At 38.9% G+C, this 144,179-nt stretch overlaps 1 protein-coding gene across 2 annotated transcripts; it reads left to right on the forward strand.

Moving 5' to 3' along the window:
- The first annotated feature begins 244 nt into the window (after window positions 1-244).
- On the forward strand, window positions 245-78,820 carry UBE3D (ubiquitin protein ligase E3D). 2 transcript variants are annotated; one of them, XM_053939137.1, is made up of 10 exons: window positions 245-306; window positions 634-836; window positions 2,799-2,889; window positions 7,167-7,398; window positions 11,449-11,518; window positions 13,931-14,000; window positions 14,809-14,917; window positions 19,930-20,099; window positions 45,767-45,905; window positions 77,914-78,820. In XM_053939137.1, the coding sequence occupies exons 1-10, from the start codon at window positions 245-247 to the stop codon at window positions 77,932-77,934; spliced, it is 1,167 nt and encodes a 388-aa protein (XP_053795112.1). In that variant the 3' UTR covers window positions 77,935-78,820. The 2 variants fall into 2 exon arrangements, with proteins under 2 accessions (XP_053795112.1, XP_053795110.1); XM_053939135.1 differs by lacking the exons at window positions 245-306; window positions 634-836 and adding an exon at window positions 890-927.
- The last annotated feature ends 65,359 nt before the right edge of the window (window positions 78,821-144,179 follow it).

Here is a 144,179-nt window from a genome sequence, read left to right on the forward strand (position 1 = left end):
ACGTTCAGATTAGACATCAGAAAAATATTTTCCACCGCTAGGGCGGTCAAGGGCTGGAATAGATTTGCCAGGGAGGTGGTGGAGTCGCCATCCCTGGAAGCGTTCAAGAGGCGTCCGAAAGCAGCGCTGGGTGACGTGGTTCAGGGCTGACTCTACGGTTCCGCGCAGGCGGCGCCGTGACGGGCGGGCGGCGGCGCCGCGCCTGCGCCGGCGGGCGAGCGGCCGCTTCCGGCGCGGTGCCGGCATGGCGGCGGCGTTCCTGATGGAGATCAGGCGGGCGACGCAGAGCGCGCTGCTGGTTGTCCGGTAGTGCGGGGGCGCTGCCGCCCGCCGCCGCTCGGGCCGTGCGGGGCAGCCGGGGGGCGCGGCGGGTCTGGCTTTCGGCGTCCTTAGCCTTCAACGTGGGGGCCGGGTTGTGTGCGGGCGCCTGCCCCTGCTTGTTCGGCTCGGCACTACTGTGCAAATAAATTTTTCCTGAGAACGGTGGATTGTTTCTCTCGGCTGCTCCTCGTTCACCGCGTGGATCCGGCGGCGCGACTGGGGCTGCGGGGGAGCTTCGGGCCGGGCTGTGTAAAGCAGCAGCGCGCCCGGACAGCTCCTTCCCGAGGCATACCCGTTGCTTTTCCTCCGCAGCGCGGCGGCGGAGCTCCCCGGCGCGCCGCTGGAGGTGTCGGTGTGCGCGGATTCCCTGGAAGTGAGGAGCGGCGGGAGCCGCGATGCGGCGGCGCTGCCGCCGGGGGTCAGCCTGGCGCCGTCCTCGTGCCGCGGGCTCCGGCACCTGCGCGGGGACGGGCTGCAGCTGCGCGTGCGCCTGCGCCGCGCGCCGCCCGCCGCCGGTGAGGGCGGACAGGGACGGGGCCGGGGCCGGCGCTGCGGAACGGGGGAGGGTGACCTGGGAGCTGGCACAAATGAGAGAGGCTGTGAAATGTAAATTCTGTAGAGCGAACACCTTCTGGAATTGTCAGTTTTAGAAACTGAAAGTGCACAAGTGACGTAATGCAAGGGAAACGCGGTGCGTTTGGGATCTGCTCACGCTTTCCCCCACCCGTGCTTCCCCATAGTACTTCAAAATTATTTTCTTTCTCTTCTATTCCGCGTTTGGTAGCTGAAAATCATAGAATTATTAAATGCTAAGGGGTTTGAACGGACTTTAAAGATCATGTAGTCCCAAGACCCCACTGCCATTGGCAGGGATATGTCCCACTAGACCAGGTCGCTCAAGGAGTTCCCCAGCCAGGCTTTGAACACTGCCAGGGTTGGGGCACCCACAGCCTGTGCCAGTGTCTCGCCACTCTCACAGTAAAGAATTTCTTAATGTCTAACCTAAACTTCCTTTCTTTCAATTTGTATCCATTACTCCCCATCCTATCAGTAATGGAGTAATGTGATTCATCCTGGCAATCAGACTGTGCTTGTCCATCCCTGACCTCTTAATCCTAAAGGATTATGGGTTTGTGTTGGGACTCATTATTCTCACAGCTGGGGTTTCAGAGGTTAACGTCACAGGTAACATCTGCAAAGTTACCTTCTTTACTTCCATGGTGCTAATTCAGGTCTGGGATGTGTTTGCAATAAATAGAAAACATGGTTGTACAGCTGTTGCTTTCTTTCATCCTGGCATCCAAGCTCAATATGTTTAGATTCATTTCATACGACACGACACAGAAAGATATATTAAATAACAAAATTGCCATTCTGAGCTATTAAAGTAAAAAAGGATGATAAAATGTGTAATATACAGCACCAGAAACACATTGGAATACTCTGTTGGTATGCTGAGATGGCATCTGTACATTAACCCGTAATTATGCATGTACTTTGACAACTCAGTTAGACTAAAATTATTTAATGTGTCCTATTCATGAAAATGCTTCAAAAGACCAATGATAAACTTTTAAAAATCAACCTCAGAAAGTCATGCTAGTGAAAAATAAGTATGTGAACCAGGTGGTAATCAACATGTATATTGCATAGTCTTGGTTACCCTTTGATGTTTTATATTATTATGCAAAACAGTTTAAATTCTAGAACATTTTAAAGTACTTTTCTCTTGTGGTTGAATCCTAAATTTCAAATATTGAATGTCAGTGCTGAGAGTAAACTTTGATTGTTAAGTATGGGAAAGTGGATGATGCAAAGCATATTCATACATAGAGCTAGGCTTACAGTTTTACTTTTTTCCACTTAATGTTATCAGATAATTTGGGGAGACTTTGATAACTTATTTTTTTTTACTTTTGAGAAGTTGTTTGAGCTGCCTTTTGTGAGACCATTTTTGCTTTCCTGGCCTGCAGAGGCCGTTGCTCACTATCTTTTCCTGGAGTGGTTCCACAATGGTTGGTTTCTTACCTGCCTGAAAATGTAAAACTAGTGTCTGACCCTGCTCCCCATCCTGACTATTTGTGTTAAATATTGGTGTGTCCCCTCATATTACAGATACACTGATTATCAGAAATATCTTTACAAAGGAGTAGTGTTGAATTTTGATTTTTATAATGTCTTCAATTATATCAATATATCAGCTCCCCTTCTGAAGAGGATTTGCACCTTGAAAATAATTCTTCACATACACAGCTCCTACTCATTAATACGGAGCATGAGGTGGAGATGGCAATTTTTTTCCTAGATCTAAATACTTGCTTTTAAAAGAATTAAGGTTGTGTTTAAAATGTCAGCCTTTTTGTTTGCCTGTTAGATTTATCCTTTTTGGTTTCAGGTATTTGGCATTTTTTTTTTCATACAAGTGACTGAAAATTTTACACAATTTTGAAGATTAATATATTTCCTTCCATCTATAGATGTGGTTTTTACTTTGAGAGAAAGCCTGAAACCCAACAAGAATTACATCTTTTACTGTCAGTCCTGTGGTGACATCGTAGTGAGCGACCGGTGAGTACTGCAGTGTCTTGTATTTATAGCAATAAATGCCATAGTGATTTGTATTCATGTTATTTTGTGTACTGAGAGACAGCTAAAAGGTATTTGTTTTGAAATTGATAGACAAGAACACATTTGAAACACTGCAGATGTCAAAAAGCAAAATTACCTGAAGCAGTTTTTAGCTGTTTATTCATTTACTCCTTGATTTCTTTCTTCCTCTGCATTTCGTGTATCCTTTTCAGTTCTTTTTAGTCTCTTGTAAATTTCCTTCAGTCATCATGCTGTAATTATAAAGTGGCTGCTCAGAATGGGGATATTGACCACAGCTTCCTTTTATCTTTTAAGCAAAGCCTGCCTCCACATAGTTCAGGGATGCTAAATTTGGGAAACAGGAATTGTGTCTTAGCTGTGTGACTTGTTCTTATCTCTGTTCCTTAAAAAGTCTGCAGAGTGAATGAGAATTTTAGTAAAAAGGTGCTGCATTGTCTAGTTCTTCTGATGAACAATTTTGACAGCTTCAGCTGAATATATAAGAATTGTTAGAGGTGCACTTACAGCCTTTTATGATCTATGTGGCTCATAATACTCAAAACAGTAATACAAATATGTCTCATTCTTTAAATTTCTGTTACTCTCTTGTCATAGGTATGGATTTATGGCTAGCTGAATGTAACTGAATGAGGATTTCTTAACTTTCTCTTCTGAAATCTCTCATCAGAAAGTCTAGTAATAGCTCTTACTTTGATATATTTGTAAAGTAGTGGAACTTCTAATTTCTAGTCAATAATATTTGCTTTCAAAACAATTTGCATGTTTATATTTGCATCTCTGAATGGGAATTTTCCTGAATTTCAACACATCGAATTCATATGCATGTAGTTTAAATCTTTTGGTTCTGCATCCTGTAATGTGACACGAGCAGAATTTTTGAGAAAGGACAAAGAATGCATGTCCATGCATTTTTACTTGGCATTTCTCCTTGCAGGAAGCCTCTGAGTCCCTTGAATGTTGCCATTAAAAAAAGCTAAGACACAAGTAGAAAAGTGGAGCTGCCAGTGTATCCAACGCATTTTGTTCCAGCATTTCCAAAAGGAAGAGAGTAGCATAGTCAGAACTCCTAGCTACAGAATTCATGTGTTCCTCTCTCCAGGAAGAATGAAGTATGACAGTGACAGCAGAGGTAGAAGGATTGAAAGGAAATTGCAGAACTGTGTGAAAGAGAGCATATTAAAGTCTGAATTACTAGGTAAGGGTCTGTAATAAGAAACACCTGAGATCTAGAAAATCACACCTTTAAAGTAGAAATTGAAATAAATGGGGATTATTGTAGAAGGTTGTGGAGAAGACATAAGATTCCAATATCTAGGAAATTGCTGCAAAGAAGGTGGCAATAATTTTCAGTTGAAGCAAGAGGAATCTAGGTTAAACAGAAAGGAAAACACCAAACCAAACCTATTCTAAAGCTTATTTTTTTTTGCTGTTAGAGACTGCATAAGAAGTCTTCCTTTTAAAGGTTAGATTAATAAATGTGCTAGGAATGATTTAAATGTAAGTAATCCTTCCTTGGTGCACAAAAATTTACTCTACATTTTCTGAAATCCTCTGCCTCAGTCTGTTTTCTTTCATAAATCTGATAGCTCTTCAGAGGTTAGGGTTATGCTCTTTCATTCTTTTCCATTGCCCTCACATTACACACATTAGAGAAAATTATTAGATTTTATTTTTCTTCCATCCTGCAAGAGCTGCAAAGATTTAGGGATACTTTCTTTTTTCTTTCTCTCCTTCCAGTTTGGCTAAGTGTACCTCATATATAAAATAATTCTTTAAGACTTTATTTCTGTCATGAAGAAATTCTTAAAAGCTTGTGGTGTGTGGATGCCAGGTGCCCACCAAAGCCACTCTATTACTCCCCTCATCAGCTGGACAGGAGAGACTAAATGTAACAAATAATAATTGGTACTGCACAAGTATTCCATGGAAAAACTCATGGCAAGGGAAATCTAATTACACTTTTCCTACATAAGTAGTGTTAAGCCAGACAGTTAATTGACAAGCTGAGCTGTCCCAAGATTTTTTACTAGGTAAATAAGGGAAACTGCAGTTAAAGAAATACAGTTGTTTTTCTTTTTCTCTGATAGAACTGAACAGTTATTATATGTTTAAAAGTCTGAAGTCCATTTTACTTCCGGTTTTCAGTATTTTCAATAGACAGAATAATATTACTGGGTGTTAGTTAAGAATGACATTTGGGGTTACTTTTCTTAATCCAGTCTTATAGGGACCTCTATGGTCAAATACTTACCTTAGCCTGGAAGATCATTTAAGAGTTATATCCTTATGGCAGGGCTCTTATAGACTAGTGCTCAACTTCAAACTTCTTAAAAATAAGCTAATTACCTACGTTTCTGGTTGGAATCTGGGAACAGCAGGAAATTCAGCCTGGCTAGATTAGACACTTCCAGGAGAAGGCTACTCCTAAAAGTTCCCAACCTAAGAATTGTTTGTTGCTCTCTGACTGTGAAGGCAGCCTAGGTGGCTATTTTCAAGTAGAAACTCAGTTGTTATTAGGAGCAAGTTTGGAGAGATAGGTCACCCTGTTTTGTAGGTTTCATCATGTTACATAGTAGCCTCAATTTAGTCAGTACCTAGTAAACCTCAAGTTGGTTTTGTTTGTTTTTCTACGAAGGCTCCATTTTTATTAATGTTATATTTTTCCAGTTCTGGTGACCCAGGATATGGCTTCCCACCCATGAGTGGCAAAAACCTAAAATACAGTGGAAATGGTATATTTTCTGTATAGCTCAGAGTTAGGAGGAGTGTGTTTAGAAAATTCCTACTTGTTGGAATAACTGCTTTTGTTGGAAAAGAAGTGAAAATCTTTATGTTATAGACTGTGAGAGTAAAGAAAGGTTGATTTAATGAAACAGGACAGGATGAGTCTGCAGCTTAAGGTAATGTCTGTCTTTTTTTTTCCCTTATAAGAACATTGCTGAGCTTTTTGTTACTTTTGTGTAAAAAGCAATACAGGAAGACTTTTTTTTTTGCAGTGTGAGTCCAGGCACTGGAAATAATTGTAAAGGCTAATGAAGAATCAGTTAATAGGCCAACATCAGAACTAAACTGTCACTTTGGCAGAAGTGAGTAGTATCTCAAACACTATATAAGACCACAGAAAATGAAGACATGGGTAGTGCTGAGAGGTGATCTTACTTAGTTTTGGTAAAGCTGCATCAGGGGATCAGTTATTCCAACTTTCATCTGCAGATGGAGCAAGCAGAGTTTAAAATATATTGTCTATCTAGATAAAAAGGATTTTTTTAAAAACATTTTTCTTTCTCCCACCAAACAATTCAAAAGGGCCAAGAAGCTACAGGGGGAAGGACTGACATCTTCAGAAAACGTTAGTCTGGGAACTGCAGGAAAGGGAGGATTGGCTTAGCAGCTGTGTTTTTATTTGCAAGGTAGCACCATAAGCAAAGTTGTATTTGCAAGTTTTTAGTAAGGAGTAGAATCAAGAAACTCTGGTGAAGATTTCAGGCAACAGCTGAAGAAATAGGGTGACCATTCAAGGAAACTAGGCAGAGAGCAAAAAATGTAACCCCAATACCACTGATAATTAAAATAAAGTTGTGTTTCCAGAAGCAGTATCCTTGGTCCATACAACTACCCAGGAGAAAGGGATTTGCCTTTTTTGTATATGACTTCTGAAAGCTGGATCTGAGTATCTCAATCGAAATTAAGATTGAATTATCCTTTGTTTATTGTTTTGTTTGTTTGGGTATTTTAATGAAGATGTACTGTGGTATTTTTTTCAGATTTTACCTTTTTCAAGTCTGGTATCTGAAACAAAGAACATGCTGAATCTTGCTGTGGCATGAGTCTGTTTCTATTGGTTTTATAGCAACATTTGATGCAAGGGAACTGTACAAGAAGTAATAATAAATGCAATTGCAAATGTGCGTTGTCATATTTCTCATGACTGGGTAGAACTGTTTTATTTTTGCCACGTGATTCATTTCAAGAGAGGACTATGTCAAATTCTGCCTTAAAATCATTGAAGATTCACCCTTGGGAAATGCTTCATCACAGATTTGGCAGGAAACTCAGTCATTGCTTTTTCAGAATTCACCCAAAGAAAGTGCTTTTGGCTGGAAAGAGAGTCAAGCACTTAGTTTTGAGAAAATGCCATGCTTCACCCACTATTTGTAGGAAGCCTAAACTCTCTTTTAGTGTCTTAGAAATGAATTATAACATAACTGAAATATTTGTCTTTTCTTCTCTCTAAGAAAATTTCTCAGAGTTCTTCCTCTACCGAGTGAAAACTGGAGTGATTTAGTTGAAGAGTGGTGTTGTCACCCCGATCCCTTTGCTAGAAGAACTTTGCACCCTCAGCATGGTGACTGTTTTGTTGGAGACACTTTTTTTCTGTTGAATTCAAGAAATGAATCACATGTGCCTGAATCTTCTGTGTGCTGCTCAGAGGCTGGGCACCATGTTTCACAGAGTGGCTCCAACTTGGTAAAGTATTTTCTTCAAATAATTCTTAGGTGAAGTTATTTGGACTTTTTCATTGTAAAGTTTTTTTTTTTTTTACTATTTTATTTAATTTGTATGTATTACAGAACTGTTTTGAAGGTCATAGGGAGTTCTTGACATTCAGCTATACAGAAGCCAGAAAATATTCCAGGCTATGTTTTACATTTTCTAAAGCTCACACCACAGTCTTGATACTGACCTCAATGTGCAAGTAGAACTTAGTACTAGAAACAGAAGCTACTTAATTATGTAGTTCTAAACCCAGATATTTTCCCCCAGAATTATCATGAGTGAAGGACATCAGAATTCAGTAAGTTAATAACTGTGACAGGTTAGGTGTTTGTTAAAGGGTAGTGGAGCAAAGAATGAGGTGGAAATTGAAATAACAGTTGGTTTTTTCTTACAGTGTGATTTGAGGCATAATGATAACTATGATTAAAGAGAAGTGTGATTTTTTTTCTCTCCTTTTTTTTTTTTTTTAGTTTTAGAAAGACTTGGAAATATCAGTATATGTGCTTTGTATTTAGATGTGGCTGTCTTAGGTTCTTAAAGCAAAGTAAGGAAATTGAGTTTGTTTGACTGCTCTGTCTAGTGACAGGAACCTGCCATCCCATATTATAGCTCTTCATGTTGATGTTTCTGAGGTGTTCCAGGATAAGATAAATTCATCAACCAAGTCTGTAGGAAGAAGGTTGTCATTTGGCTTAGAAACATCAAAATTTGTTGTTGCCCATCACTGTTTGTTGGTGCTTATGTTTCAGTGATGGGATAAAATCCATGAAGAAAGACAGTTCAGTGCTTTACTTTTGAACATCTAGCACTTGTATAAAAGTTCAAGCAATGATCTTTTCTTCTGCCAGAAGAACATCCAGGAACTCAGTTCACCAAAACCTACATTTCCATAAAGCTTTTTCTGTTAATCTACTGCTTGTCTGCATTTATACTGACAAAGGTTGGGCCTACACATGCTGTATTTTCTCCCAGTACAAAATATTAAACTGTCTACATTGCTGCCTTGGCGATTTGTGTCTGTAAAAATTGATGGCTTATTCTGTAGAGATTTCCAGCATGAAACATTTAATCTCTTGAGAACCAGACTCCCTGATTTCTACCTGCTGCTTATAATGATATGTATTATTATTCCCAGTAAGAATCACCAGGAGTCTCACAATTCAGTGGTTGCTGGTGCGATGCTCCACGTGACCCCTCTGCATGGGGAGCAGTGCTGTCCTGTGGTCCCTATCTGCAAGGCTTGCAGCTTGGTCCCTTTGGTTCCTTGTTCCATTGTTCTTTGAAAAACAGAATGTGCAGAGAGGAAAATAAGGACTGGTATGCTGTAAGGGCATCAGCATGGCAGAAGCAGGTTAATTTGGCTTAACTCTGTGACAGTGGAGTTATTTCTTCTAAGTTTCCTTAAGAAGGACGTGGAGTGGATGATACCAAATTTCCAAGAGGACAGTGCTTTCTGCCAGAAGTTGCCAAAATGAATTCTCACATTTCAGTAGTCTTAAAAGAGATCGTAGAATATCAAGAGTAAATATGGGAAGAGGTAGGGCTCATGGAGTTCATATTACACACTTCTTCATCAAAGAGAATGTTTGTGAATACAGATTGATTTGGAAGCAGAAACTTAATTAAAAGTATGTGAAACAAAGATTTTATTGAGATGCGGGTCGAACCAGGATAACAGCAGAACTTTTGAATGAGGGAAGAGGCTGTTTTATGTTAGGGGCATACGATAGTAGTTTAGTCTGATGAATTTTCATGTTTGCTTTCTTATATTTGCATTGAATTTGAGAATCTGTTCCTTGTTTGTGTCCAATCCCTTTTTCTACATCTTTCACACTTGCAATGAATTCTCATTTCTGTGTTTGCTTATTTCCAGCATCACTCGGTTGCCAAGCAAATGAGCACAACTGTTAGATCCAGCAGAAGCTAGACTAATAAGGAAAAAAAACCCTCATACTGAAGCAGAAAATTCTTCCATAATATGAGTAATAGAAAGTTACAGGCAAGACAGATTGCTATTGGCATAAATGTTCTCATTTTAGAGAATATTGTTGCAGTCTGCCCCAGTATGAAAGTTTCTTTTTAATTGCATTGCAGTTCTTTGGGAAGTGTTTGCCTATGACCAAAATAGTAGCAGGAATGTACCAGAGATGCTTAAACAATCTTTTCCAGACTCCAGTGGGACCAAGACAGCATCCTCCATTGCAAACATATTTTTCACATCTATTAGTCTTCCAGTGTAACACAGTTCTTAAATGTCACATGGTCTTGCAGCATCTTAATAGTATCTCTTGGGGAAAATATTTTTCCTGACACCATATCTGGGATCCTTAGGAATAGGAACAGAAGCTATTAGGCTTGTGATCCACCTGCATCTGCAGATTGCCAGCAGCTGCAAGTTGTCAAACAGATAAATTGTTTTAATTAGTTGAGCTAAAACTATCCCTTTTTCCATTGAAGCATGATACAACGAGTTAGTGATGTTTTTTAGGCACAGTTCTCAGTCAGCACCTGTAACTATAGTCAGAAAAAAAAAATACTCAAGTTGTAGCTTTCAAGGAAGTAGTGTGTATTCTGTACTTGTACTGTGCAGTATTTGTACCAGTCTGAAACACTGGCTTACACAAAACCTTGTCTGTTTATCCTTGCTTTTCACACTGAGCAAGTAATTTCACTGCATATGTTTGAGAGGAGTAGCAAGGTAGGAATTGGAAAAGGGGATAACTGCATATATATGAATCAGATGATTTTCCTGATCTCCATAACAAAGAGACTGTACTTCCAACATAGTCAGGTCTTAGGCTGTTAGTTTAATTCTCTGTTTTTGACCATCATTAAGGTTATATATATATGTACTGCTTTCAGATCAGAGCTCTAGTGTGCTACACCCAGGTTAATAAACCCACACGGAACCAGTTCTGAAGTTTAGACTTCGGATTAAAGTAAGAATTGTGCTTGCTTGCTTGATGTATTGAATTTAAATATTAACACTGTAATTAGTAGGAGTCTAATAGGGTAGATTTCATCTTTTTCAAAGGGCAGTAATAGATGCACTAAGCTAAGGTAAATATTCTGTGATGTTTTAGAGAGTGTAGAGACTCCTTGAATTAGATATTGTTTATCCATATTTTTGTTTCTAATAAACCCTTGATGACATTGCTTCCTCTGAATTTATGAAGACTTTTTGAACTTGTATATACTTTTGATAAGAAAAATGCTTTCCTATAGTGAGTACCAAACTGTATTATGCATAATGTGAGAAATGCTGGCCTGGTTTTTTTTCTGTTCAGCTTTTCCTTAACATTTGTGATTTTAGGTATCTCAATGATACCCCTCAGTTTTCTGTCTTCCATATGTTCTCCTGTTACATGTATTTTCATGCTACATATGGAAACTGTTTTGCACTTCTGACAGTTATTCTTCGTCAATGCATTTTCTGTATTTGTTTGAATAGAGGGAGAAGGGTTGTTCAAGAACAGAATCCACTGCATCTTTCTGGAATATTGTGCTGTGTTGTGTATTTCTGCTGTTTCCTAGTAACTCAAAATAATCTGCAGACATTTTCTGCTCTCTGCTGAACATTGAACTGGTATTCAACTCCTATAAAACTGTCCACAGTGAACTGTTACTAAAACTTGTTACTGAGTAACGGTAGTCACATTGCAGCATACTATTTTATGTATATATTATGGAGTACTTAATTTCAGGTCCATTATTTTGCCCTTAGCACAATTAAATTTAACTTATCATTTTATCATCCAGTCACTCAATATTACAAGATTCTCCTGTTAGCCATTACAGATTATGCTGTGTGGATATATTGTCAGATTTTAAAATTAGTATGAAACTTGCAAGCAATTCCAAGTGTAGAAAGCTGAAGTAGTGAAGGCAAATACGTGTGCATGTAAATATAGAGGACAGAAACAAGTAAGAAGTTTCTGCTCTGTTAATTATGTTACAGCTATGCATTCGTTTTTCAGAATATCTGAGTGACATTTAAATGATTTTTTTTTTGTCCTACAGAAGTCAAAAGAAAATACCAGAGTAATTTGTAAGCGCTGCAAGGCAATGCTGGGAGAAACAGTTTCATCAGGTATGAGATGTCCAGACAAAACTAGACTTGACTGCATCAGCCATTGAACACTGGAGGTTAAAACACTGAAGGAAAATAGTTTATCAATAAGGTGCAGTGATAATTCCTGTGTGTTTGTCTCATTCCCTTCTGGAACAGAAGAGGTTGTTACTTCCAGTGTTAGACCTTGAAAATTACTTTCAGCAGGAATTTTCATTATCCTTGTTTCTGTGGCATATTTGACTAATTCCAAACCTTTGGAAGATTCAATGCATGATTCCAGTTTACTAGGAATCCCAGTAAAAATGGAGACTTGAGAAATTACAGGTTGCTTGTTTTCCTGTCATTTCTACTGAATAAGTGAAAAGTAAATTCAGAACTTAATCAACACAACTAGGAGCTGAAGATTGCTAACAGTCAGCCTGGTTTTGTGGGGAGGAAACCTACTCAAAGAAACAGGTTATATCTCATCCTCATTCGATGATGAGTTGATGGGATTATTGGTTTCAAAGCTGCAATTATATTGGATCAGCAGGGTTTACCTGATGTGGTGTAAAGATGAGTGTCTGGTTGTTTTTAAAATTCAGCTATTCTTGGAAGAGAAGCAATGATAAGACTGTTATTAGCAGGGTTCATTCTTTCATCCTCCCTCTCTTCCACTGCATCAGTCAGTGTGAGCCTGCTTCAGTTCAAGATCTGGTGAGTATAAAAACTTCTCAGAAAATGGAAAGCCTGTTTAAGAGAGGCCATAAGGTGAGACAGGACAGAAGGTCTTCTGTGTCTTCTGTTACAGAATGTTCTGATAGTCCTGTACAGGGATCTGAACAGTACAGGCCTTAATGAAACCAAATTTAAGGTGCAATGTCTGAAAGCCCACAAAGCAAGATGTGACTTTGGGAAAGGAGCGCTGGGAAAAGAGCATGAATAACAAGGTCATGAGTAACAGATCAGTGGGAATGGGGAAAGGCAAACACTATCGATGTGCAGGGATTTGGTATGGACTCTGCACATGGCTGAAGTTAGATAAGAGGTGCATTGTTCTGACCGTGTTTCTTCAGTAGCACAGGAAATTTTGGTAGAGTTCAGAGAACAAAAGAGATGTATAGTGTAAGTCAAGGCAGAACCATCTCTGTGAAAAGAGACTAGAGAGCAAACTGGACATGCTTTGATACTCTCTCATGGGCAGGTATCAGTGTTTTGAAGATAAAACAGGATTAGGTGTAGCTGTGGAGACCAGGTTCAGCTTTGAGATTTGTCCATGGGCTATTCCTTCTGCCAACTATCCACATATACTCGTATGTGTGTTTTTTATGGAAATCACAGGATCTATCTCTCTGCAAGCAAACATATCCTGAATTCCCAATACCCTTGTAGCAGTAGCACCAATTCTATACTCAGGATAATGGCTGAGGAACTAGAGAGACTGTCTTTTCTTCCTGTCTCCAAGAATTTATATAGCATGGAGCAGACTTAATTAAATTTAGAGGTAGACTGTAACTTCCTGACACTGAAGATAATTTAGAAAGTGTAGTATTTACCTGGAGAAGGGGTAGGGTTACTAAGCCTTTGGAGGGTTTAAAACAGATAAAGTGTCTTCCTGAAATGTTTGGTTTCATCCAGTTTTAATGGCATGTATGGACAGAGATGAGACAAAACCCTTCCATCCTTAAAACTTGTGGACTAAATGAAGTTATTTACATGCTGAGGCTTAGTAGAATGAATTTATGACTCTTAACCTGTTTTGCTGGCCCTCTGGTTAGGCTGTATTTGCAGCATATACCCAGATCTTCAATATGATCATCTTTGACCTGCCTTCATTGATGGGGATTAAATTATGTCCTCAAACACTTCCATTTAGTGTTAAAAGCTGTCTTAGTGGAGCTTTTGGTGGACAGTTACATTGAAATTCAGAATGTATGCAGTGTTAACGTTGAGTGAGCGTGATTTTCTGAAAGAAGTTCCATTCTGCTCTTTGAGCAAAGAAGAAAATTATTCCCCTGTGTGAACTGTTATTAAAACTGTCTCTAGTGATTCACTGCAGCATTACTAAGCAGCAGAGGGTACTAAAATACTTATGTAAGCTATGCTGATCTCAGTGCTTTAGGAAAGTTCTTTCAATTCATCTTTCAGCTTTGGCTTGAGCTCTTGCTTGCTTGGTTTTAAGATGATTGTTCCCACCATTAAACAAAGATCAATATGAATGAGAAATAGCTGATCTTGTAATTAGCTTGGAACAGTTTTCTTCAGGCAATGTAGGTTTTTTGTTATGGTTGCTTCTGTTCCTACAAACCCAAGCAAAATATGATTGTCTGCTGCACCTCTTAATTGATTACTGAATAAATATTTAATTATTATAGTGATATGGTGACTTACAGTCTAATCTTAATAAGTTTGTTATTCTATTATAGTTGAAAAATGTTTTTGTCATTTTAGGTACCATTAAATATTATGTCACTGAGGTGATTATTCAATCAGCTGAGGGAAGTTTCAGTCCAACACCAAGGTAACAAAATAATCAGATAATTTGCTCAAGTATATGTTTTAGAAAGGATTCTAGAAATGCTCTAATATTGTAGTTTCTTGAATAATTGCATATAATAACAGAGTGCAATTTTATATAATCATCACAGAATTAAGCATTGTAAAGGCAAAGTAGCCTGAATTCACTCATGTGCAGTTTTGTGGGATGCAGGAGATTGTGTATAATTTGTCACAGTGTCTCAATATTGAGGTGATAAGCGTAAATAAAATACTTTTTTATTTTGAACTACTTAATTTTGCACAATATCTGGTGACTAATTATGGAAACAGAACTCTATTTCATGTAAAGTTAAATAAAGTTTGAAATATTTAATTCAAAGTGAGAACTTTGAATTTTCAAGTAATTCAGTTTGAATTTAAGACTAAGATGAAACAGAACTTGATCTGGTATCATGTACAATGGCTTAATCACAGTTCTTTCTTTTTGGGAGTTATATTTGAAACATATGCATAATTCTGATCTTCGTGTTCACATGTGTAAAATACAATGGGGAGAAGCTTCTATTCAGCATTTGACAGTTGGTGTCAGCCAAAATAAGGGGTGTAAAGCAATTTAGAATCCTGATCTATTAAAAATTTCCTGTTGCAGGAAATAAAAACTCTGGTTTTGAGTGAGAGGAAGATAAAGAAGCCCCATCTTTTACTAAAATGTGATTGTAGGATGTAGTGGAATTGAAGTATGGGTTACTCATTGGCCTGTAGTGCATAGATATGAATGATTGTCTGTGTAGTTGTTATGAAAACATATAATGTGGTTAATTCTTTAATAGGTCTCAGTTTGTACAGAGCATTGTTGCTCAGTGTCTTTTGGAATTATCCTCTGCTAAAAGCACATTTAGATTCACCATAAAAGGAGATAATGGAAAAACCTATATTCTGGTAAGTTTTTAAGTCTTCATCTTGCTGAAGAAGATTAACCCATGTATCCCAGTTCCTAAAATGTATTTTTTATGGTGTTCATTATTGTATGTTTAAAAAATTAACAAATTCAAGTTCTTGAAGTGGTTCTAAGGTACATCTGTTCAAGTAAGAATATCCCTGAGTTTTTACTCTAATTAGATGTGCATGTAGAAATGTTATTGATGCAGTAATGAAAGTACTGCAGATGCACCATAAGTAGCACAGAAATAACACTATTTTGTATCCAGAAAATATGGAAAGCTTAAGTTTTAATTTTTTAATGTATATTTCACCTTCTTGCTCCAGCACTTCTTTTCTTTAATCACCAGAAGTGAATCAAATTGTATAGCATCTTTCACAAGCATTGTCTCAAGTCAGCAGGGACTATTAATGTAGTCAGTACATTGCATTGTGAAGTGAAGTGAAAACAAAAATAAAATTGCCTATTATACTTAATGTTCTAATGCTGTTAAACTTGGTTAAGCTTGATATTTAGATGGTGACAGCTAGATTTCTCAAACATTTAAGATGGATAAGAGTTACCTTAATACTCTACAGTTATAACCAGAGATGTTTCCTTTTATGTCTGAACTGAATAGGGTATAGAATTTGTATTTTTGCAGTTTATAGAAACTATTCATAGACACAAAGAAATACATGATTAGAGATTGCTGTCCTGGATGAACTTAGAAATGCACTTTCTTGGGGCAATGTAATTACATAAACTGTTTTGCATATGCATTGTCCAAGTTCTATGATTTTGGAACATCTAGATGCTGAGGAAAGTGTATATCTGTTGCTTTTAAATCAGTTTTAGTGCCAAGACAACATTTGTACAACCACTGAGAAATATCAGTTCTGTGATGATAAAATGAAGGTTTCATGAGCAGACCCATACTTATATATAGTCTAATTGAGGAGTCATTAAAAATCATTGTGATTTTTCCCTTGTAGCTTATCTGTTCCCAAGTTACGTAAAATCCTGGTGCTTGAGTCTAGTACCTTAGATACAGCAAACTGATTGTTTTTTAACAGAAAAATCACTTTATTTAGTAGATTGCCATTACTCTTAGCTCTGGGCTGCATTTTTGACAATGTATTTATTAGAGGAGCAGAGTGAATTAGATAGGGGCTAGCTTCTAATTGGCATATTTTCCTTTATATTGGTTAGTTATTAGTTTTTTACAGGTGTTTTTAGTATTTAACATCAGAAAGTCCTTTCTCCTGTCCAGGGTGAGGTTCTGGGTAGTGTATACACACCAACAGTGTTCTGGAGTCATGGGTTAAGTCTTAGGACTCAGAGGCCTTGTGGACAAAAGTATAATGTAAGCTCTGTTTATATTAATGATTGTCAATAGCTCAACAGTAAAATGTGGGTGCTTGAGGCTGTGAGCACACAGCCAAGTTACACAAGTAGTCTCATCACTGATGCATCATGAAACAGCTGTCCCACTTGTTTGATTTGATAATGAGCCAAAGATTCTAGTTCACAGTGTTTGTGCTTACCTATATGAATACACACAGCTTAGACTGTGTATCTGATAATTAAGGTTAAGGTTTCTCACAAATCTTTTTAATTTTTTTAAACCACAAATAACATGTATATTTACTTTCCTCATTTCCTCTGGATGTATCACTTAACATTACCAATTATGTTATTTGCACATACTATAATATGAGTTTCCATTAATTAAGTTACACATATTCTGTTGTTTAAGCTATATACTACTTTAGGATGTTAGTTTTTTAAAAAAAAATTAAAGGATGTCAATTAAAAAAAAAGTTTCTTTGTTTCAGGGGAAAAAAGTGGTATATACAGGTATCCTTATTTGTCCTAACTATATCTCTTCCCTCTTCACATTTGTGAATCACTTGCTTCCTCTCTTTGCTCCACTGTTGAAGGTTTCCCTGCCTTGTAGTTGCACGACAGAAGCTGAGAATAAGAGGAGGACAGCAAACAGATAGTGAGATAGGAGAACACAAGCAAAACAGTGCATTATTGGTCAGCATAGCAGCATCTCAATAGATACATATTTTTTCTGTACTGCAAAAAGTGTAGCTTTGAAAGCAGCAAATAAGTAGTTCTCTGGATAGATAGAGGGAATTCATCTCATGGATGGGATCAACCTCATAAGACCCAAAACGATTACATCTGTGAAAATCAAAAGGTGTGCAGTGGTTTGGACTCTTTGAACACTATTTCTGGTCTTTCAGTATTGAAGGAAAGATGCTTTCTAAAGTGGGATTAGACTGTAAAAGTGTTTTGAAAGTAAGGCAGCTTGAATGTAATGAAAATGAATATGTAACAAAATGGGAGAGACATGTCAGTCTGATTATTGTCCCTATCTTGAAGGGCATGAGCAGAACCGATTTGCATTTGTTAAGATTGGAGATGGGGTGGATATTGCAGTGGTCAAGCAGTGAGATAATGAGAACCTTGCTGAGACTTAGCTGCCCAGCTCTCTCAGAAAGCTTTATTCTTTGTGAAATATGTGGAAACAACATCTTTACCTGAGCACTGTGAGTGTGAGAACGAAATAGCTGTAATGAAAGATGTTTGCATTAGTGACCTGTGTGATGATGAAAGTAATGGTAATGTCTGCAATAACTAAGAAAGAACTAGGAAGGAAAAATAAGAGATTTAGTGGGTTTTTACCCATGTTAAATTCAAATTGATGCTGAAAACTCATACTGAGATATAGGGAAACTGTTCACAGAATGTAAATTGTGGTATTTCAGCTGTTTGGTTCAAGTACCGTGAAGTATAACTGGGGTAGATTTGTTGCCACTTTTCTCCAAAGAACATCTTTTTAAGTCTCTTGACAAAATTATGTGAAACCAAAAGAAAACAATGAAAGGAAGATCAACAACCTCCAAATACTTTTTTTTTCTGATTCTGTCATTTCAGAAAAGGTAATCAATGGCATTTTGAATGAATTCTGCACTTTCTGTATATATTTTTCTGTAAAGTTTCTTTTCTTACTGGAGTTAATGTGGAAGGAATTTGCTTGTGCCAGCTCTGCTGTATAAAGAAGTAGAAAGAAAGGAAAGATTGCACATTGTGAATAACATAGTTGAAAGCACAGCTCAAAATATGAAACTGTTAGCCAGAAATACACGTATAAAATTCTTAGAGTCAACACACTGAGTCTGGGTGAGCAATTGTTCACTCAGATCAAGATCAAAAAATTATTCATACATGAAGAAAATAATGAAAATACTGAAGAAGTAAATGTAGTTCGGAAGTTGATTTTGCTCATGGCTGGGAATCCTTCCACCCCCAGAGATTCATTTACTTCCTTTATATTGTGTGCTAAATTATTAATACAGATCTGTTGTATTCCTGGTGAGACAAAGACATTTATACAAGTCCTAGGACATGATTTTAAGATGCCACATGTGGCACTTGTGTAGAAAGAAGTGCTTTTCAAATGGACTATGTTGCAAATGAAATGCTTTGGTTGCTTTCTCTGCAGCAGATTGCAGAAGTTTTCTGAAAGGAGCGGACAGCTATTGCTACATTGTTCCCCTGTCTAGTTTGAAGCATAGTCCCCTGTTGAAAAGCATCCCAGGAAGCTCCTTCCGCATGGAATTGTTAGATATTTCAAAAGGAAGAAAGTCTGTTCAGTTTGTGTTGGCAGTGGCCTGTGTTTCTGCACCATTTTCTTCGAACACCTCTTCAGCCCTTGGCTTTAAGCACCTTGTGTAATGGTCCTAGCTAATGAGGTATATTTTGCAGTTTAGGCTATAAATGTGTACAGTGAGTTACTAGAGCAAAACTGATGAACAACCACTTGCAAAGCCAAGTGTGGTTGCTTGTCATCAGTCATGTGCATATGCTAAAGTGATTCTTCTCCTCCTATCCCCTCCCAAGGTATCTTTATCAATATATCTCATTCCTTCTTTATGAAGCTTCCACTGTAATGTTCTGAGCCTTGGGCTCTGATAAATTGTGACTGTCACATTCAATTACGACATATACTATGTGTCCTGTTAATGACTGCTTTCTCCCTGCACAGGGGATATCATGTGTCTGCTACCTAACATCATGTAACTTCTTTTACTAGAAGCTGATTAGATCATGAGAAGCAGAAGATTGCTCTTTAGTGAGCAACACTGTATGGATCCCATTCTTTATGATAAATATTTAATATATAAACATTTCATACTGGTGCCAGATTTGTAAAAATTGACTTCCATTGTTAACCTGGATCACTTCTCTACTACAGGCTGTGAATTAAGGAAAAACCTGACTTATTTCTATGGTGTTTAGCAGGAAAGCCCTCGATTCAAGTCAGAACACTGATACCAAATCACACAAAGATTAAATAAGATCCATAATGGGATGCAAAAAGTTCAAATTTCTCAAAACTCTCCCCAGTAAACATCTCTCGAATTTGTGAGCAAACAGGGCCAAAGAATGCTAGTCCCATTATGAAATTTGATATTTATTTTCCAAGTGAGGTTCTACTGCAGCTGTTTATAAATTCCAACATGCCTTTTAGACCATGTTAATTGTTTTCTTCTTCCTTGCATGTATTAGGTCCATGGAGTCATAACCACCATGCTTCTTCTAAAAATCCTCAATTTTTGGCACTTCAGTGAGCAGTCTTTCAGTTTCCTGTCTTTAGCCCTCAGTTGCTCAACACCATATGCTTGACTAATGCCTAAAGAATTATGAAATTGGAGAAATAATACATCTGGTACTGAAAGAGATGACTTGGGACTATTTCTTTTGTTCCTACCAAAGGGAATGTGCTACAGTCACAAAAAGGGGCAGCTTCAATACTGATAAATCAGTATTGTATTGCCCTTTTTTCTGCAGCTGTGCAGACTCTGCTAAATATTAAAATATCAATTTATGTCTGTTAATACTTTGTTAGAAACTTTGTAAGAATGTGGCTTTAGTATCAGCTGCTTTAGGGTCACAGTAAAGTAACAAATTGAAGTGTGTGTAACGTACAGTAAATGAAATTATTTTTCATTTACAGATCTGGCTTTTAAATTCTGACACATTGCTGGTAGAGTCTTCAGGAAGTTCCTCCTCCCACAGTGATTTTACACTGTTTGGAGATATCCTTACACCTAGCTCTGGACCAGTGGGAACCTGGAATGCTCTCAAAGTCCTTTACCAGCCATGCATTCAATCCAGAAATAAGGAGTAAGTACAACCTTTTTTAAACTCAGATTCTGGTATTCATTTGCTTTGCATTAGTATTTCTTTCATGTTCTTTGGACAGTCTGTTAGTCTCAGATATAAACCTCTTTGAATTTTCATATTTCTAAAAATGTTTTTTTAAGCAAAATACCAGAGGAGTACCATTTGGTTTCTGTTACAGCCAGAGAGATTGGCTGTTAGACTTTTGAATTGTAGTTTTAAAATATAGACCAAAGAGTTTTGTTGTTTCTAAGGCACATGTCGGTTTAGCGTTAGGTATTAGCGTTTAAATTTAATTTGCTTTCAGCCCAGTGATGATGTTATTTCAAAAAGAAGCAGGGCCCTGAGAGAAGGGAAAAGAGGTGAGGACGGTAGTTAAATACAATGTCATAAAAATGTTTTTCTTTGATAGGTCTGAGTGTACTGGAGCCCTCATAAAGGAAACATTTGATTTCAGGAAGCTTTGAGTTTGACATTATGAAAAACATACACTGCCTAACATGTTAGAGCCTTTATGTGTTGGAGAGCTAAGATAAGAGCATGCTGATTAAACAGTGGCTCCAATGTTTACAGGTGATGAAGTATGATTTAAGCATAATTTACTGCTTTCTTTGTGCAGTGATAGAAAAGAAAGCATTGATTTTGTGTAAGTCACACTTAAATGGTGTTTTGTTGTTGTTTTTTCTTTAAACTTTGGAAACTAGGGGAAAGACTTAAATAAGTATGGATGAAGACATTCACTCCAGACTCAGTCAATACACAAATGATATATAGCCCAAGACCTCATAAAGCTACAACAGAAATGTTTTCTAACAGAGACAAGCAAATGTGTATATGAATTTAATATTTTTGTTGGAGAAATATACACCTTACTAGCACGTATGATCATTAGAGTGTGTTTATTCTGGATGTTGCCAAGTGTATTCTTTTTATATTTCAAGCAGATGCAATATTGAATAGGAGGAATAAACTCTGATGAATGGAGAGAGTGCAAAATTTTAATATTTAGGAAAAAGATCATTCTACATTGTTATTGTTAGTCATGTAAGAGAAAAAATATCTTTATTGATGTAATAACTTCAGAGGATGGCTTTGGAAAACCTTTATGATCTAAATGTTATTTAGGGATCCAAAATACATTCTGAAGTATTATCATTTAAACTGCTTATTCTGAGAATGGGAGATGTTTTGCAAGAATCTGTCTAAAATGAAAGATATTTCACTTACTCCTCTTAAGTCTTACGAAGTGTAACTTACAGTTTTGCTTTTCAAGATTCATTTCTTTGTCACTGAGAAAACTTAAATTATCTTAACACACGTTCATCTACTCTGACATGTTATTGAGATAAAAGTCATCTACTTAGTCATTTTCCTAGAATTCACAAATGCTTTTCTTTAATGGAGTTCTCAGCAGCAGTATTTTAGTGTGAGATTATATTCAGTTCTTTCTATTTCCACAGACAGACTTGTTAGAAATCACTTTTTTTCAACTTTTTTTTTTCCCACTCCACTTCTTTGTATTTATCTTTGGGATTTTGCAGTGAGCATAAGAAACAACTGAGGTTTTAATTCTTCTCTGACAGTAATTGGTATTTTCTCTAGCCAGGGTTCCTGGACAAGTGAAATAAAGGAAGAGAAAGAATGGAAGATTATTTTTAAAATTCAGAGACCAAACTGTTGGTTTAGTATTGTTTTTCCATTTTTATATTCCTAGGAAAGAGCAGTAAAAAGGACATTAACACTTCAATCTGTTTCCACTAACTCATTTATCAGCTGGCCTCAAGTGCCACCAGAATCTGTGCGATCAGACTGAAAGATTTATATTTCAAACAGGAATGTAAACACAGCATAAGCAAAAATATCAAAACCAGTATGACTTATTTAATATGATGCATTTGCATTTAGAACTCAAATTTTATTTCAAGAATTCTGAACAAAGTGTCTGATTTCTTGATTAGTGCAAGTTTCAAAACTTTCAGATGCCCACATTCTGCTAAAAATTATAACACTTACCTTGCTGTCTTCTGCACGTACACCTGCCTTTGGAATAATGGGAAGGTTTCAGAGCCCAGGGCCTGCTTCCCATGAGAGGGGAATAAGCAAGGACACCTCCAGAGCAGAAAGGGATCAACAGGAGGTCTGCATGTGACCTAGACCCCGGCAGTAGCTGCAAGGGATAAGTGTGCACTCTGGCATCCTGTTTTATGTCAGAGGGCCTCTTCAGTTGCTGTGAGTCCCTGGGTACACTTGGGTTCTGTCCAGTTCTGGCAGGGCCAGAATCTGATCTGTGTGATGGGAGGGAAAGCACCTTTCTTACTTGTGGACACTGCAGAGTCCTGCAGAGTGCAGAGCACTGCAGAGTGCTGGTTAGCTGGGCCATAGGTTAAAACAGATTAAGGTTAACTAGAAGTAAAAGTAAAAACTAGAAGTAAAAGTATTGTTTTTAATATCTAAATATAGTAACATAATCACATATTTGTAAAACATGGGTAAAGAAATGAAACAAAATCTGTACGTAGTGTGCGTACACAAGCATAATTGTGAGATGAATGCACAGTTCCATTGTAGTAGTTGAGGTCTTGGGCTTTGTGAAATTCTTCCTTGGCAAATGCTGCTGCTAAAGAGAGTCTGACTGATATTGCCTAATAATTCACATTCAGGCATCCTTTCCTGGGGATGCACTTGAATATTTTTCTTGAGGGGAATGTAGAAGCTTTTGAGTGTGCTCTTCATTTCAAGACTTACAGGGTGTCAGAAGAAATTTATTCTTTCACTCAAAAACTCATTTTATCCTTCCTTTATTCAGAGCTCAGTTTTGCAATTCTTCGTAATTAACTTAATGCTTAATGCTCGGATACAGAAGTGTTTTTTCCCTTAAACTAGGAATTATGTCCTGTGAACAGCACTGCTTCAGTGAGCAACAGAACTCTCTTTCCTCCAGTAAATCACTAGCATATCTATCACTGTACCTTACATTCAGTATTGCTCTAAATGTTAACAATGCAAAGGAAACAAGCATTCAAGTAGGATAAATGTCCATGGTTCATTACTGGCTGCTGACTGGTAATTACCCATTTGAAGTTATTGCTCTTTAGGGCTGGCTGATCCTGAAGCCTTTTCTAACAAAGCTGTGGTCTGAGTTAGGCTGAGCGTTGCTGTGAAGGTAATTACCTGTTGTGTGGCATCAACAATATGCTGATTTCAAGCCAAATTTGTTGATCTGTGTTCACCATCAGCTCCTTTCCAGGTAGTTTGCAGTCTAATAAGCAGCCTTCCTCTTTTTTTTGGTGCAGGTGTCATTTATCAAAATTATCCTCATTTTGTTCAGAATTTTTTTTCCTTCTTGGTCGTGGCCATTTTTGTTCCCAACATATGTCCTGTTGATGGCCTTTCCCTGCTCCATGTTGTCTCTGGAAGGAAGAAGCATCTCTCTTAAGACTTCCAGTCTCTGGGAGAGTGACTGACATATAGGATAGAAACAAACTGTGAGCATGTCATGTAGAGCCTCTCTCCATATACCTTTATTTTGGCAAGGAATTCTTAACAGTTGTGCTCAGAATGTCCTCAATATACAGAGAATGCAGGGTATTCTCTGTATATTGAGGACATTGAATAACTTCTAAGGTGTTGTGAAGTTAAAATAGGGTTATGTGTATCCAGACATGGTATTTATAGTAGTTCTTGTCATTTCTCCTTAGTATTCCTCTATCTTTCTGAGGGTAGCCTTTAAGTGTTGTAGTAATTTGTATCTTACTCCCTCAGCAGTGAAACAGGGGTAGAAACACTTAGATGTGTGTTATGTGTGATAACACAAGCTCTGGCTAAGTCTGTCTGCAGTTAGGCTTTTAGCCCTTGAGGGAGATTTATGAAAATTCTTCTAGCAAATTAGTTGAAACTGCATGAAAAAAAGTATCTTATAAATGTGTTTGAGTTCCATTAGAGAAGGATACCTCATGTATTTTCTGCTCCATTCTTTATGGATCATGTGCATGTGATTATGTTGGTTCCGTCCACTTTTCTCTCAGCAAGGCTACTTTTCTCCACCTACAAATCTGCTGTGCAGACAGAAGAGGTCTTCCTTTCAAGTAACAGGTTCTTGGCAAATAACACCTTATGCAAACAGCCTTAGCTGCTGGGAGTGATAACAGTAAATACTTCTGAAGTGAGAGTGTTGTAAAAATGTATGAAGAAAATTGAAAATGTGGTTACAGGGCAGTTTGACCATAACTTGATCTTAGAAAATATATGTGAAGGTACAGTGGGAGGAAAATTGCACTTTTCCCGTTAGAGTAGAGTGCTAGGCAAAGCTTTATCAAAAGGTTGTCAATAGTTTTTTGTATCTCATATGCATCTCTGAATGGTTTACAGCTTTTGCAGAAACCTTTTCCTATGTAAAAATTTGCTGCTTATAATTTGGGAGTTGAAAAATTACTTCCAGAAATTGTTCATTTTATTAGCTTTAGAGGGACAAGAATAAGCTGGGAAATTGAGTTTGTGGCTGAAAACCTAGAGGGTTTGGGTCCTACTGCTTTTATTACAGCCCATGTATAGTTAGCTGTTTATGAAGCTGTTATTGATGTATTTCAGAATGTTGTTTATTTCTCCCAAGAATGGCTTTCATTCTGTGCATGACTATAGAGTAATTTGCTTCTTATAAAAACATCAAACTGTGTCCTATTTCACTGATTTTTGAATGTCTGAGATTTTTGTAGTTTTTGAGTGACTCTTGCCTGTAGAAAACACATGGGACCACATAGATCAATAATTGATTGACTGAGGAGTGACCAGTGTTTCACTGGTTTGTGCTCCCTGTAAGCTGATTTCTCTGTCTGGAATGATTGAAAGAATAGATGTGGTTGTAAATAGAACATGAAAGGTCTGGTTTGTTTGAGATTTTTTTTTTTCTATTCCCTTCTTGAATTATTTCATGGTATCGAGTTAATAGAACATCCCGTAGGTGGGATGAGTTACCTTAGAAGAGATGACTGAACAGTCAGGCAGAAATTTTTAAAAGATAGAGCCGGATGCCAATCAGGGTTTTGGGACAGGAAGGAAAAGAATACTTCTCAGAGTTTGATAGACATGTGGAAGCTATAATGCTCATGAAATTTGAATGCTTAGGCATCAGACTGTTCTTCAGTACTGGTAACATCCTTTCCCACCTCTGGGAAAAAGTGTACTCAACTTTTAAGTATAACTTTCAGGAGAAATAGCCTGACTTTCTTGTTTCTTGAAACTATACCTGCCACATGCAGCAGCCTTTTATGGTAGTTACTTAGGAACTTAGTTCTTGCTCTTAAACACAGACCTGGTGTATCTTCCTGCTCTTGGGAGCTGTTGTATTTTTGGTATCTAATCTTTGATATTTAAAATGGTCTTGGAAGTACTAATTGAAGTAGAGAAAACTGATGGAATAAACATTTTGTCTACTAAACAAATTCTCATATTTTTGCTCAAAAATTTTGCTCATTTTATCATTCCAGCTCAGCATTTTGCTTAGGCTGCTTTTTTGGTTCATCTTTTGTAATTTCACATTGAAGTCAGAGGAAGAAGGATTCTGACTGGTTTTTAAAATGGGATCTGTAATCCCAAATCACTTATCCATTTGTTGATAATCTGACTGATGGCCTGCCTTTCTTCTTGTGTATTGTGAAAGATGCTGTTGTATTAGTACTTGTCTTGCACGGTACTGCTTTTGTTCTCTGCATTAAAAGTGTTAAATGCTATCTACAGAATAATTGGTGATGTAAAAGTATGAAATTGACTGTAAGGGATATTGCTTAACTACTTCTTATGGTCTAATTTTTTAAAAGAAAAGATAGATAAATATTCCTTTAAGATCTCTGATCACAAATATGATGAATCAGGATTTGTGATTCTGTAATGTGGTAAAACAAAAAGTAAATTTCAAGCTTTTACCTTTTTTCCATATTCTTCATATTTATTTATGAAATGCTGCAATTCAGGTAAGCACAATTTTGGCAGTTTTCATGTGTCTTTGACTCATCTTGCTGTAGTTCAGCTCTTTGAGGAAAATTAGGATTGGTAATAAGAGAAATGTCAAGTTGGGTGGCAAAAAATTGTAAATTAAAAGCAGTAAGACTATCTGAAACTAATTTAAAATGCATTGTCAGAAACAACTGCATTGCCAGGTAGTTAATAACACTTATAGGATGATAGGAATGTATAGAATGCCATGCTGACTCAGAGCACTTTAGCATGTAGTTCTGTATCGTCCCTCCAACATCCAGAAATGTTCTTCAGAGTAGTGTGTGAGCACTTTCTTGTAGTGCTCAGCTCTGTGGTTATATTAAGGATATCAGAGGATACAGCCCTGCCTGTTTCCTTTACTGTTCCTTCATCTTTTGATCATCTGCTTGAATAAATACTTTTTGGCCTTCTGGTGCTGTCTGCCTCCACAATTAAGTGACAAGTTCCTGAACTTCACTACTGATGTGTAGTACTCTTTTAACCTCCCGTGAAATTATGTCCTGCTAGATTTTGGGTGGAGATTAGCAAACCACAGTTCAGAATTCCCACCAGATAAATGGACATGGGGATCCTAAACTACAGCATGCAGTATTCTTGCTTATTACAGTTAGGGGCTAGACTTACTTGCTGGAAGGAAATCAATGTCACGTCTACTCAAGTCTTACTATGTATATGTGTATCTCTCATTTTGCTTTCCTTGTAACACTGTTTTTTTTAAAGCCAGATAGCCTAAATACACTAGTGCTGATCCATTGAGGGTAATTTTATAATCATACATCAAACATAGCAGATTTCCACTTGGATGCTTGCAGTTTGTTTCTCATAGACTTATAAAGACTGTTGGGTGTGCTTGGGAACTGTAAGTACTCAACTCCTGTAATGCCTTTAAAATGACAGGATCTATTTGAGCAGGCAGGAATCAAATAATGAGCCAAGAGTGAAAAAGCAAGTCTTATAAAAGATCATTAGACAGATGGTTGACATGAACTACTTAAACCTCGAAACTTGATTTATTTATTGGATTTTAGTATCTTGGCCTGTTTTAAATTAATTAGCATTTGTTGTTTCTATTGTAGTTCTCCATGACAGGCTGTGTAAATTAACAGTACTTTACGATTTAAGCTGCCACTTTTACTTGAAATATTTTTAAATTGGTAAGGCTAAAGCAAATTGGAAGTGTATGACTTGACACCACAGAAGAAAGGCTTATTTATAAAATTGGTCAGGATACTTCCATCTTTGTGTGTGCAGCAACAATAGGTTATTGCTGCTGGTTGCCTGAGTGCTGTAGCATCAAAACAGAACAAGCAATTCTTATGATGGCTCTTCTGCATACTGGCCTTAAGCTATAAATTAAATTATTTGTATAATTAGTAAACATAATAAGTGATACCTATTACGGAATCACAGAGTGGGTAAGGTTGGAAGGCACCACTGTGGGGCCATCTGGTCCAACCTCCCTGCTCAGGCAGGGTCATCTTAGAGCACATGGCACAGAATTGAACCCAGGTGGTTCTTGAATATCTCCAGTGAGGGAAACTCTACAACCTCTCTGAGCAATGTGTTCCAATACTCAGTCATCTGTGCAGTAAAAAAGTTCTTCCTCATATCTGGGTGGAACTTCCTGTGCATCAGTTTCTACCGTTGCCCTATTGCTCAGCACCACTGAGAAGGGCCTGGCTCCAACCTCTGACACCTCCCTTTAGATCCTGATAGACATTGATGAGGTCCCCTCTCAGTTGTCTCTTCTCCAGACTGAACAGGCCCAGCTCCCTCCATCTTTCCTTATAAGAGAGATGCTCCAGTCACCTCATCAGCTTTATTGTCCTCCACTGGACCTGCTCCAGGAGCTCCATGTCTCTCTTGTGCTGAGAAGCCCAGAACTGGATTCCAGATGTGGCCTCATGAAAGCTGAGTAGAGGGGCAGGATCACCTCCCTTCACCTGTTCGCAGTGCTCTTCCTAATGCACCCCAGGATACCACTGGCCTTCTTGGCCACATGCAGGCTCATGGACAGCTTGTTGTCCACTAGGACTCCCAGGTCCGTCTCCCAGCAAGTCAGTCTCCAGCCTGCAGTAGAGCCAAGGGTTACTCTTCCCCAGGTGCCTGCACTTGCCTTTGTTGAATTTCTGAAGGTTCCTCTCTGCTCCTCTCCCCACTCTGTCAAGGCCCTTCTGAAGGGCTGCAGAGCCCTGTGCAGCCCTGACTCCCCCAGCTTTGTGTCATCAGTGAACTTGCTGAGGAGGCCTCTGCCCCTCTATCAGTGCTGGGATCCCCGACGCGGGAAGAATGATGTGCAGGACTCCAATGATTTCAGAAGGCTAATTAATTACTTTATTAAACTGTATTATGCTGTAACTATATTACACTATATTACACTAACAAGAACTATCACTAACTAACTAACAGCAAACCCGTGACTTTCTCCTGAGAGTTCCGACCCACACATGGATCCAGTTGGTCAATGAATCCAAAACCATCACCAGAATCCAATCAATCAATCACCTTGGGTAAACAATCTCCAGAACACATTCCACATGTGCACAAACACAGGAGCAGCAGCGAATGAGATAAGAATTGTTTTGATTCTCTTTTCTCTGCTTCTCTCACAGGTTTCTCTCAGGAGAAATCCTGAGAAAACTAAGTCTCTCTCTCTTCAGAGGGTATGTGAATACCACATCCCTCCATCCTAGATATGGAGGAATAAGTTAAGCAATACTGGGCCCACTGCTGAACCTTGGGGGACATCACTAGTCCAGTCTTCCAACTAGACCCTGTGCCACAGATCAGGACCTTCTGGGATCTGTCCTTCATTCAGTTCTTAATCCACGTCACCATATGTGGGCATGAATGTTTGAGGAAGATGCGGAGGAAATCTGACTGGAAAGCTGGGAAGGGTTGTTCCAGGGAATAAAATTATGTAGAATTTTAGAGCTTCAGCCAAGTAATTTCCAGAAGACTGGACTATTAGATCTACTCAGAAGTGAGATGTTGGATTGACCATACCTGTTTTCCCAGTGTGTATGGCCATAGGAGTAACAGCCCAATAGCTGTTCTTGCAGGGAGGTGAGTATTTTAGCTTAATTTTCCACCTCTGCCAAAAGAATTGCAAATGCACCTTCAACATAACTCTTTTGCTCTCTGGAAGCAATTTGGAGTGACATCTGTAAGGCCCCAAAAACGTGCTTGACAAGACTCTTAAAAGGGCTTATGGTTTTTTATGTACTCTGACTTAGATGCACAGGAAGAATACTGGTAAGATGTTCTGAAGAGGTCAAGACAATAAAAAAAAATTACTGGCAACTTTGGAAAATCAGAGAACTTCGACAAAAGTTTAGAGCAGCATTCAATCAACATAAGAGCATCTTCTCAAAGCATTGACTTAGCAAGCTCCATTCCCATCCATTTTTAAGTTACTCAAAGCTATAAGAAGAAGCAATAAGTAGAAGAAAGAGAAAGACAGGAAGATACAGAAAATAACAAGTATAGCTACCACTCCTAGTTCCAGCAGTATTCAGCTGATAGAAATTCCAAGAAGAGATAGGGTTAAGATGTAGTCACTGCATGTCCTGGCTTAGATACCCTTTGGCTTTCCTGGGCCCCTCCCCTCGGTGGGACTTCTGCCATCTGGTCACTCTGGGGCTAGAATGGGGCTCTGGAGTCAAGTGTGGAGCATTGCCTCCAGGCTGCCAGGGATTGGCAGCCTCTGCAGGGCTGGGACACAGGCCTGGGGGTATGGGGGGTGTGTGGGGCACGGCATCGCCTCATGAAAGGCAAGGCCCAACCTGTCCCTTCCCACACATGCACCTGAAATGTTTAAAGCCAAGAAATCCTTTTAGTCTCAGAACATCTTTGCATAGAGACCCACACTGGTACCACAGTCTTGATTGGACTGTTATTCAACCATTTGTTAATTATCAACTGTGGTTTTATTTCTTTACCTATGGTGTGTTCTCCTACATCTGAAGTCCATTCTAATTAACTTTATATACAAAAGTTTTATAGCTGTCTTCTTTTCAGCTGTTGCATCTCCTGTTTGAACAAGATCGTCTACTGAAAGACTTCTCATTGAGCTGGTGTCTGTGACAGTTTTTCTATGCCTATTTCACTTCCTTTTATCAAAAATCTGTTTTAGTCTGTCTGTAACATCAATTCCTTCATAAGCGTTGACTTGGTTTAAACATAGATTTAAGTCTTCCATCTAAATCCCCATTCTGTTCCTTTTTTCTTCTTCTGCTCTTGCTCATGTCTAGAACTCGGCTGCCAGGCTTCATGCCTCCCTTATCCTGTATCTTATGCTTTTAAGCTGAGACTAGCTTTCCTTTTCTCTTGTGTGGCCTTGTGTGATTGCTCCTGCTGTGCCTCGTGTCTGCAGCCGGACAGCAGGACTCTGGACAGCTCTGCCTAAGAACTGCCAAGGGCTCCATCAGCTCAGCCAGGATTAAATAGGCACTGGTAAATCTCTGCTGTAGCAGAAAGGGGGAAGCTTCAGAAGAGTTGAAAGGGAAAACTTAGGAAATAGCTCTGAGGAGAAGAGGTGTTAAAACAAGGGACAGTTTTGGGAGGGGTGGTGGAGTTATTTATGGAAGAGTATTTCCCTGCACAGAGGAAAACTGACAGACATGTGAGGACACATACTGGCAGAGGACATGGAAAAGGGGCTAGTGGAAATTTGAGTCTTTCCAGATATGCATCGGTCTGCTGTGAGTTCCCAAAGTGAGCTGTGGGATGTAGTAAAAGATATAAAAAAAAATCTATACTGGTTTAGGATTTTGACTTTACTTGAAGTTTACTTTTAGGAGAGGAAGCTGTGCTCTTGACTGCTGGTTTTATTTATTTAGGATTTAATTGCTTGTAAATTTGACATCTAGACACATCTCATACTTCAGTTTTGTGCTACCTGCATAGAGTGAGCTTCTGTACAATTTTTGCAAGAGGTATAATTTTTTGTGGAGTGGGAAAATGATGATAAAAATAAGCTTGTCTATTAAAATTGTGGTTTCAGTGTGAAAGGGAAAATATGACATATATGAAATTCTAACTTCAGTCATTAGGCTTTTGTTTAGCAATGGTTTAGATAGAATGAATAGAAAGAATAAATCTTGCTGTCAGCAAATTCAGAATCAACCACTTCTATTATTTGTGGTGTTACTTGCTTTGCTGCAGGTAATTGCATCTTAAAATACTGAATTTCCTTCTCTTCTGAAGTCAGTACATCAGGAAAAAACTTCAAAGCATCTAGCTGAGATATTTTTGTAAGCAGTGCTTACAACATTTTTTTTTTCTTTTTGTACAGCAGGATAACTTCTCCCTTTGGATTTAGACATAATGTTCTGGAGTGCCTGGTATTTGTGAATATTTCTATATGGAATATCAACAGTGCTGTTGAAGAGATTTAATTTCACCCAAAGGTTTAAAAATCAGAGGCCAGAAAACATTTTCATCTTTATATTGTTCTGAAAATCCATTTCAACTTCAGAAATGGCCCCCTGCTTGGTATAATAGGACTTAAAAAGGGAATTAGAGTTTATGGAGCATGTATAAATCTTCATGTGGCACAGCTGGTAGGAATAACCTCTGTTTAGAACACCCAGGCAAGTGCTTTATACTGTGGCTAGGGAACTTAGGGCTTTATGTACAGAGTAACAGCAGTGCCATCTCATCATACAGACCATTAGTTCATTCAACTTTTATTTAATTTGATTTTTTCTTCTTAAATAATTTTTCTCTGTCGCTTGCCTGACTGGTTTTGCTGACAAAACCAGTGTTACTATTTGTGGCTATTCGACAGCCCTGAATGCAGACCTGTTTCAATACTGTTAGGGCAGGGTATCAGAGACACCATCCCTCTGATACCAGTGACAGTGTTGAGACTGCTGGCTGGTGTGACAGTGGCACTGAGCTCATATTAGGGCTATGTTTTCTACACAGTGCTTAATTCCCGTGGTTTGTGGTTAGAGCCTTTCCTGGGGACAGTGGTGTGACCTGGGGATAGACAGCACATTGCTAACAGGGTTTGCTGCTGCCTCTCTGCCACTCTCCCTGCACGGCCGAGATGGGAAACTCAGATTGTTTTGCAGAAGCCAACCCTGCTTTTCAGTCATGGTCTTAGGTGAGGTTACTGCACCAACTGTTTGCCTTGCTTTTGCAGCACAGACATCTGAGCCACTTGACAGTCAAGTCCTCAGGTGCTGCAGTTTAAAGCATATGGTTGAAAGTAAATTGTTGCCAATTTTTGATTGCTTGAAGACGCTGTACATTGAACCATGGATGTTTAGGAAATGAGTGATGAGCAGTTCAGATGTGCAAGTAGGGTCAACTGCTGAGACCAGTAGCTTTATCAGCTATCTGACCCTTCATCCATCAAGTCACTGTGTACCAAGACTGAGTGATGCAAATACCTCCCAGTGTGATCACAGTGCACAGAAATAGCAGGTTACACCAGCTTTACAGTATTTACACATTGGGTCTGCATGTCTTCTTTTTTTCACAGGTAACTACTAATTAAAAAAAACCTCTGCTGATTTATCATAATTGCATCTATCAATACATTTCTAATGACTAGATGCATGAATTTGAACAGTCCCTTCCCTAAGGCCACATTAGTCAGTATAAGCTCAGACTGATATGTAGAACAATTTTTTTTTCAAACTCATAAGGATGTGTAAAAAATTTATGATGTTGCTTTAACAAGGCCCACTGAGATTTGGGATTATATATGTAAGCCCTTACTGAAGACAAAACCTTTCCTATGTTTAGCCATGCAGAGCAAAGCTGCTCTTCAGACAGCACTTTAAAAATTGAGATAATTTGATAAACATAGAATTGAAATCATAGAGAAAGGTATGAGGGATCTTCCCTCTGAATTCCTTTACTGCAAAGCCACAGTTACTATTAACAAATATAAAATTGGAGTAGTAAATTGGAGTAGCTGCAGCTCTTGATTTTTGAGGCCATTTCACTAGACTAGGAGCCAGCAGTGGAAATCTTTAGCATCGTTAGAAGAAAACTGCTTACAATACTGAAGAAAAAGCAGAGGATGGAAGATAGACCTCATTCCCTAGCAGGAGAATTCATTCTCCTGTACAATTAATCTGATTTCTTAGTGTCACTCTTCAGCACCCAAATCTCTGTTCTTTCTCTAAGAAGTAATTTTTACTCAGGTATGCTACTTTTGGGGCCTCAGTTTAGCATCCCTCTACTTCCTTCTCCTGGGAAACTCTAGAAGGAAAATTAAGTGGAATGTATTTCATGTGATATTTTATGTTCAACTCCCTCTTGTTTTCTTTGAGTAATTATGAAATTAAACTGTTTCCACAGGCTTAGAAATTAAAAATCGGATTTAACATTAGGCCATTTAATTAATTTATAAAAGTTGAACCTAATGTTTTTAGGAAGGGTGTTTTACAGGAGGCCACAGTGCAGTTGGCAGGAAGTTTTAAGTTCCACATTTTCAAAGCACCAGAGTTGCTTTAGACATTTTCACTCCTCTGCTTAAACCTGAGTAATCTGTCTATCCAGAAACTTAAGTGCATTCTTTGTCTCTCTCAAGAAACCACATGTTCTCCTTTTGTAAGTGTTATAGATTGATAAAAATGTACACTATTCCATTCAGCCTTCCTTTGGGTAAATTTCTGCTATTTTAATTTTCAGTGTTTGCTGTGAAAATATTTAGATTCACTGACAGTTCATAAAGAGCAGTCTACAGGTAACTGAGCTGCACAGTCCCAGAAAACCTTGAAGGAAAAATGAAAGCCTGAATGTGGCTGGGGATGGTATTGCTGTGTTTATAAGCAGTGACACTGAATATTGTATGACAGAATGCAGACACACAGGTGTTCTAGATTAATGATTAAGCTACAGGTGCTGGTCTTTCAGCAGCATTTCCATGTATTTTTACACTGTGTAGATCCAGTAGGAATATGTAATCCCTCCTGTGCCCCAGATGATGATGTTTTGTTTCAATAAGTGATGGGAACATTGTCTTGGAATGTCCTTGTATTCACCTTATTTAATGTAGAATGTTTTAGTCTGGATACAAAGTTCTGCTTTTAAAGATGAAGAGTTAGTAAATCTTTAAATCTGATGAAACACCAAACAATTATTGTCCATCTGTTGAATTGTTTTGTTATTGTGGGGCCTTCTTTTGTTTTTTCTGCAGCATCTCTGAGATTTGAGATTTTGTTAATAATGAGTATTGCAGTTGGGCACACATGACATAGTTGCTGCTGCTCTGTAGATATTTCAATCAGAGTTACCAATTTGGAAATCATCTATTAGGTGTTTTGGGCAAGCAGACCAGATATTTTTGGACTGACTTCAGTAATATCTCAGTGAATGAAGGAGGACTTCAGACAGATTAAACTAGAAAAAAAAGTCAATCAGAGATGAAACTAGGAGCTTAAATAACTCAAAATAATTCTTGACATTGCATTTGTGATGCTTAGAATTATTATAAGAGATCAAGAATAGTAAGTATATTTTTAAAAAATCTTTGACATTGTATACTAATTTATTTTGAAATAGATATACTAATAAAATTCCTTGCTGAGGTACTGCAGCTTGGTTCACTGCCCCTGTTTTCATTATGAGAACTTCTGTTCTGAAAGCTAAATTATCTTTACAGTCTCCAGCTTTTTTTTATCCCCTTGCTCTTAGAATAATTTGCTCACCTGAGAAGTGATTGAGTGAACTGAAGTGAATTAAATGCCATTTCAAATTACATAGGTCTTCTCTTTCTTAAGCATCTGACCCTCAGTGGATCTGGGCATACTACTCATGAGGTTTTTGGAACTTTTTGTACTGAACTAGTACAAAAATTTAATTATTGTATTTGATCTGCCTTGCCACTATTTAGAATGATGGTTTTTAATTTTTTGATTGCCTCTTTATCACCCTTTCACATTTTACATGGTAAAAAGTAATTCTCAGATACTGGACATAGCATTTGTACAGAGAGAAGCTTTCTATGAAGGGCCTTTGTATTTTAGTAGGGTACCTGAAACCACATTTTTTATGTTCACTAATATAACACCTCATTTTGATGACTTTTAAATAAAGATTATAGTTTCATGGAGAGATGTAAAGGCACTTTCAGAAGAGTAGTGTTATTGATAACATCTGTGCATTCAAAAATTTAGATATGCCAATATTTTTGGAAAAGACATTTATGTCTTCCTCCTGAGTCTCCTATTTTATGATTGGAGTTTCCAGCCTTGAGAGGGGAAAGAGTGAGGAAAGAGTCTGTAAAATCATTCCTGTGTGAGAGTTTGGTGGAAGTGGAGCCCAGGAGACAGCAGAGATATTTTGAGTTTTCTCTGGTCCTTCTACATGCCTGGAGGGGCTGAGAGACAGCCAATTGTCTCAGCCTTCAGGTGGGAAGCTCAGCTGCACGCAGGAGATGCTGGCTAATGTGCAGACAGTGAGGAGAGGGTGCTCTACATTTATGACCCATCTCCAGAGTCCCTTGATAAGATTCTGTAAGTTCTTTGGGTTGGTTTATGGAAAAATACATCAAGGCAAATACCTTTTTTTCCTCTGGGAAAATAAAATGTTTGTGGCAGTACTTGGACTTGGTAGTGTTACGTTAGCAGCTGTACTGTGTAATCTCAGAGGTCTATCCCAATTTAAATGATTCTGTGGTTTTCTATTTTCTGTCTGTCTTGCCAGTTACCTCCACCTTCCTTCTCCTGCCCTGACTTTTAAGCACATTTGCTTTATTTGCACAATTTTGGAGATAAACCTTCTGGATTATACTTTTCCCACAATATCTGTAATGCAAGTGTTCATCTAGATGAATACCTTGTTAATGATGAAAAATCTATAGGTTGAGAACAACAGGTGAAGAAGAGTCTGCTGAGGAAGGCAGCCTGTCTAGCAGACATCACTAGTCCCAGAAGCAGACTTTCCTAAAATTAAATGAATCTTTTAAGGGTGAGCTGTCTGGAATTACTCTGCATTTACTAGAGTAACTATACTGATGTCAGCAGGTGCCCTGAAGGAGCTTTTGCACAGTACTTTGTTTTTCTACAGCTCTACTGCGCACTTGTACCCTTCAGGAAATAAGCGCGATTCAAAAAGGTGTACACACATTTGCTGGGCAAGTGGCCTTTATATATCCTTAAATATATATCCAAAGTATTGAGAGGTTAGAAAAAAAACAACAAAAAAAAGAGATGCAACCTGAGAATTCAAGTACTTGGTTCATAGATACTGGGAAGAGAGGCTTTTTGGTTTGATGGTGTCGCTGCTCACATTTGATATTCCTTGCAAGTGAGATGGCACCAGTCAGGCTGTTAGCATAGGTCAGTAGCACACTGCTGTGTCCTCTGCATCCATCCCAAGCACAGTAGTCTACAGTTATTATCATACATTAGGGAAATTATGAGCAATCTGTTCTAATTTAGAGCAAGATGTATCCAGGAAGGAATCAAGAGGTGCTTAAGGTGAAGAAAAGTGTTCTAAGAGGCATTCTAATCTATCCCTTCATTCTGCGTTGTATAGCCGTATTCAAGAAAACGGCATTGTAGAGTCATAGTACTATTGTTGCTACTGCCATCCTCCACTATGGTGAATTATCAGCAGTGATCTGGCTGCAGGAATCTGATCTTTATTGTTTTCAGAAAAGTTACTTTAATTCTTTCTACCTGGGATGCAGTAAGACATGGAAAAAAAAAATGCACCATAAAGCCTTAACACAGCCATGAAGGTGAAGAAGCTTATTCTAAAGCATTGGCCATGCAGTTTTTATGAGAGTAATTTGCTTCTCCTTTTAGTAGGACCACATTACTTTGCTGCTGAGAAGTCAGCAATTGCATTGTACTTTGGAGCTGCACCAGCAATTCTGCATAGTGTGGATGTTAAAGAGCAATTACAGCAGACTTTAGGCGATGCTCAGCAAGAGCTGAACGCCAGTGCTTTTCTTGGTTTTGTAGGAAAATGAAATTAATGTGGATTCTACTCTTGCACCCAGGTAGGCAAAAATTACGTAGGAATTTTTAAAAAGTAGTTTAAAATATTGTGACAGAATTCACTGTCTGGCTGTTTTCTTCCTGTTATATCTAGATATGTTTGACATCACAAGCCCAGCAGAAGCTTTTTCTCCATGGGCTTGTATCCCTCAGTCAGATGCTCTAAAAAGAGCTTTACTGTAACTGATGAAAATTTGCAGCAGTTTTCTGCTTTTACAGGTTCAGTTTTTGCAGTAAGCTGTTGATCTTGTAGATGAATGAAGAATGTATCCGTAGACAGTTGTTGCTATGGTTTGGCTCTGTGGCTAGATCTGCTGCTGCTATGCCTTTATGGACTGTGGTTTTGGTGGTAGAGCATATTCTGGGATATACCCAGCAGGTTTGGGATTTTATATCCAAGGCCAGTTCCCACGAAACTAAAACTACTTCTCTTCATTCTTTGATGAGCCTATTTCTGCTTACCTGGTGCTGAAACTAAATAAAGACTAAATATGTCTTAGTTGTAGTCACAGACCATCTGTACATAGTTTGAGGACTGTTGAGAATTTTAAATTTAGTACATTTGCTAGTGTTTGTGGTCCCATGTATCTAGGTGTCCCATTGAACATAAGTCTGCTTTAGACATTGTTGCTTGATTTAGGTTTTCATACATCCATTTTAAATCCTATGAATCTTCAACCTACAGGTTTCAGAATAGATGAACACCTGCTAATCCTTCTGTGATGTTTAAGCTTTATTTCAGTGATTCTTGCAGCTGAAATTGTGTTTTGTCTTCCACAGAGACTGTACAGTTGGTGCTGTTTTGCAATGGAATGAAAATATTTTATGGGTGATAAGAGTTTGCAGCTTAAAATTAATGCTTTTGAAATTGCATAGCAGCCAGATGGAGGAGGGAAGGCAATGTAGAAAAGAAGTTGGTGAACACCCAAGAATATTTAGTCTGGAGAAGTATGTTGAGCATTACTTTGAAATTACATACTCCAAGGCAAAGTTACTCCTGGACAGAATTAAAATGTCAAGATTTATTGCTGTGCAAGAAGTTGCAGTATGTGGAGTTAGCTTTCTGTGCTTCAGAGGAATAATCTGCTTGTAAACAACCTTGTCTGTCTTGGAACAGTGTTTGAACACAGCTGTTTGGTTTTCTGCTTTTGCCCTTTACCCTTTGAGAAAAAAAGAATTGAATTCTGTGGACTATTTAGAGGCTTTGTTCTGCAAATAGCATTTCCTAATAAATATCCCAAAACCAATGTAGTTACATTTAAGTTAATATAGGGCAGTTGAGTCTACTAAAAATGTTGGTTGGTGTGAAGTAATTTGGGCTTTGCTTTACAGTTTGAAATAGGCAGCTTTACTTCTCTTTCTGACTTCCCTTAAATAGCTTACAATGATCAAAGCATATCAAGAAGCTATAAAATAATTTCAAATGCATTAATAGAATTAATGTAGTTGAGATTCATATGTAGTTGTTTAATGCATACAAAATTATTTAATCCACTGGCTTTTAATGTACCTTTTAGCATAAGTTATTCAATCTGTGCTGTGTATTGGAGTTAGAAATGAGAAAACTGCATGTGGAGTATGGATTTTAAATCATAAAGGCATTCATCAGAGCAAATAGTGTAATTTTAATTAAAAGGTACTTTGAAATACTACAAGACCAGTTGATACTTCTTATGTCAGCTCATCTTAAAAATATTATGACACTGGTACTCTGGTGAGGTTAAATCTGAATTTTCATTATAAGGCTTTCTTTTCAAATGGTGACACATTGAAAGTCTCACATTGAAAGTGAAAGGCCCTTTTCAAATGGTGATGCATTGAAAGTTCAAGAAGGACTTACATTTTGCAGGATAGGGTATTTTAAACCTGGTGAATTGTTTTTGCAGTGGATTTCTAGCTAACTTCTTTTTGACTAGACTCCAGATTTACATATTTTTTCCAATCAAAGTATTCATTACTCAGAAAAAAAAGCTAGAAGACTGTTAAAAGTGAGCATGTCCTTATATATGCAACTATTATGGTAATTTATAGAAATATGTGTCATTGTATGTTAATAGGATTGTTGTATATATAACTAATATATATACTACATTAAAGTATATGTACTATATGCTATATATATGATGCACTTTAGTGTAAGGATTATATATCAGTAATTTTATAATGAGAATGCTTTGCAAGCAATAGTATTTAAGACCATGTGAAAATACAGAAACTCACTTAAATGATGTTATGTGTCTGTAGTGCTACACTGAAAAAGAAAATGTTTAAAACTTCAAGATGGAGCTTCTGTGTTGACCACTGTAGTCCATTGCAAAAAACACAAAGAGGCATGCTCTCTACCTTCTTACTTCCCTAAATATTTTGCACTTCTCTTGCTCATCTCCTTGCAGGAACACCAGTGGGTTAAATTTCTGTTCTTATGGTTTTTTTTTTTTTTTTTTTTTGTTTCTTATGAGAGACTTCATACCTATTGATTTGGGATATCATGCAACTAGTAAAGATGCCAGGGAAAATTTGCTCAAAGCCCACACTTGACACTCCCAGCTTCTCAGGATAAATAATGAATAAACATGACCACAGATGTTTGTTTCAGGACAGAAGCAGTGGTTCTACAAAGCAAACCTTTTTCCAAAGGAAACTAGTTCTTTCACTGTAGACTGTGAAATACTGCAGTTCTTAGTCATCCATATTATTTAAATTTTGGTAAGAGTTTAGTAGCTAATGAGCAGGCATTGATTTTTATGTCGTTTTTAGATTGCTGAAAGGATAATTAAAAGTATAAATAACTTAGCCTCCTGGTACATTAAGTATATAGACACATCATCAACTGTAATTAAGAATTGTTTTTAGATTAAATCACTTTTACAAATAGTTATTTAATTTAGCAGGTTTGTCGTTTGGTTCAGTAAAGTTATCTGTCATTTCTCTCAGAGCTGCAGCTTGTGGAAAGGGCAGCTTTAACAACATCAGTGAGCTCTGAGATTCAGGGCTGAGCTTCTGTCAGCTTTTATATTGAATTCATCAGCACAGGCTTAATTCATTAAAGCACTGAAGTTACAGTTAACATCTCCTTCATGAGTTTCACAGCATTTGGAGCTCTAAATGCAGAGCACATTTGCCTAGATTGTAACTAATAAAATCTAGTTAGTACATTGTCTCAGCAACACTGAGCAGAGAACTAAGGAAGAGCTTTTGCATTTTCCAGTTTTGACCTGTGTAGACTACCCTCAGTTAGTGTATTTTTAGAAGTAGCCTGCTAAATCAGAGGTGATGATGGGGATGTTGTGGAAAGGAAGAAAGAGCTTATCTGTTCCTCTTCAAAAGAATACTTACTTTGTCTGTTGCTGAGACAGTTCAGTTGCATTTAAAAGTAAATCTCATGTACGATAAAGGATTATTATTGATAAATGTCTTCAGGACTGATGGAAGAGGCTTCTTTTGAAATAAATGCAATCTAGTCAGAAGTGTGGTCCAGTTTTTCAAAATCTTGTGAGAATCTTCATCAGTTTTTCTCAGGTTTGAAATACAAAGTTTTCTTTTGCTTCCCTGATGTGCCATGTATATTGCATTTTTCCATGAAGACTTAGGATGTTGTGAGTGGGTTCTAGGACCTGATGGATGACTCTGTTAGTTTACTAGTTCTTATATCAAGAAATTATGAAATAAATGTATTTCATTATTTTGGTGTCTTAAAACTTGCTTTTAAGAACACAGTTTTGAAATGTTATTCTAACTTATATAGACAATTAATTGGGATCAGTTAAACAGTGAACAGTGGACAAATACCATTCCCTGATGCGTGGTGATTCAAATGTAAAACATTGTCTAAAACAATGGTGATCAATTATTCTGTTAGAGAAGTAATTGTCTTTAATCTTATCTGAGTAGTTGTTTTCAAGTTTTACTCCTCTCTGCTTTCAGAATTAATTCCTTGAATTTCAGAGAGCATTTGTTGATTTCTGTTTATTTTTTAAAGAAATTAAAATTTTCCTGGATTTCACATTATTATCAACTAAACAGCTTTTAAAAACTTCATTTTTAAAAGCATTTTATGCATGTGACTATGGGAACTTTACTTTCCTAGCTGTATTTCTTTGACTGGTTATGGGAATGTGAGAACCATATAAAAAATTACAAATTTCTCTTTCAAATTAACAGTTCCTTAGAGAAAGCATTGAAAAGGACAAGGGGGAAGATAGTCTCAGTTTGTCATCTTTATTTGCCAGAAATATATTAAAGTTTTATTAGCATTCATCGTATGTGGTTCTGTCCTTTTCAGAATGAAAGTCATGTGAAGGTTCTAATTATATCTTTCAATCTCTTGTGTTTTCATGGGTGAGACTAATAGGTACCTCTTAGATTGAACAGAAGAAGTTCTGAGTTTGAGGTTTCACTCTGATCTGCAGAGGATGTATCTCAAGTTTGATTAACACTGAGGAAACCCCTGACTGTTGTTCTTACTAGGGATCAATTCCATTATCCCCAATTCTTCCTGCCTCAAAATTTAATTTTTTTTTTCCAGTTGTCCTGAACCCACAACATAGAGTGCACTTAAGTAAAAGCACCAGGTCTCTCAGTTTGTTTCACTCATTAGGGAGTATGGTGGGCTCTGAAGAACATGTTTACTTTGCATATAGTAGTTGATTTTGCTAGATAAAAATACCATATTAATAAACTGGTGCTCATATTCTCCCAGGTAAACACCACTCAATTAGCTGGTCTATATGTTGCTGTGTTCCATTAGCAGCTTTTCTCTGTGGGGCAACTAATGTGCATTTCTTCTCAGTACTCTCCTGAAAATCAGGAAAACATGGAATTTCCCCAAACCTAATTTATTTGAGATATTTTTAAAGAAAATTTGGTTGAAATAAGCTACAAGGATTAATACAAGTTTGGGGGAAGAGTGGGATAAAGAAAAGAGAGAGAAAATGGAAAGAATAGAAAGGCAAACAAAATGCATAGAATTATTTGTGTTTTCTTGTTGGTGAGATCACTGACAGACAAACTGGATGCTAATGGTGATTTACAGCGGTGAAAAAAAATCACTATGGCATGTCCTTTTCTTGACTCAGAGCATGGTTTGAGTTTGTACCATTTTCCCGAGTATGTTTTACTACGTCTTACTCTTTTAAAGCCTGGTTCCTAAAGTTGGGTCACATTTCCCTCAAATACTGGCAATGCCAATAGGAAGTGGTGAGATTTTACTTGTCACAAAATTGGTCCAAAGTAGATGTAGTCTTGCACCCCACAATGACTTAAAGAATTTGTTTAGAATTTATGAATTTTGTTTGATACTGAGGATCGTATTTTTTTGTGTCAGACTGTGAAGTCCAGAATCTCAAGACTTCTTTGTGGCGTAGAAAAGTTGAGTATTTGCTGAAGGAAGTACAGCATTATTTCTGTGGTCAGTCTCACTTTCCTCAAGCTTATGTCTTATCTTCCCCTTACTCCTTTCAGGCAGCGTAGCAAGCTATGTTGTGATGTGTGGGAACTGTGCTGGGAGCTGATCAGCTGAGCTGTCCTCTGTGGATGCTCACTCTCCTGAGGAGCATTGTCTGCCCATCTACCTCTTCCAGTAAACAGAAAGTGAACAGTCTCCTCTCCTGTACTGGAAGTGAGACAATGCCCCTTATATAGAAAGACCATGAAACTAAGGTGGAAAACAGTGGATTTTTTGTGGTTTGTTTTGCTTTTGTTTTATGCATAGATGCCTGTCTCTTTCCTCTACAATAAAGATTATGGAAAAGCAGCAGGGATAAAGAAGAACAAAGAGAAATGATCTAGCAAAGCAGTGACTTCCCACAACCATTTGTGTTAAATGCTGTGAAAGGGCAAGTCACAAGGACTAATTCCTAACATGTGTGTTCCTGGAGCAGTAAATGCTGGGATATATATGTTTTGTTTCTAATAAGGGAATGCACTGGAATAGTTTCAGGAAATACTAATAACTGAGCAGTTAATAAACAAGGATTCCAATATAATTAGGCTAAATATCTTTATGCAAACCTTCTTTCCCTCAGATAAACCAACAGCCACAAAAGAAAAATCCCCAGTTTTGTGTTAGGGCTGTAGTAGTTGGACTTTAAATGAGGAGGCATCTCCAAAAAATCCCTGTATCAAAACACGATAATAGAATCAAGGTACTGATGTAAGTTGTGATGTTTTGAATATTGCTTGGAGTTCTGAAAAGTTTCTTTGAAGAAAGGGTATTGATCTGTGGAAACACCTTCCCAAGACACAGAACTGGAGCATACCACCTCCACTCTCCAAACTCTCTAGCTGTGTTTGAAGGTGCCTGCACAGTGCTTTGTTTAGACTTGCTGATTTCTGAAAAAGAGAGCCCCTGTTTTGCTAGCTTCACCTAAATTCTCCTGCATCACCAGATTGTAGAAAATGTAGAGAAAAGAATGAGTAAGAAGTATATAAAGGTAAGTTTCTAATTATGTGGGGAAGTGAAATTATCAAGTGATAAGGAAATGTAAAACTCCATTCTGGATTACAGTTAACAAGACTTGGTAACTGATTACTTAGTGCTCATCATCTAGCTTTAAGTGTTCCTCCTGAGAGATTTATAGAATCACAGAATGGTTTGGGTTGGAAGGGACCTTAAGGATCATCTAGTTGCTATCCCCCTGCTTGGGGAGGGACACTTTCTACTAGACCAGGTTGCTCAGAGCCCTATCCAACCTGGAACTCTGAACCAGTCAGGGCTGCCTTTTCTGGGCTTGGCCACTTGTGTAGTCTGTAGTCTTATAAAAGAATCCTGTTTCCATTCAATACAGACATAGCCTTTGTGACTTAACTGGAGGTTTGTACCTTCCAATAATGAAAATACTCCAGAGTCTCTTCTCACTTTCCTGTCCTAGTGGTCAGTTGGGGTTTTTGTAGTAGCTTTAACAACGTTTCCAGATCCATGTGTCACAGTACAAATGTCCAGTGAGATAGTGTATATAATATATAATAAATATTATATATATATATATATATATATATAATATAATATAAAGGCTGTTAATGTGTTGGAGGTTTTGGCCTCTGCCCTTTGGTATGGTCTCAGACATGTTGGAAATCTTAAGTGATGCACTGCCATTAGAAGAGCCAGGGGGTGCCTTTCTCCTTCTCCTTAACATGTAAGATGTAGATCTTCTTTTGCCAAGATGACTCATTCTGGTGAGGTTTGAGAAAATAAATAATGTATTTGGTAATCTAGATGTGATATGATTCTCTTTGTCTCTTATTGTGGGGACAAAAAAAAAAGAGAAAACACTTCTTTTTGGGAGATGAAAGCCCCTCTGACATTCTGTGCATTATAGTTCTTGCTTCTACCTATCAAAGCAGAGTTGGATTCCTGTATACACATAGATAAATTAGGAAAGAGAAAAAAATGCAAATATTAGAAAAGACAAAAGCAGAGAGTTGGAATTCAAATGGCCAATTTCAGACAAATGGAGGTAAGAAAGTGAAAGTACACCCACTCTTTGAAGAAAGATGTGTAAATTATGCTAAGTAGGACATATTCTTGAAGAACTAAGAAGGTGCTGTGTATATAAAGTGTATATGCAAACCTAAGTGTAAGAAGCAAGACTTTGCAGCAAAACTTTGGGTTTGGGAGGTCTGAGAGAATGAGAACCATCCAGGATGACAGAGATACTGTGAAGAGAGTATTTGCTCAGTTTTCACCATGCTGAATGCTGGGGCCCCAAGTGTCTAAAAAAATGCAGCTATTTCTAGAAAGTACATTAAAATAAGCTGTTATGTTCACAGGCAGTGGTTCAGTCAGAAGAGCTGGAGGAATTTAACAGCGAAAGCTGATGCTAAGATTGTTTATTGAAATGTTCAAGTCTTGGACAGGGAATGGTAGCAAGCATTGTCTTCCAAAGGGATGCACTCAGGTCTGCTGAGAATAAATGGCATTCATCTTACCCAGGAGTATCTGATATTACCCACCCAGACCAAGTTATTAAAGTAACTGGATCACTGATCAGTCTGTCAGTTTGTGTATTATGGAAGAAATAAGCCTGAACTATAGGAAGCAGAATGATCTTGTGTTTTGAGTAAATCTTGTTGAACTAATCTTGTTCTTTAGCATGTGATAGTGGGAACAGTTTATAGGAATATGCTTCTGGAATGTTGTTTTTATGAGTAACTCTAGAAATCTTAACTCTTCTAATACATCCAAATAAAAAAATCTGTATAAAGTGAACTGGGATTCATTTTTGCTTGGTATAGACTGTTAGTAAGTTCCCAGTGAGCATAATGAACATCAGTTTTGAAAATCATGCCTCACCTTCTGTCTTTTCAGAATTGAACGGAATCTTTCTTTCTAAAAACAAAATAAGAAGTGGAGGCATTATGTACTGCAAAGAATACTCTATGTGTAAAATATAATGGGAAATTACAAGTGACAGATGAAATTTTGTTCAGAAGTAATGAAACTTTGAATTAGAAACATGAGTGAATTTTTCTAAAATATGCTAAGTTTTCCTTTCACATTATATATATTTTTGAAAGATATTGGTGGTATGGGTAAGGCACTTTATCTAAATACACCATGTTTTTCTGGTAAAACACACTGATCTTTGACTTCTACAGAGAAAACATGAAGGGAATTTTTTATCAGAGTGTTATGACACATTTTAATACTTAATTAAACTTATGGTTTAGATATATTTTATGAAAATAAAGAAGCTTTTTTTAACTTTCTAGGCTTGCTGATGCATGGGAAGATGATTTAGGAGTTCATCCTTTAAAGTTTCCATCAGAAACATGTTTGGAATTATTGTTGATACTGGGTTTGAGTACCACTTCTCTGCCACCTTCACTTCGATGCATGAACTCTTTTCAGGTAAGGAACAGCTTCTGTTTCAGTAGAAAGATGCTACTTCTGGAAAAGTATGTGGGCCATAAACCTTTTCAGAGGGTTTGTCTTCTGTAGTTGCATGACTCTCCATTATATTAAAATGTAGACCAAGGTGGAAAATGCCATTAGGTTTTTAAACAGTTCATTTCATCACTTTAAAGTGATGAAATTTAAAGAAATTTCATCAAACTTAGGCTACAGTATCTAGAATAATTATAAAAAAATCTTGTGGGCCTAAAAAATAAAATCCTCAGCAAAAAATAAATATTTCCAGTGGTGAAAATATTTTTCTGTATGTTACTTTGGAAATTCTCAGCAATCATAGAAATTTTCCAAAGGAAACATTGTTGCGGGCATGTTAAATTGTGATTTTTATTTCTTTTGTAATGTGGTTGAAGAGTATGATTTTTACAAATGCTACAGAGACAACTGAATTCATGATGATAAGACATAGCAACTCAGACTTTTTATGATGCTTCTGTGTTCCCCTGTAGTTACATAGTCAGTAGGTTGAGTATTAATGCAAATCTAAAGTAAGCAGCTGTTGAGCAGGAAGTGTACTGAGTCTGTGTTTGTTCTGGCAGCTATGAAAGAATCATCATCTTAGTGGGGCTTGATGTCCTTAACAATTTCTAACGTGAAATTGGGTAGCCTCTATTCATCCATATTTCCTGTTTGTACTTAAGGCACATCTAATTAGTGTCCCTGAGTTATGTTTACTGAAAAGTAGTCTTTTTGTATATTTTGAAGCAAAAACAAAAAAATGGTTGTAAAACAAAATCAAGTAATTGACTTTAAGAGAGTTACACTGATGTACAGCTGCTGAAAACTCTGTTTTAGGAAATAGGTACCTGCATTGTTTCTCACTTTACATCTTGTGTGCTTGGAAACAGGAATCTGTACGTGGTGATCACTTGGGTACACCAGCAGCCACTGATCATTTCAATGCTATTTTAATACCCAAGGTCAGAATTGTTATTGGGTTGTACATTCAGAGGCCATAAAATTAAAGAATCTCCTGGATGCCAATAGATTGCAATAATTATAAATTTCAAGGACTGGCCAGCAGTAGTAATCCATGCAGTTGAGTAGTCCATGTTTCCTATTAAGAAGTGAACATTTTGGTTGTCTAAGGCAAGAGGATGAATTCCTTTTCTCTTACATTACAGTTATCTGTTGTAAAGTCTTCCCTGCTTTACTCATGACAGGTCAAATAGGAGTCTCTTTCAGTATGCTGAGGCTCTATGTCCTGTATTGTTTCTGTGCATATTCAGAGCTCCTTTTTTTCCTTGGCTGACTCGGGACAATTGTGCTCAATTGCTCCTGGGTGATTTTAGCTTTGTGAGGCCACCTCTGTAAAGAAACCATGGCCCTAGAGGCACATGGTGGAGGTCCTGAAAGCATAGGCTTATGTCAGCCGTGGGGTGGGACATCCCCATGCATCCCCTGGAGACCCTCTGACCATGGCCTTTCAACCCCAGATTTCTGTGGAACAGATGAAAGCAAAGAGTACTATGCTAAGCTCATCTACTGAGCACTGGCCTGCACAGATTGTGGTTTTCCTGCCTGTGTGCCAAAGTTGGCAATGTGACAATGTCCTGTCTTTCACAGCAACACACTTTGCAGTTTTTGAAAAGCCCAAGTTCAGAAACCTGCTCTGCTAAGATAATGTTCTATTTTGCCAAGTGAGAGGAAAGGAAAATGGCTTTTTGATAAAATTCTGTGACTCCAACTGTCACTCTCCTTGGCTGACAGTCAATATCACCAAGTGTTTGTTCTAGAGGGCAAACATTGTCCAGTAAAATATTGTTTTATTTATTTTTATCCTTATAAACCTTGTTGGGATCTCAGTGAATCCATGAAACAGAAACAAAGTTTGCCCAGGCTTTTCCATGATGCTTTATAATGGTCTACCAGCCTTATCGTTTTTGGTTTTTTTTTCTGGCTTGCTTCTTCATGTTCAGCAAATACTAGAATTACAGATCCTAGTTTTCCTGTATTTTTCTTGGAAAAAGTTGGCAAGATATGAAGAGAGCTTGAATAATGATACTAAATTGTGCTGTTGCCTGGGCATAAGATCACGCTGCATCCAAAATAGTGAAGATTGTGAGCCAAAAAGGGAATAATAAAAGGGTGCTAATTGAAAACTGATATTTCATGGATCTTAATGGAGTAAGGGCAAAATGACAAAACTAGTTATGCTTTATTTTGTGGTAGACCTTAATCTGGCAGTTGTCTAGAAAAATTTAAAACATTTTAATTCTGTATTATAATGAAACTTGTATTTGAACTGGAAATTATTACAGAGTTCCCTGTTACCTACACAGTGGAACAGTGGCTGTCTTGTTCAACAGGGGCAGGCTCTTGCAACTGAATGCTGGAGGAATTAGCAGGAAAAAACAGCCCCAGAAAGTGCCAGAGTTTTCTCCTTTCATTTATATGTGTTTCCACTGTTGGACACATGGTGACGTGTTAAATGTACCACTGCTTTTTACTGGTGCTTTTCTTGATGTTTTCATACAGTATTTGGAAATGTATCTAACAGGCAGCTCTAATGTAATGATCTAAAAGTTACAGTTTAATTCCTCATACCCTGTCAGGATGGCTTTTAAAATCCAATTTGTTTTAATTAGGTAACAAAAAATGATCTCATTGACACCCATGTTTTTTGAGAATGTATTTAGCCTCTCTCCCAATTATATTACAGTACTGCAGTGTTGACAAGCCAGAATTTTACTTGGTATGCATCTGCATTGGGTGATGCTTAGGCTGTAAAAAGCACACAAAGGAAATCTGCTTAGTTGTTAATAATCTGTAATAAACTCTGTTCTGCCTTGTGCTCTGGAAGTACTCTCTGGGACTAGCAGACTCTGTATCAGTGCTGAAACATAAATTACATTTTATTTTCCATTGGTGTGCTACTGCTTAGTAACATAATATTTGAAATCACTTTTCAATTCTGTTTTGACCCCATAAAGATATTTCAGTGTGATTTATGTTGCTAGAGGAGCCTGGAAGAGAAGAGCAGCAGCAGACTGTGCTGCATAGCTCTGCTGAGTTTAAGGTGCTTACTACAGCCAGTTTATAAGTTTCCTGGGCTGTTGAGCCTAGGTACTAAGTTGTCTTTGGCTCATCTCTCTTTTCACCTGAACAACTGCAGTGACATTTTTTGGTGGATGATAGAGAGTTAAGTCTTAGGAAGCTTGAGCCTGTGAACTCTGAAGGACCAAAGAAGATAGACTGTTGCTTGCTGGTTGGTGGCAGCTCCCAGGTTTATTGGAGAACACAGTTTGTCAGCCCTGATTTGTACCTTCCCAGGCTCGTAATCCCTCACCCACACTAAGGATGTCTCAGATCAAGGTAATAGGATTGACTGAGGCACTTGATACTTACCCTGGAGCAATGAGAAAAGCAGTAAGAAGGGAGAGAGGAGTTTGCTACTACAAATGATTAATTTTTTTAGTTTGCTTTTGCTCTGAGCATTGTTTTGCTCCTTTCTCTTCAGCTCCATTACACTGCATGGAAAGCTGTGTTACCTTATTACACACTCAATCTATGTGACTGTCCACCACCTGAGCTGTCAGCCCTTTGCTTTAGGTACAGTTGGGCTTTACTTTGTGTATTATTCTTAATACTTGCAAACACTTGTAGCTAGCACCCACCTGAGTTATCATGTACTTTATCACAGCACTGCTCAGCTGCTTCTTCTCAGCAGAGTCTCAGAGGCTGTGTTGGTATTTCAGAGCCTACAGCACGGAGCAGTTAACACAGGGAGATGCTTTAAAGTGACAAGTAATCTCTGCTGTGTTTTTCTAACCTTATCTCGTCTTTCTCTGAATTCAAGCACAGGGAACAGAAAATGTCCTGTATATTGAATTCTTATGATGATATATGGGGCTTTTGAGCACATTTTCTCTCACTGCCATTGTTGTGGGAAACCAGACATTTTATTTGCCCTATCAAGGCACTATTCATAAAGCCACAGACTGTAAACAACAGTTTTCAGAGTTAAACAGATCATGGTTTTATTTTTACTTTTACAGTTGCATGAAATTGAGGGAAGATTGTGATTAAGAACTGCTGAGCTGTTTCAAAATTTTGTGTCAAATAGCTCTTGATAGTTTTTGGAGCTGCATCCAGTGCCCCTGGTAGCTTTCAACACTGTCTGCTTTGGTTAAGAGAAGTGAAGCCTGTTTAAGAAAAAACAAAAACCTGTTTATTCTGCCATTGCAGTAAGAATCCCTAGTGGTGTCTCCAAAGGAAAAACTCATTTGCAGTTATTTTTCTTTCAAAAAAGAAGCGAAACCCAAGGTTTCTTATAGAACAGCCTGTCAATTCTCTGTCATTTAGTCTCTTAATACTGTGCAGGAAACTTGCTAAAGGCAAGTTGGTTTAGAAATATAGAATATCAGTTGCTCAGAAAATAAATACAGTATTCGTTATAGTTTAGTAGCTCTAGTATATGAGTATCAACAGGGTCATGGAAAACAAAATATAAAATTACTGCTGTCTCTCAGGTCTATGCTTGTTCCAAACTAAAGTGTCCCTTGATATTTGGTGGTTTTTTATATTGATACTTTTATGTTTTATGTCACTATGTATATGAAAAGCAATTTCAAAATCATTTATTGCAAGAAGTTAGCTGAAGATAAGAGATGCACTTGTGTCTTTTGACAATCCTTTTTGAAGCTAACAGCTAAGTAAAATTTACAAAAATCTATTCAGCTTTTCAATTTGTTCTGAGCATTTGGAGCTAGAGGAGATGTACATATTCTTTTAAGCTGGATTCCACTCCTTTGGAGCATTGTCAAACAGCAGCAAAGCCACGACAAAAATACAATAAAAGAAAATATTAGGAGTGAAGAAATGGCTTTCAAAATATTGTGTCTTTTATTAAACTACGTCAGAAAGGAAAAGTAAATAACTGAATTTATGCAGTAAAATGGCTTATTATCCCTTTAAACATTTTTTTAAATCACAGGCTATTACTTGCCTAGTGAAAATCTCTCACAAAATAAATTTGAGGTCTGAATATATATATTCTATAGTATTTCACAGACAAATGATGAGTTCCTAGATACAATAAAAATTTTTAAAAAATATTTCTCTCAAGCTTGCAGCTGCCTATGTCTTTGAAACTTCTGCATTAAGATTGACAATATTATGAAGCAACCACTGAAAATACATTGTAATCTGTTTAAATGCAGTCATGTTTGTTTTCCTTAGCGGACCAGTTCTATATAATGTAAACTACAGTGAACAAACCCAGCCAGCCTCTTTTGGCTACTCAGATTTTACCCAAAATAATGCTGTTTTGATTTTTGCAGGTTACTATAAAAGTACCTGCTACGTGCTTTTTGTAGTTTTGACTAACTCAGATAGGTTTCCAGGATGACAGAGAATGGATTTTTTTTCTGTTTTATTTGTGCTTATTATGTGTAAGTTTTTAAGTTTAATTTCAAAAGATTTATTTTAAACAGGAAAGAAGTACCCAAATCTTATATATGAAAGCAGACGTAATTTTGTAAAATATACATACAAATATTTCAGTGGCTTTTAAATAAAAAAAACTTATAATGTATATATTTGGGAGTTTTTTCATGTTTTTCTGCATTTAATAAGAGCCATAATAAATCTATTTAAACACGGCAGAATAATTAGGAAAAAATTATAAAACTGTATGAACAAATTAAAATATAAAATTATGAATAAATGCTGCCAAGAGCAAATGATATTAAGAGAGTTAGTGTTTCAATGACAAATCTGAATACTTCTTTGCACAATTATAGAAATTTCTATATTCAATTAAGAAATTAATATTTTGTCTGCTGCTTAAGCTATCTTTTAAAAGTATCTCTGGAGCATTCAGGTATATATGTTGAGACTATCCCTTTCTTTTGTTGTTAACCTCAGTCTCAGAGGGAACAGTTTTTTAGTTGAACTATAATTAGTATTTTTACTTTCTTGTTGAAACTGTACCAAAAATGTTTCATACTGATTCTGCATACACTATATTAAAGCATAATGTCTCCTGGCTGAGAACTGTTCAGTTCTGTATATGCAGGACCTTATTGAACAATGTCAGCATGTCCTTATGTGTCCCTGTATGACTCATGCAGATCTGCAGCACAGGCTCACATTCTCGGCTATGGTTTTGTGATATCTGTGGCTGCTTTGGACATGCTAATGGGAAGGTATTATGTCCCTTATCTAATATGTGGCATGGCTACATTTCCTCTAATGGGAAGGAGCTGCCCATTTATATTCTCTCCTGAAACAGAATGAAATCAATCATGTGCAAGCCGAAACTGAAGCTATGAATGGGAAAAATGTAAGCTGAGCTTACTTGTGGAAGCTCACTGAAACTTGTGATTGTTTCAGTGCTCAGTGGTGGAAAATCAGACCCTTGACAGCAGAGGTCCTAAACTGAGATTCAAAATGTGTCATCAGTTTCTCGGAAAGGGTAAATGGTTCTTTTCTCCAGTAAAGAGGAAATCAAGAGAGAGTAAACTTCCACTTATAAACAGAAGTAGATTAAATTACAAAAAAAGCCATGAGCTCCAAGTAAGAAGCAGTGAACATGTAACATGCAGGCAAGTGCCTCCTCTGGAAGTATGGTCTCCTGCTGCTTGAGAGAGAAGATCCTCTGGAAGAACAATTCATTTCTGTGCAATTCCCTTTACCTAGAATATGGCAAAAGCCACCTGTTACATAAGCATCTGGTTATACAATTCGAAGCAGTTTTCTTAGAAAAGATGCTCAAAAAGATGCATCAAAAAGATGCATCATGGGGGTTTGACCCTGGTTGCTTACCAAAGCTGCTTTATCACTCCTCTCCTTAGCTGGACAGGGGGAGAAACTACAATGAACAGCTTGTGGGTCAATGAAAGGACGGGAGAAAGTCACTCACCAGCTACTGTCATGGGCAAAACAGATTTGACTTGGGGAAATTAACTGAATTTGCTAGCAATCAAATCACAGTAGGATAATGAGAAGTAAAACAAAATCTTGAAAATATTTACCCCCAAGTTCTCCCTTTTCAGGTTGAACTGTATTCTCAATTCTTTGACAGCTCCTCCTAGCAGCGCAAAGATAGGGAGAATGGGGGCCATGGTCAGTTCATCCCACATTGTCTTTGCTTCTCCTTCCTTCTCAGGTGGAGGATTCTCACACATTTCTCCTGCTCCAGTGTGGGTTCCCTCCCATGGGAGACAGTTCTTCATGAGCTTTTCCAACATGGGCCCTTCCTACAGGCTGCAGTTCTTCATTATCTGCTCCAGTGTGGGCTGACAAGCCCTGCCAGCAAACCTGCTCCAGTGTGGGCTTCTCTATCCACAAGTCCATCCAAGATCATGCTCTAGCACAGCCTTCCCACAGGGTTACTGCATCTTTCAAGCATTCACCTGCTCTGGCACAGGTTCCTCCATGGGCTGCAGGGGAACCTCTGCTCCAGTACCTGGAACACCTCCTCTCCTTCTCTGACTTTGATGTCTGCAGAGCTGTTCCTCCCACATATGCTCATTTCTGTCTCCCAGATTGTTGAACAGGGTTTTTCCCCCTTCTTTAGGCTGTTATCCCAGAGGCACAACAACCACCACTGATGGGCTCAGCCTTGACCAGCTGTGGGTCCATGCTGGAGCCAGCTGGCATTGGCTGTGTCAGACATGGGGGGAGTTCTGGTAGCTTCTCACAGAAGCCACCCCTGCAGCCTCCTGCTACCAAAACCTTGCTATGCAAAACCAATGCAGTCATTTACCATTTAGATATGAATGTACAGTTAATTGCAGGGATTGTGTTTAGATAGTCTGGTACAGCCTGTGAATAAACTGCTTGAAGGGGGTGAAGACAGAACTAATTTTTCCAGTTTTCATCTATTGTGAACTGTCTGATTTTTCCAAGTAATTCTGCAATCAAAAAGTGCAGTTATGTCCTAATGATCGAGTAGTTGTGTAGGTAATGCACAATTAAGCAGAAACTGAGAGTTTGTCTTTATCAATGGGCACCATACTGTGGAAAAGACAAATACCCGTGTTTTATGTACCTGAATATATACATAAAGAAGTCTTATGGAAGGTCTGATATACTACTAGAACATCCATTCCTATTTATTAATTGAGGCTGTTTGTGGCTGAGAAACAAGCTCTGCTGAAAAGATATATTTAGACCTGTGTGCAACCAGCTACTGCAATACATGTTCAATGTGGTTTGTATAAGGCTGCTTCCTTCCAAAACCTTGGCATCTGAGATAATCTTAGCTCTACCCAGATTGGAATTAATAGCTTGATTTATGTGAGGTGCAAGTGTCAATACTGTAGCTAAAAATGCACAGAAATCACATTATCAGCTACAAAGAGCTCTTTTGCTTTAAAAATAATACTGAGTCATTGAATAACAATTATTCTATAATGGAGATTTTCCTTAGAAGTTCATGTTATGCTATGTGTTTTGTGAATGTGTGTTGTTATGGAAAGCTACAACATTGTTCATTACCAATAAGAGTCTGGATGGAAGCTTTGAAGCTACTTGAGGAGTCCAGAAAGCTCTGCAGAATAAAAGATGTATTTATAAGGATGATTCTTTGTAGGTTTAAAAGTGCTTTAAAAATAGATGGATAAAACTCTCTTAGATTTTAGCTATAGGCCAGAGCAGATATGATGTTGTCACAAATTACAAGATTTGGAGGAATCCTGAGGGAAGTTGTCAATAAATTCTAGCATTTTATTAACAGACAGGTCAGCTTGCCAAGGCACTTAGAACAGCTCAGGAGTGTTACAGGTTGAAGAGTTGGAAACTGTAATAATGTCTTCAAGGAGACAAATGGACAAATAAACAGAAGGCTCTAAACCCAGAGCATAATAATTGAATCGATGACTTGACTATGATAAAGTACATGGTGGACAAAAAGGAAGAGAGCTGTTAAGTTCTCCTCTTTTTATTGTCAGTTGAAAATGAGTCTGGAATAGATGTTTTGGTGAAGAAGTCAGTAATGCCTCCAGTGAGAAACATAGAATTTGCCTTCCCTCAGAAGCAGGAAGTCCATCATTCTGTTGCAATGTCAGTAGAGAGTAGTGTGCTCTAAATCTTTGTGCTTAAATCACAGGTCTGTTCCGGGGGTGGTGGCTGATGACAAATGGTCCTGCTTGAAAGCTTCTGCTTTTTAAAGAAGAAAACTCTGTTTAGGAAAGCTAGAATGGGCAGAAACATGGCATGGGGGAACAGGACAGAGCACTGTCTGTCCAGAGGTAGGGAAAAACCTGAAGGGAAGTGTAAGAAATGAGATAGACCAACTACCCTTTTACTAGTCTGATGATGTTCTCGTTGACATACACCAACATAATTCTGACTGGCCAAAAAAAGGACAAGATTATTTCCTTCTCTAAGTTGTTTGCTGCTTTGATCTGTAGAAAAGATCAATTGTGTGAATATTTCTTTGTAATAGCTCCACTGCTTTTGATATAAAGGTTTACACCTGGGAGTGTGTGGAGGTATCTCAGCCAATGCATTTTATAGAGCTCCTAAAATAAGATTTGGAATATTCCTGTGGGAAGAAAGAGGAGGGCAAAAGGGTATATAAGCATTAACACAACCTACTGAAATAAGGAGACTGTTTAGCATCCAATAGAAAACTGTCATGCCTTGAGGTGAAAAGTGGCAACCATTTAGCAATATGTAGAAAAACTTGCAGAAATCTGAAGGTGCCACAGCAGAGTGAGATCACAGGGAGTGTTGGGTGGGCAGAATGTGATTCTGTTTGGATTTTGCCAGGCATTTTGGTTAAAGTTTCTTCATCTGTCTCCCAGAAGCTTGACAAGTAAAATAGGAAATGATTCTGCCTTAAAAGAAAGAAAAAAATTATTCTTATATAGCTAATGTAAACTATAAAAGCATGGTATATAGAGAAAGAGATTATTTTAAAACACTAGTTCCCAGTCTCCATTATTTGTGTGAGCTATGGCATTGTAGATAAATGAAACCAGATCAGGGAGCTATATTTCTTCTGTTGCTTTTAGTGAGCTTGAGTTTTATATGGAAAATAGAAGGAAAAAAATATTAAGCACCTTGGCATGGAAAAGAATCTTGCCTGAAAATTTGTACAAGTGAAGATGTTATTTTAATCGTACTGAATATTTTGGCTACTAAGTGCACTTCCAGCTTCTTCCAGAATGCATGGCATTTCTAAATATTATCCTGAAAATGACTGAACATTTTACTGCTCAGATATTCTCACTTCCTGTGACTGGTACTGCTGACTTGTTCTGCTTCTTATCAATAACTATATACCTGCATAATTCAGCTTTAAATAAAAGGTTTTCTTGCTGTTGATGCTCCAGTCTTTGACATACTTTCTGTTTTCATATGTCCCACCAAATTAAAAAAAGGCTATTATTGTGTAATGGGGAGTGACTAGCTAACATATTTCTTTCTTAACTCACCAGAGAGCTTGCTGCTGACTTTTTATTTAATGCTTTCATACAAAGTCTGATTTATTCATCATCTGCTAGATTTACAGAAGTGAAATTCTAGGACTTTCTTGTTTCCCAATTTGTTAACCACTTTGAGTTTTACACACTGATGAGTTTCCATGTTACTTTCTCATTTTTATTAGATAGAAATTTGCTTTGTTTCCATGCCATTTATGAGCAGATAGTTGTGTAATTCTTTCACCTTTTCCCTGTTTAGATACTAACTTCTAATGCTTACAGTTACCTAATTGTATTTTCCTATTTTCAGGTATGGGTGGGGAACAACAGGGCTTTAAATCCTTTTTTGTAGCAAAGTAGAATCAACTGTACTTCTTAAATTTTACAAAAAAAAAAAAAAAAAAGTCTGCTGAACAGCTGAACACACAGAAACCTTCATATTGCAGTTACCTTCTCTGCTTGCACAGAAAGGAAATGCATTTTCAGCTGTATTTTTGTGGAGCAGTAGCTAATGACTAGTCAAATTAATCAGAAGTGTCTATTCTGCATGATTGTCCTGAGGATATATTCCATTAAGTGACTGCTTTTCCTATTTTAAGATAGGATGTATAATGTGACTAAATAATGTCTGTAAAACTTACTGTATTCTGTTCTGTAAGCTTTTATGTGTCTGAGCTATATGGCTCAATGCTAAGAATGATTTAGAAAGACCTACCGAGTCTTATTCTATGTTTTTTAGGCCACTCCTATGTGAGGAGTTTGGGGAGAGACCATTCTCCCATTTGCCTGGTAATTAGATCACCTTCTGAGTGATCATCTTCTAGCATTCAACAAGGTGGTATCTACAACACCAGATTTAGATGAAGCAGAGCTCCGATTCCACCTGGAAATGATTGTGCTCCTGTAATTTAGTTAAAATGAGCTGTCAGCAGTGAGACAATGTTTTTGTATTTTTTAAGTGTAGTTCAGAAGCTGGAGAAAACCCTGGTGACACTTCATAGCTAATCATTTTATGTAAGCCTTTCCTGCAAAGGCAGAGCATGCATTCCTAATACAAAACAATGAAGAAGTCAAGAGGGACTCTTTTACAGCAATACTGATACTAGTTAAAGTACTAATACTTACTAAAGTGCAGTGTCACTGTTGGATTATACTCCTTTCCCAGCCTGCATTCAGATAATTTACAAAACAGCTGAATGCCTGAATAAATATGACAAATATTCAACATTATCCCAATGTGATTCTCTAAACAACCCATAATATTTCTTTACAACAAGGTAATCATCTTGAAGAAGATGCATGTCACAGAAAAAGATTTTCATGTAAATTATTATATTATCTTAAAAAATTTATATTATCTTAATATTACATGACACTCTGTTTATGCAGAAGTGACTTGTCAGTCCAGTTTTCACCATTCCAATAAAAATTGCCAGGACTTTGGATCACATAAAATTCTCATTCAAATGAACAAATACTGAGTGGTTTTTAAGGTTAGGCAATCATTTGGGGTGTCCAACTGAAGACTTAGGAGCCTTTTTCTCATCTTGTAAGCTTCAAAATTATAGTGGTAGTCCTTTAGTGGTGGCAGCTTTGCTTTAATTAGTTCGTGTGATATTACAGAAATTCACCTGAAGCATTTGTGGTGATAGATCAACATTGTAGGCAGGCCCTGAACCTTTTGAAGTTAATATCAAAACTCTCTTTGCCTTCAGTGGTGCAGAACTGGCCTGCAAATGAATAAACCAGCCAGCTGGATATATTGTAGAGAAATAATTATTGCAAACTCTGAAAGTTCCTCATTACCACTATTGCATGTGAACTTTGCAAGCAAATGCTTGCAGCTAATCTCCAATAGCTATTTGTTAGACAAGTGAATTAATAGCTGTGGCTGCTGGTTCATGCAGAGGGTTCTCTGTTGATTTTTTTTTTTTTGTCCTTTATTTGAAGACTTCAATCAGTATAAATGATTTAAGGCCTCACTCCACTAGATGGGGAAAAGATGCTTATAATGTAGTACTTGCTTACACTCTGCAGTTATGGATATGATATAATATTTTTACACTTGGGTAAGTATAGATTTTGAATAAAAGAATTTAATTAACACTGAATAAATGTTCCTCATAAGGGAAAAATACTCTATTTCTAGTTCATTAATGCTTCATGCTTCTAGCAGTTAACTAATTTAATTTTACTCCTGGTGATCAAGGTCTGTGCTTTTCTTTCCTTCTGTTTTTCAGTCTTTCTGTTTTTTTAAACAGGCTTTGTGTTTTATAGTTGAAAAGAGAAGATCAACCAGAGATAGAAGATAGGGAAAAGTGCAAAGCATTTTTTCCGTTAGTTGGACTTTGTGTAATGCAGAGTGGACATGTATCTATGCCTGTGCATAAAAAATGTGTAATGTGAAAAAAATTAGATTTTTGGAAAGTTCCCTGAGATTTAAAAATTAAAAACTCTATTTTAAAAGCAAGCTAAGGGACAGTTAATTATTTGAAATAAGTAAAGGTAGGGAGGATCAGTCACATTATAAAAGTAACCCCTGCACATGTAAGCAACTATGCTAATTTAATTTGGCTTCGTAAGGAAATTTAGGGTTTTGGGGATCAAAATCCCTTTTGGGAGTTGTTTTTAGTTGTATATGCAGTACAATAGAATTTTGTACAAAATACTTAAATTCAGGATATAAAGTGAGTGAAATGATGTGGCAGATGTTCAAAGTGGATAAAAAATACCTATTCATGTTGTGTGTCAAGCAACAAGGGGTTTAGTGTGAGAAGTCTAGAAGAATGATTGTTTTAGAAGTTTGAGACAAACAATTTTTCATTTTTATTTTTTCCACTAACTCAGTACAGTTTTATTAAAGGTTTTCATGCAGAAATGTTAAGTGCCTGGTTTTGATCTTTGGTAGTTCTTAGTGTTTATCTTATAAAGTTGGTAGAATTTTGGAGATTTCAGATTATTTCTTTCAAACCTTAAGGTCATGCTGTAATCCTCAGCTTTGGAACATCTCTAATATGTTCTTGATAATCATCTTTCTACATTTCTACTAATTTATGCTATTTTTCATTCACTGAACTTTGGGAAATGCTAAATGGTTGTTGGTTTTTTTTTTTTTATAATGCAGGCAATTACAGTTCAATAGTGTATTTTTTCAGTGGCCTTGCCCTAAGGAAGATGTTTTAAACAGTATTTTGGAAGTATTAAAGCAGACCAATATGCTGTAATAATTATACTTCAATAATCCAAAATGATGCCTCTAGGGAGTAATGACTCCAGTGTATACTTTGTTCATATATATTTATCCTTGAGGGTAAAATTGGATTAAAAAATAAGAAAAAGAACTGGAAGAAAGAATCTGGAAAATTGATTCTTCTTGAAGGTCATTAATGTTTTCTAAAAAGAAGTTAAAAATGAACATGAAAATCTGATTGTTAAAGAAATTGTTCTAGCTTTGTTTTGCATGATAAGATTTTTATCAGTACAAGAAAACATCTCATAATAATAAAACCTAATTGTTCTTTTCATCTGAAACTGGAAAGTATTCAGTGGTTGGGAAACAGACAAAGAAAAAGAGTGGGGAGGAAAAGAAGCTTGAAGAGAATAATATGGACTACATAGAGCCATGAGCTGAAGGACAGATTCACACTGTATTGTAATATAAATAAAAGAGGTTGCAAAGGAGGAGTGAAGAAGAGAAGTCAACCAAAATTGGTTTAATTCAGAGAAGTATTTTCTGTCCATATTTGACTAAAGTATCTTTCAAGTGAATGAAGGAGATTGATGTATAAAAAGAAACTTAGGCAGCAAAATTAAGAGGGAATGGGAAATTTGCAGTCTAAACCCCCCAAAAAGAGCAGAGTAGATAAAGTCCAGTTTGTAAGTTTTACAAAACATTTGAACCACTTGTGTTCTAGGATGCCTTAGTTACTACTAATCTTTGTTAATTAGTGGTTCACTTAAAAAATGCATGCAACAGAAATACATTTACAGAGTCACAGAGTCATTGAGGTTGGACATGACATCTTGATATCATCTAGTCCAACCCCCTGCTAAAGCACAGTCAACTACAGCAGATTACCTGGGACCATGCCCAGCTGGGTTTTAAATTCCTAAAAGGATGAAGGCTCCACAACCTCCCTGGGCAGCCTCTTGCGGTCAAAAAGTGTTCAGAAAGAATTTCATGCTCTTTAATTTGTGCTTAGTGCCTCTTGTCCTGTCAGCAGGCACTACTGGGAAGAGTCTGGCTCTCTCATCTTCACTCCCTCCCATCAGGTATTTTTACACATTGATATGGTCCCCTGGACCTTCTCTTGTCCAGGCTGAACAGTCCCAGCTAGCTCTCAGCCTCTCCTCATATGAAAGACACTTAATTAGTCATCCTCATGGTCCCTTCTTAGCCTGTTTTTAGCCTTTTCCTCACTTCATTAAGTCCATATCTTTCTTGTACTGGGGAGCCCAGACCTGGACCCACCAGTCCAGATGTGACCTTACCAGTGCTGATTTGGGGTGAAGGATGACCTCCCTCAACTTGCTAGCAACACTTTTCTTGATGCAGATTTATGTCCACTATGTTCTGTTACCTGGTCCTCCTTCGTGAAGGGTAAGTCTTCTTTTTACAGACTTTTCTACTGGTCTCAGGGATTCTTGCAGGCTGATTATCAGTAAAGACTGAGGCAAAAACGGCATTGAGTACCTCAGCTTTTCAGTGTCTTTTGTCAGCAGGGCCTCGGGCACCGTGCAGGCTAATGCTGTGCTCCTCACTGCTTGTGTGTCTCTGAGAATCTGGAAGGTACTGCCTCCTGGCTCACTCAGTTCTCACCCTCTGCTGACAGCAGTTTGCTGTCCATGGTGATGTTGCAGTCAGCTGTTTAACTGGGGTGAGTAGGGACCTAAAGAAGCCACTCAGTTTCTGAGGTGTAGGGTTGACTGCACCTGTTGGATGTTGCACTAGGTCTCTTCAGTGATGGTTAGGTCAGGAGTGAATACTGGTTGGAAGTAGTTTCTAAATGATTACATTATCCCAGCCCAATGAGACAAGCAGTCCCTGCGCATCCCATGCACGTGTGCAGTTAATGTCTTTGTTTGACACCAGTGTTTTAACATCTGTTTCATTTTTGAAATGGGTCTCATTTCAGCCAGTTATCCAAGGTGCTGTCAAAGCCCATGTGTGAGCTGTGCTTTGCAGTGATAAATGAGTACAACTTGTATCGTAATCTCTTTATTTTTCTGCTTGGATCCCTTTTCAGAATGTGATGGGTGGCCTACTTTTATGGGGATGAAATACTATTTTCCTGTTCTTTTATGACATAATGGGTCTTGTAAACAGTTGGATAGTGTTTTGGAGTAGGTGGCATTATTAGGATGGATATTAGTTATTTTGGGGATGCTGATACATCAACTCTGTATTTGTCTCTTGAATCTTCCTCATCTCTTGCTAATTATAGTTGGTCTTGGGGGGAATGAGCTTCCTAAGTTAAATAGACCAGTGTAACAAACAGTGTTTCTGGAGTGTGCTAAGGTGAGAAGTGGTTTATGCCACCTAATTCCATGTTCACAACCTCCAGGTTATTTCACAGTTCTATGGTGGGCATATCTAATGTTGCTACCTACACTCCTGTTTGGGAGCAAGCTTCCAAATCCCTCTGCCCTGAAAACAAGTAAGTTCCTTTCTCTTTTATTTCCAGGCTTATTGAGCAAACTCGTTCTTTTCTTTCTGCTTTAAGAATTTTTCTGTGTCTTTTTCCTGCTGATTGATATATTTCCTCTGTTCTATCCATTGCATTTTTTTAAAACCAAATATAAGCTCTTCAGCAGATTCTGTGATTACTCTTACAACAGTTATCTGAAACTGAGAAGAAGAAGAGCTTGTGCAGATTTTTTTCTGGTTGACTATTTTGCTTACCTAAAAAAGCGTCCCTCCCATCTTCTTTTCTTTTGTCTTCTCCCCACCTGCCGTCTCCAGAAAATTGGAAACATGAGAGGCCTTGTCTGAGCATTGGATTAAGAGCCAGGAAATCCTTACTTTTTCCATGACTCACTGTGTGTGTCCTTGGGCAATCTGTTACTATTACAGATAAAAGCTGTGCATAGCACTTGGCTGAAAAATTAAAAACATGGTGCATGATCCAAGGAGATTATTTCAAATTTAAATCAAAGCATGGCAAAGGTGGACAGAAAAGAGAGGCTGCAGAAAGTGAGTATGGGGGGAAAACAGATTGTTTATGAGCTCCATAAAATGGTTATGAAGAGAGATAGGTAATGCTCACAGGAATTTCTGTCTTGTTAACCCTTTGGTTCTGTCACAGTGCAAGCATATGCTGTGGTAGTAGATGCATACACATCCCTCAGTTTCAGAGCTGATATGTTCTTGTTAGAAATGAAATGTGTAAATAAGAGTGGTGGAAGAGGAGAGGGTGCACTGTTCAACAGATGCATCTGCACTCCACTATTTAAATCCAGTTCTCTGAAGGTTTTCTTGGGAAATTGGATTGGTGGTTGTATTTAAATGTGTGTAAATGCCTGAGGTTTTCCTGTTTGATTAATTTTTGTTACATTTCACATCTTTAAGGATGTGAACTCTTCCTCACAATTTAGAAGAAGTAACAGAGATCTTTGGGGAGAGCAGAGGTCTGGGGCTTCTAGGCAGGGTCACTTGGAGTTCAGAGAAGCCATATGGAGTCATTTACCTGTATCTTCCATGATAAATCAGACATGAAAATAACTTTAGGAAGTAACAGAATATGATATGATATGATATGATGATATGGAAAGCTGCCTTCTGTATTCTGCTTCCTTATTTGACTTCTCTGTATAAAGGTGAATATGGTGAAAAGCTGCCTGTGGAACACAGAGTGTACACAGAGTGTATTTGCAGATGTTTTAATACCATGTCCATTCAGTGTTCATTCACATGACATTGCCTGTACCTTTATTTTGACTATTTTAATCATCTGTACATTAGCTCCCATTGCTGTGGTATTGAGGGTGGTAGTTTTCTATTCAGCAGCAACCCGTCTAATCTAAGGTAGCCTTTCCATCTCCCCCAGCCTCTTGTTCATGTAACCTTGTCTCTTCCTTCTGCCTCTTTGGCATTACCCAGTGACTATGCAGGCATGTCAACACAGTGGGGAGGAAGCTTGCAAGAGTGTTTGGTTATTGCTTAACCTTCCACCAAAGAAATGCATGCTTCTCTGGTGAAATACAATAGTGAAGTCTGCTGGGATCCTTGTATAAACTTTGAGATTTCATTTGGTGAGGAAAAAAGGCTGTGCTTGGGATGAGTGTTTGGCTTTGAATTATTGAATGTCTCTGTGTGGGCTTTATTCCTGTTTTTAATAGCCATGGTTAATTGAGAAGAACTGTATCAGGGTTCTGAGATTCAGAATCTTCCACTCCTGCTACAGTATGCAGAAGGACATTGTTGCAAAAGGTCAGTCCTGTCCCTGCAGTGGAAGTTGCTGTCCTGATGCCAGTGAGTGGGGTCAGTCTGACCTCTGCTTTGAGAGTGTTAACTTGCATTTCCCACTGTTGCTGCTCTTCTGACATACTGGGATAGGAATCTGATGAAGAGACTGGTTTAGAAAGGGTTTTGCTCTGGATTCTATGCTATCAGATGTTTATCCTAGATTCTGTGAGCAGTTTTTACTTCACAGACTCACAGTAATTGGTCTGGTTTATAGCTGAGACCTCATGGAATTCTTGTATTTCATGTAATTTAGTCCTGTTATGGTAGATAACATTATGAATCATCAATGGGTCAGTCTCTGTCTTAAGATCCCCCTGGTTCCTTGTACAGCCCTTCATTTTGGAAGGCAAATTAACTTTCAATTGCCATTAATTGATGCATTCATCAAAATTTTCCAAATCTGTCCTGATAGAGAATGAGTGTTTAAAATTGTCTGGTGCAGAGGCAGGAATCCATAAGCTATTTATGAGTCTAAAGCACTCACAACATGAATAATTGCCTGCCTTGGACAATAGAGCTATCCCAACGTGTGTACAGAATCAAAGATCCAGGGCAAAATTCAACTCCTGAATAACCATGTTATTATTGAGGAAATCATTAGAATCAAAAGGACAAGGGAATTTGTCTCTGGTCAAAATTGTTTTTTCAGTTTTGTTTTCAAAGAGAATTTTCTGTCATCACTTGTTTTAAAAATCTTTCTTACTCTCTTGCTAATGTAATAGACTTCTCCCTCATGGGTGACTACTGACAAGAAATTCTTAGAAAGGATGCAATGTTAATGTACTGAAGTCAAAGTTAATTGTATTAAACCTTCTTAAAATGCAAGAATCGTATAATACCAGGAAAATAAACATCTAGCATGCAGAAATTACATTACTGCATTCCTTCTCTCAGTTTTCTACAGGCACACTTTTTCAAAATGAAAGACATAAGGGACGTCAATATTGTCTAGACAAACATTTTAATTTCTTGTGATGTTCTCAGTCAAACTTTTGACTTCTGAGGTTCAGTCACGCTGAGAGCTCCCAGAGCTGAGGGCTCATGCTGCCCATGGAGAGTCTTCCCAGTATCTCCATAGTTAAATTTTATTTATTTTGTACATCACGTCCTACTCTCACTAGAATGTGGCAATAAACACAGTAGTAACAAACCTCATACATCTTTCAACACCTACTTCCCCACAGATCTTTGCTTTTAAAAATCTTCACTTTATTTACTTTTACTTTAGTATGAAATTAATAGTAAATCTTGATGGAAAGAGGTTTTACTTGCAGAATTGATGTTTGAGCACAGACTGCTTTTAAAAAAACAAACTACTTGAAAGCTTTTATCTTCAATTATCTTACTGCTACGGGAAAAATATTCTAAAAATGGTAAATACTGTATTTTCTTATGAAGCTTCAAGGTCAGTAACGGTTCTTTTTACCAAGAAAACATCTGTTTTCATGAGTTTGAGCCTTAAAATGGATGGTTTCAGCTTTTGTTCTGATTGCAGCTGGCAAAAGAATGTGCTCAGTCCCTAGAAATAAAAATCAGTTTGACCTAGTAATGGCTATAGGGATCTTAGAGACCAGAAATCCACACTGTAAAAATACCTGATAGAATTTAGGAGCTCAAATCTCACTGAGAGTGGCCTTAAAATCCAACATCCTTTAGAGGCTTTGAAAATGTTTTATTACCCAACCAGTATTAAGCAGTGTTTCCTGAATGCTTGGTCATTTCATAGGCATCATGAGATTGTACAGGAACAGGATGACCTGGGACCAAAGGACAGCCCTGCTCAGACTCTGTCCCCTTGGGAATGAATCACAGTAGGAAAAGACATTTCCCTAAATATCCCTTAGTTATTGTGGTTTTGTTTTCTTCTGTGTGCCTCTCTATTTCACATACAAATGAATGCCTTATATAATTTTTCCCCCTTCATCTTCTTGGTTTGTGCTTTTATTGCAGCCATATCATCTTCCAAACACCTGTTCCTGTTTTAACTCAGTCTTAATCTCTTGCCAAAAGCTGAACTCTGGTAGGAACGCAGTAGTCCCAATAAAGTGTTAAAAATAAAATAGTAGTTGATACTTAAATACCCATTTATATACACAAACAAATTAATCCTCATACCTCATGCAGGGAGGTATTTATTCTCATTCCAGCTTTAATTGCCAGGAAGCAAAGAGAGAATTTAAGCAGCTAATTTTCCAAACTTGCTTTTTTTTCCATGAAGTTTTCAAAAGATAACCTAATGAAGACATGTGTTCAACCTATATAGTTTCAAAGTGTTACATAACAGTGCCACATTGTCCTGTAATCTCCTCTACTGGCTTTTTTTTTTTTTTTTGAGTTATGGTAGATTTGACTGTTCATATTGCATGTAAAAATAAAGACTGTGTGTAAATGTGAGCATATAACCAATCTCTCAATAAAAGATATCATTTATTTCTGTTCTCTAATGCATCCATTTTATGTCATGCTCTCTCTCCCCCCTCCTCACATCTTACTGGTATTTCAAATCATATGTCAGGTAGCATTTGGGTTTGGTATGTTGAGAAAAGGGTGTGCACACAAGAGATGGCCATGTCTGACACTGTGGCAACATTGAGTATGTGACAAGATATCCCAGGAGTTTCAGCATGACATAACAGTGTGCTCTGCTCCTGTAGCATTTGCTAAGGGAGACTCTTAGAAACCCAGTTTACATCTGTATACTGGTTTCTATGACATGACTAACTATAAACATTGCAGGGTATGAAGAGGGTAGACTATTTCTTGGCTTTCAAGGTTTGGCAGATTTTCTTTTTAGATAAAAAATTTAACAGTTTAGAGACAAAAGCAAAATTAAACTGCAATTATACCCTCCAGGCCATCAGCAAGTGAAGAATTAACCAAAGTAGTTGGCTTGTTTCCTTGTGGCCACTTTGTTTGTAAAGCACCTTACCACAGTAGTTTTTAATAAATATTTTCCTAACAGACTGTTTGAAGGCATAGCATGTGACCTCTGGTGCTGCTCTATAATTTCCCATGTCAGTTTTACCTGTCTATTGGGTTTTCTGAGGCATTTCAGAAAATAAAAGTGTAAGAGATGAGAAGGTTGTCTTATGATTTGCCTCAAACAGACTCTGAACAGAAGCCTAAATTTGGACAAAAAGAGAAAGACTGATTTTCATTAAATTAAAATTCAAAACTGCATTGACCAACAACAATAATATCTAATTTCTCTGGCATATTGCCAGTGGTGAATCCTGGAGATAACTGTATTGCTTTTACACTGGGAGTTAAGGAGAGTGTGAGGGAAACTCAAGTAATTTCTTTGGTTGATGCCTGCGTGTTAATGCACCCCAATTACATGTCTTTTATTTAGTGCATATACTTCCCTACACTTCCATTTATAGCAAGATATACTGCTTTCTCCTCCTTTCTTCTTAGGTTTCCTGTTCAGTTCCTCTTTATCTTTCCATCATGCTTCTTCTAAACCTGAAATAATCTTAGCCTGCTGTTTTACTCCTATAAAGGGCAAGGAAGTTGAGGAGAGAAAAAAGACAAGAAACATAAGCAAGGAAAGGCATCTCCAGCCAGGCCCTGAAGGGGATTCTGACTTCTAGATTTTACCTGCTGCTGCAGCTGGGAAACAAACAACTATTTTTGTAGTAATCTTGCTTTTCCTGGAGAAACTGTGAGCAAGACTTTATCTCCTACTGCAGTATAGCTGACATAGTGCAGGTTGGAGGTAAATCCTCATGAAAGGTGTGTTGTGTGAGTTTAAAGAAGAAGGATTGATTAGGAGTAGTGGTTAGAAATAGGAGAAAGATTATATGAGTTACTGTGGGGAATGATTCAATAATAGGGAATAATAGAGAAAATGTTAGTTTATGGTGAAGGGATCATTTGAGCTGGAAAATGAAGCTGGTAATAGAAGAATATATTATTAATTTTTCTGGTTTGGATGATGCAGCACTTGAAAGTCACGTTTCTGTTTTAGAGTGTGCTACAGTACTTCATGTCTAAAAGGAGAGGAAAGGACACATTTGCCACCTCAGAATGCAGCTGTGTTACTATGTAGTAAAAACCTAAAATCAGTTCTTCTCTTTCACATATGTTACCACTTCCCTCTCTTTAAGACATAATAGGATTAAAATAGAGTAAGAGGGTATTTTGGTAAGATAGGATAAATTTTGTTGCAGAGAATATCACCTAAGAGCATCTAATTGAAAGCAACAGCCATGCAAATGACCAGAACATCCCACATCTGGGTAAGCCAGCATCTGATCAAAGACATAAGTGCATTGTGTGCTGGGAAACACACCTGACATGCATCATACTTTATCAGCTTAATTTTCAGAGAGAAGATTCACTGTTTAAGTGAGGTTATGTGGCCACTTAGCTCACCCTATTTATTCTCTCTGGAATTAGGTACAATTCACTTGCTTCATGGTCAACAAAACAAATTAATGCATTTCGCTGTTTAGACCTTTGTTTTATAAGACAGCAGACTGGTCATGGTGCCTTTTTCAGGGCTTTTTTCATCCTCATCTTCAATGCTGAAATATTATAAAAAATGCAGCTGCTGAATGCCACAGCAGCTCCAGTGTGTCAGTTCTTTCCCTTTCTGGGGAAGATACAACAGTATATTATTGATTCTGATCAGTTGAAACAGATTCCCAAGAGTGCAGAGAAATCTAGTGGCATGAAAGCTGCATAATCAGAGCAAAGGCTTAGAGTGCCATGGCTTTCCGGGAATTGTGTGAGTCCTGCCGTGACTGCAGACTGTGAGTGTGGAATAGTCCCTGGAAAGGGTTGGCAGACCCACTCTCCTCCAATTCAGTCTCATGACACACCTTTCAGCAAGGCTAAGCAGTCACAGGGAAGGTGCTCCCCAGCCAGCTCAGTCCCCGAGCCTGGTGTGCAGTCACGAGAGCGGCCACCCCTGGATTGTCACCGAGTCCCCCCGGGTGGCAGCGGGGAGAAACCAGGCAACGGAATAGAGAGGGGTCACTTGTTTGAGTTCCAAGGAAGTTTTGTTCCCTAAAGGATTCAGGGGCAAGTGACAATAGCTGAGGGCAAAAAACTGCTTTTAAGGAGGGGCGGGAATAAGGGAAGGACACAACCTTTTACCAATAGGAAGGCATTAGGGGAGGAGTGCAGGGTAAGGGCTATCCAATAGAAGCCACCAAGGGGAAGGAGCAAGCCCTGCACCCCAATCTTGCTTTGAGGAGGGGATGAAGGCCGGGGAGCATTCCAGAAGGGAACAAAGGCGGTACAAGGAGGTTGACATGTGGATTGACATACACTTGGCAGGTAAATCTTGGGGTAAACAACTCAGGACTGAACCATCAGGGAAGCCAAATGGGGTACATGGAATGAACCATTACAAACTTATAACAAGGTATATTTAAAACCTACTACAGAAGAACAAACAGCAAAATAACTGACTACCACAAAGGTTTTAGAAGCTGCATCATATGTTTCAATTTGGGCTGTCAGGCATTAATTTCTTCACGTGTCTAGCTTTAGGATCCAGCTAGCATGCAGTTCATTGACGCAGCAGCTTGCAGTGCCTTGTTTGTTTTAGGTCAACCTGTGTTTCACAACTGCCCATGGATATATGTGCTTAAACAAATGTTTTTCTGCTGCAGCTTCAAACCACTTGATGCAGAAACATATGTGCTGCTCTGACTGCATGATTAGTTTTAAGTTTGGAGTGTGGTGACTACTACAGCAAAAGCCAAACTTCATCTGGTGTTGACTAAGAAAATCCCACATTCCGTGGGGTTTTTAGCTCAGTTTGCTTTATATCAGTAATTGCAATGCAACATTAGTACCCAGGTACACCCTCTGTTAAGGTTTACATTCAAGAAAGTGTATGTAAGACTAGCAAAGGTAAATAATGCTGCTATTTCTCTGCCTGTCTTAATGACAGGTACCTCAAGAAGTAACATCTGCTGTGGAAATAAAAATAGTACAGGCTAATGAGGAAAGGTTGGCAGAAAACAAAATAAAGCCATGAAGTTTTGGAGCTTCTAGATGTAAAGAAACAAAAAGATTAATAGCCATCTCATTCTGAAAGAAAACAAACCCAAAAAAACCTTCCTTTTTTCATACAAAGAACGACTTTATCTAAAATGTTAAAGAATTGCTTGTCTTCATATCAGCTAAAAACATGCAGGGATTTATTTTCTACTGTTTTTGCAGCTGCCAGTGACTTTCTCTCTAATGCTTTGTCAAGTTTCATCATGCAACTGTTAACAATAGCAAGTGATAGCTTGCAGTACACATGCACAGCCTGGTACTTTGGAGGAATCTCTTGCTTTTTCTCATTTATCTCTGTCACATTTCAAATCTAGCTTTATTATTATAAGAAATTAATACTTTAGGAAGGATTAGGTTGAAAGAATGCGTGCTGATTTATCGATGAGTTTATTTCTTAAATCCAGGAGGTACATTATCAGATTGAGAAATCATATTTAAAGAAGGAAACCTTTGCTTTGGTTGAAATTAATTCCACTAGAAATTGAATGAAAGGAATCTAATTCTCTTTCTGCTCGGTTGTTTTGGTTGTATTTCACATTTTCTCCAGCTTGGACAGAAGTGATTTATCCGAATGGTGTTCTAATCAGTTTCTTCCTGCATTGAAGACTGGAAAGCCCACAGATGTACAGTGCCTTTCACATTGTACAGTGGAAGAATTAACCTTTCCCGAGCCTTCTCCTAGGAGTTCTGGGGAATTTCACTCTTCAGATGATAGCTCTGCTGAAGCCAGGCTCTTCCCAGCTTTTGTTGCCACCTCTGTTCCTCTGCTTCTGCAGTGGTAGCATAGCACTGACCAAAATTATGTTTCTTGTAAGACCTTAAAGCTGTTTGAAGCACAATACTCATTGAGATGTAAGATTCCCTGCAGATATATCTGCTAAAGAATGACTTTCACATCCTGTGGAGTGAATGAGGTAAAGAGTCCTTCACAGAATGTCCCCTCCTCCATACCCAAATCTGAGCCCTGTAGGGGTTAGTTGGTCAGACTGCAAAGCCACCATTCCACATCCCTTTGTTCTTCAACCTAATTTCCAGGATTTTAGTTTGCTGGCATAACATGGCTCCACAATCTGTACTTCTGTTGGCTTCATTATTGCCTTCATGACATAGTCTTGCAGCACAGTGCTGCTGTGTTTGTCTGAGAGAGTATGCCAGATGTATTTTAGTTTCTTTGGAACTTGAGTATGATAGTGATAGTCTTGAACACTTTTAGATTGACCCTACACATTAGTTTTGTTATTTCATTAAATATTTTAAACTTGGCTTGTACAACTGCATCTGTTCTGTCAATCTGCAGTATTGTTTTAGTGACCTTTTCAAGGGACTTGTGTTCCTCTAGAGACATTTTTGCTGAAAAAATTTTGTTTCTATAGTAAAATAAGACATACCAATCTAGTGATATGAAGTTATGGTGCTATGAGCACAGGCTGATGTTCTCTTGGTTTTCTTAGACCAAAAATATAACGGAAGGGTAATTAGATAAAACACTCTTTCATGTTCTGGTGCATACTCAAAAGCAGACTTCTCACTGCATGGCATTGAAAGCATGTTGGGAAACTTTCCCTGCATGAGAGAACAAGAAATAATTATTATTGGTGGGCTATGTGAAGTGGCTGCCATTGATGGGCTGTGCAGGGGATATTAGAGCAGCTAAGTCTGCTTACATGACCTCCGTGCCATAGAAGAAACAGGCAGCGAGTGACCCAAGGTTCAATTATTACCACAAGAGCCTGGAGTACAGGAGAAAAAGAACTAACCATCAGTGTTACAGAGGACACCTTTGCTGCTGGAGTGTAGCCAGTGAGCTTGCAGGCTACCAGGAGGCCCTATGGGGCAAGTACGTAGTATACTGTCAAAGTAGGCTCATCTCAATGATTGATGGGTTCGATCATCTTGGAGGTCTTTTCCAACCATAATCTGGCTCCTCTTATTCTTCTAGTAGTGAACATGCTGCTTTACTCTCCAATTTCCTCTAAAAATGCCTTTGCTCTCCCCAAGAGCCACCCCAGAGATCTAGGGGTAATATGCAACAGCTTGGTAACATTCAAGTCTGGAAAAGACAGCTGCTTTTTTATGGGTCTCTGGATTCAGTGAGAGCAAGTGTAAATATAGCAGTTAATGTTCTCTCACGTCTCTGCTCATCTAATGCCATCTGCTTTGTGTCCATTCATTCACACTGGTGCCAAATGTATTTCTGGAACAGGGTATTTGTGCATCAGCAGACTTGATCCTAGATTGTTAGGTGAGAACAAATATATAAACTGTGTGGTGTGGGTAGGCAGGTGAACTCCTAAGATTTAATGTGGCTATTTATAACCAGCTATTGCCAGTAGTTGCTAATCCACAGGATAATGGTAACAGTTATAAGTTGTCACTGCTTCTGGTGGTGGTGCAGGAATGGAAGGAGCACTGTTTCCCCTCTGGGAAGGACCTTATTCCTTTGCCTGCTCTGTCCCTTTTCAGCACCTATGGCAACACCAAACTTCTTGCAGGGTTTATCAGAAATCAAATATTTATAGAGCTGGGATCTAGACATGGTGGAGATGCTTTAATCCTCCCACTTGTTGATCTGTCATTATTTTACAGGAGTGAGAAATGTGTCAGGCAGGGTTATGGCCTTCTCTGTCTGTTTATGCACATTGTCCCTGTAGTGGTATTAGTGCATTATTAAATATGGGGATAAAGGATATGTAGGTTCAGTTATATTCACACAAATATGTTTATATCACTTTCTCTGATTCTTTTTCCACAGTAGAAGTGTATTCTATGTACAGGGCATCTTGACTGCAGTATAATTGCAACCACACAAGCAGTTGTACTAGCTGTAGTTATTAAAGCTTAAGCCGTAACACTTAGCACTAGCCATAACATTTGTAGCAATACAAATCTGGATGTATTAGACTGGTTTGAAGCTTTGAGTATATGTTATCTTTCAAATCCAGCTGTACATGTGGAAAAAACCACTATCCTCATCTTTTCACTCTCATTTCCACCGGAGATTTGTCTCTCCCCTGTGATCTGCCAGGAGAATGGTTTGTGCAAGCCCTCCCTTTCTTGTTTCTAGGATAAACCCATCCATTTAGTGCAGACCAGAAGGCAGAGTTTGGTGTATCAGTCTGATTTCACCAGACAGTAGGAGAAACTCTGAAGTGGTCTTTTGTGCGGAGAGAGGAATGGTAACTTGCAGCAGAGAGACACCATGAGCCTGTGAGATTAGTATCATCCAGCACAGCTGGATCTAGGAGCAGAGTTCTGCCCACAGCTGTCCTTGTCTTTTTGGGAAGGTTATTCTCTTCCCCTGTGCACATGGATGGCATGGCATTGCTTGATTACCTGTCAGCCTTGAGTGGAAATAAATACAGCATTTGATGTTGATTGTAGGCTGTAGCCTTGCTGGTGTGTAATCAGCGTTTCCTCTGCAGTCATTTCATCACGCCTGATTTCACACTAGCACATGTGCAGCATTGAAGCATGGGTATCTGTCTATGTACAGACTGTCTGTTGCAGTAGATATGATTTAAGATAGCCATGTAAGTTGTGTTCTTCTAAAACACAATGTAGCATTATGAACTGGGTGTGGGAGTGTTTAAAAATTGGTCTAATGTTCAAAGAAGACAACAGTAAAATGTCTTTTATACATTTAAACTTCAGGTTTGAGCTGGGTGGTGTTTCATTATTTGTTGTGCAGTGCAAAAACCACAGTAGTCATATTTTAGGAAGCATTTAGAGATTTAATTTCTTCTGCTGAAACTGAAGCATACATAACTACTTTCAACCCACTATTTTCCTTTATAATTATGCAGGAGTAAACTGAAGTACAATTCCCTCTCTAAAACTGAAGAGAAATTCTGTATCTTCTACGTAGTTTTGTTTAGCTCTTAGGAGAGACATAGGTATTAAAAACTCTTCATTGTCAGCTTTGAGAGACATACATAGGGATTTTTTTGCACCATTCACTTGGACTCCTTAAAAGAGAACAACGTAAGAACAGTTTCAAAGCTTGTGTTACAACATGGGAATGCAACTTTTGACGTATTATTTCCTGTTTTGTGGAAGTAAGGATCTGGCTCCTGTTATGGTTCTTGCAGCTGATTTAAAGATTGAACTTCTTTTTCCTTGCTTAGCTGATTTGCAGAGTGCATTGCTTTAAAATATGTTGTTTACCTGCTTCTGTCTTGCTCCTGCTTCTCTTACAGCAGTCACCCAGTCTGCCAGCTCACCTAGTGTTAGCACTGGGTAGAAGAGATTTTTTTCACCAGCTTCAGCCATCTGAAACCACCTTCTTTTATCTCTAAATTCATTAGGTCTCCATAGTTTAAAAAATATTTTAAGAAGTTGTAACTGTTTTCTTTCACCTTTTACTCCTCGGTGTTTGGACATATTTCACTTGACCAGGTTGCTCATGGCAAGTGGAATTTGAACGAGATAATCTTTATGGGTCTCTTCCACCCCAAACCATTCTATGATTTTCCTGAGAAAGCCAAGAGAGCACATCTTCCTAAACTGAGCATTATTACCTGGATTTCTAAACTTGTCCTGACTCCGAGAGATTTTAACAGAGCTGATGCTGCTTTGTTGTTTACCAAAAGAGTGATTTTGTAAGATATATCTATTGTTCATATGTCTGTGGTGCTCTGGGGCTTCCTCTGTATTGATATCTCTTAAAATGCTTGAAAATGTGGACTTTATGTTTGTTCATTATCCAGAGGTCTTGGCAGCTTCTGGCTCTGTGGAAACTAATGGGATAGAGAGCTGATATACACTTGATACTCTGTGACATAGTAAGATTAAATCTTCAGAAATAATTGAGAGGAAAGGAAAAAAAGAAAAAAAAAAAACAATGTCTCCTGTCATAGAAGTGTGGATGGTGGAGTACATAAATTGTTCATAAGGGTGAATTAATACTGGCTATCCTGAGCACTTTAAGAAGGGGACAATGTGCTGAGCTAAGGTCAATAAAAAAACTGATTAGAGAACTGACTTTTATTCTGAATTTAGTAATAAACCTATGTAAATGAGATAACTGTTTGGCACGTTATTTTTCTTTCAAAATGCTCTCATAGCAGTGAAATACTGATGTGCAGACTGCTGAAAGCATTGCTACTAAAGCTGGAAGAAGATAGTAGCTGTCTGTTTTGTAGAGAATGTATCCTAATAGATGGAAAAGTGGGGGAGAACCACATAGTCCCATTTTCCCAACCTACAGTAATTCATTTATTATGTAGAATGTATAATTTACTGCTGTTTAGATATCTAACTGCAGCTGCAGTAACAGTATAATAAAGGAATCTTTTATATGCTTCATATTGAACTTTGGATGGATAAGGTAAAACTTCATAAGTGGTTTCATTTCAGTTGATTTTGTTCTGAAGTACTTTCATGGGTTGCAGGTGTTTTTTAAACAGCTTGATTTGCATTTTTTTTTACTCATATGTCAGCTGTAGGAGTGATCTAATGTGCTCTTTTCCTTCATATTGGTAGTAAATATAAACACAGACAGTAATAATTTATTACTTTTGTTGCTTTTCAGTTTTTTAGGCAGTAGGAGAGCCTAGCAGTCTAGGGAAGCATTATGTTCCAAATAATTCTCTCAAAGGAGAAGAACAGTGTATTTCATGCATTATAAAATATAGCAGGCAGTCAAATTAAACAAATATATCCACTCTAATGTTACTTCAAAACTGTGTAGCAAAGGAGTCTGCAATCTCAGGTAGAAAAATCTGCCTAAAATTTTGAGTCTTGTGTACTGAGATGGTTATTTCTTTTCTTGATTTTTCTATTTTTTTTCCTTGCAATGCAAGGACAAATCTCCCATATTGTTAGTGTCAATGTGAGTTTTGTCTTTGATTTGCCTTGTGCCAGGGTTTCATTCCTAGCCTGTATAACTTATGACTCTTCCACAGAGCTAAGAATTTACGTTTGCTCATAATTATGTATATGTCTCTACTTTTCTGAGCAACTAAATCATGAGAAAGGTGACAAACATATTGATTTTGCTTTCAATTTTTGTCTTTGAGGGTGGGAATCTTTGGCATAGTGGATAAATTTCCCTACATGATGAGTAGTCTCTGACTTTTACAACACCCCTTGGTTGAGCTGACCGAAATTATTTTGATGTAGCAGCTTACTGCTGGAAAATGCTGATGGAGCTGAAAAAAACACTTCATGGACATGTGTCAGTGTGATGAGATTTTCATGGGAAAAGCAGGCCAACTTCCAACCTGGCCAGCCAGCTGATTGCTGGCAAGGTTTGCCTATAGACATTTCTGAAAATGTATGTTCTTTAAATCATAGAATCATAGAATGCTTTGGAATGGGCTGGAAGGGACCTTAGAGATCATCTCATTCCAACCTCCCACCACAGGCAGGGACATCTCCTACTAGACCAGGTTGCTCAAAGCCCCATCCAGCCTGGCCTTGAGTACTTCCAGGGAAGGGGCATCCACAGCTTCTCTGGGCATCCTGTTCCAATGCCTCACCATCCTTACAATAAAGAATTTCTTCCTTATGTTTAACATAAGACAAGAAAATTTTTGGTTTTGAATTTTAGTTCCAGTTTGGAAGAAGAAAAGAATGATTTGGAAATGTGGGAGATTTCAGGGATCTCCGTTTTGTTGTCTGTACAAACCCTTCCATGCAGTTTTCTACTGGGTTATTTCTGTTAAGTCTTGGAGTAGCAAAAGAGTGTTCAGGAAGTGAATTTGCATGATTTTTTTTCTATTCCTAACCAAGAATTGTTGTCATGTCCCATTTATGCCTTGTAGATGTATTATTTAGACATGAATCTTTTTTGTGACTGATTCTGTGAGAACCATCTTAGATATGTTAAAAATTGCTTTTTTTTTTTGCATCCTTTATAGCAAACATACAACTCTCTTAAGCATACTTGGGGCACAGGATCCAAAAGCAGTGTTTTAACCCTGTTTTATCCTCTATTCTGAGTAATCAGTGATATTTTATGCTTGTATTCAATTCCCTCTGGTTCATCATGCTTCATGAGTTCTTTCGTCACAGCATTGAGTGGTGTTTGGGGTCATCTCTGAAAATTCAAAGTTGTAATTGATAGTAATTTTAATCTTCACTTCACTGCTAGAGCTTTCAACAGAAAGTTGAAAAAGTGTCTGGCTCAGAAGTTTTTTTTCTTGTATGTTTTTCATCGGACAGGAGAAATAGGTTCTATATTTTCAGAAGACAGTTGTGTAACCTGGTAGTTTTTTTTTTTTTTTTTTTCTTGTGTTTTTGTGAAGGCATCTGTACAGCTGTTTTTCTGTCTTTGTGATCAGCAAAAAATATGTGAAGCAATTTCCTTGGCAGATAAGAATCTGGACGTGTCATTTCCAGTCAGCTAACTTAACTTTCTGCATTAGTATACTGCAGATCCTGAAGAAGGCTAAACAAAACCAAAGCCATACAGGAGAAACTGCTGCATGCACATGACCAAGAACTAATAAATTTGGGACAGCAGAAATCCTATAGATCTCTTGTATTTGATAGATCACCTTCCCTCTAAATAACTGTTAGACAGTTCACTTAGTGCAGTAGAGAGAAGAAGTACATCATTTGCTATCTTCTGATCATATACAAGTATTTGTCTTCTCCCCTCAGGTAAGATTTTGGTTCCCGGTTATTTCAAAATGTTAGGCAGTTTTCTATATGACTTTGGACTTCTCATCATGACTTTGGAATCAGGATTTGACTTAAGAGTGACAGCACTGTTCCAACAAACTAATATTCAGACAAAACTGGGAATGTATCAAAGATTTAATCTAAGCTAGTTTCAAAATACGATCAAATAACCTTTGAAGTTAGATGAGATAAACATTCTTTGTTATCCTGGGGGAAAAAAAAGTTTTAGTTCTGCAATGCAGGCAGTGCTTAAGCAAAAAAAAGAAAGTTTGGGAATTTTTAGGAGACAGGTAGAGAAGAAGTGGAAAAATAACAAATACAGCCTCTGTTTTCTCATTGCACTAGTGTGTTATTAAGTAAACATATTATTATAATATATAATTTCTGTTGTTACAAAGAAGCATCTTTGTTTTACCTGCAATGTTGAAATTAATCACAGTATTGTTTCTGCTTCCTTTTATAGGTTGCCTTTTTGAAGATGTGAAGAATGAAGATACCTGTGTTGAAAACTCTTGTTAGATTTATTTTCTGCAGAAATGTGTACAGATAACTTCCAATGGTGGTACAAGAAAATCCCCTGGCAATACAATAGAAAATGGGGTGGGGTGGGTGGGTGTATTCTTCATATCTGAATGTGTTTCAAAACCAAAGACAAGAGTTGACTTTTGTATCCAGTGCATTCTTAGATGTCATTCTAAGAGTGGCTTACCTGTCACTCCTGTGACATCCAGCTGGGATGACTATTATGATGTCTTCACTGCCAAAAGGAAATTCCATGTGTATCTTGTACTACACTTACCAGTGTTTGATAGCAATGTATATATCCTTAGGAAAGTTCACAACTGGTAGCAAATATTTTAAAATGTCATGGATACTAATGTGAGTTCTTTACCTTTGCTGGTGAAGTTAGAGGTCCAACTTTAAAACATAAAATCAGTTTTTTGTAAAACTTATGTTTATCATATATATTGTTTCTGAATTAAGATTAGCCTCTTTGCTTGAGTGAAGGAAGACAGTTTCTGCATTCCTACATCATATGATGTTTTGGATAATCAAGGTTTTATGGTTATTTGGAATAATGATTATTATTTCAAGGGCATGCCCTTTACTCATTAAATGATCCTAACATAGGAAGTGATCCTACAAAGTGTTGGATACCTCAGTTTTACACATCCAAAGACAAGGAGCTGAGGCTTCACAGCACCCACTCTGGATATCATTTTTCTGTTATTATTTTAGTTTTCAGTATTGAAGGAAGAACAAAATTATTTTGACTTTTGTATTCAGGGATGAAATTATCTTGCTCCAAGATATTTTGTCTATGCACCAATGTTGAGTCATTTTATAAATAAAATATTTTTTCTAAGTTAGTTTACCATTTGTTCTGCCGAATTTCTGTGACGGTTTCAGGTTCCCATGATGCCTTGAGAAGGCTGACCTAGAACAGAGGCTAGACAGAGTTAAAGAATAAAGTAGGTATTTATTAAAAGGCCTCAGTGGATACACCTTGGGCAGTGTAAGAGCCCAGCCAGGGCTACACCCAAGATGAACCCAAAATGGTCACAAAAAAATGGACGACCGGTTAGAAGGTCTCACACTTTTATGAGTTTTGGTCCATTTGCATATTGGGGTTAATTGTCCAATTATAGCTTCAGGTTATGAAGTTCCATCCTGCTTGTTTTTCTCTCTTCAGTCCACCATTGCTTATGCTCTTGGGCCTGAAACTTGTAATGGTTGTCCTTGGTCTCAAGCTAGAAAAGGAATTGTTTTGTCTACCTACTCTGTGAAGAGAGCTTACTGACGCTTAATATGAAGCTCAGAACTACACACCTAGGCAGCACAGAATCTAAAACTATGAATGCTAAAACCTAAGGCATCATTTTTCCCCTTTAGAGGCTTGACAAGGCCTTTACCTTGTTGAGTCTCTATTTTAAATATCTACTAATAATAGGTACTTAGTAACAGACAAGTAACAATAATAAACAATTAACAATAAAAAACATCTAAAAATAATAAATATCCAACAAGAGATAAATATCTAAGTATCTAAGTATGACTGAGCAATTTGTGGAAGGAAATAATTCATACTACACCAAAACATTCCATCTTTAAAATAGTTTTCAGCCTCTTTAAATTACCCCTGTCCTTATTCTGCATGTATGGAGCAACCTTCTTCATAACAGCCCCTATGGTGCTGTGGTTTGTGGCTCCAACATCAATATTTTAACTATAGTGGAACTTTCTCTTATTTCTCACTCTGCACCCACTTCCCCCAGTAAAGAGGGGCAAGAAGTTAGCAGGGAGACACAGCAGGGACAGCTGATCTGAATTGGCCAAGGGGATATCCTGTACCATACAGCATCAAACACAGCAGTGAAAGTGGTGGTAGAGGAAGAAAGGGGAAGAGGGGTGTCTTCCAAGTTTGTGGTTGCTCAGAGAATACCTGAGCATTGGTCTTCTTGTGGGAGGTGATGAGTTACTGCCTTTGTATCAATTGGTTCCATTATTGTTTGATCTTTTTTTTTTTTTTTTCCTCTTCATTTATTAAACTGTCTTTCAACTCACAGATTTTCTTGCTTTTTTCTTCCTGTTCTCTGCCTCATCATGCTGGTAAAGGAACAAGGGCATGAGTGAGTAGCCAGATGGGTGCTTGCTTACCTGCTGGCCAGGGTTGACCCACCACAATTGCAAGTAAAGTTGTGAAATCCCCAAAACAAAAAGAATGAATCTCTCTGTTCACTCTGCCCTCCCATTTGGGGACATTTTCTTTCTCAATGTTCTCAATGGTCATAGTTGTCTGTCTGTGTCTGTACCAGCAGCGGGGCAATTTGACACATTTAGTGTCATTTTTTCCTTTCTTTGATTCTAGCTCTGGGACGTTTACTGACATTACTGGAAAATATCAGACCACATATGATAATATATGATTGTCTCAGATGTCTTTCCATTTGAAAATAGATTAATTAGGCCATGTTCAGAAAATAAATGATCATGTGCTTTCCCAGGTACCAGGCAATACATTATTCAGAACTCCTGTTTCTGAAGACAACTTTATTGGGTCTTTTTTATCCCCTCCTATTTTTTATGTCACATTTCCTACTGAGCCAGTAGTGGATTTGAGGTTTGACAGGTTCATTTGACACTGTCTTGAAATCTCACTGCTTCATAAAAACAAAACTTGGCCTTTGTTATCTTTGCAGTGAACCATGGGCTCTTATAAAAAATGGACTTAGGTTCAGAAAGACTGCTGAGTTCCCCTCACAACTTCTTCCTTGACCCTTGCCTACCACTGCTCTTGCCTCCCATTTCTCCCTCTGTTAAATAGCAGGGTGTTTTATTTTTTTGTTTGCTTATTAACATCAGCATTTTGAGAAGTAGTGTAATTGCGAAGTACAACTAGTTACTGTGTTATTTGCTTTGCATCCAGACTCAGTGGTACATCTTAGTCTAGCTTAAATGCCATGTTGGGATACAACCGTAACAGAAAGTGTGCAGACAGTAGCCCCATGAAAATGGAAAAGCAAGCACCAAGATAGGGGCTAGCCTAGAAGCTGTGCCCTTACAAAACATTTGGTCCTTCTTATTGCTTTCCCTCTCTCCCCAGCATTTTTATCTCTTTCAGGCTGCAGAAGCTGTCTTAATTTTTGCTTTCTGTAGTGCCAAGCACGATGTTAGTCCTGAAGTAATAATAATTAATAGATTATCCCAACCTGCATTAACTGAGATTGCATCCTTTCCTAAGGCGGTTACCAAATAGTATGTATGTATGGCACCAAGAAGATATTAAAAATGTTAGCTGTAATTCTTATATCTTGTTAGATTATAAAGCTGGCTATTGCTGTGGTGCAGAAAACACGCCTGTCTGTCAGACCACTACTGTACTTGCCATTAGCAACAACAACAATATTATTGCTGTCATTAGTGGGTCACAAGGCAATTACATTTGTGTAGGCCTTGTTATTTCTTCTTGAAAAGGGTGACCAATTAACTGGAATAGTAAATTGGCATACCAGATTGAGTGCCAGTGGGGTTCTTTTAATTCCAAAATTAGGGTGTCTTCCTAGCTTTGTTTAAATTTGTTTAAATTTTGTTTAAATTTGTTTGTTTAAATTTGTTTAAATTCCTGCAAGAGTAGGTTAGGATAAACTGAATAATAATAACAAATGGGTTAATCAGAGAGCTCTACTGGTCTTACCCTGTCAGTTGGAGGGCAATTTCTAGTTTGCCTCTGTCTTACTTTCCTGTGTACAGAAACTTTTGTATATAAGGAACAGCTTTAATTAACATTTACAATAGATGGTTCTGCTCTCAAACGTACTGGGTTTAAATGCAAATGCTTTCCAGTAATTTTCTTTTTGCTTTGCTGCCTTCATCTTCGTTCCTCCTGAACATCACTTTGTGGTTTCAATTTTAGACTTTGGGTCCTATCATTCCTCTCCTACCTGACTGCGCTCCATTATAAATGACAGGTAACTTGTTTGAGGTACTGCTTTAGCTCATCAACCTCATTCCTTTTGGTTTACCTCCATGCAGTTTTTTGCTACCATTGAATCACTGTCGTAGAAGCACTGCAAAATCTGCAGATGAACAAATTATAGAGACATTGAACAACTCTTGTCTTTTGAAACAGCTTTAGTTTATTCATTCAGAGCAGGCTGAGTTGCCTTATAGCAGATGCCAGGGAGCTTTTGGCAACCTTCACAGAATATCAGGAATTTTGCAGATCCGCATGAAAATGGCTCAGTAGCAACATCTGTGTCTTCTATTACCTGAGTGTGACTGTAAGTGTTGAATAGCATGTCATTTCTCTTGCTGTGGATAGCAATTGCTGGGTCCAGGTCCCACAGTTCTGTGGTTCAGTGTGTTTGGCTGATGTTCTCTTAACACGGCAGTAATGCTATTGTCTCACTGCCACAGGCTTTATTCCCAGCTAGGTGTCTTACACATGGGTTGTGCAGGTCAGATCTGTGTTCTTAGTGATAGATGCTTCTTCTGCCTTCTTATATTCAGTGATAATATAAATCTATATCAATTTGTCAGTGTAAATAGTAGAAAGCTGCTTATTTCAAAATATAAAACATCTATAAGTCTATCTTACATGCTTTTGATCATTTCCTCGAGACTGCAGAGCATTTAATTATTGACGTACTTTTGTGATAACTGGGTTTTCTGCCTGCATGGGCAGGATGGCACAGCTGCAGATGGGCTCCACTGTGCACTTGTAGCAGCAACACCAGCAAGGGGCTTGTGAAACAGACTTTACACCTTCATTATTGACACCGGGTTATTACAACCCCATGGGCTGGGCATCTTGTCTTTTACTACATGTGTGTCCTCACTTCTAAATCTCTGGCTGTAAAATAAGACTCACGACTTTCCCATCAGCAACAAGGTCATTTTCTCAGCAGTGCAGCTGGGAAAAAAGTCCCTGTGTGGCCATCAGCTAAGTTGCACAGCTCATCAGATGGCACACCATCATCAACGATAAAGCTGATGTAACTGTCCCGACTTTAATGGAGTTGTTGCCAATTTGTATCAGCCAACGATGTTCAGTGTAACAGGAGGGAGATGAAGTCTCTTGTCTTCCCTTGTCAGTCCTATTTCAGAATATAAAATTGAGTTGGCACATAGATAGGAAGAGGGCTGACTATATCTGAGAAAAGCATGAAAACACATCTGGAGAGACATGGAGTCAGTTCCATGACTGAACAATCAAAATGAGAGGGTGCTGCACAGCTCACAAGTGTTGTTCCTGCAAGAATGGCCATTGGCTGTAAAACAAGAAGAGGAAAGAAAGAAATTCAGTCAGAGCTCTATCAGCTCTGCATGATGGAGCCTAGGTTAACAGGCTTGTTGAGTATATCCATGATGCAATGGCTCTACTTTCAGCTTCTTTGTCAACCTTGTCAGAAGTTTCTAGTTTCTATCTGTGACTAATGGAAAGCATGACATGCAACAATCCAGTTGTATATTTAGTGTAGCCTGTTTGCTCAGATTACCTGACTTGTCCTTTACTGGGCTTTGATTTATGTGGACATAATATGAAAAGGGCAAGAACAGTCCTTTGTCTGAACTTTGAAAGAAAACTGAAGTATGGGCAATTTACAGCTTATGCTTTGTTGCTGAAAGGAGGTTTTGTGACTTTGTTGGAATAATTATTCTCAAACACGTGAAGCAAGATGAAAAAGCACTAAATTAAGAGTGCCTTTTAAATGTATGGCTATTGGGAAGAAGATATGAGTTGTTATTTTAGTTGATTCACAGTAATTATTAAGATCATATTTTGTGGTTGAGATGCACAAAACCAGCTTGACTGTTGCAACCTCTTATCTCGGGAGCACAAAGAGCAGTGTCTGTTCCGATCCAGCAAACACAGCTCTGGCACTCAGGCAGTTCTCTGCAGGTAAACAAGGCGTGAGCGAGCCCCACAGAGGACATCATGCAGCAGAGGGCTCTGAGATGCTGAGAAGGAAAATATATTAACAGCCTGCCTGAAAGAAACATTTATTCTGTCTTTAAAAGTGATCTTTCGATTGCAACAGGCACATGAAGAAACATCCCAGTAAGCTGGGGGTTTTGGAATTGGCATCGTAATTTGCAAATAAAAAGGTATTTCCTAGGCTGGTTTTTTTCATTGATCACATGAATGCAAAAGAATATCTTGGCATAGAGTAACGCTGATTTATTTTGCAAATATTTCTAGTTACCCGTGGATTTATTAGTGAATGCATTACAATCTTTACCTTCTTCTGCTTCTAGGTTTTGACACTTGCTTAGCAAGAGTCACCATTTACACAAAAGTATATTAGGTAGAAACTAATTGCAATTTGTTGTTACAGTAGACTAGTAAGTAAAGAAGACTTCACATGGGCTATTTGTTTTTTAGGGTATCATTTCACATTTTAAGCGGGGGTTTTGTCTCCTAGGCAGATGTTACATTATTAGAATTAATAAGTTTTATTTTTGCCATAGAACATAATTGTAAAGTATTTTTGAAAGACCTGGAATTCAGAACCTGTGAGACTTTTCCAACCCTTAAACCCAATCTCCTCTTATAGATGGCACTCTTCCACATTGTTCTTTCTCATATGGCTACTTTCATATACTGATCCACCCTAAAACTGATCAGTTTGTTTGATTTTGGTTTTTTCTGTCCTGCTATCCTTACTGAAAACCTGACCCATAGTCTCATTCTTCTGATAGGAATCTTCTGATTTCTGAGATGAGTGTATCCCCAGCTGTACTGCACCTGTTTGTTGTTGTGCCAACAGCATTTTTTAATGTAGGCAGTTTCCTTCCTGGGTTCTTAAACCCTATTCTGTACTTAGGGAACAATTCTATCTCCTCAATGTTAATTTTATTAATGGTTTCATTCCCAAAGATAAACTTGGCATTCTACCAAATTCTGTGTCTGTGCCCGCTGGAATTAATCTCTGTTGTGTGGGAGTGAGCAAATTATGCATGAGGTATGCATCTTAGCAAAGAGACTGAACACTTCCTTACTTCTTTTGGGAATACCTCACTTCATGCATTTGTGAGTGCTTCTCTTTTTTCTCAAACCTGATGGAGGCTGGCTGACCCCAGCTCTTCTTCCCTTCCATTTCCAACTGTGGAGACCTAAAGAATGCCATTATTCTCTGGCAGAAGAATCGGATTATTTCATAAGTGCATGATCTCATGCTTTGTGTGTTGATCCTTTCCTTAGGTTTTCTGATCCTCATCTTTATTTATGATGCTTCTGTCACATCAGCAAGTGTTCTTATAACATTTCTAGTGAGCCATGTCACTCTGCTATGGTCACTGGTGAAAATGTTTAATAAGATCAGTTTATAGGCAGGACTACTATTCCCTCAAGCCATTTACTTCTCTTTTGGGTTTCTGCTGAGGATTTGAACCTTGGAAGTTCGTTTCAGACCTCAGCAGGAGTCAGGATCTTGATGCTGTCCTCCTGAGCCCTGTGCCAGGATTGATCTACTAAGCAGAATCAGCCTTTCAGCTGTTATTGACACTCACTGGGCAGTACTTGTTCCTGACCATGCATGAAAGACAAATGGTCTAGTGAATGGAGCCCCCCATTGTGGTAGAGCAGTGTTGGAGTATTATACACTTGAGCTATTAGGTAAAAATTTCAGATTATCTCATTCCTACTTAGCAATGGGTTGCTGGTCAATTTGGGGTTGTTTTGTTTTATTTTATTTTATTTTGTTCCAGAGGGATTTGTTAATTTTAGGTTTTGGTACAAAAATAATGAGATTCTAATGAGCAAATGCTCCTTAAAAAATGCAGTGTTACATTCCATCATTCTGCTGTGAATACCAAGCACAGCCTGATGATAAACTGAGACCAAGTTATGGGAGTGGGAGCAAAACAAGGGTCATATTCTGTTATTGTTAATGGAAAGTGTTGCTGGCCTGAGCTTGGATGCTTGATGTTACAACTTTGATAGCTGTGTCCATAGCATGGCTACAGGCAGGGCTTGGGTGATTCCAACTTTTCCTGCTTGAGTGTATAAACTTTCAAAGAGATGTTTGACAGACCTTAGGCAGATCTGTGCTTTGCTTTTCCCATATGTAATGTTGTTTACATCGCGGGCTAATAATAATGCACTATATCCTGCGTGAGCTTTTTTTAACTGCGAACCCTCCACACTCTGCGTGGTGGGAGTTTGTCAGCACTGCCATGTCAGAGCAGCTTTGTGCCTTCTGGAACACCGGGAGCACCTCACAAGTGTGACCCACCCTTGCTCTCTGCAGAAAGGAGGTGCAAAGTGCCTGATTCTGTGATCTTGCAGGGGTGAGCATGGAGCAGTCGCTTGCTTGATTCAAACGCACGACCTTCTTGGTGACTCTGTTGGAAGAGGTGAGTGACAGAAGCATGCCCAGGAGCAGAAGGTGCTTGGATTTGCCATGGTCCAGAGTTCCTGTGTGAGGCCCCTCCATAAGTGAAGAAGCCACTGTGAAAAGTTTCTCTTTTGTGGGAAGTGCAATAGCTATCCTGAGCCCAGGTTTTCAGGTGTTTTGAAGAGAGGACTTTGAGATCATGGACTTGATTCAAAGTTCCATGAGACAGCAGCACAGACAGCAGGTGTTAGGTCACTGACAAGTTGTATTAAAGTCTAGTTGGAAGGAACTTTTTAATCTACAAGCTGTGTTTAAAAACATTTAGTATACATCACACAATTTTCACCCTGTCACTTGGTAGTGTTTCTCAAATGCAGGCTACGCTGATCAGCCAAGGGCTGGTTGCCCTGTGCTCAGGATGTTCTGCATTCCTCTGCCTGCCATCCCCAGCTAGAAATGTTTTGTCTTGCTTAAGCCCATTTCAAGTAGCAACCCATGTCAAGTTAGTCTTGTTCAAACAAAAGCCTCCTAGGGCTAGTGGCCTGGCTTTATGAGGGGAAGGACAGATGAATGAGCAGAGTTCCTGAAGATTAGTAATATGGTTTATATATTGTGTTTTTTATTGCCCTAATACATGCACAACAAATGCCATATGTACAGCTGCAGAAGGTAAGGCAAGCTATTACTAGTTATTAATTTTAAAATGATCCTCTAATCAAAGATGATACAGTAATGGACAAAGGGACACATGCACATTAACATTTGATATTTTCTGCCTTGAAGTTTTAGTCACATAATCTCAGCATGGGTGTATTTGTTGATGAATATGAAAATGTTTTTGATTATTTAGAGGAAAGCATTAAGGAATTCTGAGATTGTCACGTGTTTAGACACAGCCTCTGAAACAACTTCAGAGACCAGGCTCGCTATGTCACTAACTGTACCTTGTGCATCTGATTTAATGAAGAACTCAAGATCAAAGGTCACATTAGAGCAGTCTTAATACTGACATAATTCCTTGATAATAAAGCACAATTTTAGCTTCTTTTCCTTATAATGAAATGATGTTGCACACATTGCAAAATGATGGTAATTTTATTTTCCTGTAACTCATAAAGAGAATAATAGGTAAGCAACAATGCACTGGGGCATTTTATTAGGAAATTGAGAGTCATATTCTTTAGTTTTCAGGATAGCTTTTCTCCTTCCCTCTGTGTTTTTGTTTTTCAGAATTGCATTGCTTTGGTACCATCTCACTTCTGCAAAAGGCAATTTTGTTAAATGTATCCCCAAATGCACTGATGAAGTTATAACTGTTTGGCAAGGGCTTGGAGACAAAGATACTGCTGAGAAAAATGAGTCTTGTCAAAAGAAAACTGATTTGTGAGCACAAAATGTGAACAACGTGGTCAATGTTATATTATCCATTTCTCTCCCACTTTCAGGTATATCCACAATTCTGAGGTATTTTTTTATATATCAGGAGCATCTATATGGACTCTGTCCATCCTTCTTCACTGTCAAATTATATCAAAATAGAGATTTTTTTCCATCTCTTCCCACTATGCCTTTTGACCAGTGTAACTGGATATCCTGGGGCTTTGTGGCTGGCACTCTGGGGTTTGGACACTTTGTTCCTCTTCGTGCATTTGCACTTGTCTATAGCTCTGTCCTTAATCCATGCCTACAAAATGAGAGAAAAGGACAGTCTAGCCTTGAAAGAGATATTAGGAAGAGAAACATGTTAAAAGACTGTGAGTTTTAGGCTAAGCAGTCAAGGATTTAGTAGATGAAATATGGATTTGCTACAGACTGTTTCTAAAAGAAGGCGTATCTTGTTCCAGACTAAGAGTTGTGTGGCATTTTGACACATAAGTGGAAAGCTGTTGCTCCCAGTGTCTGCTAGGAGATCATATTATTTCCTTCTCTTAACTCGTAATGCATTTACCCTGCCTTTGATTTATGTAGCCAAGAACAAGAAGTGAAGCACTTACACAGGGGATAAATTTACACAGGTAAATACTTGTATTGGTTCCTTGTGTGCCAGAGCTGTTAAAAGCTAAATTTTCAGATCTTTAACTCATGGCATAGTGTTTCTAAAGAGGACACCTTAAACCTGTTTGTATGTATTTATTAGTTTCACGACTGCTTTATTTCTGTGCTGTTTAACAGCAGCTGATATCTTCCCAAGTTTTTCAAGATCCCAGGGTGTTTATTCTAGTTGCAGTTGTTCTTTCATTGAGATCAGCAGAGTATCTGGGCTTCTCCAGCAAACAGACTGCAGGTTTATGTTAGCCAATGAGCCAATGGTTCATGCAAGTCTAGAGAATTCTGCTTTTTGTTAAACTGCAGCAGCACAGTTATACTCTCACAGAGTTTTTATTAATGTAATATCCAGTCTTCTTAAAGCATGTGCTGCTTGTTTTGTCCTAATCCATCTATTTGAAAAACAAAAATTAAAAGGTTACAAAGTATGTGTGCTGCTTTGATCACAGATTTGGAATTTCCTGCCTCATATAAAGGAACATGGATTAGGTGTAACTCCAGATCTAACTCCAGGTGTAACTCCAGCCATGCAAAAGTGGGGAAAGTCCTGTCTTTGCAAGGTATTCTAGGAGACTCCTTTTCCAAAGTGGAAAATGTGCACTTCAGATACTCAGGTAAATTGTCAGGGATGTCCCTTCTTTTACAGGCAGCTGCTAAGACCTAGGAGGGATGCTGCCTACCCTTGTTGCCACCGACAGAAGCATAAAGAGGTGACTTCTCAAGTATGTGCTATTTTTGTATAATCTGAGTTTCATCATATTAGCTGGGCTGAACATCCTACAGGTCATTAGGAAGGGTATGTAATATAGGAAGGTTTAACAGAGGTGCAGGCAGAGAAATGTCCTGTCCCTCATAATAGATGGTATCGGACAAAATTTCACTTATTTGCTGATGTTGCCTTCCTACTTGGTACTGCACAAGAGAAATAGCACCTGAAGAATAAGGCAGAGTCCAACAGCAAATACTGCATGGAACAGGGTGGAAAGCCAAAAGCTGAGCTCTTCCAGCAAGCCCTGATGACTGCCTGCATTCTCACTAAACCCCTGCTCTCCAGGCTTCTACCTTTCACGCTGTTCATGCACCATGCAAATACTCTGATGTCTGTGCAACCTGTGTCTCTTTTGTCAGCAGGAACATAGCCCTCTAACCTCTGAAAGCAACACCAGCTTCTCTGGGCAATTACTTTGGCCATTTTGTGCTAGAATGGTCCTTTGGTACTGTGCTAAATTTAAAAATAATATGTTTTAAATTACCCCGAAGGAAACTTTAAAAGGTAACAAGCAAGGGGTGAAGGAGATGAAGGGAGAAGAATTAGAGCTAGATGTCAGGAGATGTTCTGCACATAACAGAGCCAGAACAACCTAACACCACTTTCTCTCTGGAACAGAAAAAATCCCTCAGTCTGTCTCTTGTGCAACTAATGCAAAGGCAGTTTAAATACAGCAGAAATAGACTCACTAACAAAGTTGTGAGGGGGTTCTGATTTCCAACATCCTTGTTCAACTGAGGCATCCAAAAGATGCACTGGCAGAAGTCCCTGCAGCCAAATCCCACCCCACAGACTGTCACTTGTGTAGGTCTGTGCTGAGCACTTTCCTATCCCATGAAATGCAGGAGGGCTTTTGCTTTGCAAAGTTTTGAGTTGTTGCACTCTACCTGAAATTCCCCTAGTCGAGGGTTCATGTGGTCAGGGCTGAAGCTGAGATTCCAGGCCAGCACACAGAAGGTGTGGAAGGTATATGCTCCTGGGATGCCTTTCTGGTTCTTTCTGCTGGGAAGGTGGATGAGGAGGTTGATCAACATGGATCCTATTATGCCTTCTTAAAAACAGGAGTTTCAATTAAAGAAGCACATGCTTAGGAAAGGTTAACAGACCCATGTGCTGCTTAAAAACTGAAACAAATGTAAACACTTGCAAAACACTTTATAAATGTTTGCAAAATGCTTTGTAAGTCAGAAAATGAGAAAGAAAATTACATTAAAACTTAATTAAAAATACTAACAATTTCCTTACTAGCGTAAGGAAATTCCAATTGGAAACCTATTGAGTGTCAGAGGGGCAGCACTGAATGCTGTGGGATATCTGAGCTCCCAGCTGACAAATGGTTTCTAATTTAAGGCCAAATTGAGCCACCATTTGTACGAAGCAAAGCGACACAGGGTCCCCAGGCAGGTGCAAAGGAGAGCAGCATTATTGCAAAAACCAGGCCTTTATAAGCAGTTAGACCTTTATCAGTTACATAGTTTTAAATCATAACAAACATAATTCAACCAACCACCATGCACCACAATGTGCACACATAATGGTTATATAACTTGCTTTTCTACCTCTAATTCAGCTGAGTCACTTTCCCATAGTCCTCTTCTCCTTAGCCAAAGTAGCAGGCCTGAGCCAGGATTTTACAAGGGTAACAAGGCCCTTATTTTATAAGGCTTTGCTTATATGCAACACCCATTTATGCCAGCATGTATGCCCAGGAACTCTTTTCACTTCATCAGTGTCCTTGAGTCTTACCCCTATGTAACTGAGACCATAAATGAGCCCTTATGAAGCTTTTTGCTACTGAAAATTCTTTCAGAGCCTCATCATTAAGTTTTTTTCCTGAATAATGAAAAGGCAAGACACAGTAGGCAGGAAAGACTGACAGGCATGGATGTGCTGTTATAAAACCATGAAATGTCCTAAAACTTATGATTCTGATTCTGTTACAGATAACAGGGTCTTAAAATTAGTCCTTATTGTTTACTTCCCACATTTAAGTCCAACAAACATTGGGAATCCAGAAACTTCACAATATTAAGGTATTGAATCAACCTGATGACTGCATATATCACTCTGTTATTCGTGTGGAAGCTTTTCAAAATTGTCTTTCAGTGGCTTCTTTCCAAGCCTGGGTAGAACAGGTTTTTACAGCCAGACATTTGTGCAGCACAGGAGAAATGTTACATGTGAGTGTGACCTTCAGGCAGTCGCTGTTGTGGGCACATCTCTCGTGGTTGCCATGATAAATGATGTTACTCTGGCTAATTAAATCAATGCACCTCATTAATGCCTTGCAGCTTCTGAATTTCTTGTCACTCTCTAGTCCCATGGAACACTTTCCATATCTGCTCTTCTCAAGCTGACATGCAATTTTTTTTGCACTTCTTTCTCTGCAGAGATATAGCAATTGCAGTACTCTCCATCTGAAAATAAGTTTGAGAAGTATATTTAGTACATTCAATAAGAGAATAGTTGAAAGGTAACTAGTAGCACCTCCTGCTTCCCCATTAAATTTATTTTCACCATTTCACAAATGAAGACCCTTCTGCATCTTTCGGACTTAAGTTATAAGCTAAACAATAGAAATATTTTTTTTATTATTATTTAATGTGTTGGGAATTGTGTTAATGCAGGGAGAGAGCAGCTGCTGAGAGATGTTACATGAAAGAATGTAAAGAATCCTACAAGGATTTTCACTCTCTTGCAGCACTGACAAGGATTTGAGTTAGGAATATGGCAGACAATATTGTCCCCATGTCTATTGTGTGTCTGTCTCTATGCTTGCACATAATAGGGAGCCTTTTTCTGATCTCTTCTTAACTTTTGCCATATATTAAATACATAATAAAAAGAGGTTTAAAACTTTCCCCCCAAAACCTCCCCGTTTTTCCAGAAAACTAGTAGCCTAAGTATCTATTGGAATATGTTAATTCTCTTGGTGATTTTTCTTTTTCTCCCTTTTTTTCCTTCTCCCAGTAAATCATGGCCATCATATCACCTCAGGATGAAAACAAAAATAATTTGGTGCTTTGTTACTTTAAAAAAAATTTTCCCCTTTCTCTTCAATCTTTATAAACATTTTTTTTCTTCACAGGCAAAAAAAGGGAAGTTGAGGGAAAGAATTTCTTCAGTTAAGCATTTCTCTGGAAGAAATTGGAAGAAGCACATTTCTACAACAGCTAACTGTTGTAGAAGAAGCAAGAAGAAACAAAAAAGAGCAACTGCCAATGTTTTAGCCAAGCCTATCAGCAGCCCATGTCTGGACTGCTTGTTATAATTCAAGTGGACGTTTTAATAGGAGTAAACCCACATTGGTTTGAATGCACTGAATGTCAGTAATTCCCAAACAGAGGCCTTCCTGGCTGTGGGCAAACACCAGCCTTGACTTGGACTCTGGTGTAAGTGCATTTGATCATCACACTCTAATGCCTTTATGAATGGACTTGCCCCCATCCATGCCAGGGTGTAGGAACACAGCCTGGCTCCTCCCTCGGACTCCTGTCTTGTCTTGCTTGATGGTAATGAGACAAAGGAAAGTTTCTGGAATAGAACCTGGGACAAAATCTCTCCCTGCACCTTTAGAACCACTAACTCCAGACCTGATAGCTGTGCTACAAGAGGGAAGGGTAGGAAATAATCAACCTGACCTGTAGATTAGACAGGAGTGCTGCCAGGGAAAACACTGGGATGACTACACCCACAGCATCTTGCTTAAAGGTTTGCCCAGGAAGCCTTTTCCAGGTCACTGAAATCTGCTTTCCCCTGACCCTGCAGCTCTTATGCAGGACTTGACCTGCCTTTTTTGTACTATCTATAGTAGGTATGTTAGGAAAGGCCCTGGATATAAAAGAAGTCCTCAGGTTGTGTTACTTCATCTACCACTAACCTGTCACATCATGGTTTGTCCTGCAAGAATCTGGGCTGCATTCTGAAATCCAGCTCATTATTCAGAGGTGATACAACAGCTTTCACCTGTCCTGTTTCTGCAGCTAATAGAGCTGTCAGCTCCATTGTCATTCCTTGTCATCCCATCCAGAAACATAGAGAATGCCTTAAAAGAAACAGGTCATCCCGAGACTGACTCTTGAAATAAAATTGACCCTTATTCAAGTGTACATACAAAAAACCTTGGACTTTCCCCTTTGATTGCAATTTGCATTTGCCTCTCATTCCACAGAGAGTTAATGTGGATTCAAAATATGACATTTGCCAGGAAAATATCTGTTACAGGTGCCAAAGGCTGATCTGTTGTCAATGCTTTGAGATATTTTCATGCATGTTTGGAAGAAAGGCTTTCCTCTCTGTCTCCTTCATTTGCCTTAAGCCCAGCATTACCATCTCATTCAAGGGACGATAATGACTGTGTTCACTTGTTGCACTGGATGTTTGTGCCGAAGCTATTTATGAATGTTCTAGCTCATTTTAAATTCAAACTTCAGTGCCTGGAGACACTTTTGTATGAAAAGCAATTGAGTCACCATAGCAGGGAGGGAAAGGTTCAGCAGGTAAAGTGGCACTCAGTCAAGTAGGTGCTTGTTGGCTAGTAAAGTGCAGGGGATGACAGCTGCTCTGACAAAGTGACATTTGCATCTCCAGAGAAGTGAGACTTCTTAATTTAACTGGAGAAGTGTCAAGATCATCTGCTGAGTAAGTTAAAAGGAAGTAAGTTTCAGATGGAAAGACAGAAAGTTTCTAAAGGAAAAAAGAAATCTGCTCAGAGCCCCTGGAAAGAAGATTAGTTACAGATGGTGGTGTGGAGGAAAGGTTTTTCTCTAACAAGTGCAGCCTGTGACACATGGCATGCAGGGAAAGTGTCCCCGACATGTCTGAAGACTACTTGCAGCAGATAAAAAGGAGATGGAGTAAAAAGGACCTTTTATATTTTCTCTTGTAAGTAGGCTGATTATAGCCTTCTTTATTATGCCTTAAAACCCTTGCTGCTGCAGTGTCTATTTTGGATGCTGTAAATAAATGTTCCCACTTGGATTTTGCTTTAACTCAGATGGAGTTAAAGTACTTGGTTAAACAAGATGTTCCTTGATGAAGGCTGCCACAGCCCTAATAGGCAATTGGGGAAGTGGCCACCTAGAGGTGAGGAGCTGAAGTCCCCTCTTCCCACAATGAGGGCTCTTAGCAGGACACTGGTGACAGGACACCTGAATCTCGGTGATCTTGTGGGAATTTGTCACCTGTGCACTTGAGTCATGCTGTGTTTTTAGTCCTCTTTGAAAGAGTGAACACCCGTGATAAACGTGAACTTACCTTTCTCCATTTCTTTCTTTGTTCATGAGCAGCTCCTGGTTTGCTGGGGGTACAAGCAGTTTACCAGCAATTATGTCAGAACATTTGCTAGCATCTTACTCTGACTTCTAAATTGTAAAGCAGCAAAGGGAATTATTGCTGCCATCTGCAAAGCAAGACAACAAAGGCATAGATGTAATAACGCATGCACCTAAGTATTTACCCGGTTTTTTTCACATTCCTCTTTTTGTTTTCCCAAGCAAAAAGCAGCACTCCCTAGCAACCATTTTAAGGCTGAGGGCACACTGAAAGCAAGCTTGACAAATGAAAGTGAAATGCTGCTGCATGTGGGACTGGTGGAGCAGCCCTGTGGAATTACTAAGCCCACATTGTGCATAGCTCCACTGGGCTGCATCCCTGGGGGTGCCAGGGATGGGAAAAATGCAAGCAGCCACCTAATCTGGTGAGCAGGAGGTGCTTTGGAGACAGGCTCCCGTGTCTTAGCAACTCAGAATCCTTTCCCAGAGTCAAGTGCTGTGCTTTTTTTTTTTTTTTTTTTTTAAAGAAAATGGTAGTGAACATTAGGCTTACTTCTTAACAGGAGTGAAGACATGAAAGTGCCAGTTTTAAAAGCTGACCAAGTGGGCAGGCCACTTACTTGGGCTGCAGGAAGCATGGATTCAGATCCTACTTTTGCCTGAGGAGATCTGACCATCAGTGTGTCAAGAATAGACTCATCACCAGGATGGGATATCTAAGACAAGACTCTGCCTAGTGGTGTCATCTAAAGACTCAGTGCCAGCTGTGTAGTCCTGCCCTCTTCTCCTCGCCAGCTGTGATGGCTTTCTGACCACACAGCACACTGCTACAATTCACAAAGCAGGAGACATTCACCTTGGTTTTGTTGCTTTAATTTCTCTCCCGGAAGGGGAGAAAAAAGGAGGATAAAGGTGCTGAAAAGCAGGACTTTGATCCTTGAGTATCAATTGGACCGATCCAGTTGCACCATTTATGATCTCACCTGTCAAAGCTGCTCACTCAAGATCTCATGGAACAGTAAAATGTACCCTGAACTTAATAAAGACTCTCTAGCCCATAGCTGAAATGCTCATCTATAAAAGGTGAGACATGAACTCTCTTCTCTTGCCATGTATTTCCCACCCTGTTGTTTTTATCCACTTGAAATCATATTGAGCACATTTCAGTTGCATACCTGTCTCAGTAAAACTGAGATTCTGCACTCTTAAATAACTGTCCAGGGCTCTCAAGCAGAGAAATGTAAGATTGATTGTGTTTTGATTCACACTGTGCAATCTTCAGTTAGTAGAGCAGCTGAGCACTCCCTTCCAAACTCAATAACATGTATAATTTTGAGGGACTTCAGCAAATGTCCTGGTTGCCCGTGGTGTGGCTTCCCACATCATTCACGAGTACTGAGCTTGATAACAGATAGCTAGAAGTCTTCATATTCTCATCTGTCATTTTGTGCTCCAGTGGCTTCTACTAGCAACAAATGTGATTGAAATGTATCAGCCCTTGGAGGAGATGCATAGGAAAATAATAAGGTGAAGTAGATGTCAAGTGTCTAGCCAAGATAATATTAATACCAATCCCCACTAAATAAAGTGTCAAACTTGTCAGTGTGACCATCAGGCAGGGAAGTTAAAAGGTAAAAAAGCAATCAGTGTAGATGACTTTTAAGTATATCTTCCAGTTCTTATCAAAAATGGTTATCATCATTCTTGGGGATCTTTACAGCAAAAAATAAAGACGCTATATAAATGTCAGATTTAGTTTCTCCAGACATTTTTTTAGTGCCAGTGAAAACTTCCTGTTGTCCAGATCCATTAGTTTTGGAAGAGGCTGAGCATTAGAGAACCATATTCTACCCTCCCCTACATGCACTTTTTAGAAACTTGAGTGATTCACAACATCCACTGTCTGGTGTCCATGGCTGTGGCATATTAGACAGGCAATGACTAAGAAAATTTCTGTGTCCATGACAGGCATCCATAGCAGGATGTTTGAATTCAGCCCTTAGTATTTTTGATGGTTTTGAAATCCTTACAGGGCTTCCAATTTGCTACTTTTTTTTTTTTGGAAAAAGTTTTGAAGTTTTATGTAAAGTAATATATGGTAGAACTATGAAGGACTAATTTGTCTAGTCACTGAGCCTGAAAATATTAATATGCACAAAGGTAATAAATCTTATTGCATTACTTTACTTTGAAAATGGTAGTTGAGCACATTAAAAGCTTAGTCCTCTTGATTTCAGCTACCTGAAATCTTGATTTCAGCTACCTTCTTATACTTACTCAACTCAGTCCTACCAAACTTGCTCAAAATTACATGGTTACACTCAGATTCTCCACAACTGACTGTTCTTCATCAAGGCACAGTCCTCATTTGTTATTCAACCAATGCTTATTATATTTCCTCATTGTTTGTTCTGTTTCTTTAAAGGTTATGCAGCTGAAATAATAATACTTCATTAGTGCTGGCATTAAAGGGAAATTACCAGATTTTAAATAATCAGTTACTGAAGCAATATAAACTCTGCTTCAGGACACATGTCTTGTATATGAGCAAATAAGTTGCACTCTAGCAGTCAAATAAGGGTTTTATGAACTTTTAGGAATTTTGAAGCAACATGTTTTGACTTCTGTTGCAAACAAGACAGACGACAGTGCTCATGCAGCATAGGAAAGCTTGTGTTCCTTAACAAAAGAGAGTTTACCCTCCAAAATAAACATTATCCAAGGTAACTTAGGGACTTCATGTATTTCTGCACTTGATTCCCTACAGCATATACATATTTTATATGCTCTAAATCTTATATATGCCTTAGATATGTGTATATATATGTGTGCTATATATTATATATGCTATATGTTATATATGATACCTTACCAGATATAAAACTGTGCAAGAGTTAGTCGATTCCGCTCAGATAGTGAAACATCAGGTGATATTATCTGTATACTTAGGTTCAAAGGACTTGTCAGAAATAAAGATAGTCTGGAGCATAATATAGTCAAGTTCAATTTGTTCTTGGTAAGGTGACCCCAAATCATATTAGAGACTGGGTGGCAGCTCCTGAGACAGTCACAATAACAACAGTTTTATCAGCACTCATTCACCATTTTCAAGAACAAAGGTTAATAAACAGGAGATAGAATATTTATTCTAATATAGGTCCCTAGGGTACTAAGTCATCTTTAATGAGAAATGAGGTAATTACCAGTTCTGTCACCTTTTGTCTCTCAAATACACTTGAAACTGTTTAATATGAGGCCCACGTCATTCAACAGAAAATAAAGACTTAGAAATTATTGTAAAGTGTTTCAGTATTAGTATATTAATGTAAAGACAGTGAAGCTGGAATATCAAAGTATATATTTCAAGGCAATGTGAATGCCTTTCTTAAATCAGAATGGAGTGAGATGTCAGGATAAAAAAATTACATCAGTTCTTCTGGTCTGTCATCACCATAATCATCACAGACTCAGCTCCTCAAATTAGAGATATTTTGGGCTTAAAATGGAAAACATAGGGAAAGAATTAGACTGTGACAAATTTTGGAAGGAAGCATTTCTAAATTTGCATCACCTGCCTTATATGCAGAAAGCTTGTGGAGGGTGATATGAGATTTGCTAGGATGAAAATAAGTCACAAAAGAATGTTTGAGAAGAAAGAACAAGGAACAACTACAATTAAAGGAAATACAGACTTCTGGAAGGCTGTAAGAGTAATTTTCACTTGCTTTACTACATTTTCTGGATCAAAGGTTCTTGAAGTGGATTTAAGTGCCTGTCCCTTTTTGCAGTGTCAGAGCGGCATAATGGAGACACAGATGTAGATTAGAACCAAGTTCTGCAGAACGGCATTATGGAAAGATAATAGCACAAACAGCCTTCATCCATATGATGTGTGGGGCAGGCAGGATTAAAATGACCCAGGTTACACAAGGCAAAATAAATAGTGGCTCTCAGGTCCCTGTCTCCTCCATCCACCTCTGCACTGGGGGTGCTGCTTGGAGAGGGCTCGAGCAGCAGACACATGGGGCTGCTGGAACCTGGCTGCTCCCCATGGCAGAGCTGGAGTGGGACTCCAGGCTGGACTCCAGCTTTGGCTTCCCCTCAGGCGAGGTGGGTCAGGGGGATGAAGATGACACAAAATTGGGTGCAGTGGGTGGTATGCCAGATGTTGGTGGCACCAAAATTCACATTTGGAAGGACCTGGACAGGCTGCAGAAATGGGCTGACAGGAACATTGTGAGGTTCAACACAGGGAAGTGCAAAGTCCTGGGTGGAGAGGTAAGGGTGCTGTTGGGATGGCCAAAGGACACAGAGGGCTGAAGAGGAGGGGAGAAACAGGACACGTACCATCCAGCTGAGGAAAGGCACCTGGCTGAAGATTTGGGGAAATGGCATCTAGCAGGCTCCTGCCTTTGGAGGAGCCAAACATGACTGTGAGAAGAAGCAGTGAAAATGTCTTGGGTGGCAACAGCAAAAGAAAGTCCTGGATGGTGGCCCTGCTATAGCCTACCTGGTCACCCCTGTATCTTTTGCAAAGGCATTATGGAGATCAGTGACTTTCTCAGCCCTCATGCCCTGGCCCCTGGGAAGGAGACTTGCAAAGGGAGCAGTGGGGACATAGAGCACTCTTTGAAAATTCAGGTGTATATCCACAAAGAATTTGTGGTGTGTGCACTTCCACCCATCTGCCCAACAGCCCCCCTCCCTCCTCCTCCTCCCACTCCAACACTGCTCCCACTTTTCTTCATGTAAACATTTATTCAGCTTTAAAAAGTTACTGGCAGATGGCTGATGAGGTTGTTCCCAGGTTATAGTTGCTAAGCCAGCTCCAGGCTTGGTTCATTACCGAGTAATTATGGCTTTGCATCTTCTTGTTTGCTATTCAATAATTGTCCTCTTCAGTGAAAGTGCCTATTGACCTGAATAAAATATAATTGTGTCTCCCATCGACTTTCAACTTTTCAAAAGCATTTCTCCATTGAATTGGCTTTCTCCAATAATGCTCATGTTTGTTATGGATTTCCCTGACAACATAACAGTATGGAAATAAGCATTTGTACTAATCCTTTCTGCTTCAGTTCTAATATGCAATAGTAATTTTTACATCTACAGTCACAGTCTTGCATTCCTTTCAGTGTAGAGGTGAAGCTGCTCCTCAGCATCACTAGTGCATCTCAGCTTCTGTGTCTCACAGCTTCTCAGAGCTCCTTGTCCCATAAGGGGAAAGGTGCTGGGGCATCTGCAATAGGTTGGCACCTGCTTTAGGCTCCTCCATAAAGACAGCTTCCAGAAGTGCTAGCACTAGTAAATCCACTTAAACACACTGGTAAACTGCAGACTATAATCCATCCACTTTCCTTTCTCATTTGAAGGATTGGAAAAACTCCCAAACCGTGAAAATCTTGGGAGTGTATTGTTCCTTCTCTCGTCATGGTGCAGTAGCTTGGGAGTAATTGAGGAATTCACTTCTGGGGAAGTGGTACAGCAAAGTCCCAGTTAACTTCTTGAATTAGTGCCTTCTCCATACTGAAAAATCAGCAGGTTTGTTCAAAACTGTGCTGTACAATCCTGCACAACTGACTACTGCTGTCAGTGATCCCTTTTACACCTTAAGAAAACTGCACACAGCACTTCTGAATGTCATTAGATGTGGTAGGTTTATTACCCTAGGTTTATATCCCTAAGACACAGGAGAAAATTTTCAAGACTACTCCATGCAAGTTTAGCTGTTTTGTTACAATTAATTAATTAATTTATGTTCTTTCAGGTTCATGAGATTTTAGTGCAGCACAATCATTTACGTGTTGAAAAGTGGAGAACATAAAAATAAAATGAAAATAACTTTTTTCCTCCAAACCTTATGATTTTAGTTTTTGTTTAAAAGACTAGAAGTAGTTTCTGCTAAGAACAACAAGTTACTAAAAAAGCCAACACATTCAGTCAAAATATTTTTAAAATTTGCAGGATAGTCACTTGATGCAGGGAATTAAATATTTAGTTTCAAATTCCAACATATGCTTGTTCCACTTGGAAGGCCTCTGTAAACAGTTCCAATTACTGCTAATTGATTTAAATCTCAGAACTCAGTAGGAAATCACAGATGTTAACTTCTAAGCAATGCACTAAAACTTCCTGAGTTTCTCACAAAAAGATTTTGGCGTAATTGCAAAATATCTTTTTGAGGTACAGGGATTATATGAATTTGTTCCAGTGAGAGCAGTTACACGGAAAGCATTGATGTTAAGCTTGTAAGACTGTTAAGGAAAATAACTTTATATTTGTTTTGAGACCTTCACCCTGTAGAAAACTGAAAAAACCCTGTAATGCTTTTGTACTGCAAAGAAGAGAGAAACTTTCTTTTTTGGATGCCCATGAAAGATTTCAGAATCCTTTAAAAAGAAAGGTGACCATTTTCTTGAAAAGCTGAAAAAAGATGTGGCAGAAAGACCCGAAAAAAATCTAGTCAGCAGAAAAGAGGTCTCCTGAACTGGTGTGCAATGCTGAAGCCTAAGTTATAGGTCAGAGAACAGAGGGAAAATGTTCTACATGTATTTGATTAAAAAAGCAAAAAGTTGTCTATGAACTTACACAATGGATGTAAGTACATAAGCAGGATGCAATAACCACTTAAATGTAAATGGAGACAGGCTTCAGCAACCAAATTGCTTCTAGAATTAAAATGACCCTGTTCCCTTCCTCGTCCTCAGATACGACCTACAGATCCTATCTGCTGGCTAATCCTCATTTTCATTTCCCTTCCTGTGGCAGTTATGATGAAGTTCTCTGTAGCAGAAGTGATTTTTCTGAAAGTAAAAGAAAAATTTTAAAAATTATAGTGCTAGTCACATAAATTCTTTAATATTGTTAAAAATTCAGTAATATCCCAAGCTGACAGGGATACCATCTTACAGCAAGAATAAGTGCTGCAGACCAGTTATTGGCAGGTTGCCCAGCAGGTGAATCAGGAGCTCAACTCGTATGGCTTAAAGCTCTGGGGCATCTCTGGGCTGCAGATTTTTTTTTCTGCTGGGGATTCAAGACCTTAAGGCTTGGTGACTCTGGCACAGCGTGGACTAGAAGCAACAGCTTCCTGAAGATAGTGAGTTGGATAAAGCTACAAATTACAAATCAGGAGAATTGGAGACTTCTATGTGACTGCTCTTTGCCCATGCCTCTGCATCCTGTTTGTAAAACAAAAGCACTGTCTGTCCCCTGTGAAGCTTTCTGTGTCCATTAGAATGTGCTGTATGTCAGGAACGTGTTGCTCTCAGAGACTCTGAGTGCTCCAGGCATGGCTCCCAACTCAGAAGTTGACAGAGGGAGAATCCCTTTCCTAGGGTGTAACAAGAGCACAAAAGAAATTACAGTGGCCCCCCTTCTGCAGCTCAGGTCATGTTTGTGTCCATACAGGTCTGTCTGTCTGGCAGAGGTGTCTGTCCCCATGTGCACTGGCCAGAAATGAGCAGCCTTGTGGGCTGGCAGGATTAGGGGATGCTCTCTCCCTACAACTACCTGCCAGCCATTCCAAGGCACAAAGCTTACTCTGCCTCTCATCCCCCACCCCATTCTCTCAGAAACTCAACAAGACAGTAACAAAGCATCAGTTAACAATCATCTCCTGAGGCATACAGGGTCAGTAGGTTGTGGAGCATATTGTGGGTCATCCAGATCCAAGAACCCACCTCAAGACTGGGCCAGTTCCCTCAGCCTGGCAGGGGCACAGCCTTTGTGAAGTAGGAACACAGGTAAGGGCTATTAACAATGCTGTCATCCTCTTCCAGCTTGCTCCTCAGCATTTACTCCTCAGCTTTTTCTCCTCCTTGGCCAGTCTGACAATCTTATGGGCAAGGCCCAGTTTACTCTGCAGCCTGTTCCAAAGGTGTTGCCTGGACTGGAAGACTCCCTCAGCCTCCATCTGTACTGTGCTCCAATACTGACATATGTTTTATATTGTGACTTTCTTAGATTATAATTTTAGTTTTGCAAACTGAAAGGGATCCATTGTATACGGTTGTCTTCTTATCCATGCTCTTAAAAATACAGATGAGAAAGCAAAGATGGACAATACTTACACTAAGAAAACCAGCCTGAGAATCCAAAGTAACCTATTTGCCTGCGTTGTTACGTGAACATTTCAGAAGGGTTATCCTGCTGTTCTTTTAATGAGATTGTACTGAGGAAAAAAGGAGCGGGATGCAGGCATGGTGAATGTGTCTAGCAAATCTTTAAATGCCTGAGTGGTGATGATAATGCAAGCATGGGTTTATTGCTCTGCATTTTAGAAATACATTTTAAAAACTTCCAATTTTACAAGGCATCAATTTGCATACAGGCACTTCTGCCTCTACTTTCTGTAATTTTATTGCCACTGTAATAGAGATTTGGAAATCGAATGCACTTCACTATATTTCAAGGCTCTTCCTACGCTACTGGGTGATATCCAATTTATGAAGAAAAGGCAATATTTGCCCTACCCTCTCTGTATCTGATGGAAAAATACAGTAAATTGAGATTAATATATTTCCTTGTGCATGTGGATGGATATAAGGGAGACGCAGGTTTCAGTCTCACAGAGGTTTTTACTCTTGCCTTATGTAAGGTTGAAGCAGATTATTTGGTTTCTTTCATCTTTACTCCTCCGATCTCATGCTGGGTGCTGATAATGGGATAGTAGGTTTATTTGCTATAGAGTCTTCCTTGAGATTGTTTCAATTGCACCTTAGTCCTTTGAACTTGTCTGTCATTGCTGACTTCAAATTAAAAAGAGCGTGGGAAGGGAGAAGCTGGCCTCTCTTTCTCCACTGAACTGGCTACTGTCATTATACAGCTTCCTTTCAGACTCCCTGACACTCCTAGCTTCTGGTTTTTTAGACAATTTCTTTCCAGCCAGTAAGTTTTCACTAATTGGAGGCATTATTCCTAGAAGCAACTCAGGTCTAATTATTTCTGTAAGTTATATGTCCATTTTCACTTGAAATTGGCACTTGAGGTCAAATCCTCTCCCTCACCACTTTCCCAGAAGCCTACTGTAGGAGGTATTGATGTGGTCTCTGTGGAAAAACCTTGGCATTCTGGGATTAAATTGATGTATGAGAAGGGAAAGATTTTGCTTTCCATCCCCAACAACCTCCTCTGGGAGCAGCAATATCTGGTGCTGAGCCACAGCCTACAAGAGGACTCTCTTCTCAATTTATTTTTGGTTACTGTACAATACTGGATATAATTTCATTACCCATTTGCCTTAAGTCAAACTCTGATTACCTGACTTGAAATGCTATTGTGTGGTTTCTGAGAGTTATTTTTAAAATCATATTTAAGCATTGGAAAGAGAGCTGAACAAGCTGCAAAGAGAATATTATGTTGCTAAAAAGTTAAGGAGGGTGCTGATGGAAGATAATGTCTTAGAGAAAACTGGATAGACTAAAAAATAACCCTGCTACATCTGGATACTGTTTTTTTTTTTTTTTTGTGGCATTAGACAGCTATTACAGAACTCTATGCTGTCTTTCCCGCTGGGAAACAAGAGCTAAAAGAAGCAAATTTTTAGCTATTTTTGCATTTCATTAACAAATGGTCTTACTTGAAAATGCAGTTCTCTAGATCTTGGCAGAAGTGAGATGCCTGGAGGCAGAAGCATAAGTCTCCTCTCGAAGTTCTGTGTGGATGGATATTAAACCCATGGAAGTCTGAGCATACCTGGCCCTGTGCTGTAGGATGAGGGCAATGATGCTGCTCCGTGAGAACCACACAATTCTAGGGCTGTGTAGCAAACTGCAGTCTCCTATTGGCAGACTTGCACACTGTCTCCCAGTCGAGCCCAGTAGTAAAGAAAAAGCAATATCCAGCTTATTTCCAAACTCCTGTAGCTCCTTAGGCCTTGCAACAATATTATTCTCAACTCTGAGAATAATATTAATCTACCCTTCAGATACCAGTGGCTGAAAGTAATCATGTAAACATTATTATACACCTTTCCTTGTTGCAATTACTTGCAGGGGATACAGTTACTGTGAGCAGGGAGTGGGTGCAGGGGTGTTCATACCCCCTGGTGTGTGGCTGGCGTGGTGCAGGGTCATGTCCTGGCACTGGTGCTGGGGGGGACGTGGCATGCAAGGAGCACGCCCGTGGATCCTGCTCTTCTGCAGATGTTTCTAATATTAGATTTGTGTTATTGATCTCTGCTCTCCCTGGAGCCAGGAAAAAGCCTCCTGCAAGAAGGTAATGAGAAAAGTAAGGCAAAACCTAAAGAATTGACTTATGTTTGCTGTTAAAAGGCACTGCAAAATGCTTGCTGTGCAGCTTGGATCATCTGCAAGGGTGATGAAAATCACACTGGCATGGGTGTTATGCAACAGTTATGTCTTTGTTTTTCCTCTTAAAATGAACAAATTTGGTTTATAGAGAAACATGAGATTCTGAGGCACTGTGCTAACTGAATTTCTCCCCAGATATGTACCCAATAAGTTTAAGGGAAGTTTAAGTTTCTCCCCAATAAGTTGAAGGGAATATATCCCTCGAGCAAACTTGCATCATCCAGTGATGAAAAGGCTTGTCTACACTACCAACCTAAAAGCAGAAGTATATGAAAGGCCACTGAAAGCAAGAATGGTGTTCACCTACAACATTGTAATTAAATATTAAAAGTCATGTTCTAGGCTTGAGTGACTCCAGCGTGTTCCTTTTTTGCCACCAGTCCTGCAAAATGAGCACGGTGCCACATGTAACAGCATGCACAAGCAAGCAGACAAGGAGACCACAGTGGAGCCTTGCAAGATGTCAGCCTGAGCTGTGTAGTTCAGTGCTTCCAGCCTCTGGTCACAGTGCGAGGGAGCAGAGGACATTAAGACTCACATTTCTGTCCAGGCTATTAAGTCCTTGCTGTTGCTGCTGCAGCAGTACTCATACTGCATAGTGCACATCAGAAATCTTGTTTTTTTCAGTGCTAAAATATTAGGAACTTCTTTAACTTTTGACTAAGCCTTGGTTGGTGTTAATATAACTCTCCTGGAGTCAACAGAAAACACTCTCTCTAAAGAGTTCAGAAGTGAATTAACCTTTCTGGTACTGTGAAGAGACTTCCTTGGACCTTGGCTCATGGCTTGGCATGTCTGGCTCTGAGCTCCTAATACTGGACTCAAAATGATACAGTAGGTTGACACAATATGAAGTCACCCTGTGGGATCAGATTTGTTCCAGAAAAGTTGGATGGGCTAACTCCATATTGAGAAGTTTTACACAAGATCAGGTTTCAGCTGTCCTCTGCAGCCACTGATCCTGATTCCATAAAATTGGAATAAATCCCTTGCTGTTTGTGGAGGTTACTCAACAGAAGTATGACCATCTGCCTGTGTCTGCTCTGGATCTTCTTTGTACTGCTGAGTAACCTGATAGCACATTGATAAGCACTGCTGATCTCAGAGGTATGAGCCTGAAATAAAACAACATCTTGAAATAGTTAAATATTTCCCTTAGCACTACTGTTGTTTTAGATATCCACTTGAAAAAGGGTAGGGAAGCATTAAAAAAAAAAGGGAAAGAGTCAATGCAGCTTTCTTCTGTGTGGTTATCTTGCATGTTTGTGAGAAAATGATGCCCTGTACCTTCCTCTTGTCTCCTTGATACTTGGATAAATCATTAAGGCTCTGTTAATAAAGGCCATCTAGGTTGTCTGCACAATTTCCTATGAATTTACAAAGGGATAAATTCAATCAAGCATCTGTGGGTTTGCTGACCAAAGTCAACTGCAAGCCAAAGGCAGCAACAGTGTTCTGCCCAAAAGCAACCATGGATTTTAATCCATTGTTGAAGGTGCAGTATTTTAGTGTCATTTTATCTGTCCTCTGCCAAAGCTGTCTCTAACAGACACGTGCTGCAGTCCTGCTGTCTATTACCTACCTCTAATTCTTACAGAGCACTGAAATTTAGAATGCTGCATTAGGCTTGGTTCATTACCACTCTCCTTAGTTCACTCACAGCAGTCCTATTTGTGTCAACAAAGCTTCATGAGAAGCATTGCCTGTTACCCCGAAGGAGACTGATGGCTCTGTTCCTTGTACATGGCCCTGCTTTTCTAAATAAGATTTTATCTACAGCTATTTCAGCTTTCTCTTGGTTCCTTTGTGCTGATATAATTTCAAAATTGTAATAGGAATTTTCCAGTAGCTTTTTCTGTTAGGGTTGTTACTGGGACAAAGATAAAGTATTCCTGGATCTTTTTCTAATGAATATTCCAAGTTTGTAATTCATTATGACGTGAATTACCTAATGCTAATGGGAGGAAAAGGAACAGCAGATGACATAATTCTGCAAAGCTGAGCCTAATTTAGCAGAGCAAGCAAGAGAGAGGCTCTGAGAGAAACAGCTTTTCACATACTCAGGCACTCCCATCACCTGAGCCCCGCCTCTCTCATCTGTGCCATGACTTTGTGATGCTCCTTCCAGCTGGTGCCAGCGCTGAGCCTCAGGCACTGGCTTGCCTCCAGCCCATGATGGGGCCAGCTCAGATGCTACATGGTGTCAGACATCCACGTGGCATCCAGTGCTGCCCTGGTCTCCAGCCCTGAGGGTCATTACAGCCGTGGGCCAGCACTGGCCACCAGTCCCCCTGGCCATGCTGATATTCTGCCGTCCCTCTGTGATTATTCCAGATGTGCTGTTCCATCAGGTGTTAGTCCACAGCCCACTTGAGGCTCATGCCAGTGTCTGTCATCTGTAGGTCACCACAATCAGCCTGTTTGTGTCAGCTCTTGGCCTGTGTGAGAGCTCAATACTCCCATGTCACCTAAAATAGTGGAGAGGAGCTTCCTACAGTTAAGCTGTGCATCTTTTGGGACCCTGGGCCTAAGTCTGTCTTTTTTGATTAAGTACAGAGCTGATGAAGCACACACACACACACACACACACACACCCCCACACCCACACCCACACACACACACGTTGTCCTGATTTTTAAAAGTGTTTTCTTTTATAGTTCTTTTGAAAATTTTAAAGTTCTCATAAAACCTCTTTAACTTTCTGATGATGTTTACATATTTCTACTGGAGTTCTCGCACACTGTTCATGTAAGTGATTGTTTTGCATTCTTCTTTGTGGGAGGAGAGAACTGATGGACTGTTGGTTTGACCAGTGTGGTTGGAGAGGTGGTAATTCCATCCTCCAATCCATGGTAACCTCTGGAATTCTATAAATACCAGATATTAAAATAAAACTTTCTTTTTTTTTTCTCTTCTGAACTTACCAAGCTTCTGTGTACTCATTTCTCATCCATTAACAACACACACACACATGTATGTATATGTATATGCTATTATTGGCTGTTGTATTTCAACAGAACAGACCAGAAGACTGACAAAAAAACCCCAAAAACAAAGACAAGTAAACATCTCCTTCTTACTCTCTCTGACTTTTTGCCATTTCATTTAGTTCCTGCTCACATTTCCCTTCTTGCAGTTGCAGGGACCCTTCTGCTTGACTGGATGAGTGCAAGGCTCTCACACATTCTGCACCTGCCCTCCTTGCCAGACCTTGACTCACTTGTGCAGACAGAGGCCAGGGCATGGGTGGCCACCTGGGTCCTCATGGGCATGTTCTTGGCATTCACTGAAACTCCTTCTAAACTCAGAAACTTGTTAAGGAGTCTGTAAGACTGGTCTGTCTGTTGGCCAAAAAGAGAAAACACACAAAATGTGTTTGTGCAAAAAAATATAAAGGGAGAAACAACTGAGAAAGAGCTTCAGAAACAAATCCCGAGTTCCTCGAGTGTGTTTAAGGAGCAGCTGGCTGCAAATGATAATTATCCTCTTTCTAGGAACAATAAATTAAGGCAGAGAGAGATGAAGGCAAAGACTCGGCTGATAATTTATAAAGGCTTGTAATCACTGTAATTAAAGATATATTAGAAACCTATAACTAAAGTATGAAGCTGATTTGGAATAGCATTCACTTTCTTTCTAATAATGACTGGTATTTGACAAAGTTTAATTAACAATGTTTGTAATAAAGTGTACTGAGTGCATGCTTGGTGCATGAACTTGTCAGATTGGGTAATGACATCCTTTGCAAGAGTATCTGCAGATCTTAGAAGGACACTGGGACTTCTGAGTTGGGAGAATACTGAGCAAATTCATATAACACATTGTGAATATCTGTGGGTGCAGAACTGTCCCCAGCAAAAGCAGATAAGAAAATACAGATTTTAGCTCTCCCTGTATGCCTGCAATGTTAAGAGCAAGGGTGATGGTGTTCACTTTAAGAGGTCACTGACTGTCACAATGCACATTCCCTTCAAAATTATATGACATAGCAAAGCCTTTTTCCCCTTAGTGAAATTGGTAATTAATTGCAGGGCAGAGTATCAAACTAAAACTTACATTTTTTAGAGCTAAAGGCCTCAAACTGGAGATCTGGGAACCCAGACCCCCTTCCCCCAAGAACAGAAACAGTCCCTGGAAGTGCAGCAGTAACATTTCTTACTCGAGAAAAGTAGTCTTAGATCTTCCAACAAATGGTCCCGTTAGCAGCTCTTCAATGGTTAATTATGTCTCACTGCAGATTTCTCCTGTTGCTGTGTGTGTGTATGAGTGCCTACCTTCCTCCTCTCTTGGGATATACCCAGAGAAGGTCTGTTAAACTATGCCTTAGCTGGAAATACAGGCCAGTTTAGTAGTCTGAGGAAGCAAGCTAAGTAAGAATAATGTGGCACACTTCAGGAGGCCTCCCAGGAACCAGCAGAAAGAGAACTGAACCAGTATTTCAGCTGTGAAAATGAAGAAGGTTTCTAATCATTAATGCCTAAATTCCACTCAAATGCTTTGCTCAGCTGGTGCATCTAAATGGATTGTTGAAATGTTGGAACAGGAATAAGAGGAGAGCAGAGCTCAGGTAGGACTTGAGTCTTGTTTCTGAAATTCTGGGCTTGATGGAAATTCTCTTAGGTCTGAGTGATTTAGAACACAAACATCCAAACAAAATCTTTTTGCTGAGGCTTAGCCACGGCTTGTCAGAGTCCAGGACATCCCTCTGGCTGCCCTGGCTGTCTCAAGACCCTGGCAGGGGGCTCAGAGAACCTGGCATGAAGTCAAAAACATCTGTGGCTTTGATTTTAGCCTGTGGAAAACTGCCCATTTTGTATGAGGAATTACAAGCCACAGGGGTTTGAGTAGCGTGATATTTGAACTAACACAGGGTGGAAAAGTAGAATTTTGGGATTTTTAAGATAAGGGGTTCAGGGGACAAGATGGAGGGATTTGGGCGTGTCCTGACCTTCTTCTTGTTCTTCTTGTCCTCCATGTCTTGCTGTGCTAGTGACACTTTTCCATTGGTTGAAGGTAGGGGCACACTGTCCAACATAGACCTTAGCTATTGGTACAGGAACTGTAAACATGGTACACGTAGTTTTGAGTATATAATGTGGGAACTGCTCGAGGCTCAGGGGCAGGTGGCCATGGCTGCCTTGCTGAGAGGATCTCAGCAGGTCAGAGAAAGGATGTATAGATAAGAAGAAATAGACAGCCTTGAAAAAGCAATTGGACTCATTCCAGACCTCTTCTTTGGCTGCTGGGCTAGGGGAAAAAGGACTTTTACAATCTTGGGGTCATCAAGACTTCACAGAGACAAAGACCCCGAGAACGGCTAACAGCCAAACTCCCAAGCAGCTGCTCACTTCATTCCCTGCAGTGGCATGGGGACAGAAAATAGGACTAGGGGAAAATTACTTTTAATTTGTTGCCAATTAAATAGATAAGAGTAGGGATAAACAAAATTAAAAACATTAAGCCAGCACTTTTCCTTCCCTGTTTTTCTTGCTCAGCTTCATTGCTTCTCTCCTGATCTTTCACCCCCCAAGGAGTGCAGGGGAGCAGGGAATGGGGGTTTGCTCCTCTCTGCTGCTCCTCCCTTTGCCTGGAAATGTCTGTGCCTGGCACAGGATAGCCCATGGCCATCTCTTATGCCTTGCAGCCTCCCAGGGTCTTGATACCTGCACCCAATGTGGTGCCATTGCAGGGAAAGGGCAATTTTGGTGCTTTATTGAATTGAGACCAAGGTCAGAAGTCATTGCTGGTTTTGGTCTCTTTTCTCATGCTGGATGGTCACCCAGAAAATGAATGGAAACCCCTGGAAAATGAAAGGCTCACTGTGCATGGTTAGACAGGAAGTGGTGCACAGCTGATAAGATCAGAAGTGCCTGCAATGTTTTACTTCCTGGGAGAGGAAAACAATTAGTAGTGAAACACATATGAAGATGCCAGTGGATATGAAAGAAATGTGAACATGGATGTAAGCAAGGCAAGGGTGACTGTAGTGCAGTCAGCAAGTGGGAATTCCTGGGAGAAATGGGACAGAGAGGAACTTTTGTGATTGCCTTATTTCAACCAGCCTGCACATGCCACCACAATGTGCTGGCGTTTCTCAATAGCATTTTCCCAGATCGTTCCATATTGCAAGTACTAAGTATATTTACCCGAATTACATAATTATGCACCATTATACAAGTCAAGTAACTGCATTAGAATTAACAAAATTCTATATATATGCTCTCATTTTAATATAATTTCTATCAGAATAACCTAAACACCCACTGAAATACAGAAATAGGCACATTTGGGAATATTTTCCTCCATGTATCCATATGTTTCTATATTTAAATTGCAGCTAATTATGTATATGTACGTAATTTCTTTATTGCTGTGAACAAACAGGAAGAGTTCTGTTAATTTTTCAGGGAAAAAAAAGAAATAAGCTTTCAGACTGAAGTGTTTGTCACATTTTCATACAGATGAATAAAGAAAACATTAGTAAGCATCTGTCAAGATTTATATTTGATGTTTCTCATTTAAACTTGTAATTTAAAGCATGAATAAAATATGAGTGGTACAGTATGACCTAATGCCCTCTTCACTCTTTTCACCATTTTAGTGCAAATGTTGAAGGTATTGAGGGCACAGATGACTCTGAAGACACACAGCCCTTCTCCCTCTCTTTCTGGGGAGAAGCTTTAATAAAGTCAGATAATGAAAGAGAACTGTTTTCCTTCCTTTTCCTAAGACTTGCTTGTGAAACAAATCTGTGTTCTTGCTCTTCAGGAGGGGGACAAAGAGCAGGTCCAAAGGGATCCATTCCAGTTCTGCAAAATGCAGGTCTTAAGAGCTGTGTTGAGTTTGCTGCAGTCACTCCTCTTCACCTCAGTGGGCAGGGTTTTTCTGAAAATTGGAATCAGAATCAAATATGAGATTAGCTGCGAAATCTGAGAACAAGTAGGATAGTAAAGTGAACACAGCACAGGATCCAGGCCATTTCCTCACCTCCATTTTCACCAGAAGATGCCAAAAAGAGGCTTGCCCAGTCTTTTTCCTTATGGAAAGGAAAATTGACTCACTTTTGGAGGTTAAAGATATCAAGAGAAGATACTTGTCAAACTGTTGAACACAACATACACTTTCTGTCCATTTTCTAAACTGTGCTAATCTGTGCTCTAAGAGTTTTTTTATCAGCTTGGTACAGACTTTAATATTGCACCCCAGAGGACTGGCAAATATCAAACACTTATTCATAGAAAAAGAAAACCCAAACAAAAAATCCCTGTAGTAATGGCCCTGGCAATTATGGACCAGTAACTCTTTCTTAAGAAATTATAGAAAAACACTTGAAACAATAAGAAATTTCATGGACTGCTCATATGTCAGTCTTTAATATTTTCCTATATAAAATAGGAGAGACAGCCCTTAAAGAAGGAGGACTTTCACAAACCTGGAGATGGAGACACATACCAAGCGAGCTAAATAGAAGAGCAGTGCACAGACTTGCACACCTCTGCCAGCCAAATTCCCTTTAAACACAGAATTAATGGAATAAGTTTGTGAGGAGTGTAATATAGAGGGGGTGACACTGCCCTGCCATCCTTCCTGTGTGCCAAGCCATACCCATGGGCCAGCACTTTTTCTCCTTTACACATTGCTGCCAGAGAATGATAACAGCAGACAGCACCAGTGCAAATTCATCAGCATTTCAGCACGGGGAGAGATGAAGGCATCTCTGAGGAGTCATTCAAAGAGAATGAACAAGTGCTGAGTCAGCACCTTGATCTGGATACCTTACTCTCTCCTTGATACTAACTGCAGAAACAATCTGAGTTACCTTCAGTAAATGGGTCTGGAGAACTTTTCACAGACCAGAAAAATCTAATAGATGATATCTTGTCTCTTTCAAGAAAATATAGTGGGCTATCTTTGGACTTATCTTTTTGTTTCAAATGCTGTTTGTCCGAAATTTACTCTCACATGTGTGATCAAAGTCATGTAAATAATGACACTTCTAATAGTGGATCAAAGGAAGAACAAAATAACTACTTCACAACCATTTATTATCTGCATCATTAAATCAAGGCTTGAACAGAGGTTTGTTGAAAAAAGCCTGTCTTTTTGGGATGTCAAGTTAGAAAGGAATGTAAAATTACCCCAGACCTAAGTAAAATTCTGTCTTGTGTTTAGGAGAGAGCTAATTAAATCTTGCTCTAAAAATCTTGCTTTTTCCTCAGCCATTGTGATGACTTTGACTAAATGCATTTCAAACTTTTAAAGGTTGTTGGGAAAGAAACCAATTGAAAATGAAAGCTTAGGTTGTGTTTGCTGATGTCCACAACATGTCCACAATGAATTGTTCTGTTTGCCACCATCAACTCTGTACTTATAATCTAAACTCCTACTTATATGTATCTACTATTGCAATATGTGTGATAGAGGAAACTAGATTCAATTGAACCATCTTTATTATAGAACATATACAAATCCCCTCAAAAAACCCAAAAATTAAAACAAAAAAACCTAAACAAACAAAAAAACAAACCACAGAAAAAAAAAAAAAACCAACAAAACCAAACCCAACACAAAAACAAAACCAAAAATATACCCCTAGCAAAAAAGAAAAAAAGACACCATCTAGCAAATCTGATGAACTGCCCACATGAAAAATTACTCTACTTGAAGAATTGCATTATAACAGCCAAATTTCAATTACCAGCATTTGTTCATTTTCTCTTTGGAGGAGTGGTTCATGTTGGTACCTGCAATCAAACCTTGACGTGCTTTAATCCATTGGTGTATGTGAGCCCTCACAGCTAAAGGATGCTTGCTTTAGTTTCTGTGCCATCAAGACATGACTCAAAAGGGAGAGTGAATTGCCTAATCTGCACAGGGAGCATCAAGATGCCTGGATGCAGCAGGTTGGGAGAAAAAAACCCAACCACACCAACTTTTGCTTTGATCCAAAATCCGAAGAAGGCATTGGTTTTATTGGCTCTGGAGCAGTGACTCAGACCTTGTTTCAGAAGGATTTCAAACGTGCCTTCCTGCATGCCTCGTTGAATTCATGAGCCGAGCAGCTTTCTGAGTCCATGCTTAAATGAATATGGCAGGCAAGAAAGTGGGAGTGCTAAATAAAAACAGCCTTGCCTTTGGTGCCTCACAGCTGCCATGCAGAACCACTCTCCAGGAAACCTGTGCAGAGGCAGTCCTGCTTCATGCAGGTTGTGGGTGGTTAGCAGGGCACCCAAGAGATGCTGATTCACAAGGATCCTTCCAGGCTGTCATGCAATGGTGATGGTAGCCAAGAGCTCATTTCAGGGTTTTCATCTTGAAGAAAACTCCCCTTTTAGTACAAATGTAATAGAATATACATCTATTATATCAGGTCTGTTTCTCACATCTGTGTTGGGTTATGATTTCTGTCATTTAGCATGATTATACTCGTTATGTGTACAGAGATAAGCAGTGTTTGTTTTCTCATGTGTCTAAAACATCAGGATGATGGTTATATACTGCATCCTAAGTATCAAGTTACTCAAACCTCAAGTTCTTACAGAAACGTGTCACTTTCTTGGTCTAATAAATACTTAATATTTTTACAAGCTTGAAAAATCACATTGCAGAATGTTAAATTTACCAGCATGGGTAGATGATATTTAAAGCAGAAACATTTATAAAAGCAGAACACATGGGAACCAGGAAGTAGCAGCTATTTCACTTGGTGTAGTTTCCTTATTTTGCAACACTTTCTAGTCCAGTCCCCTTCCTGAGCAATCCCAAGGTCATCACCTCACAGCTTTGAGCAGCAGGTCATTCAACCTGCTTACAGCTATGAGAGGTGTAAAGTGATTTTTTTAAAGTTTACTTTGAATTTATGTTTCTTTAACTTTCAGTTGTGTTCTCCTTATTCAGTATTCTGCACTAAAGCTAAAGAAGAAGCCTCTGTTATCTCATCTTATTGTTTTAGTCACTTCTATTAAAACTCGACTTATGAACATAGTTTTCTAACATCTTTTCATAACTTATATTTTTTAGTCTTAGGATTGCTGCTGTCCATTTTGACTTTTTTCCTTTTATAAAACACATGTAAGAAAGGAAAGGAAGCCATTGGTTTGATCAAAAGTAATGCCCAGCATACTGTCCATTCATATTTTTCTTTCTATTAACTAAACAGAAATGTCTTAGGTGAGGAAATTTCTTTAGAACGTGTAGTTTAAACTAATTTTTTTTTATCAAGTACCACTTGTGTTATAGTTGTCTCTTTTTAGGAAAGACAGTAGCAACTCTATTTTAGGGTATTATGTGCTATTATAAGATTCCTTGGAGCCCTTTTATAAGAAAGTCTAACAGCATTGCTTGTGTGAGGCTTTTGAGATTTTCAGCTGAAGACAAGTGCTTGGGGTAGATAATGCTATTTCCTCTCCACTCCTGCCCATGAAAATGCATTTATACTTATCTGAGACACAGGCTGTTAAATTGCTGTTTTTTTCTTCCAGTGGTGCTCTGCTGGAAAGCCTTGGCATTTCAAATTGATAACAGACAGTCGTTCAGCACCAGAGTGCCACCGCTGCCTCCAGCATCACCAGGAGGGGGGAAGCCAAGAGAGGGGCAGGCAAAAGCAAAGGCAGTAGCTTTGATTTCTGCCCATCTGACCTGGGACCTCTCCTCCCCAACCCTGCAAGGCCCTCCCTCCTTGTCTGGCTGTGAAGGAGAGAGAAGCCAGCCTGATTTGCTGTGAGAAGCTTCCTAGAGCCTCTCTCACCCACGGTGAGGTTACCCGGAGGCCAGCTGCTGCCTTACAAAGGAAAAAACCACGGGCTCCTGTGGTGATGACAGATAAAAAGCCTTTGCTGAAACGAAGTAATTTGGATTGCCAAATGGCCAGCTGTGTGCCTCCCAGCCAGCTCCATGGGGCACTTGATGTCCCTTTTCCTCTTCTTCTTATGTAGTGCCTGTGCTGGCCATGCCCACTGCCCACTTCTCACCTGGGGCAGGTAAAACTCTGCTTGCCTCTTCCAGCAAGGCTGAGTAAGGATAACGTGAATCCACTGTCCCACTCCTGGACATTGGAAAAGGGTCCTCTAGCTTCAAGGATGTTATTTTCACTAAAGGAGCTCCAGTTTCCCTCTGTGGAAAGTTTGCTTTTTCCATCCCACTCCAACTTTTTGTCTCTTCTTCACCTACTGTTAGTTGTAGGGTGCTTAGGTCTCAACCCCTAATATCACTCAACCTTCAGTCTTCAAACCCTTCACTTTTTCCTGCCCAAGGGCTGTAGGAGGACCTGCCTTAAAATGAACCACTTTGTGCTGCATAGCCATGAAAAACAGCCAGCTTTTTAGTCCCAAGGAGGGGCATGTCATATGAATATTGTCAAGGAAATCAGCAAATATCTTCACTTTTTTTTTTCTCTTTCTCATGAGCACTGAGTTAAAGTGAGTGTGAGTAGTATTTGAATTTATGTTCTGCAGCAATAGATGGGTTTTAAGGGCTTGGTTGTTTGAAATATATTTATTCTTAAATACATGCTTGATCTCATCTGCTTTTAAAATGCTGCCAGGAAGGCTTCATGACAGTGCCCTCTGCAGACAGAGGGGAGAGGGAAGGAGGCTGTTGGCAACGTCTGTGGTATTTGGGTGGGCTCACTGTGCTAGGAGGAGTAACATGGGGCTGGCAGGCTGCAGCTCTTCACCCTGTGCTGAGACAGTGCAAACCTGCCATGTGTAGAGCAGCCCCCATGGTCCAGCTAACAGCCTTCATTCATCTTGCTTGCACTCAACATTTCTAAGTGTTTATGGAGCTGATGTACAGCATAAAACTCATGTCTGGGTTAGACTTTGGCTCCCATCGAGCTACTTTGGCCAGTGTCAGTTTGGCCTCAGGGTGGTGTTGAGCAGGGCATAAATCACACCCTAAGACACTGAGACACAAGTTTCTTCATTTGTCTTGTGGCTGGAGATAAGAAGTCTAAAACCAGAGTTTTTCCAGCCACAGGTTTGTTTCTTTTCCAGCTCTTTCAGAGGAGATGAATATTGGGAGGATGGGCATAAAGCACTATCAAAGTGGAAAATCCTAAAAGCTCATGTCCCTCACTAGACCTCACTCCCCATAACCTTTCCCTGTGCCATGGTTGTCTCCCTGGGAAGGAGATCTCACCATACAATCAGCGTTGTTGATGAAAATATGATTCTGATTGACCAGGATGACCTTTTATTTCAGTTGGGTGCTCAGAATTGTGGTGGTTTGGGCAGAAAAGGAACTATCTGAAATAAACAAACTGAAATAATTTTCTCACTGTACAAAAAAAAAATCTTGATTTCTGAACTTTATTTACATTTATTCTTCAAACAGATGTTTTTATACAGCTTAGGCTATCTCCTTTTCTTCACTTTTTTTTGCATTCAGACAGCAACATTTCCTTTAATAATATTTTCCTAAAACCTTTAGCTTTTCAAAGGAAGGTCTATACAAACTTCATCAAGCCTTTTGCCAAGAAAAAATGCATATGAAAACCTTTAGCTTTGCAAAGGAAGGTCTATACAAACTGCTTCATCAAGCCTTTTGCCAAGAAAAATGCTTAAGAAGTCCCTTGTAATAAGCTCAATTCCCTTTCTTTTAACACATCAGTGGGTCTAGAGCATTAATTCTCCAGGGACCAGTGCTCTATAAATATCTTTGATGGATAAATTACAAACTGCCACACACTAGAGCAGGTTTTACTTGTGTTGTGCAGTGAAGGGCAAGGGAACTAACCAAAATAAGCACAACGTTGCTGGTGGAATGGAATTTATCATGAGGACTTGGTTTGCCAAGTGTTGTCACAGCTATTTTCTTTACCTAAGCACAGAAATAGAAATACAGTAATTACTGTTGGTAAATGCCATTTCACACTGCTGACTGCTGCACTTTGCAAGGACTCTCGTTACTATACAATCATCGCCAGTTTTGACAAATTACATCTGATTAATGAAAACAATATTTCTAAATCAAACATACCTCCTGAGAAGTCACCTTCTTGGTAGGGAAGAAGTATGAAGGAATTTCATTAGGGTTTTTCAGAACTGTGGAGGTCCCAGGTGTGCTGCCTGTGGTATCAGTAGTTATCAAATATCCCAAAAAGGGGCACTGATTGAAATGAGCAGAATGGTTTAAAACAGATGCAGGAAAGGCTGCTGTGAAAACAGGTGGTGAGCTTCTGGTGGTGGTGAGCTTGACACCACTGGACATGAATGAGGACAAGTCAGCAGGGATTAAACACATCTATGCCCAACAAGCAGATAAACTGAAACTGGCAGGAATATGCAGTTAATCTAGTAAAAGTAAAGCATGAGAAACTGTTGAGGCTCCTGTGCTCCCATAAATAACCTCTTTCACTGTCATCACTGAGATCAGTATTGGGTAGGACTCTGCTGTCTAACCCAGCAACACATTATTGTCCTTAAAAACTGGAAAACACAAACCTGTTGCTTCTGCTATAGATGCCAGCAGAGAAAGCTTTGGTGTGTTCCCCTGGAGTGGAGGGTGGAGGGAATGGGACACCCAGCCCAGCATTAGGGCTGACCTTTTTAAGAAGTCTGAAAGTGCACAAGGTAGAAAAGATCCCTTCCAAAAATGTAGGGGATTACTCTGAAATTCAGCTGTTTACCTGTATGCACTATTGTTAAATGTATGTTTCTACAGCATAGAGTTATTTTCTTAAAATTTTGTTGTTGCTGTTTTCATTTTGCCTATATCTTCATATGTTTAGGGAATATGGCTGGCAAAGAAACCCAGTGAGGCAGCTTGAACTTAGGTGTCCAAATTTGCCTGGAATACCTTTCAGCTGCCTTCATCTGTATCAGGATCTGTTTCTTTCTCTTCTCTTTCTTAGAAGTCTTTGGGGATCCAACAATGGCCAGAAGACACAAATATAATTGCAAGAAATCTTTTGTTTCCACCTCCCTTCCCTCTGCTTAGACCTGTTCTCAGTGGGAGGTTTAATCTAGTTAACACTTTTTGCTGAGAAAAGCGCATTTTTATGTTTTGCTTTAATTTTAAAGTAAGTTTACATCCTCTTCTTACTGAATTGAAAGCACAGTCTCTGTTCCTTCCATGTCATTCATCACAGCCCTAACAGGGAGAGACTGAAGACAGGTTCCACTGGGAGACATCTGTGCAAACATTACTGCTGCCTTTCTATCCATCAGGTTTTAATCTGGACCACTGCATTTTTCATTTTTCCTTCGTTCCTGTGCTTCTCAGAGCCTGTGCAGCAAGCTCTGGTTTCGTTATGCTCATTATAAACTGCCCAGAAGCCACTGTCATTGACTGAGACCCCACTGTGTGAGAGGAAGGAGACAGCTGCCATCTCCAAAGCTGTTTTGGGGGTGGACTTGAAAGCATTTGTGCCTTCAAAACCCCGAGAATAAAACCAATGTGTCATATACAGCTGTCCGAGTCATAAAAAGCATTTCAGGGTAAGTTAGGGCTCGTCCCATGGAGTGGTTACTGAGGTGAAAATGCAGCAGTCTCTTGTTATAGAAAAAGGGGTTAAGTCCAACTATCTGACTTAAGGTCCATTTATAAAGTATTTTCAGTATTTTATTTATTCACCTATCTAACAATTTAATACTAATAATAGAGCTTAGAGGCAGAAGTCAAGAGTAGGGCTTACTGTGTTAGTTTCTCTGTCAAAGCCCAATAATCTGCAGAGACAGAACTTTCCTCAAAAAAGACTCAGTTTTCTTGTGGCAGTGCCCAAGCATTGAATTTTATGGAATTCAAATTGAAAGCTCTATTTGTAAGTTCTTGAATTACCAGAAATGTTGATGCCGTTAACTTCACGAACTTCAACATCTTTCTGGAAACAAAACAAGAATGCTACTTAGATTTCTAACTTGTCATCTGAACTCATGCACCAAATTCTCAGAAACTCCCAAAATGATGCCTTCAGCACACAGAGCCGAGAACTTTTTCTCTCCTCTTGCTGACAGTGGTTTTACAATTCTGATTTATTCCGAGCTTTATTCTCTGTACTTTTTAGTCTTTAATAGAGTCTCATATTGTAATCACAGCTGAAATCTGCAGATTATGCTGTGACAATAAATTATTCAGATGGGCTACTTAGACTTCATTTTACCAAAATGGTTCCATCTCTATCAATGATTGACAGTTATTTCTGAGCATTATTTAGCCTTTCACATCACAAATCAGGACCCCTGCTTATTGCCAGCTCCAGCTTCTAGTGCCAGATTCCCATCTGGCATTGTAACGGGGAGTATTTGAGTAGGACATGCTGCCTTTTTTTAGTATCAAATCCATAAGGCTCACAATGAAAAAACAGCTTCTTTTATCTACTGAGCTCCAGCTTATGTATTCTGTAAATCATTTTAACTTCTCAAATGTCAAGATGACTTTAATAGCCCTAATTGAATGGAAAACGGAGCTGAAACTCAGATGTTGAGTTGGAACTCTCAAAGAGGTAAAAAGCATCTTTTTCAATAGCCCCTCTATTAAGAAAAGGAAGTCAAGCACTATGTTGTGTAGACACTTCCATCATGTTCCTCCCTGAACAGTAATTAGTTCTGCTCCTGCTGTGCCACCCAGCTGGGCCTCTGGGGGATGACAGGGCTCTCTAACAAGGTGTAAGGATCCACACCAGCACCTGTGATGCCCTACCAAGCCCTTTTGGTGGATGCAGGCTCTCGTGACCTCTCAAATCTCTGATGCCTAGTGTCCTCCTGCGTGACTCCCTCCTCTTGCCTCCTGTGCAAGGAGTTGTCTGCTCTGCTGGCCAGGTGTGTGGCCAGGGCTTTTCTGTGGTCTGACTGTGATGTCCCTCCAATGAGACCTTCACGTGTCCTTGTCTGGTGGCTTGTTACCAGCACGTGTCTCGTGCACAGCCAGCTGCTGGGCCAAGGCAGTGGGTCCTGGAGAGACCAGACTGTATGGGCAGGAATCTTGCATCTCCAGCCTCAGCTTAGTGTGCTAAGCCTCAGATCCCTCAGCCTTTGCTGTTATCACATATATGTAACAACAAGCAAAGAAAGCAGGCAATCTCAAGAGGTATTAGAGGATCAGAAATTTCAAAGCTAATTTAAAAGTGATTGCCTAGCAAACAAACAGACAAATCTCTCAGATGATTCCTCTGTGCCCTGTTTTTATTAAATGAGATTTTATTTTTCATGATTGAGAGAAGCCAATTAATCTTATCAATGGCATTTTATGGTCACTTGTCACAAAATTATCTCCCAAAATACCTTCTTCTCTCTTGATGCTGAAGCTTTTTACAAGGCTTTTCTCCCTTTGAGGTATTTTTTTTTTTTGCACTTATTTTCCTTAGGAAATACATGAATGCGTACATATCATCTTCTGCTGTCAGAAATTCATCTGTCATGTTTCAAGCATAAATGAAACATGACATGAGGCTTTTAAAATGCACTGTATTATCTTATCTCCTCTTTTCTTTGGAATTGCCTCTAAAATTCAGTGTCACAAATTCTTCTCTGAGAAATCAAAGCAAGTAAATTCAGTGTTACTGTCAAGATTTTTCTCTGCTCCTAATATCTAAATGAGATACCAGGAGAAAAAGTATTGAAACCAGCTGATTTTTCAGACAAGGTTTATGTGAGTTATCAGAAAATTGTAGTTTCCCTGTCTTCATTTCTCATTCTTTCTCCTACTCACACCAAAGAAAACATCTTTGTTATAGAGCTAGCACCTTTCTCTCTATGTGTCTGTCTTGCTGGAGGATTTCTCACTGTTTCACACAGGTGGGTAGGGAGATCTGGATTTCCACCTTAGCTAAACTATTTAGTGCATCATTGTTGTCCTGTGGCAGAGGCAGTCCCTGTTACATCCATTTCATGACTTCTTTGGAACCCAATAGTTTGTGTGATGAGTGACATGCTCTCTGTCAACAAATGACTGATTGAATGCATGTACAGGGTTAAATTTGAACATGAAGTGCATGGTATCAATCTGATTGCACACATTTAATGTGTCATGTATGTAGAAGTACAAGTAAGAGCCAGAAGCTGTGAATATTTGATATTAATATCAAATGGCCTTGAACATCATGAATTTCTGTGTATTTAGCAGTGGAAACAGCAATTGACAGAAAGATGGAATACTAAGTATTGAGGCATTTAAATATATTTGTATACAAAGCACAGCTTACAGACCTAAATAAGTGGGATAGAAGTAGATTTGAAAGAAAGTTGGAATGATAAGCAAGGAGGAGGAGTGGCTTCTATACACAAAGGTGGCTTCCCAGCTATTGCTGACTGCTGCATTCATGAAGCATAAATGTATACATGGGTGTGGATATGTATATATGTGTGTGAGTATGTAGTGCTACTACTGCCTATTCTTGGGCATTGAAAGGACACGAGTTAGCTCACTTGAAGGAATGCTGACTTGTTCTATACAAATCAAAAGTCTAAAGTAATGCAATTTATTAAAATGAACTATACTGCCAGCTCCACCATTGCAAGCTCTGCCATAACTTCATTGTCTGGTTCTTGCCAAGTGAGAAAAGCATAGCTGTTTTGTCATATTGTATTCCATTCATTCTGCAACCTGACATAAACAAGCTCACATTCAGCATTATCCCAAGCAAACCACAGATTTGCCCTTTGTTTGACCATCTGTTATGTTTGCAGTTCCTAGAGAACAAATTCTAATTATAGGATGTAAGTCTTTGTGGATGTAGCCTTAGATGGCTGGAATAAGAGGCCTTACTCTATTAAAAGAAGTTTTCAGCTTTCAGATTTAAAGCTGTATCAGGTCTCTGACCTAAAACAGTGTCATTATCAGAGTCACTGAAAGACTAATTGCTGTGCCCCAGGACTTTGATAAGTGCTACGTTTTACCCGATTCTGAAGAGGGATATTGAGGGTGCTGAACAGAAAAAGGGCAACCAAGGGTCTGATTCTTGCTCACATTAGGCCCCATCAGTCTGTGGAGGAGCATATGGATAAAAAGAGCAGGAAATTATATTAGAAGTTTCCAGAGAAATAAGATGTGTCATGATAGACCCATTTTTTTGCACAAGCACAAGTTAAAATCACATATCATAATGCCTCTTTCGGAGTTAAGGAAAAACAAGTTAACTGGCATGCTTTTCCTTACTATTTGACAGTGTAGCCTTATTGCCATCTAGAATTTTTACTAATTCACTGTGAAAATTTCAGTGGCCTTGTTCTGCTGATCAGAACAGCATTTAATTTCTGCTGGCATTTAATTTCCTGAGCTACCTGCAGTCTGCTTCTGGTTCTTGTGACTCCTGTGAGTAGGGTCCTTAGAGTACAAACAAGTCCTTTCTAATGAAAGCTGCCCAGGGAGGACTGCCAGATGTTCCACATCTGGGAACATCTCCAGAACCTGCACACGCACAGCCAGCCAGCACTGCCCTGCCTTCTGCCTCCAGCTCCCATCTGGCCCAGAAAATGATTTGGGATCTATTTAGCCAATAAATATTCTTTGGTGAGTGAGCTGAGTCAGCTGTGCAGGTGACTGCAAAGACCTCTTGTACCCTCTCTTTCTTGTTGGCAATATCAATGAGCCACCTTGCTCCCTCCTCATTTATTCCCTGGCAATAGGAAACGAGGAGAAGGACTCCCTTAGTCATTCCTAACCTGGGGAGACCATTGTAGAAATGAGCTGGAGTGTGGGACTGTCCTTGCTGAGTGGTTCCCTGGGGAAAGGTTAGTACTAATAGGTATGTTTCCACATTTTTTAAAACATCAATCAGGTTTAAGCATTTTCTGGCCACCAGGAGATGTGATGATGAATCTCTGCTGCCGTGGTCAAGGCAGGCAATAGAAGTGTCAGCCACACACCAAACCCACTGCTCCTTATGTGACAGAAAAGAAATTATACCAGAGGAAAGATGATGCCTTGAGAAAAGTAGACTTCTTATTTCAACAAATATTTGAAAATTTTTAGAATATGAGGGGACCGGTGTTTCATTTGCTTTTTGATGGCACATTGCCTAAAAGTTGTGATTCCCTATTCTTTATTTGCTGGTGACTTCAAGTGATACCAACTTCCCATGCTGCCATCCCCAAAAGTCTGGTCCTGGTGGTGACACTTGCTGTCTGCCTTGGCCGAGTGGAGCCCACCTTGCTTTGAGGCTCACCTTGATTTTTCACAGCATTAAAAGGAAAAGTGATGCCACTGATACATGAGGAATAAATTCCTCTGGAGGCTGATGATGGTAGTATGGAATTCTGGTTCAGTTTGGAGGGAAAGCAGCAAGAAAAGTTGTTTCAGTGAGTGCTGCTAAACTGGGTTTGAGCTGCAAAGCACCTTTGGGGGCTGGAGCTTTCCTAGCGTCTCACCATGGAGGAGATGGGTCATGGGGAGTCCAGGGGATTTGTTTTTTAGAGTCCATCTTGACAGCTGTCCCTTACACTTGTGGCACTTTTCTGACCTGTAGGAGAGTCATCTTTGGCCTCTGCTGGAGCTGCACACCAGTCAGTAAAGGGCTGTCAGGTTGTATGATGCTTATGAGGTTGTTTCTATGTCTATATTATTATATTGTCATTCCTGCAAGCTAAAAATGATTCTCTCTTGAGTTAAATGGCATCTGCTGATGGCTCTTGCAGAATGCCAAATATCTGAGAAGAAGGAGGTGATTTTTTCCTGGTGACTTATACCTTCTTTAACAGGTATACCTATCTTGTTTAGCAGATATACAGGACTGAAGAATAGAAAAGAGGTTACAAATCACAGCAATAGCTACGTACTCTCAAATTTCAGTTTTACACACATCTGTCTGGCATCTTGTGTGCTGAAATGCCTCACTGGCACACATATATTTAGAAAATTGGTAATATGTTGCTAAAGCTTTCTAGTGCCACTCAGATTTCAGAGCAGATCCCATCCCTCAAATAGATAAGAAGGGGAAAACCAGGGAAACTACTAAAAGATTTGAAAGCTGCTCAAGACCTTGGTGGAGAAAGACAAGAAAGAATATAAAACCGTTCTATGCATTTATTATTGACCTTAAATTTTTATAAGGCTAGTTATTCTGTTCTGATTTTTTTTCTGATATCAAGGGGTAGCATTAAAATGTCACTCTTACAACACAAGAAAGCAATTTTTGAAAAAAGCCCCTCACATAAAATAATCTAAATATCTCTGAAAAGCAAGAAAAGGTGATTTAATTAAAGATTTTAAAACTGATTTGCCATGATTTGTATTATGATGCAAATACATCTTCAGTGGGTTGCTGTTGCAATTGGAAATTTCTGCTCCAGCCTTGTTCATTTTTTTTGTTAAGAAAAACAAAGCCTCATTTTTTTGGTGATCCTTTATACTCTCTCTTTTTTTTTTTTTCTTGTGTAGTTTATTCTAACACAAAATAAATGGAAAATGTCACACCTTTCCAACAGAATACTTTGTCATAACAGAACTCGTCTGAGAATTACTTTGAAAAAAATGGGGACAGTAGTGAATTGATGATTTGGCAACACGCCTGGTCTCACAAAAGATATATTTTAGGTTAGAATCAGGGTTTCCAGAATATTTTATCATCCAATTCCATCTTGTCCCATCAGAAACTTCCTCACAAACAGTAACCTGAAATAATGTCAGCATACATTGTGTTATGACTTTTTAGATTTTTCCCACCTGTCATTACACAATCACAGGAGAAGCTGTCTGAACAGGTGTGAAAACAAAATGTCTGTGCTGTTGAGGAGCATTCTACTCCTTGAAACACATCTTGTCTCCTCTGTTGCATGCTCCCCAGGTGCATCTAATAACACTAATAACATCATATGTCACAAAGCTGCACTCTGACTAAATATGGCCACTGACTGGTGATCTCAAGTGCCCTCAGCACTGGTCACAGTGGATTAATAAATTCACCGTGCAGCATTGAAAAAGACATGTGCAATAAATTACATTTTTTCTGGCACTGGAGCATCCACACAAATATGTTCAGGTTAGTCCTTAATGAAAACTAGACTCCTTTGTCTCTTAGTTTGAAGCAAAGAACAAACAGTAAGGAGATGGACCAAGAGCAGTGGCAGAAGCACCATAAAATGCTGGTGAGTACATGGGAAAAAAATTCCTTCTTGGAGGCATCTGTGTTGTGGATCTGTGTCTCCATTATCCAGGCCTGGGCTTTCTGGTTTCTAACCTGTGTAAGGGCATTGTATCACGTTTGTTGGAAATGAAAGATGAAGAGCAACTTTTTTTTCACCAACAAATATTAAGGTTCTGCCTCATTATACCTAGTGTTTCCAAATAATAGATGATGCAGAGAGGATTGGAACACGGTGTTTTGTTTGTCCTGGTGTTAATGAGCATTTGAAATGTTGATGTGTAGGCAAATCTATTTCTGTTTTAATATTTTGCATATATATTACTATATAATGCCTTGTGGGGGGAATAGGAATTTAACATCTAAATATATTAATATTCAACAAATAGTGGTGTGTACAAAATAGAAGAAGAAATTATTTTTTCCCCTTAAAACATAGCAGCCAATGTTAATTTGGCTTCATGCAAGCTATTACAATGGTTGTACTAATTTGTCTCTCTAATTTAGGGCTGATATTAATTTTTTTTTCTTCAGGAAATACACAGCTCTTTGCTTGTTTTCATTTAGGTCACCTCATCATAGTCTGAAATGATGTACAGTGGCAGGAAGGGGTTTGGTATCCCTTTCAGTTTGCCAGTGGAAGATTTCACAAGTGCCTTGAGCTGAATCAGTGCAAACCCCAAATGGAAATAAGATGCTTCTTTTTAAGATGTTGTAGGCAACCAGAGGTACATGGTATCCTCAGCTGCTCTGGATTGCCATTGCCTGAAGTCTCTGATCAAGCCTCTGTGTCCCTCTAGAAGACTCGTGCTGGCCTCACGTCATGACATTGACATTGGTGACCCAGCAGTAACTGGATTACATTCCACATCCTGATTATGAAGACCAGAATAAATAATCCTGGAGGTTCCTTCTGCTCTTAAAATACATAAATCAATTAATTTACTGGTTTCCTTAATATGATTTAAATAAATTATGGAGACATTTCTGTATGAAAAGAGTGGGAGGGAACGAGAGAGGTTTATGGTCAAGTGAGAGTCACTAATTTATAAACTGGGGCTATGCTGGTTCCTTTTGCCCTTGATTGATAGTGGTGTGAATATGACATCATTTTTGTTGGACTTTGTCATCCACTGAAGTTACTGAAAGAGTTTCACTGAGCCTGGAGGGCACTCCTGTCCTGGTGAGCAGTCATAGAAGGCTTTCATGAGTACAACAGTATTCAGTAGAAATTTTGCTGGCATGAGTTTAGACTGTGTGATTCTGTGTACCCAGTTACAAATAAGTAATGCAAGATGCTGCCACCATATGCCATAGATATATAAAGGGTGCCAAAAAGAAAGGCTTTCATCTAGCTCTGTGACTTTGGCAAAGAGCAATGAATACATGAATAGATCTCCAGATAAATTATATGGATGAGTGTGTTTCACAGGTTACAAAATACTTTTAAAGCATACAAAGTATGTTCTTAGCTCGTAAGTATTTAAAACACAATAAACATCAAGCTTATCCTGGTTCCATTTGCTTTGCTTCATTCTCATTTTCTCTTGTATTGAAGTAACAACTGATCATGCAGTCTGCTTATCTTCCTCATTAACGAGATTTCAGTTTAACTCGTTATGCTCCCACCATTGTATTTTTTTCCTGTAATACTTCTTGATTCATGTAATCCCTTCCTAAAAAGATGAAATGCTGGGATTTGTAATTGGAATAACCTTTACTTATGAGATTGTAATGGTTTCTTTCCTCTAAATTGATTTAAATCAACACAATTAAATTAATTTCTTTCTTGTGCCTCTGTCAGTTGTACTAAACTAATATTCTAATATTGCAGTAGGGTCTATAATGTTGTTTATATAATGTTATTTCCTGTCCTGGCACAGGGGTTACTGGACTTGCACCCTGTGCAAGATGTACCTCCCTTCTAGTACAAATGCCAGTCTGCTTCAGCTACTTATCCTCGTGCCCTAGATTTGTACTTGGGCTTTTTTCCTGTTCTGCTACATGCAAATATAGGAGTAGTCTCACTTCAATACTTGTAGACACCTACAGTTTTCATTTGGAGTATTTTGGTAAACTGGCAACTGCTTTGATATTTACTTTAGCAGGTGGTTGGAATACAAGACTGTTCATTTAGAAGTAGACTTTTTAAAAATCTAAAAATTTAAGTGGAGTGTGAAGTCAAGCAAATCTTGAGATATATGAAATACAAGAGCTCCAATATAGAGCTTTGGTGACTGTATACAGACACTTTTTTTTTTCCAATGAATGGATGCTTTTGTGACTCTTTTGTTCCCTTTGGAACTCCTTTTTACAAAACCCCTAATTAAAATGAACAATTCAAGGATGACTTCAGAATATTTATATTTTTTTCTGCTTATGCCTTCTACTGGAATATATTAGTTCTTGTTCCTCTAGAGCAATGGAAGATTATTGAAAGAGGAAAGCAACATTTCAAATAACATTAGATTAGTTTTTATTGTTTAAGTTGTTTCCAGGTGATACTTTTCACCAGATCTTTTAAAATCAATACTATTTTAACTTCTCTCCATCTCAGCCTATACAACTTCCATCTGCATGCACATTTTTTTACTGAGAGCAATAAAATTAATTAGATTCAGAGGGACTTTTTTTTCTTACTCTATTTTTGACTTCTTACCTTTTCAAGATTTCTTCCCATTTCAAAAATTCTCACAGGAAGAAGGAGAAAAATAAAAAATGTGATTAATTGCTATTTTAACACCCTTGAAACTGATACTCAAGCCTGAGAAAGTTTTCAGAAGATCAGAGAAACTGGGGGAAAAAAGAATGAAATTTGAAAATGACAGGCATTTGGTGATAGAGAGAGAAAAGGGAAAGAATAAAGAGAAAACACATCACCCCCAACTTCATCTTGGATTTTCAACATCTAATATTGAATGAAAATAAAACTGTGGAGTTAAACAAATTGGAAACATTTGTTTAGTTTTAAATACTATTAATGAAAACACTTTATGAATATCAAAATGAAGTTAAGGCACTTAAATTACCCCTGATTTGGGAGTTTGCTTAGAGTTCACATGTTACTTGCAGACATGATTATGGCAAGATCCTTCCTGCCCTTTGCAGAATTCACAGAATCACAGAATCACTGGGTTGGAAGAGACCTTCAAGATCATCGAGTCCAACCCCTGCCCCAACACCTCAACTAAACCATGGCACCGAGTGCCACATCCAGTCTTTTTTTAAACACATCCAGGGATGGGGACTCCACCACCTCTCTGGGCAGACCATTCCAGAACTTTATCACCCTTTCTATAAAAAACTTCTTCTTAATATCCAGCCAATATTTCCCTTGGTGCAGCTTAAGTCTGTGTCCTCTCATTCTGTCGGTTGCTGCCTGGAGAAAGAGCCCAACCCCACCTGACTACAGCCACCTTTCAGGGAGCTGGAGAGAGTGATAAGGTCACCCCTGAGTCTCCTTTTCTCCAGGCTAAACACCCCCAGCTCCCAGAAAACCTAAGCAGCTGAAGCACTTGTTCTCTAGGGAGGACTAAACCTGTGTCTTCATCCAGATGCTCCCTGTCTATTTGGAGAGAGGCAGTTATAGCATCACACATCTGGAAATGCAGTAGTTGAGGGGCAGGTTTGGAGTAGCAGATGGGTGTGATCATAACTTAGCCTCTGGTTAGGGCAGGCACACAGCCATAGCTAAAATGTGTATGCATTTACATTAGACCACAATTACAAGCCAGGAAATAGTTCTGGGGCCTCAGACAATACACATGTGACTTTAAGATGAGTATTTTCCTTTTTTTTTTTCCATTTAAATTTACCACCACAGCTGTGGCAATTGAGTCTGCCTGCCCAGAGTGCATTGAGAAACAAGACTGAACCAGTATTCTGGCAAAGGACTCACTCCAAAGTCTAATAGATCTGCACTTGGCTGCCTGCAGAGAAAAAGTGAGCAGTAGCCAAGTGGCAAAGTACTTCTGGCTGTCCAAGAAGAACCACAAAAGAGGAGGGCAAGAGTTTCTGCAAGCTGGAAGTCACCCAGCACAGTGCAACTTGGCTCCTCATTCCCTGGAAAGACTTCCCATGGAAAAAACACCTTTAAGATTTCAAACAAAGCCATTGAATAGGTAGAAAAAACACATAGAGAACTTCAGGGACTAGAAGTGAGATGCAGGAATTCAGTTAAATGGTGAAATGCCCTTGAGTATACAATGGATTTTGTCCCACTCCAAGTCTTTAAACTCAGACTACACTCTATGGAGACAAGTACTTTGTGTGTGGCAGACATCAGCCAAGAGCTCCAGATTGAATTCACTGTGTCAGGTGATCACAAAATGGCACACTTGAGCACTGGATTTGATGTTTTGGTTAGCAATTAGTAAAATTGCAGTTTATAAGAACTTAATTTTATTGCTCAGGCTTTGAGTTCTTTCCCAAATACTCACTATATGTGATTGGCTAGATGATATTCAGGGCAACAGCTCATTCTTAGACCTGTGTATAGATAAATTGCTCCCTTCATGGTTTCTTCACAGTGGTCTGATATGGAGAAGAACAGAGACATAGAGCTGCTGATGATATTTTGAGAGAGATTTGATATGAAGGAGTTGCTATAAGCCTCATGAGATCTTCCATATCCTGTGTGTATTATCAAAACAACTCCCTGGAAGATGTAAAATTTGGAATGTAACAAGGAGTACTAGCAGACCATTAAGACAGGGTGGAGACTGGCACAAAGAAACTTATAAGCTATTTGTTTTGTGATGGACACTGTGGGGGGGTGACAAAATCTGCCATCACTGGAAACATTTGGAACACTGGGAATAAACCTTATTGGTTTAATGCACTTTTTCCTATACTTCCTAAAGAGAAAAAAAAAAAATCCAGGTGCTTGGATCAGTCTTGATGTTTATTTGAATAAACTTCTAGCAGAGTGCAAAGCATTTCTGAGAAATGAGAAGAAGACAGAATGGCAATTCTGAAAACAAAATTGCAAGAAAAGGTAATATAAAAGTAATGTACAATTTGGTAATAGTGTGCCAAGTAAATTATTAGATTGCAGAGTTGGGAAGAAACTAGATGTATTCTCGTGCCTGTTCAGTTAAAAAGAAACATAAAGGTTCTGTAAAGAGTGTTAATGTGTTGCATATATTATCTTCTACCTGAAATGGGAATGCTAACGACTTGCAAAGAAAGTAATTGTGACACTAATTTATTTAAAAGAACTCTTTGAAACTTGTGTTGTTGGCTGATTTGGAGCTTGATTTAGGATGAACAACCAGGACAATTGCCTCCAAAGAGGAGCTTTGCAAGGTTAAAATGGGGAATAGAGGAAGAGAACATGTGCCTGGCCAAAGTCTGATGACATGTGTAATTCCTTCTGATGACATGGCATTCCTTCTGTTCTAGGGCAAAAAACTCTGTGATTTGTGTTTTGTTTTTTTTTTTTTTTTTTTTTTTTTTTTTTTTTTTTTGTTTTTTTTTTTGTGTTTTTGTTTTTGTATTGCTGATTTTGTTTTCTTGTTTTTAATTCTAAAATAACATTTCTTAAAAATAAGGAATATTTCACAAATAGCAAAACTTCCATCAAGAAAGACAGACCATGGAAAACCTGGCATATCAAAGAGAGAATCAACATGTAAAACTGAGCTGAGGCTAATAATATAAAATTAATCATATGGTGTTAGTTCACATAATAAAACCTTTAGTTCAGGGGTGTCCAGACAAGCTGACCCAGGAGATCCAGTGGGAGGGCAGTGGAGGAATTGTCACCAAGATTTAAAAAAAAAAAAGTTAAAATAAAGGCCTAGATGCTCTGCTGAAGCAGAACATGGTGTCTGAATCCTTAGAGCTCTTGTAAACAACCATATGCCATGTTGGCAGCAGCTGGGGTAGGTAAAATGCCTCCACTGTCAGTCTTCACCTTGAGGGTTTTTTCTTTGTTCAGGTAGGTACCAAAGTTAGGTGAGTCGGGCTGTTGAGAAATTTTCATTTGCCTAATTTCTGATCTTCCAGACGTGGCTCACAGCTCATAAACTGATGGTATTTCAGCCCTGCAGTCATCCTTGTGCCTGTGACAGATACACCAAATGGGAGCTCTTGCCAGCAATCCCATGCCAGAACCCTGACCAAGCACACTTTTCCAGGTTGCTGTACTCCATGTTCACACATAAGGGTCTACCTTGTATTGCCTTGCCTCTTACATTCATATTCTTTATAAATAAAAGAGAATTTTTCTCATTCATTGGAATAAAAATGCAGTTTGTTTATATAAATGTTTGCTAAATCCTGCTCTGCATTCCTTTAAGCCATAATATTAGACATTGTAATTGTTCTTTTTGTAACCACCCTGACAAGCTGAAGAGATTTATGACATTAGGTAGCCTAGGCAGAAGGCTCAAATAAATTAATCTTCACTGATGAAAACAAAAATCCTTGAGACTACTTCATGGATTTTAGGTTTAGTTGAATTGTTTTTATATCTCAATTTCTCTCTTTACTTTGAAATTTACTTAGTATTCTAAACACAAAAGATTTGAAACAGGATTTGTTCTCTGGCCATTTCCTGCATATTACAAGCCCTCTATGACTCAGAATCCTTGGACCAACATAAGGAGGTCACTTCTTATACCTTGGTGAACCTCAGTTGAAGATTTTAATGTATTAATTCATGTCAGGTCCAGATTTCCCTGCCTGGCAGATGATTTGGTGGCCTGTGCTGGCAGGAAGGTGTCAGCTGAGGGAGGTGGTGGGTGGGGACCCTGCTCTGAGAGAAGGGCTCAGGGGGGTGGTGAGACCTGATGGGGAAGGGCTGGGTGGCCACCTCCACATCTGCCAGCTGAATAGTGCCAAGGCACAACGTGCCACTCAGATCACCTGTGTCTATTCAGTTTAGAGGTACCATTACTTTATCACAACACAGAAAATTTCTTGACCAGCTTGACATTTCTTCCTTACAAGCCCAGGCTCCCTTCCCTCTCACAGCCGGATTCTCTTGGAAATCTGTTCACAAAAAGCAGCTGAGGCTTTGAAAGCACAACCTGATAGAAACCCAGGGAAAGGCCACTGTATATTTTGGTGATATGGTAGCTTTACACTTTCTAACAGGTATTTACCAATGACTGCAATATTATTAGTAACTTTCTAAATCTTCTGCAGCTGATTAAAAGAAAAATGGAATGAAAACCTAGAAAGAGATGCTGCACACCAAAGTAACTTCAGTGCCCCTGAAAAACATATATTGAAAAGAGAACTGAGCTCTGCTTACTTCTGATGTAATCATCCATGCTGAGGTACTAAGTCACACTGATGGGTACAAGTAAAATGGAAGATAACAAAATGAGAATTCAAATATATAAACAGGTTTCTTTTGATGGCAACCTAATAAAGGAGGTAATTCTCTAAACATATTGTTCCCATTTTGTTTCTAATTACAGTGAACTACAAGGTTAGTTCTGCTCTTTAAGTGCACTTTAATTACTCTCTCAATGTTGACTTTCTGCATTATGATTCCTGTAGCACGCCATAGGAAATAGACGTTTAATTAACCAGATGTCACTCAATAAATCTTAACTTCTACTCTGAATTAGAAAAGCCAATGTTAATGGGCATAAAAGCACAAGGATTTTAGAAATAATTTACTTTTTATGTTCCTTTAGCTCTTTGTTATACTAAGGAAAATGTCTGTAATGAAGGAAAATTAAACTGATGCTTGTAAGCATTTAATTTTATGAAAAATAGGTCCACAAAGTAAAAATATGATTCTAACATTATGTAAGTGTTGACATTTCATAACATGTAGGAAAGGCAACTGATAAGGATGACGTTAACAGCAGGGTATGACTGCAGCCAGACATGTTGCCTCACTATCATATTTCACCTCATCTTGTCTCTACTTATTCATGAATTTATAGAGCTACATGCAAAAACCACATTATACTCATACATTATTATACTCTTTACTGTGAGTGTGGTGAGGCACTGGAACAGGTTGCCCAGAGAAGCTGTGGGTGCCCCATCCGTGGAGGTGGTCAAGGCTGGATGGGGCTCTGAGGAACCTGGTCTAGTGATAGGTCTTTAAGGTCCCTTCCAGCCCAAACCATTCTATGAGTCTATGAATATTTTTGGCTTTTGGGGACTGGTTTTTATGTGTAGCTCTATAAGCTCACAGTCCCTGGTGATGCCATCGTGGTAGTCCAGAAATATTAGCTGTAATAGTAATACACAGGACATGTAGCAAGACAGAGTGACACAGATTCCCACTGTGTCAGCTGAGACCATTTCCTAGCTTTGGAGGAGGAGGAGGGCAGGATTTTCCCTTAGACTCTGCTGATTGTCCCAACAGACCTGTATAGACCTAGTTTGTTTCACTCAGCATCCATCATGATAATGGTGCACCCATTAATCCTCCATTTGGAGGTTTTTAAGTATTTCTGGCAGCCTTAAGCCCAAAAGAACATAGCCTGGTTTTCAGGTTAGTGACAGCCTGACACATTCAGGTGTTTTAATAGCTGGGTGATCTCTTCAGATGTATTTCTCTGCTGTTTCTAGAAATGTAAATGGGGCTCTCCACAGTAACTTGCAGCAGTACAATCCCTTTGCCTGACCTCCTCTTCTTAGGGTAGGTGTCTTATCAGAGACCTCAACCCTAGTCCTATTTCTCAAGTAATCTTGGTTTATATTATTGGAACCTCTCTACTACAGCTGCTTCATTTCTTTTCTCCATTCCCCCTATGTCAACAGAACTTCAGCCTTCCTTTGCAATGTCACTGAACATGGCCAGAGTGCCATAAAAGAATACAACGGGCCACGTTCTCCTATTAATAATTGCAGTGCAAAGCTCCTATTAAAATTAATGGGCACTCCATGTGCATTGAAGTGTAAAAATAACCCCCCTATTCTCATATGCTATTCTGGTCTCTTCATTCTTTCTAACCTATGTTTCCACTTCCATTACACCTAATGAATGCTGTGGGAATGCAGTTCCTTCTCCCTGAGGTTAGTGGCATCAAAGCTGTCCCTCAGGCTCAGATTCATAGTGTGGCCGCCCAGGGTCTCTTCTTCAAAGTGGAACCAGGCACATGCTCTGCAGCTCTTGTGAGACCACGTTTTAGCATTTTCCAAGAGTGTTAATGTATGATAACAATACTGAATGTTTTTAGAAACCAAGCCAAATGCAAAGGTAGTAACATCAGGAAATATGCTAGTCCTGAAAAGTATCTGGGAAGTATTAATTGCTTTTCCAGTTTTGGTATTTGTCTCTTTTGTAATGTCCAGCCTACTTTTTGGCAGAACAAGGACAGCTTATAAAAGTTGGCCTCTCAGCTGAAAGGCACCTACCTGCTAATCTGATAAACCAACTGCTAGTTCTCTACTTGCACCTCCAGAGCAAGTTTTTCCATAAGTCCTCTATGCCCTACTTGGAAATAGCAGCAGTCAGTACATTTTACAAATGGCATGATTGCATCCAACTAACATAAACAATGAAAATTAGGAAAAGAAAATGAATTATGTATGGGAATCCTCAAAGCTAGTAAGTTTGATAAAGCTTCCAGTAAAAAAATATTGCATAAATATCTCTTTCAAAATTTGATGAAAATATTTCAAATGGGCATCCACAGCCTTAACACAGCCCATTTAAAAGACAAAACCCCATAGTTCAAAACATCTTTAAAGAAATATTTTGCTTTATTGAAGAGAACACATTACCAAAACTATGCCTCTGTGTTTGTTAGTGTGGAAAAAACATGAAAATTCTTGTGTAATCTCCCCTGCTCTGAGTTATCCAAAGGCACCAGTGCCAGGATTGAGGGCTCAGAGAGTGCTGCTCCCAGGAGAGCTGGCAAACCCATGCTGCAGCACTGGGAAGCTGTGGCTGCTGGTGCAAGGAGAGTTAATGCAGCATGACGCTGGCTTTGCTCTTATGCTGGCTGCTGGTGAAATGTCACAGGACTGAAAAGAGGGAAAGGAATCCCAGGAGCACTGTCAGAGCTTTTTTTCTGGCCTCATGTGGGAAGATGCTGGTCCTATGGCTGAAACCACAGCAGAGCTGTGGGCATGCACAGCAGGGAGCCTGGCATGACTACCTGTGTGTTCCTGGCCACTTGTCTGTGCAGGGGAGGCAATGGGCTGGCACGGGGCAAAGCCCAACAGGAGGCAGGATGAGTGTCTGAACTCCTGACTCTCTTCATGACAGCACAACCTGGTAGTGGGCGGGAGTCTTCCTGGTGGGACTTTCAGACAATCCTGAACACCTTATTGCAGCTCCTTGCGTGCCTAGACCTAGTCTGGGTGCCCAAACATGTCCTCTGCTGGGTGGGCATTGCCTCTGTAGCTTACATGAAGCTTCTTCATTTTTGTTATATAAAAACATTATTCCCAACTGATTAAAACTCCCTGTTAAACTCCAGATCTATTATCTTGTTTCTAACTTCCACCTGTGTCTTAGCTCTCCTAAAGGAAATCAGTCTTTGAAATACTTACCCCCGCAGCCCCCTGGAGTTACAAGGCTAGTCCAGATCTGAGAGAGTTTTGGGGGAAATATTTCAGGGTTAAGGCAAAAGATTCCAAAAGAGGCTCTAACCCCTGATGTGGTCCAAGATGTTTATTCTTGGAGGTTTCCAGGGGAGGAGGAGGGAAAGAGAGTGAACAGGGCATTATCTAGACTCCTGTTCAGGAAGAGATAATTGGCTCCCAGCCATTTGGGTCCAGAAAGGAAGGAAAGGTTAGACTAACATGGTTACAGCTACAGGGGTCTCTGGGGGGAGAAAACCATTTCCCAGAGCGATGCAACAAGTCTTCAGTTGCTTAATTGAGCTCTGAGTTTAGGAAGGCATTACCATTCAGAAAGCCTCCAGTGAGTTCTCATTTGTGTTAAATTGACCAGGTGACTCACCACCACCTTTTTAAGATAAAAATTCCCACAACTACAGTAATAGCTTCAACCTATAAAAATGAATAGTATCAGGCAAAATAGCCATTCAGTGGTGAAATGGCATTTCTCAAAAGACAATTTTTGGGACCATACAGTACCCTCTTTGTATGCATGCCTATCTTATGACTATGCCTTTACTTGCCTCTTGAAAGCTGGACTTTTCGTAAGGGTTCCCACGTGGCTGATTATGCTGTTGTATAATTTAATAATATACTTCACATGTGCCATTTCAGAATATGTGAGGTGCCTTTTAATTACTCTATAATGATTTACTCTCCTTACTGAAGTCTAGTTAGCCTATCTGCAAAAGAAGATTCTTAAAGCAGCTGAGCTTTTGTAGCATTCCTTTTATCCAGTAAATTTCCCGTCTCCCAAGGGACCTCTACTTTTCAGGAGTACTTTGTCAGGTGCCAGAGGAAAGGAAAGGAGATGTCCACCCATAAGGAACAAACAAAAGCCTTGATCTTGGAACAAACTGAAAAAATGAGATTTTGGCTTGTGTTTCTTTGGAAAGAAGCAATCATCCAGGCCACGGGCAGGATTCTCGGTAAGATTTGCTTCTTTGTAAACATTCAGTTTGGATCACTGGCTAGATGGGGACCTGTAGTTATCTAACTTGTTAAAAGCCCCTCTGCTTATGTCATAAAATGTATCTTGTACATTTCAGTAAAAGTTAAGTAAATAAGAATGAATGAATTCAAAGAAGAAAGCCATCTTTACTGAGCTTGGAAACTGCTAAAGTTGTGACTGGTAAACAGGAATGTGAAGCCAGAAATTAATAAATGAAGTGCTGTGTCAGGATTGTGTAGCAAGGGTTTGGTAACAAGGGGGACACAGGGGTGGCTCCTGGGAGAAGCTGCCAGAGGCTTTCCCCATATCTGACAGACACAATGCCAGCTGGTCCAGAGACTGGTCAAGGCAGAGCCCAGCAGGGACAGTGGTGGCGCCTCTGCGATGGCATATTCAAGAAGTGGAGGGGGAGGAAACTGCCCAAAAGCCTGCAGCTGGAGAGAGGAATGAGGATATTTGAGAGGAACAGCCCTGCAGACTCCAAGGGCAGTGAAGAAGGAGGGGAGGACATGCTCCAGGTGCCAGAGCTGAGATTCCCCTGCAGCCTGAAGTGCAGACCAGGGTGAGGCAGCTGTGCCCCTGCAGCCCATGGACAACCATACTGCAGAAGAGATCCACCTGCAGCCCCTGGAGGAACCCACACCACAACAGGTGAGTGCCTGAAGGGGCCTGTGACCCTGTGCTGGAACAGGCTCCTGGCAGGACCTGCAGCCCCATGGAGAGAGGAGCCCACATGGCAGGGCTTGTGACCCTGTGGGAGACCTCCCTCTTGAAAGCCTGTTTAAGATGTTTAATATCTGAGTGAGATCTAGGTGTCAGATGGGGATGAAAGCTTCAAGACACTTGAAGCTTGACACTTGAACACTTTGACCAGCTTGGTATCTTGCAACACTGCAGTGAACCTTACAGCTAGGGAAGGCACTAAAACAAAGCCTTCGTACGTCATCTGGAGCTGACATGAGCTTGACTGGACTCAAGAAGGATGACAGGTTCAGACCTGGGCTTGTGTCTTCCTCTGATAAGAAAAACTGTCCAACATGGAGATTAATTAAATGAATTTTCTCTTTATTGTTGATTTTTCTGTGTGTTTGTTTTGTTTTGTTTGTTTGCATTTTTTGTTTTGTTTTATTTATTTTTGTCTTGCTGTGTCTTCAAAGAAACAGAGCCTCTCAAAAATGACACAAACAACAGAAGTTTCTGTGCATCTCAGCTGTTTCCCTTTATCCCCAAAGGAACCTTCTGTCCATCTTTGATAACATCTAAAATGACAGTTTGGGACTTTAAGTCTTCTCTCGTTTGGTTAGAGCTTTTTTTTAAAACAAAAAGCCACCTCAGCATATGGCAGATTTCATGGATGAGGATGTGATTTTATGTGAAATACATATGATAGATTGATTACTCCCTTGTACTTATTCATCAGTCAGTTCTTTTCCAGTGGCCTCTCCTAATCATATCACTGAGACTGAGTTTGAAGAGCACTCCTTTGCTCCAATAGGCAACAAACAAGAAGATTTGCCCATATCTTTATAATATCTTATATAATATCTATATATCCTATATAATATCTTATAATATATATAATATCTTTGAAACTGAACACAAAAATAACATTATCTTGGGCTGTGCTTCTTTTTTTTAGAAAAGAGGATAGTGCTGTTGCATATTTGAAATAGTTTCCCGAGTTGTCTGGGCAGGTGCAGGGGATGGGGAATTTGCCAACACATTCAGAACAATTCACCTCTTTCACCAAGGCTGTCAGCAGCAGTGACATTGAACCTTTCTGTGCTCCTGAATGACCACGGCAGTTGTATTCACATTCAAGTAATTATCAGTTGCCCTTTCAATCATGCTGAGTAGGAAGCTGCAGCTGTAATCAGTGGCAAATTTTTAATTAAGAAGTTAAGTACTTCTTATCAACAGCTGCTTGAGAAATAAGCCAAGATTATTTAATGGGTCCCTTGGATGTCTGAAATATTACACTTATGTTCTCTGTCTTATAGTGAATTCTGCCATCACATCTATGCACCCATCTACAACCCCACATCTCTGTAAAATATATAAGGTCTTTTTATATAGATGGGCATTAAAAGTAGGATCTATAAGTGTTTGATTTATATGAATTATCCCATAGATAAAGTACTTACTGAGCTTCTATTCATTAGTATGAAACCTAAGGAGCAGTTTGGCTTAAAAGAGATTTATGATGATGAAGACCTATGGGGAGAATAAATAAAGGAATTGGGTAGGATTTTATACTAGAAATATGCCATTTGTCACTGAGCAAATAATTTAGTTTAACTTTCTTGACAATAATTATATTTATTCTAGCTTAAAAAATCAGAAAAGTATTTTGATACAGATCATTCTTAGATTATATTTTTCTCTTACATACAACATACAGTGTGACATTGCATGGTCCAATGATCATTCCCAAAAGGAAGTTTAGATGAACACTCCTGGGTCAGAGGTGACAACATAGATATAGGGTGCACTATGCCAGGGGACATTAAGAATTGGAAAATGGCACATTGCATTTGGTACAAAAATATGTCTTTACTTTTTCCAAATCTATTTTGTAGATTATTTTCATTATTAGTCTTTGAATTTTTTTCTAAATGTATATCAACATTTTTATTTGCTTGAAAAACAACTGGCAAACACTTTACTATACCCAGAATCTATGTTTCAATTTCTAATGGAAGTCTGAGACCTTAAAGTTACTGCATGGCTCACCTAGCTCTCTTCAAGGAAATCTGATGAACAATTACAGTATACATTGTCCTTTTAACACGGAGGTATTTAATAGCTCAGAGTCAGGGCAATGTCCCCTTTGCTCATCCAAGCACTGCCTTCTCCTTTAGTTGAAGACATGCATTTGTTTCCAATGGAAAGCAAGCAGACACTCCTGGAATGCCCTGTCTTGTCAGTGGAGTGAAAACAAAGGCCTGATTGGACATCATCTTGTCTCTGAAGTTTATTCATGACATTCAGAAGGGAAAAATGTGTCTGTGGTCTGCTGTGGCTGTTGGTGACACTCTTGAGATACAACATTCAAAGGGATAGTGGTCACTGGGTGGACTAAAGTCCCTCTGCTCTGGTATCATTACATGTGATGGAAGATTTTTGCACCCAGGGGTTGAAGTGGGACTTGAAAATGGTCTAAGCATTTCTAAGTATTGATATATGGGAGATAAAATCCTGGTATGCCATTCTTCCAGCCTCTACTTTAGTGTCCAGAAATGCTCATTGCCATCTTTACAGAGTTAATATAGGGTACTTAATGCACTAATTGTGGCCACCCTTTCTGTATGAAAATGGTAACTAGACCGTAACAAGATGATCAGAACTGATTAAAAAGGAACAACTGTTATCCTTTCAGATGGCCTTGAATTGGTAAGATCCCCTTGAGTCCTGTGTTCACCAGGAACCCTGTCCAGATGATTTGACCTTTCAGACAGTCTTGTGCTTCTTCAGTCTTCCCAGTTTCCTCCTCTTCTCCCTCTGAAAGTCTCCAGTCTTCTCACATCCATGCAGTTAGGAATGTAAAACACCCTGTTGCCTCTCTGAAAATACTATACTCCTTCCTAGTGATGGTATGGCACTAACTTCACTCCAAACTCCAAGACAGCTTGCTAGTAGATAATATCCATTATTTTTATATCTGTGCCTAGGGGGCATTCTTTGTCTTGAGCAGGACATTTTTTTTTTGATGATCTGGGTAGGAGTTATTCTAACTGTGAACAAGTTTAGAAGAGTGCCATTCTCTCAATTCAGTAAACCAGAGCAGCCTGTAGGCAATCACCTACTCTAGAGAAATGGTTTTTTGCATCTCCTCTTCATGCGCAAACATCCCATTGTTTGACATATTAATAACTGCAGAACCTGGAAAATACTATAGGGCCAATAGTGTTCAACAGGTCATGCTTGTCTGTGTTCATCAGAATCACAATTAAGGATGAGCAGCTGTTTCCAACTGAAATAAAAACACAGTGAAAACCTTGCCCTCTTCTCATTTGAAGCCTGTCTAGAGTTTTAGAAAGAGTCAGTCAACTTTTTCTCATCCATTTTGCTGTTTTGTTTTTCTGCATGCCTTCATAGCAGGCAGGAAATACAAGTAAAAGCATTAAAACACTCTTCAGGTGATATAAGGGAAGTATTTGTAGGCTGGACATAAAAATATGAAAAAAAAATGGGAAAAGGCAGCTTGTTCCTTAAATAAATAAACTGGGTTTTAGACTGATGGACAGCAGAAACCTATCTGCTATTCAGTGGACACCACCTCAGGTTTTGGATCCTTTTATATAGTTTTCATAGAATCTTTTAAAAAGTTTTTGCCTCTGTTGCTTTTTTCCAGGATTCACTGTGCTTGCAAATACAGTTCAAGCACAGGGTTTCAGACCTGGACAGATTGTGTGCAGAGGCCCAGCCCACCCCAAGCTGTGTGCCAGTGCGCACAGCCCCAGCTGTCCCACACCAGTCCCTCCCTGCTTTACCTCACTACTATTTCAGCTCTCTGTATGGTTTATAATTTTTTATCTTCCTTGCTTTACAACCCATTTTTTTCCTAGGATAGATTTAATTTGCTTAATGTTTATGCTCTTTCTGATCCTCATTATATTATCATTTCAGAGCTGCATGGTTTTGCCAGACTTCTCCATCTCAGCACTGCTTATACATGGAATGCATTTTCTGGAGTAGGAAATTAAACTGACTTCTGATTTGTTTTAAACTCCTGAATTTTCTTTCTCAAAGTCAGCTCTCTTCCTATTGGATTTGAAATGTGATTATTATCCCCAAGTGTCTCCTGGGATTTTCTTTGGTTTTGCTCCATAAAGAGGATCAAAATCTAGATTTTTAAAGGACTAATGCTGTCTTGAAATATTGTCCAAATGTACAGTATTTTTTCTGTATCTCATCACACTGCTAGTGACATTTTATCATGCAAATTGTTATCCCTTGTTACAGTTTTTTAATCTCTTTGAAACCATTTGTTCATCTTCTAGCCAATCCTGATGTAATAATTTTGTAGACTTCATATCACTTTTTCACATGCTTTGCAAAATCAAAATAACCCATCAACCTTATTCCTATTTCCCATTTATTTTCATCATTTCCTCAAGCACAACAGTCAGATCTCTGGTGTGATTTACTCCTTATGAACTCACTCAAATTTTTTATCGCAGATGACATTATGTTCAAAATAACTACCTGTGTATTAAACTTGCAATGCAGATCTTGATCATAACTTCTGAATTTCTATGGCTTTTAACCTAGTGAATAAATAAAAAGTTTTCAGATTGGAAAAATCAGCACTTTGCATGCATGTATGCACCAGATACTATTATTTTGGCAACAATATTTTGAGCCTGAAAAAGTGATGATGAATTGCTTGTTTTCCACGGTTTGTAATTTTGGAGGTTTTACACAATGCTTTTCAAAAGCTGCAGGAGCCCAAAAAAAAAAAAAAAAAAAAAAAAAAAGACAGTGAAGACAAGCCATGTACTGGGTCAGAGGATCTAAGAAGGCAGGGACTCATAAGAAATGGATAACTAGTACAGGATATTCCAACCTGGGGAGGGAGATGAAAGGGAATTAGAGACTTTGGGTCTGCATCTGCAGCCTGCCTTCCGTTACCCTTGAAAAAAAGCAGGCACCTTTGACAAGGGAAAGATGGGAGATTAAGCTTGAAGTGGACAGTTTTTAATGGCATATCCTACAGAGTTCTTTTATTTCCTCATCCCTTTTTCTCCTATTAGTAATTAGTAATTGTTTCTAATATTTAATTTAAATGTCTACCATTTTTCCCATGACAGAATATACTCTTTATTTTGCATCTTTAATTATAATTTTCAAATAAAATGCTGCGTGTTTAACGTGAGAAGCACATTTCTCAAATGTCCATTGACTAGTCAGTGCCAACTGGGGAACTCCTGGAGCAGTCTTTGATGTAGGATGCAGCTGTTGTCTGGAGCATAGCACATTTTTGAGAACTCTTTGTCAAAGGCAGGGTTCTAGAACCCAGTTAGAGGTCTTTAACTAGTATTGCTTTGGCAAAAAGGGTAATGGGTGAGAAATTTCACATAACAGGACTCAACTCAAGGCTCTTCAGGGGGTTTGTACAAGTGAGTAAAAAATTTGGAGCTTTTAATTAGAATTGTGCAATTATACAGATCTGAAAAACAAATCCCTATGAGCCAGGTATTTACTTGATCTGCAGTAAGGAAGAGAGGGCAAACATTTACATTGGTTCAGTGTGGTCTCAGCACAACAGAAACCATGAATTTTGTTTTCCAGGTCACTTTCTAAAAATACACACTCCCCCTCTTATTCTCATGTGCATTCCCTGGAGGCTGTCTGCAAGCTACCCCCTCTAACACTTTATCCCTCTAGACTCCTAACCCAGATCCCATATCCTGCTTCCTCTGCTGCAGTGATTCTATGCCTCTCATGCCCCACCTCAGCCTCCTAGATGCAGCTGGGGGCTTGCTTTTATAAAGCTTCTGCAGATCTTCTGAGTTGCTGGTCATGCAGAGACAAATGTGGCTTGGTTCACAAAATCATATAGAAGAATTCCTCAGTTTGAAGTCAATTGTATTTATCAGTACTTCTGGCATGACAGGCACACCACCTTTAGATTTTCATATAATTTACATTTACCCAATCTTTTTCTTACCTGTGGAGCTAAGCATTTCTGACCCCTTTTTGACCCTCAGCATCAACCTGACTCTGGTTTTAGTCTAGGCTTGAAGCACATCTGGGAATATTCTTAGTTTCTGCATTGCTCCTGTTCAAGTGGTTGGGACAAAGAGAGAAATCTTGTGCTCTTTCTTATTATAAACTATGTTTTGCAAATTAAAGCTGCAGTAGAGGATCTTCAGTATGAGATCCTGTTTTGCTCCAGTTTCTTGAGTTTGGCTTCACACCTATCCCCTGATTTTGGGATGAAGGGCAAAATGTTGTGACTGTTGTGATAAA

Source organism: Vidua chalybeata, chromosome 3 (genome assembly GCF_026979565.1).
Source record: "Vidua chalybeata isolate OUT-0048 chromosome 3, bVidCha1 merged haplotype, whole genome shotgun sequence".
NCBI classification, from domain to species: domain Eukaryota; kingdom Metazoa; phylum Chordata; class Aves; order Passeriformes; family Viduidae; genus Vidua; species Vidua chalybeata.

Excerpts from the sequence above, each read along its gene's own strand:
- UBE3D (XM_053939137.1), top strand. The coding sequence starts at position 245 with ATGGCGGCGGCGTTCCTGATGGAGATCAGGCGGGCGACGCAGAGCGCG. Across the intron at positions 837-2,798 it reads CCGCGCGCCGCCCGCCGCCG|ATGTGGTTTTTACTTTGAGA; the intron begins GTGAGGGCGGAC and ends TTCCATCTATAG. Across the intron at positions 20,100-45,766 it reads ATTCAATCCAGAAATAAGGA|GCTTGCTGATGCATGGGAAG; the intron begins GTAAGTACAACC and ends TTAACTTTCTAG.